We start from the raw sequence: 128,347 nt of genomic DNA on the forward strand, positions 1-128,347 counted from the left end.
CTCCGCTATGCAATCTGGTTTGGGTGCAACTCAGCCACGCTCAAGGTCCTAAACGATATCATAACCGCCATCGATAAGAGACATTACTGTGCCGCCATATTCATCGACCTGGCTAAGGCTTTCGACTCTGTCAATCACATTCAACATTCTTATTAGCAGACTCAACAGCCTTGGTTTCTCAAATGATTGCCTCGCCTGGTTCACCAACTACTCCTCTGATAGAGTTCAGTGTGTCAAATCAGAGGGCCTGTTGTCCGGACCTCTGGCACTCTCTATGTGGATGCCACAGGGTTCAATTCTTGGGCCGAATCTCTTCTCTGTATACATCAATGATGTCGCTCTTTCTGCTGGTGATTCTTTGATCCACCTCTACGCAGACGACACCATTCTGTATATCTCTGGCCCTTCTTTGGACACTGTGTTAACTAACCTCCAGATGAGCTTCAATGCCATACAACACTCCTTCCGTGGCCTCCAACTGCTCTTAAATGCAAGTAAAACTAAATGCATGCTTCAACCGATCGCTGCCCACACCTGCCCGCCAATCCAGCATCACTACTCTGGATGGTACTGACTTACTACAAATACCTAGGTGTCTGGTTAGACTGTAAACTCTCCTTCCAGACTCACATTAAACATCTCCAATCCAAAATTAAATCTAGAATCGGCTTCCTATTTCACAACAAAGCATCCTTCACTCACGCTGCCAAACATGCCCTCGTAAAACTGACCATCCTACCAATCCTCGACTTTGGTAATGTAATTTACAAAATAGCCTCCAACACTCTCCTGAAAATTGGATGCAGTCTGTCACAGTGCCATCTGTTTTGTCACCAAAGCCCCATATACTACCCACCACTGCGACCTGTACGCTCTCGTTGGCTGGCCCTTGTTTCATACTCGTCGCCAAACCCACTGGCTCCAGGTCATCTACAAGTCTCTGCTAGGTAAAGCCCCGCCTTATCTCAGCTCACTGGTCACCATAGCAGCATCTACTCGTAGCACACGTTCCAGCAGTTACATCTCACTGGTCACCCCCAGATCACTGCACCTGTACATTGCCCATCTGTAAATAGCCCATCCAATCTACCTCATCCCCATACTCTATTTATCTTGCTCCTTTGCAACCCAGTATCTCTACTTGCACATTCATCTTCTGCACATTCTACCATTCCAGTGTTTAATTGCTATATAGTAATTACTTCACCACCATGGCCTATTTATTGCTTACCTTCCTTAGCCTGCCTCATTTGCACATGCTGTATATAGACTTTTGTACTGTATTATTGATTGTATGTTTGTTTATTGCATGTGTAACTCTGTGTTGTTGTTTGTGTTGAACTGCTTTACTTTATCGTGGCCAGGTCGCAGTTTTAAATGAGAACTTGTTCTCAACAAGCCTACCTGGTTAAATAAAAGTGAAATAAAAAAAATAAAACACACGTACCCCACCAGACATGCCATCAGTGTTGTTTTCACAGTCCCCAAATCCAGAACAAATTCAAGAAAGTGTACAGTATTACAGTGCCTTGCGAAAGTATTCGGCCCCCTTGAACTTTGCGACCTTTTGCCACATTTCAGGCTTCAAACATAAAGATATAAAACTGTATTTTTTTGTGAAGAATCAACAACAAGTGGGACACAATCATGAAGTGGAACGACAGTTATTGGATATTTCAAACTTTTTTAACAAATCAAAAACTGAAAAATTGGGCGTGCAAAATTATTCAGCCCCCTTAAGTTAATACTTTGTAGCGCCACCTTTTGCTGCGATTACAGCTGTAAGTCGCTTGGGGTATGTCTCTATCAGTTTTGCACATCGAGAGACTGACATTTTTTCCCATTCCTCCTTGCAAAACAGCTCGAGCTCAGTGAGGTTGGATGGAGAGCATTTGTGAACAGCAGTTTTCAGTTCTTTCCACAGATTCTCGATTGGATTCAGGTCTGGACTTTGACTTGGCCATTCTAACACCTGGATATGTTTATTTTTGAACCATTCCATTGTAGATTTTGCTTTATGTTTTGAATCGTTGTCTTGTTGGAAGACAAATCTCCATCCCAGTCTCAGGTCTTTTGCAGACTCCATCAGGTTTTCTTCCAGAATGGTCCTGTATTTGGCTCCATCCATCTTCCCATCAATTTCAACCATCTTCCCTGTCCCTGCTGAAGAAAAGCAGGCCCAAACCATGATGCTGCCACCACCATGTTTGACAGTGGGGATGGTGTGTTCAGTGTGATGAGCTGTGTTGCTTTTACGCCAAACATAACGTTTTGCATTGTTGCCAAAAAGTTCAATTTTGGTTTCATCTGACCAGAGCACCTTCTTCCACATGTTTGGTGTGTCTCCCAGGTGGCTTGTGGCAAACTTTAAACAACACTTTTTATGGATATCTTTAAGAAATGGCTTTCTTCTTGCCACTCTTCCATAAAGGCCAGATTTGTGCAATATACGACTGATTGTTGTCCTATGGACAGAGTCTCCCACCTCAGCTGTAGATCTCTGCAGTTCATCCAGAGTGATCATGGGCCTCTTGGCTGCATCTCTGATCAGTCTTCTCCTTGTATGAGCTGAAAGTTTAGAGGGACGGCAGGTCTTGGTAGATTTGCAGTGGTCTGATACTCCTTCCATTTCAATATTATCGCCTGCACAGTGCTCCTTGGTAGTTTTAAAGCTTGGGAAATCTTTTTGTATCCAAATCCGGCTTTAAACTTATTCACAACAGTATCTCGGACCTGCCTGGTGTGTTCCTTGTTCTTCATGATGCTCTCTGCGCTTTTAACGGACCTCTGAGACTATCACAGTGCAGGTGCATTTATACGGAGACTTGATTACACACAGGTAGATTGTATTTATCATCATTAGTCATTTAGGTCAACATTGGATCATTCAGAGATCCTCACTAAACATCTGGAGAGAGTTTGCTGCACTGAAAGTAAAGGGGCTGAATAATTTTGCACGCCCAATTTTTCAGTTTTTGATTTGTTAAAAAAGTTTGAAATATCCAATAAATGTCGTTCCACTTCATGATTGTGTCCCACTTGTTGTTGATTCTTCACAAAAAAATACAGTTTTATATCTTTATGTTTGAAGCCTGAAATGTGGCAAAAGGTCGCAAAGTTCAAGGGGGCCGAATACTTTCGCAAGGCACTGTATATAGAGCCATTATTGCATGGCACTCTGTTCCATCTCATATTGCTCAAATAAACAGCCAACCTGGTTTCAAAAAACAGAAAGCAATGCCTCATGGCACAACGCCATGACCTAGATAGTTTGTGTTTATGCATTGATATGTAAGGCTACATGTGCCTTTTTTTAATGTATTCTGTCCTTAAGCTGTTCTTGTCTATTAATATTCTGTATTATGTTTCATGTTTTGTGTGGACCCCAGGAAGAGTAGCTGCTGCTTTTGCAACAGCTAATGGGGATACTAAAACACCAAAAAATACCCCCCAAAAATACATACAAGTGTGTTGTTGTTCTTTGCTGACTTGAAACTTGGGCCCCTATCATGAAGAGGTCCGGAAATTACCTAAATCTAATTTGTCACGTGCACAGGATACAGCAGGTGTGAACAATACAGTGAAATTCTACTTGCAAGCTCTTCCTCAACAACACGAGACATACAAATACATAGGAGAATATACACTCTACACAAATAAGCATAGTCCTTCCTACAAGCTCCTCTTACAATTTCCTCTTCTCCAGATAAAGATGACCCTCAAGGTTCTTGAAAAAGCTGAATGACTTGATGATAAATCTAAAAGATAGTTGGCAAGAAAAGCAATAACATTAGGCAAGGATAATGTCTTAATAAGGAGTTTATTGACTAACTGATCAGTAAAAAAGCGAATTGCATGTGTAATAACGCATACACAATATACTGTAAATTCAAGTGCAATGACCACAATGTGACTTTTCTGATACTGATTTTGTTTTATATAATTTGTGCAGCAATTGCATATTGATATTCTGGCATTTACAGTCTCAATAAGCATGGCATAAGATTAGCCACAAAGACAAATTACTGTACTGTACTGTAATAACCCTTGTGGGACACAAGCTAAGTTACCAGTCACAGTCACCAGACATCATCATACTGTTGTCTCACTCTGCACACAGAACTGAATACATGTGCAGATGAATTCAGACATTCTATAGCAGTTTCAGATGGACAAATGCTATCAAAATGCTTGACCATGGTATCAGAATTCTAGATCACATTGTGGAAACACACCATTTCAATGCTTTGTGTACACTTTGTATGGATGGACAAAACTGATTTACTAGTCACTGATTATTCGTGGGGTGTAATTTGTCCCACTTTTGGCAGCAGCGACAAACTTCTGGCTGGACGAATGGGTGGAGTCCATAGGGTCTGGTGTATTACCAGCATGGGCGGCTGTGGCCTTTGGATTGAGCTGAGCCTTGATTCGCTTCAGGCAGAGGCTGAGAGTGCTCCTAACAGCTGAGGAGGAGAAGTAGAAGACGATGGGGTCCAGACAGGCATTTAAGGTGGTGAGCAGAATGGCATTGTTGCGCCAAGTAGGGACTTTATTCTGCATGATCCCCACCATATGGGACACGTTGTAGGGCCCAAAGCAGAGGGCGAAAACCAGCAGAGTCCCCAACGCCAGCCCGATGGCACGCAGGCGCCGGTGCTGGCTGATGTTGGGAAGCCTAGACAGGATACGGATGAAGTTGACATAGCAGAAGGTGCTGATCAGGAAGGGTACACAGAAGAGAACCAGGGACATCTCTAAGCGTACCGGGAGAAGGGTAATAAGCTGGACATCATTGAAATTTCCATAGCAGGTAGTGTTGTCGGCATCTTTGTCTAATTGCATTACGAAGACAACACTGCAGTGGGCAAGGGACAGGATCCAGAAAACTGCACAGGCCAACTGTGTGTGGAAAACCCTGCCTGGTGCTGTAAACCTTACGGGATACGCCACGCTGAGGAAGCGCTCCACACTCACCGCGGTCAGGAGGAGGGTGCTGTTGTAGATGGTGGAGAAGAACAGGTAGCCAGTGACTGGACACAGGAAGTAAGGGAGGGTCCAGTTAAAATCATCAACAGCCTCCTTCATCTTGAAGGGCAGGAAAGCAAGGAAGATGAGGTCGGAGATGGTCAGGTTGAGGAGCAGGATGTCGATGGGGGCAGGTTTGCGACGCACCTTTCGGCAAAAAGTGCAGAATGCCAGGATGTTGGCAGGTACCCCGATCAAGAAGGTGGTGATGTAGACGAACAGCGCAAAGCTGCATGAAATGTCATTTGCTGGCCTCATATTGGCAGATACTGTTGGCGTTGTTGTCACTACAAGAGAGAGAAAAGCATAATGAAACACTGACATTTCAACCCAAAACTATTGGGAGACAGCTATCTGAACGGAATTGCACAACTAACATCTCAGATGACATTGTTGTCTCATTCACTTCCTGTCATTACTTTATTACCATGGAGACACGCCACAAAACAGTTATGATATTTCTATAATGACTGTTCATTATTTCTAGTTACACAAAAAATGAATTTTTAAAATGAACTAAGCTACGAGGTTATTTCCCCATTGTGCACACCCTGTTGTGTACTGTTTTATTAGCAAATCCTCTAGTGTCCATAGTTAAACATATGAATATATATAATGGAATATTCTGAATATAATAACCTTAGTTATCAATTGTTAGAGAGGATACATTTGTCCCTTGCACTTTTACTCTTTTAAAAAAAATGTTATGAACATTTTAAAATGAATAATTTTTCTTAGATTGAGGCCTCAAAATATCAAACCCACTTTATTCTTGTGTATGCTTCCCAGCATAGTTTGTTCTGTAGTAGTAATGCTTGTTTTATGTTGAGAATACTGATCAGCGTACTTTAGGAACCAATGTCTCATACTGGAGTTGCAAGTGTGGTAAACTTCGTCAACATAACACAATACAGCCCCTCAGGGATCCATTTAAAAGTACTACTCTAAATGACACCACACTAGACACAATACAGCCCCTCAGGGATCTATTTAAAAGTACTACTCTAAATGACACCACACTAGACACAATACAGCCCCTCAGGGATCCATTTAAAAGTACTACTCTGACACCACACTAGACACAATACAGCCCCTCAGGGATTTATTTAAAAGTACTACTCTAAATGACACCACACTAGACAATACAGCCCCTCGGGGATTAATTTAAAAGTACTACTCTAAATGACACCAGTCTAGACAATACAGCCCCTCAGGGATCCATTTAAAAGTACTACTCTAAATGACACCACACTAGACACAATACAGCCCCTCAGGGATCCATTTAAAAGTACTACTCTAAATGACACCACACTAGACAATACAGCCCCTCGGGGATTAATTTAAAAGTACTACTCTAAATGACACCAGTCTAGACAATACAGCCCCTCAGGGATCCATTTAAAAGTACTACTCTAAATGACACCACACTAGACACAATACAGCCCCTCAGGGATTTATTTAAAAGTACTACTCTAAATGACACCACACTAGACAATACAGACCCTCAGGGATCCATTTTACAGTACTACTCTAAATGACACCAGACTAGACAATACAGCCCCTCAGGGATACATTTAAAAGTACTACTCTAAATGACACCACACTAGACACAATACAGCCCCTCAGGGATTTATTTAAAAGTACTACTCTAAATGACACCACACTAGACAATACGGCCCCTCAGGGATTAATTTAAAAGTACTACTCTAAATGACACCAGTCTAGACAATACAGCCCCTCAGGGATCCATTTAAAAGTACTACTCTAAATGACACCACACTAGACACAATACAGCCCCTCAGGGATTTATTTAAAAGTACTACTCTAAATGACACCACACTAGACAATACGGCCCCTCAGGGATTAATTTAAAAGTACTACTCTAAATGACACCACACTAGACAATACAGCCACTCAGGGATTAATTTGAAAAGTACTACTCTAAATGACACCACACTAGACAATACAGCCACTCAGGGATTAATTTGAAAAATACTACTCTAAATGACACCAGTCTAGACAATACAGCCCCTCAGGGATCCATTTAAAAGTACTACTCTAAATGATACCACACTAGACAATACAGCCCCTCGGGGATCCATTTAAAAATACTACTCTAAATGATACCACACTAGACAATACAGCCCCTCCAGGGATCCATTTAAAAATACTACTCTAAATGACACCACACTAGACAATACAGCCCCTCAGGGATACATTTAAAAGTACTACTCTAAATGACACCACACTAGACAATACAGCCCCTCCAGGGATCCATTTAAAAGTACTACTCTAAATGACACCACACTAGACAATACAGCCCCTCAGGGATACATTTAAAAATACTACTCTAAATGATACCACACTAGACAATACAGCCCCTCCAGGGATCCATTTAAAAGTACTACTCTAAATGACATCACACTAGACAATACAGCCACTCAGGGATTCATTTGAAAAGTACTACTCTAAATGACACCACACTAGACACAAAAAAGGGGACCCCTTCTTGTTCTCTCTTAACCCAACCTTGCAGATGCCCTGAGAAGTGTCAAAAATCATTTTAGTTCTTTATTTTCATGAATGCAGCATTTGGCTTATTTGCAGCATATTTAGCAAAGGCATGCATAAAAGCCATACACATTATGGTACAGGTAATTTGAATTACACAAACAATGTGACCCCATACTAAGATATTACATGGTAGATTTATAATTGCACAGTTCTGCAAGAGTAACAACGTGTTTGGAGAACACAACGTGTTTTCAGTATCTCTTGTACAAAGGTCATGGATAACGGCTATGGATAAGGACTGTGAACCATGTTGCATTTGCTGATGGTACTCTCAAATAAAATAAATTATTAAAGTGAATTTGCTCACCAAAGAAGGCCTTCTCCTCACTCGTTACCATAAATGCACTTCAACTGACCTCAATTTTTTTTATACACACATTAGGATGTATCTATGATGAGGAAGTGACTAACATGAAAATGATGAAATGATAAACAGTCTGAGGGACTTTCACTGAATGCTTATAATATGATCAACTTTAGGTACTCTCAATTAGGCCGACTAACAGGGTAAATCATTTAACTGTAACACTGAACACTATCACGTTGAATTGATCAAGTTATCCATAGTTCAGAATGTCTCTTAAATGGGATTCAGAAGAAATATACACAACACTTGCTCAGTTTATATTTTATTCAGGCATTTCTCTTGCACAAGGAAGGTAGTGATTTACATGTAAATATTGCAAAGTCAAATCCTCAATTAGAAGCAGGTTCTATAAACAAGTAATGCTCAGTTAATTCACATTTTGAGATTAGAGAAACATTCATTATAGTCAGAACTGTTTCTGGTTGAGATTTCAAATGTATTGATTCTCAGACTGTCAGATATAAAATGAGGACATGTTTCTGATTCACTTCATGTTCAGCAGAGTTTCAGATCAGAAATAATTAGTACATTTTACATTCATCTTCGTAAACTCCTTAAAGCTCCCAGTGTAAGCTGTAAATAACAATCAATAAATGATGGTTCTATTTACATGTGTCTGTTTAATACCACTTGCCTATTGATCAATTATCTACAGAATATTTGGACAGAGAATTGACAGGGCATTTCTATCACCATACCTTTTTAAGATAGAGAAAGACACCCAGTTTCTTACAGTAAACCAACAAAAATATACCAGAATACATTCAAACTATTTTTATGAATCTAACTTTTTAACAATGGCTCCATTGTAATTAGTCACTCAGTTGAAATTGTCCTCCTGCCCCATCTGCCGGTGGCACAATCCAGATCAGACCATCACAGTAGAGGACTCATCACTGGCTCATCTCAGATAACCTTTGGTCAATTTTCCACATCTCACTTGTCTTTCAGCCTCTCAGTTCATAAGCCACAAAGGTTCTTCATATGATCACTGTGGTTTGTTATGTAGAACTTTCTAACGATTTCAGAGCATAGAAAGCTTACAGTATCATGAGAACACAATATATTATTTTGTCATCAATAATTGTGAGATTTCTAGACTGTCACTTGTTCCAACCTCAGCTCTGCCCATTTTGAGCACTACCGAGTCCTATTTCTAAGTGTTTTCCACATCAGCCTGAGTTCTTCACTTCATTTTGTCCTAAACTATTTATTTTTTAAATTCCACTCACAGGTCTTATATGTCTTGTTTGTGCAGATTTTTCCTGACATAACTTGGAAATGTTTGCTCCTGTCTGTCTGTCGGTCAGCGACGCCACTCCCCTCACATTAGCTAGAGGGTCCCGTGTGATGGTTTTGCTACAATGGCGCCCCTCTGTCCGGCTGTATCTGCTGGGCCTTCCACAGAGCCTTCCCATGAGGCCGCGGGGCGTTGCCGGGGAGAGCATCAGCATGACCACAGGCTCCAGGAAGACGTTACATGCACTGGACAGCATGGCCTCAGTCCTCCAGTGGACGTTCTCCTGCAGCACAAAGCCCACGATGTGTGAGGCGTTGTAGGGCACGTAGCAAACCACAAACACAGCCAGTGTGGAAAGGGCCACGGCCAGGACGCGCCTCTTTCCCAGGACGGGCAAGCAGGACCGCCACACCAGGGCTACGCAGCGCAGCGTGCAGAAGGCGGTAATGGCCAGTGGCATTAGGAAGAGGAGGAGCGCCATCTCCAGGCGCAATGGCAGCAGCAGGTCCAGCTGGTCCTGGGTGAAGTTCTCAAAGCAGACTGACACATTATGGCTGGAGGTGGACACGAAACCACCCCCGCCTTCTGCCACCAGGCCCAGACTCAGGTGCAACAGTACCACTGCCCAGAGGGCAGCGCTGATGAAGCAGGAGATGCGGCCCCGCCGGTACAGCTTGTAGCTGATGGGAAAGGCGATGCTGAGGTAGCGGCCCACCGTCACTGCCGTGAGGAAGAGGCAGCTGCCGTACATCGAGGAGAACAAGAAGAAGCTGTAGACGGGACAGAGGGGCGATGGAAGAGCCCAGTCCTGGAGGAAAGTCTCCAAGGCCTTGACAGGCAGCCAGGCCATCAGTGCCAGGTTAGCCAGGCAGAGGTTGAGTGCGTATACCACGTTGGGCGTGGCACCCCGCTTGCGCGCCTTGCGGACGTACACGAAGAGCACCAGCAGATTGGAGGGGAGGCCCAGCAGGAACGTGAAGGAGTAGACCGTCAGGGAGACACAGTCCTTGACGGGCACTTGCATCGCTTCGGCTCACACCTCCTGCTCAGGAGTTCAGGACCATAGGAGGCACTGCATCAGAAGCAACTGAAGTCTCGATACTGCAAGTAAAATCATTTGAGATGGGAAGAAAAAAAGCACACTAGTCCTGTGGCAGATGTAATGGATGTTAAAAGTAAGATCTCTTAAAGCGACTCGGTTGGAAACAAATTCCAAAGCACATACAGTAAATCCTCAATGCCCAATCACAGATGGCTAGCTTCAATTTGTGGACAGCATTCCTCTTGTGAAGTTGCAATGCGCATCAATAGGATAGTTCCCACCATGTGAGCACATCACTCTTTGGCAAACCCCTCTCTCCTCCACACACAGGCTTGGCACTGAGTGAGAGAGCAGGGAGGCAGAGACAACCCTTTGGTGACAATAGTATAGAGAGCGGAAGTGGGGTGATACTGGTGTGTGTATATGTGTGTGGGCATGAAGGGGCAGGGTGCAGCATGACAGGTAGACAGATATGGGGAGGTGCCCATTCAAGCAGAAGTGTATGGCATTTAGGAGGCACCAGCGTGTCTTAATGGCCCCCAGGATCTGAGACGACAGCAAGGCAGCATCTGGACCCTTTAGTGAAATGATTCAGAATAATTGGGCTTGTCAGGAAGCGCATGCCCATCCAGCCACGGCGCGGCCACTCGAAATTAACTTGAGGGTCAGGCAGTAAAGTCATAAAATGCCACGGATGATGGTCATCGCGTGGGAGCAGGGTAGTAGGGCTTTAGGGTTGGGCGCCTACTTTGTGGCACAAGGGAGATTCTCTATGCTTTATAGCAGTAGGAAAACAACCTGGTTTATTTGTATGTGTGCGCTCGGGTGTGTAAGTGACATAAATTACTCTTCACGGAAGAGAGAAGATTAGAGCGAGGTTGGATAGTTGTGTGTGCAAATAAAAATGTCATCAGTATAGAGTTTTATCATAAAGAAAAACAATTCTCCCCCAGCTTTGTTCAAAGCTATCCTTTGTTCAGCTATCCTTATCTACATTTATGTGTAAGAGCACTATGGGCTAGTTTCCTGGACACAGATAAAGCCTAGTTCTGGACTAAAAAGTAGGGTCAATGTAGAATCTCCATTCAAATCCTTTATTTGGTCCAAGCTAAGCTTAAGGGAAACCCGCCCTTTACGTTTTATTTGTCTGAATTGGTTTTTAAATGAGCCTTTTTCCTTTATTGAATGAAACACGTGGTTTGGTAAGAAGAATGTCCCTCTCCCTACCGGTGTGATTTCTACCTCTGAGGGTTTAGAGCTTGAGGTAGTCACCTCATACAAGTACTTGGGAGTATGGCTAGACGGTACACTGTCCTTCTCTCAGCACATATCAAAGCTGCAGGCTAAGGTTAAATCTAGACTTGGTTTCCTCTATCGTAACCGCTCCTCTTTCACCCCAGCTGCCAAACTAACCCTGATTCAGATGACCATCCTACCCATGCTAGATTACAGAGAGTTAATTTTTAGATCAGCAGGTAAGGGTGCACTCCAGCGGCTAGATGTTCTTTACCATTCGGCCATCAGATTTGCCACCAATGCTCCTTATAGGACAAATCACTGTACTCTATACTCCTCTGTAAACTGGTAATCTCTGTATACTCGTCACAAGACCCACTGGTTGGTGTTTATTTATAAAACCCTCTTGGCCTCAATCCCCCCTATCTGAGATATCTACTGCAGGACTCATCTTTCACATACAACACCTGTTCTGCCAGTCACATTCTGTTAAAGGTCCCCAAAGCACACACATCCCTGGGTCGATCCTCAGCTAGCGACTGGAACGAGCTTTTTTAAAAAAAAATAATAATAAAACTGGACAATCTGGACTCAATCATGGACAATTTTACTGACAGTTATGGCTGTTTCATGTGATATATTGTTGCCTCTACCTTCTTGCCCTTTGTGCCCTTTGTCTGGCCCAATAATGTTTGTACCATATTTTGTGCTGCTACCATGTTGTGTTGCTACCATGTTGTGTTGTCGTCTCTCTTTATGTAGTGTTGTCTCGCTTGTTGTGATGTGTGTTTTGTCCCATATTTTTATTTTCAGAATCACAGCCCCTAAGAATCTGTTCTTAACTGACATGCCAAGTTAAATACATGTTAAATCAAATTTTAATTTAAATTTGAAAACACAAAAGGAGAACGATTTGCATCATTGCTGTTGGTTTGGTTTCCACAGCACTGACAAACACACGCACATGGGTATGATCGATAGAGAGCAGAGTAAAGGGAGTGTGATGTGTACAATGCGATCTGTTAATTGTGTTGTGTGTACAATTTGATCACTCTGTTGTCACTGAGAAACTCTAATTAGCTGTGTGATTTACATAAATTCACTGATAGCCTGCAGTTCCCTTTCACTATTGCTCGCTCAAACACTAAAGCACCAGACAGAATAAAAGTTCTACCACTGTAGGACCTGGTACTACATTCAAATGTAAAAAAAGAATCTGAAATTCAGCCACACAAATCAACAAAGAGTTGTTTTACAGTATATAGCTTAATAACACAAGATAGATATTGGTCTCCACTACGACATACAAGTGTATCTGAAATAAAACTGTAGGCTACACCTAAACTATAGTCTAAAGTATGTGGACACCTGCTCGTCGAACATCTTGTTCCAAAATTATGGGCATTAAAATGGAGTTGGTTTCCCCTTGCTGCTATAACAGCCTCCACAATTCTGGGAAGGCTTTCCACTAAAATGTTGGAACATTGCTGCGGGGACTTGCTTCCATTCAGCAACAAGAGCATTAGTGAGGTTGGGCACTGCTGTTGGCCGATTAGGCCTGGCTCGCAGTCATCATTCCAATTCATCCCAAAGGTGTTTGATGGGGTTGAGGTCAGTGCTTTGTGCAGGCCTTTCAAGTTCTTCCACACTAATCTCAACAAACCATTTCTGTATGGACCTTGCTTTGTGCACGGGGGTATTGTCGTGCTGAAACAGGTTTGGGTCTTCCCCAAACTGTTGCCACAAAATTGGAAGCATAGAATCGTCTAGGATGTCATTGTATGTTGTAGCATTATGATTTCCCTGCACTGGAACTAGGGGTTTAGCCCGCACCGTATAAACAGCCCCAGACCATTATTCCCCCTCCACCAAACTTTACAGTTGGCACTATGCATTGGAGCAGGTAGAGTTCTCCTGGCATCCGCCAAACCCAGATTTGTCCGTCGGACTGTCAGATGGGGAAGCGTGATTCATCACTCCAGAGAATGCGTTTCCACTACTCCAGAGTTCAATGGCGGCGAGCTTTACGCCACTTCGGCCTACGCTTGGCATTGCGCATGGCTATCTAGGCTTGTGTGTGGCTGCTCGGCCATGGAAACCCATTTCGTGAAGCTCCTGACGAATAGTTCCTGTGCTGACTTTGTTTCCAGAGTCAGTTTGGAACTCGGTAGTGAGTGTTGCAACCCGAGGACAGACCATTTCCACTCGCTTCAGCACTCGGCGGTCCTGTTCTGTGAGCTTCTGTGGCCTAGACATTTCCACTTCACAATAACAGTTGACCGGGGAAGCTCTAGCAGGGCAGAAATTTGATGAACTGACTTGTTGGAAAGGTGGCATCCTATGACGGTTCCACATTGAAAGTCACTGAGCTCTTCAGTAAAGCCATTCTACTGCTAATGTGTGTCTATGGAGATTGCATGGCTGTGTGCTCGATTTTATACACCCGTCAAGAACGGGTGTAGCTGAAATTTCTGAATCTACTCATTTCCACATACTTTTGTATATATAGTGTATATAGAAAACATGTTCTATGTCCTACGTTCTGCACAGCACTTGTGGCGGCACTATAAATATTGATAAAAATCGGTCTTCTTCCTCCTCTTTAAAATATACTGTCTGACACAAACAAGCACATTTGGAGACATTACCACAAGCTGTTAGGGTGGTTTATTATCAATGATTCTCTTTCCTGTGCGTGTTTACCTTGTTTTTATCTAGCTACCTCCTCGTATGATACAAAGGTCACATAAACCGTATGATACAAAGGCCTAATAAACACTATGCCCAGGACTCTGGATCAAAACAACCTATTTTGGACTGCATGCCAAATGGCACCCTATTCCCTATACTGTATAGTTCACACATTTTGACCACAGGGCTGCGATCAAAAGTAGTGCACCATATAGGATGCCATCTGGGACGTAGTCTTGGCCAAACAATGCGTATTGGATAGACGTAGGATAAACAGGGTCATTAATGTGAATGCTCAATATACATAAATCACCTTAAAACGTGGTTTATGGAATAGGTAGTTTATTTGTGATGAGCACAATTATATGCTACACTACCACTTCTAAACTCCAGGTGGCAGCAGCAACTGGTCAGGTGCTGTGCTCTGACAGAAAGACTTGTCAAGAGTTGATTGTGCAAAGTAGTGAGGATGTAGCAGCTTGCAGAGCTGTGAGGCTGCTGGATTTTGATGGCCATGAGGTTTTGGTTTGAAACATTTGAGCATGTTTTTTTGTATATATACCATATACAGTCGAAGTAAGAAGTTTGCAGACACCTTAGTCAAATACATTTAAACTAACTTTTTTCACAATTCCTAACATTTAGTCCAAGTAAAAATGCCCTGTTTTAGGTCAGTTAGGATCACCACTTTATTTTAAGAATGTGAAATGTCAGAATAATAGTAGAGAATTATTTATTTCAGCTTCAATTTCTTTCATCACATTCCCAGTGGGTCAGAAGTTTACATACACTCAATTAGTATTTGGTAGCATTGCCTTTAAATTGTTTAACTTGGGTCAAACATTTCAGGTAGCCTTCCACATGCTTCCCACAATATTTTGGGTGAATTTTGACCCATTTCTCTTGACAGAGCTGGTGTAACTGAGTCAGGTTGTTGGCCTCCTTGCTCGCGCACGCTTTTTCAGTTCTGCCCACAAATTTTCTATAGGATTGAGGTCAGGGCTTTGTGATGGCCACTCCAATACCTTGACTTTGTTGTCCTTAAGCCATTTTGCCACAACATTGGAAGTATGCTTGGGGTCATGATCCATTTGAAATACCCATTTGCGACCAAGCTTTAACTTCCTGACTGATGTCTTGAGATGTTGCTTCAATATATCCACATGATTTTCCGTCCTCATGATGCCATCTATTTTGTGAAGTGCACCAGTCCCTCCTGCAGCAAAGCACCCCGTGCTTCACGGTTGGGATGTTGTTCTTTGGCTTGGAAGCCTCCCCCTTTTTGCTCCAAACATAACGATGGTCATGATGGCCAAACAGTTCTATTGTTCTTTCATCAGTCCAGAGGACATTTCTCCAAAAAGTACGATCTTTGTCCTCATGTGCAGTTGCAAACCGTAGTCTGGATTTTTTATGGCGGTTTTGGAGCAGTGGCTTCTTCCTTGCTGAGCGGCCTTTCAGGTTATGTCAATATAGGACTCATTTTACTGTGGATATCGATACGTTTGTACCTGTTTCCTCCAGCATCTGGGATTGATTTGCACTTTTCACACCAAAGTACATTCATCTTTAGGAGACAGAACGCGTCTCCTTCCTGAGCGGTATGACGGCTGCTTGGTCCCATGGTGTTTATACTTGCGTACTATTGTTTGTATAGATGAACGTGGTACCTTCAGGTGTTTGGAAATTGCTCCCAAGGATGAACCAGACTTGTGGGGGCCTACAATTTTTTTCTGAGGTCTTGGCTGATTTCTTTTGATTTTCTCATGATGTCAAACAAAGAGGCACTGAGTTTGAAGGTAGGCCTTGAAATACATCCACAGGTACACCTCCAATTGACTCAAATAATGTCAATTAGCCTATTAGAAGCTTCTAAAGCGATGACATCATTTTCTGGAATTTTCCAAGCTGCTTAAAGGCACAGTCAACTTAGTGTATGTAAACTTCTGACCCACTGGAATTGTGATACAATGAATTCTAAGTGAAATAATCTGTCTGTAAACAATTGTTGGAAAAATTACTTGTGTCATGCACAAAGTAGATGTCCTTACCGACTTGCCAAAATGATAGTTTGTTAACAAGAAATGTGTGGAGTGGTTGAAAAACGAGTTTTAATGACTCCAACCTAGGTGTATGTAAACTTCCGACTTCAACTGTATATGTATATATATACCTTAAACTGAACACAGTTTACTTTATCTTGGCCAGGTCGCAGTTGTAAATGAGAACTTGTTCTCAACTGGCCTACCTGGTTAAATAAAGGTGAAATATATATATTTTTTAAATAAGCCGCATGGAGCTGCCCTTGGACCCAGGTAAGGTTGCGGTCTCTTTGAGCACATGCATACAACACGGTCCGCATGCTCTGAATTCTCAAGTAAATGCACACATTAAATCAGGTAACAGAACATTTAGCTAGGCCTAGGACTCCTAGACTTAGCCAGTGAAGCAATGTCAGTAGGCATGCTAGCTGGTTTCTTAACACGTGAGCGAATCATCAGATGTGTTTCTTAAACGTGATCACATTCAGAGATGCAACCCGCCTGCAACATTTAGATTGGCCTTTTATTGTCCCCAACACAAGGTGCACCTGTGTAATTATCATGCTGTTTAATCAGCTTCTTCATTTGCCACACTTGTCACCTAACTCTCAATAGTCTTACTGTACACATACATTTTAGCAATATCTATGAAGCAGAAACAGGCCCTATCAAATACTAAACAACAACAGAGAGCCCTGTGAAAGCAGACAGGGTGTGTCCCCCAAATGGCATCCAATGGGCCCTGGTCAAAAGTAGTGCAGCACTATAAAGGGAATAGGGTGCCTTTTGGGATGCAGTGACAGTGCTGTTTTATAGGGGTCAATACAGAACAGTGCTATTTTTACAGGCCTGGCCATATGGTAACGCTACACTCCTCTCCCCCAGGCTTTATTTTATACCTGTAAACTAGTGACTCATGTCCTCCCTCAGCTGCTGTGACGCCTGCATCGTCTCCTGTGCTTGGGCCATGTTGTACTGGCTGAAATGCTCCCACTGCTGGGAGGTGGTGGAACTGCAGCAGCACATTTTCACATACAGGTATTTTACAGGTCCTTTCAATTGATTTGAAAGGCAAATGGTGGCATTGCAGAAACTATTTTGATGAGTTGAGTGCCTGGTTAATTAATATTGTAGATAGTTACAGGCATGTTTATACAAATCAAAACAAATGTTATTTGTCACATACACATGGTTAGCAGATGTTAATGCGGGTGTAGTGAAATGCTTGTGCTTCTAGTTCCGACAATGCAGTAATAACCAAAGAGTAATCTAACCTAACAATTCCAAGACTACTACCTTGTACACACAAGTGTAACGGGATAAAGAATATGTACATAAAGATATATTAATGAGTGATGGTACAGAACGGCATAGGCAAGATGCAGTAGATGGTATAGAGTACAGTATATATATATATATATATATATGAGATGAGTAATGTAGGGTATATAAACATAAAGTGGCATAGTTTAAAGTGGCTAGTGATACATGTATTACATAAAGATGGCAAGATTAAGTAGATGGTATAGAGTACAGTATATACATATACAGTGCCTTGCGAAAGTATTCGGCCCCTTTGAACTTTGCGACCTTTTGCCACATTTCAGGCTTCAAACATAAAGATATAAAACTGAAGTATCAGACCACTGCAAATCTAACAAGACCTGGCCGTCCCTCTAAACTTTCAGCTCATACAAGGAGAAGACTGATCAGAGATGCAGCCAAGAGGCCCATGATCACTCTGGATGAACTGCAGAGATCTACAGCTGAGGTGGGAGACTCTGTCCATAGGACAACAATCAGTCGTATATTGCACAAATCTGGCCTTTATGGAAGAGTGGCATGAAGAAAGCCATTTCTTAAAGATATCCATAAAAAGTGTTGTTTAATGTTTGCCACAAGCCACCTGGGAGACACACCAAACATGTGGAAGAAGGTGCTCTGGTCAGATGAAACCAAAATTGAACTTTTTGGCAACAATGCAAAACGTTATGTTTGGCGTAAAAGCAACACAGCTCATCACCCTGAACACACCATCCCCACTGTAAAACATGGTGGTGGCAGCATCATGGGCCTGCTTTTCTTCAGCAGGGACATGGAAGATGGTTAAAATTGATGGGAAGATGGATGGAGCCAAATACAGGACCATTCTGGAAGAAAACCTGATGGAGTCTGCAAAAGACCTGAGACTGGGACGGAGATTTGTCTTCCAACAAGACAATGATCCAAAACATAAAGCAAAATCTACAATGGAATGGTTCAAAAATAAACATATCCAGGTGTTAGAATGGCCAAGTCAAAGTCCAGACCTGAATCCAATCGAGAATCTGTGGAAAGAACTGAAAACTGCTGTTCACAAATGCTCTCCATCCAACCTCACTGAGCTCGAGCTGTTTTGCAAGGAGGAATGGGAAAAAATGTCAGTCTCTCGATGTGCAAAACTGATAGAGACATACCCCAAGCGACTTACAGCTGTAATCGCAGCAAAAGGTGGCGCTACAAAGTATTAACTTAAGGGGGCTGAATAATTTTGCACGCCCAATTTTTCAGTTTTTGATTTGTTAAAAAAGTTTGAAATATCCAATAAATGTCGTTCCACTTCATGATTGTGTCCCACTTGTTGTTGATTCTTCACAAAAAAATACAGTTTTATATCTTTATGTTTGAAGCCTGAAATGTGGCAAAAGGTCGCAAAGTTCAAGGGGGCCGAATACTTTCGCAAGGCACTGTACATATGAGATGAGTAATGTAGGGTATGCAAACATTATATGTTTAAGTGGCATTGTTTAAAGTGGCTAGTGAAACATTTTTACATCAATTTCCATTATTAAAAGTGGCTGGAATTGAGTCAGTATGTTGGCAGCAGCCACTCAATGTTAGTGGTGGCTGTTTAACAGTCTGATGGCCTTGAGATAGAAGCTGTTTTTCAGTCTCTCGGTCCCTGCTTTGATGCACCTGTACTGACCTCGCCTTCTGGATGATAGCGGGGTGAACAGGCAGTGGCTCGGGTGGTTGTTGTCCTTGATGATCTTTATGGCCTTCCTGTGACATCGGGTGGTGTAGGTGTCCTGGAGGGCAGGTAGTTTGCCCTCGGTGATGTGTTGTGCAGACCTCACTACCATCTGGAGAGCCTTACGGTTGTGGGCGGAGCACTTGCAGTACCATGCGGTGATACAGCCCGACAGGATGCTCTCGATTGTGCATTTGTAGAGGTTTGTGAGTGCTTTTGGTGACAAGCCACATTTCTTCAGCCTCCTGAGGTTGAAGAGGCACGGCTGCGCCTTCTTCACAACGCTGTCTGTGTGGATGGACCAATTCAGTTTGTTCGTGATGTGTACGCCGAGGAACTTAAAACGTACTACCCTCTCCACTACTGTCCCGTCGATGTGGATAGGGGGGTGCTGCCTCTGCTGTTTCCTGAAGTCCACAATCTATTCCTGTGTTTTGTTGACGTTGAGTGTGAGGTTATTTTCCTGACACCACACTCCGAGGGCCCTCACCTCCTCCCTGTAGGCCGTCTCATCGTTGTTGGTAATCAAGCCTGCCACTGTAGTGTCGTCCGCAAACTTGATGATTGAGTTGGAGGCGTGCATGGCCACGCAGTCGTCGGTGAACAGGGAGTACAGGAGAGGGCTCAGAACGCACCCTTGTGGGTTTCCCAGTGTTGAGGATCAGCGGGGTGGAGATGGTGAGGGTAGGTAACAACACCTGGTGGCGGGCCGTCAGGAAGTCCAGGACCCAGTTGCACAGGGCGGGGTCGAGAGCTGTAGTCGATGAACAGCATTCTCACATAGGTATTCCTCTTGTCCAGATGGGTTAGGGCAGTGTGCAGTGTGGTTGCGATTGCGTTGTCTGTGGACCTATTGGGGCGGTAAGCAAATTGCAGTGGGTCTAGGGTGTCAGGTAGGGTGGAGGTGATATGGTCCTTGACTAGGATATGGTCCTTGACTAGTCTCTCAAAGCACTTCATGATGACGGAAGTGAGTGCTATGGGGCGGTCGTTTCCCTTAGCTTTCTTGGGAACAGGAACAATGGTGGCCCTCTTGAACATGTGGGAACAGCAGAATGGGATAAGGATTGATTGAATATGTCCGTAAACACACCAGCCAGCTGGTCTGCGCATGCTCTGAGGACGCGGCTGGGGATGCCGTCTGGGCCTGCAGCCTTGCGAGGGTTAACACGTTTAAATGTTTTACTCACGTCGGGCCGTGTCAGTGGCACTGTATTGTCCTCAAAGCGAGCAAAAAAGTTATTTTGTCTGTCTGGGAGCAAGACATCCTGTTCCACGACAGGGCTGGTTTTCTTTTTTTTTCTTTTTTCTTTTTGTAATCCGTTTTTTGTAATCCGATTGACTGTAGACCCTGCCACAAACCTCTTGTGTCTGAGCCGTTGAATTGTGACTCTACTTTGTCTCTATACTGACACTTAGCTTGTTTGATTGCCTTGCAGAGGGAATAGCTACACTGTTTGTACTCGGTCATGTTTCCGGTCACCTTGCCCTGGTTAAAAGCAGTGGTTTGCGCTTTCAGTTTCACACGAATGCTGCTATCAATCCACGGTTTCTGGTTTGGGAACGTTTTAATCGTTGCTGTGGGTACAACGTCGCCGATGCACTTTCTAATGAACTCGCTCACCGAATCAGCGTATTCGTCAATGTTGTTGTTGGACGCAATGCGGAACATACTGTACCTCAATCCACGTGATCGAAGCAGTCTTGAAGCGTGGAATCAGATTGGTTGGACCAGTGTTGAACAGACCTGAGCGCGGGAGCTTCTTGTTTTAGTTTCTGTCTGTAGGCTGGAAGCAACAAAATTGAGTCGTGGTCAGCTTTTCCGAAAGGAGGGTGGGGGAGGGCCTTATTATGCGTCGAGGAAGTTAAACATAACAATGATAACAAAGATCCAGGGTTTTACCAGCCCTGGTAGCACAATTGATATGCTGATAGAATTTAGGGAGTCTTGTTTTCAGATTAGCCTTGTTAAAATCCACAGCTACAATGAATGCAGCCTCAGGATATGTGGTTTCAAGTTTACATAGAGTCAAATTAAGTTTGTTCAGGGCCATCGATGTGTCTGCTTGGGGGGGAATATATACGGCTGTGATTATAATCGAAGAGAATCCCCTTGGTAGATAATGCGGTCGACATTTGATTGTGAGGAATTCTAAGTCAGGTGAACAGAAGGACTTGAGTTCCTGTATGTTGTTATGATCACACCACGTCTCGTTAATCATAAGGCATACCCCCCCGCCCCTCTTCTTACCAGAAAGATGCTTGTTTCTGTCGGCGCGATGCGTGAAGAAACCAGCTGGCTGCACCGACTCTGTTAGCGTCTCTCAAGTGAGCCATGTTTCCGTGAAGTAAAGAACGTTACAGTCTCTGATGTCTCTCTGGTACCCTTGCTCGGATTTCATCAACCTTGTTGTCAAGAGACTGGACATTGGCGAGTAGTATGCTAGGGAGTGGTGCGCAATGTGCCCGTCTCCGGAGCCTGACCAGAAGACCGCTTCGTTTGCCCCTTTTACGGAGTCGTTTAGGGTCGCTGGCTGGGGTCCGATCCATTGTCCTGGGTGGAAGGCAAAATCCAGAATCCGCTTCGGGAGAGTCATATTCCTGGTCGTAATGATGGTGAGTTGACATTGCTCTTATATTCAGTAGTTCCTCCCGACTGTATGTAATGAAACGTAAGATTACCTCGGGTACCACTGTAAGAAATAACACAGAAAAAAACAACAAAAATCATAGTTTCCTAGGAACGCGAAGCGAGGCGGCCATCTCTGTCGGCAAGTAAGGATTACAATTGCACGAGGTTCTCATTGACAACACACAAGTAGGTTTGATCTAGATATCCTGCTCCGAATTTCAGAAGGTCTATTATTTCTTTGTATTGTACACCCTCATTCCAGCTCACCTTATGGGTATGCGCAGGGGGTTGGGCTTCAGAGAATCTCAGGTGATGTCACAGTGAGTGACAAGCAGGACAGGTCAATGTCTTGGGCCTTGTCCTGAATTTCATGGACTCCTGTAGAAGACTGGATAGAACAGCCTGAGACAGAAAAAGTACTGAGACAGCAAAGTAGGTGACATCTTTCATCCTCATTTTTTCGCTTCTGTTTCACTCTAACAGTGGAGCCATCCCAAATAGCACCTTATTCCTAGTGTACTACTTTTGACCAGAGCACATGGGACTGTGCAAAAGTAGTACACTATAAAGGGAATAGAGTACCATTTGGGATTCAAACTTGGTCAAATGGTTTCTTACAACAGCTCCTCAAAAGCCTTGTGGATGCGCTGCTGGTGGATCACATCCACCAGATCACTGACTAGCTCGTTTCTGGGGCGACCCTCCCTCAGGGTCAGGCACTCCACCCGACAGAGCACACAGATTCACCTACGCTGTACTAGAAAGTCAATACGTCACCCTAAAACCTGTCTTGTTTTTTTTACCAGGTACATTGAAACAACTGCATTCCAGATTAATACTAATTTGAAATTGAATTGCAAATCTCATCAGGGTTAAGGCATACATCTCTTTGCCCAATTCCTGTGCGCAGGATTCCAAAGTCTCTCTCTAGTGGGAGATATCCCAGATCCTATTACTCAGCCGGTCACTCTCATCCCAGTTAGTCAGAGAGGGATAGGGGGAGAGATATAGCGAGAGAGAGATTAATACGTGTGATGAGAATAAATAATAGTCCATGACAGTTTATGATATGAAAACTAACTTTGTATAGGCCAATGTTACAATTCAGTCACAACGTCAAGCAAGTCCTTACTGAATTGGTTGTTTCATTACATAGTCACAACATCTTACCTTGCTGGTTTTCTCATTGCGTAAGGTCTTCCCTTCCTGGCGTGTCTCATGTGAGATGTGTGGCCTCTGTTCTGCTGTGTCAGACATCAATCAGCTTGTTACTGGGGTCCCAGTCGGACACACTGTACCTGAGCCCAGGCTTGGCACTTAGCGTGGCCATGATACTCGCAGCGTCACGAGACTAAAGGAAACAGGTGACACACACCGATATGACAAGACTGGAAACAAGTTGATGGACCCTGATCAAAAGTAGTGCACTCTAAAAGTAGTGCACTATAGGGAATAGGATGCCGTTTTGGATGCAGACTATGTTTACATGAGGGACAAGTATTGACAAAACTGACATTTGATATAACGTCATGTCCGGGGAGGTTGTGGGAATCAGAGGAGGCTGGTGGGAGGAGCTATAGAAAGACGGGCTCATTGTAATGGCTGGAATGGAATAAATGGAACGCTATCAAACAAATAAGGAAACCATGTTTGACACCGTTCCAATAATTCCATTCCAGCCATTACAATGAGCCCGTCCTCCTATAGCTCCTCCCACCAGCCTCCACTTGTGGGACTACAGTGCTGTCTGTGATGAGTAATGATCTGGTTGAAATCATAATTTACATGGAAGTGAATTTCCACCCTCTCTACCCAATGATAAAACTGACTACTCACTCAAGGAGGAAAGGAATTTCGTATAATATCTGTTTAAAAGCAGCCTTTAGTTGATTAAGACTAGCTTTAAGGCTATATGAAAACTTGGGCTAGTGTGCACTGCAAAGCTCAATATTACTTATTACATTAACTTCAGTATGAAACAGTCATTATGTTGAACAATTCATTCCCTTTCATATAAAATGGCCTAATATGATTGAGCCATGACAGTAGATTCATGCACAATATTGGAGGGCAATAAGACAATGTCTGCAATTCAGCTTTCCTATTACTCAACTTTTTTTCTCAGAAAAGATACTAGGCCTAATCAAATTGAAACTATAGGCAAGCTAGGCTAAGGGGAAAGGTTATGCTTAATTCAGCACACATACTACACTAATTGTTTGTGGTAATACACATGAGGTGTTTGAATAATGGAAAATGCCTGCCATCTTGTATTTATGGTGGTTCTGTTTAATAGTTAGCCTAATTAATTGGTGTTAATTTGATATGGAACCTAAGTAGACAAATGTATTCCATTATTCAAAATAGCTTTGGCATTATCACACAAAAATGTTAGATTTACTTACCCAACGTTCTCGAATATTCTGCAGTGTCTACACCGGTGGTTCTGAACTAGTGTCGAAAGCCGAAGGGCTGCTTACCTCACCAACTCTTGTAGAGAGTCCCCAGGTAACAAACAGACGCGACCAATCAAACACGACTCCTAAATCATTTAAATGCCATGGCAACATTCAACAAATATTAAAAAATAAAAGGTAGCCTGACAGAAGTTGTCGACAGATTTGTCTGGGGGTAAAGAAATGTCTCTACTGTATCCAGTAGCCTAGACTACTTACTACTGCTCCCCTATTCATGCTTTTCTTTTCAGTGAAGCTAGCTGTGGTCTTACTCTAGTTCTACATAATCTACAAGAGTCATTTAAATGAGGAACTCATAATAGAATCATAAGCATTTGTAACTCCAGCCAAGGGCTTAACTCTGTGTTGCATATTGGGGGGGATCCGGGTCAATGGGTTCCAGGGTCACCACCTTTCTAGGGTGGTTACTATGTTGGGTAAACATGAGTGCTTTCCTCCCCATAATTTTGGCCTTCAATTGTGTTTTCCAAACATAAATACAGTGCATTGGAAAGTATTCAGAACCCTTGACTTTTTCCACATTTTGTTACGTTAGAGCTTTATTCTAAAATGGATTAAATAAATACAAATCCTCATCAATTTATACACAATACCCCATAATGACAAAGCGAAAAGAGGTTTTTAGAAATATTTGCACATTTATTAAATGTGACCTGATTCAGGAAACTAGGCGTATGTCGAAAGTCACGACTTCACAGGAGAGCCTTTTGAACATAAAAAAATATTTTTTAACAAAATGTGTTTTTTGGCAGAAATGCCTTCTCGAACATGTGAACGTTCATGTGCCTTAATATTAAATGTGTATGTCATCTGCAAATACGAATACAATTATTAAATTACGAGCCTAGTTGGTTTAGCCACAGAAAAAGGGGGCAACCTTCCCGCAAGCCATGATTGGCTGAGATAATGAGTGGGCTGGACATGCCGAGAGATGAGTTTGGATTGGTCGGTGTTGCATCTTGTGTCTATAAAATGAGCTGCTCGTACTGCAGTTTTTTCCCCCGAAAGATATTATGTTACCCATGGAGAACTACAATTATGTTGCTACTGCTCTCAATAACATTGCTGCCCTGAATCTATTAGGCGACAAAGGTAAGTGGGAAAAAGTAGTTATGGACGACGATCGGGCCATGCTAGGCTGACTCTCATTTCATAACACGTTTTGCAATCAGTGGAACACAACAGGCCAAACAAGCTGTGCAAACTAAACGGAAACAACACAGGATGTCTTATAAAATGGGTTGCAGTCTGCCGTGAAGCTTTCATCCATGTATACAGGTAAGAATCTAGCTACAGATTCAGGTATTATGTTTCTAATTTTGTCCGAAGGTTGTTTTCATTGCAAGCTAAAGCTGTTAGCTAGCCAGCTGGAGTTTAATCTCTGGCTTGCTAACTAACAATGAACCTAACATTATTTGGTTAAGTTTTGCTTGCTATGACAATCGGTTTGTATTGCTAGTAACGTTACTCCATGAATTGGGATTATAGTTCATTGTTTAGCTAACTAACGTTTATGTGGCATGTCTAAACAAAAGACCAGTTAAAGCTTTCTGTTAGCTGGCTAACATTAACATTTTATGTCTAAACAAAAGATCACAAGTTAAAGCTTGCTATTAGCTAGCTAATGTCAGCTGAGGTTAGGTGGCCAGCTTGCTATCTAACATTAACTTGTGTATGTAGTGTGTGTACCGTTAGTGTAGTTTTCTCAGAATGCCATTTCGCATTGCTAGTTATTGCCTAATGTTAGCTAGCTAACTAGCTAACATTGAACCTATTGGTTAACTTTAGCTAGCTATGACAATCAGTTTGTATTGCTAGTTAAAGCTTGCTGTTAGGTAGCCAGCTGACGTTAGATGGCTGGCTAGTTACAATAGCTAACATTCCCTATATGAACTGTGTGTAGTAATGTTCTCATAATGCAATTTCACATCTATTGTATAATAATGCTAAAATATTTGTATCTGGAATTTGTCTTTCAGCATCATTCAGCAGAACACGCCTGACTCTAATGAGAGCTGGCACAAGCAACTACATGCACCATTTCTTCAACTATGGAGTTGGGAAAACAAGTGTGGACCTGAATTGTGATGTGGCCAAAAGAGGAACAAGTTTGTGCTCTGGTATTGTGCCTGGCGGACCATGCACAAGCTCCACCACAATCTGGACCTTCAACTTCCTGATCACAGGCTACACCAAGTTTGCCCGTGACTTGTGCTTCTGTCTTATCAAGCAGCGCTTCAGAAAGATCAGAGTGAAAACTTTGTCTCAGAATGCTGATGTTGTGAAGGACAGCACTGTGATAGGGGTCCACATCCCACAGCTGGCTGGACTGGATGATGGTACGGTGCTGGTGGAAAGCTATGGCTGGCAACAACACCTGACTCCGTGCTTTAGACCGCTGCCACAGATCAAGCAGTACCAGCACTTCAGGTAAAAAATAATTTTCTTTGTATGAGGTTATTCTTATCTAAACTTGGGAGGTGAATTGATGTTGTGCAGGGTTGTAATGTCTTCTGATTTTTTGTTATTCCCTGTTAAACAGTTTCGATGCTCTGGAGTCTGTTGTCTCCAAGGAGCGTTCGGACTCAGTCGCAATGCTGTCATCCTTCCTCCCATAGATGGACTGCCTGTAAAAAGCACTACCTGGACTGGACACAGTTTGTCTAGCTATCTTTTTGACACGATCAGGGAGTTATGCGATGAAGAGGCTATGGACATCACATGCCCTGCACCAAAGTCAAGGGCAGGACTGAAACAGGCTCTCCGAATATAGATTCCCTTGTTAGTAGATCTCTGGGTCTACTAACTGTTAGCATCGGCCTGCTAACTGTCTGAATCGCCGTGTCCCCAGTCATTCCAACCACTCACTGGACCCATATGTTCACTTGGCTACGCATGCCTCTCTCTAATATCAAAATGCCTCGTCCATTTCTGTCCCGGTTAGTGATTATTGTCTTATTTCACTGTAGAGCCTCTAGCCCTGCTCAATATGCCTGAACCAACCATGTTGTCCCACCTCCTACATATGCGATGACATCACCTGGTTTAAACGTTTCTAGAGACTCTATCTCTCTCATAAATACTCACTGCCTAGGGTTACCTCCAATGTACTCACATCCTACCTTACCTTTGTCTGTACACTATGCCTTGAATTTATGCTATCGTGCCCAGAATCCTGCTCTTTTTAATCTGTTCCCGAACGTGCTAGTGTAACAGTATAATTTTAAACCGTCCCCTCGCCCATACCCGGGCGCGAACCAGGGACCTTCTGCACACATCAAACAACTGACACCTACGAAGCGTCGTTACCCATCGCTCCACAAAAGCCGCGGCCCTTGCAGAGCAAGGGGAACTACTACTTCAAGGTCTCAGAGCAAGTGACGTCACTGATTGAAACGCTATTTAGCGCCCACGCTAAGCTAGCCGTTTCACATCCGTTACACTCACCCCCCTTTTGACCTTCCTCCTTTTTCCGCAGCAACCAGTAATCCGGGTCAACAGCATCAATGTAACAGTACAAGTTTTAGACCGTCTCCTCGCCCATACCCGGGCGCGAACTAGGGACCTTCTGCACACATCAACAGTCACCCTCGAAGCATCGTTACCCATCGCTCCACAAAAGCCGCGGCCCTTGCAGAGCAAGGGGAACTACTACTTCAAGGTCTCAGAGCAAGTGACGTCACTGATTGAAACGCTATTTAGCGCCCACGCTAACTAAGCTAGCCGTTTCACATCCGTTACACTAGACGGCCAGTTCATATAGCATTTAGCCGTACCCTTATCCTACTTCTCCTCTGTTCTTCTGGTGATGTAGAGGTTAATCCAGGTCCTGCAGTGCCTAGCTCCCCTCCCACTCCCCAGGTGCTCTCATTTGTTGACTTCTGTAACCGTAAAAGCCGTGGTTTCATGCATGTTAACATTAGAAGCCTCATCCCTAAGTTTGTTTTCCTCACTGCTTTAGCACACTCTGCCATCCCGGATGTTCTAGCCGTGTCTGAATCCTGGCTTAGGAAAACCACCAAAAATCCTGAAATCTTGCAATCTACTGCAAAGATAGCCTGCAGATTTCTGTATTACTATCCAAGTCTGTACCCAAACAATTCGAGCTTCTACTTCAAAAGTCACCTTTCCAGAAACAAGTCTCTCGCTGTTGCAGCTTGCAAAAGACATCCCTCAGCTATGCCCCCGACACCATATGTGAACTGATTGCCCCCATCTATCTTCTGAGCCTGTGCTACTAGGTGACCTAAACTGGGACATGCTTAAAACACCGGCCATCCTACAATCCAAGCTTGATGCCGTCAATCTCACACAAATTATCAATGAACCTACCAGGTACAACTCCAAATCCGTATGGGCACCCTCATAGATGTCATTCTAACTAACTCGCCCTCCAAATACACCTCTGCTGTTTTCAATCAAGATCTCAGCGATCACTGCCTCATTGCCTGCATCCGTAATGGGTCAGCGACCAAACGACCACCCCTCATCGCTGTCAAGCGCTCCCTAAAACATTTCTGCGAGCAGGTCTTTCTAATCTACCTGGCCGGGGTATCCTGGAATGACATTGACCTCATCCCGTCAGTAGATGATGCCTGGCTATTCTTTAAAAGTGCCTTCCTCACCATCTTAAATAAGCATGCCCCATTCAAAGTATTTAGAACCAGGAATAGATATAGTCCTTGGTTCACCCCAGACCTGTCTGCCCTTGACCAGCACAAACACATCCTGTGTCATTCTGCATTAGCATGGAATAGCCCCCGTGATATGCAACTTTTCAGGGAAGTTAGGAAAGAAATATACACAGGCAGATTGAAAAAGCTAGCCTTAGCTTTCCTAACAGAAATTTGCATCCTGTAGTACTAATTCAAAAAAGTTCTGGGACACTGTAAAGTCCATGGAGAATAAGAGCACCTCCTCCCAGCTGGCCACTGCTCTGAGGCTAGGAAACACTGTCACCACCGATAAATCACCACTATAATTGAGAATTTCAATAAGCATTTCTGGCCATGCTTTCCACCTGGCTACCCCGACCCTGGTCAACTGCCCGGCACCCTCCACAGCAACTCGCCAAAGCCCCCACCATTTCTCCTTTACCCAAATCCAGATAGCTGATGTTCTGAAAGAGCTGCAAAATCCAAAATCAGCCGGGCTAGACAATCTGGACCCTCTCTTTCTAAAATGATTTACCCAAATTGTTGCAACCCCTATTACTAGCCTGTTCAACCTTTCTTTCGTCTGAGATTCCCATAGATTGGAAAGCTGCCGCGGTCATCCCCCTCTTCAAAGGGGGTGACACTCTAGATCCAAACTGCTACAGACCTATATCTATCCTACCCTGTCTTTCTAAGGTCTTCGAAAACCAAGTTAACAAACACATTACCGACCATTTCGAATCCTACCGTACCTTCTCTGCTATGCAATCTGGTTTCAGAGCTGGTCATGGGTGCACCTCAGCCACGTTCAAGGTCCAAAACGACATCATAACCGCCATCGATAAGAGAAATGACTGTGCAGCCGTATTCATCGACCTGGCCAAGGCTTTCGACTCTGTCAATCACAACATTCTTATTGGCAGACTCGACAGCCTTGGTTTTTCAAATGATTGCCTCCCTTGGTTCACCAACTACTCTGATAGAGTTCAGTGTGTCAAATCGGAGGGCCTGCTGTCCGGAACTCTGGCAGTCTCTATGGGGGTGCCACAGGGTTCAATCCTCAAAATTCACCCAAAATGTTTGACCCAAGTTAAACAATTTAAAGGCAATGCTACCAAATGCCAATTGAGTGTATTTAAACTTCTGACCCATTGGGAATGTGATAAAATAAATAAGCTGAAATAAATAATTCTCTCTACTATTATTCTGACATTTCACATTCTTAAAATAAAGTAGTGATCCTAACTGACCTAAGACAGGGAATTTTTACCAGGATTAAATGTCAGGAGTTGTGAAAAACTGAGTTTAAATGTAACACTCTACCCACTAGGCTACCTGCCACCCCACATTTTGTGACATACCACAACAATGTCATGTGACCGTATCAAGTGCCCACCACATAAATATATGGCTCATGCATCTGTTTATGTACTGTAAATGTGCACCTCACTCAGGTTTCAACTCAGGTTGTATGGCCTTAACATATGTATGGAATACTATGTGATAAGTGCATGTGTCACTCACTATGTGATAAGTGCATGTGTCACTCCAGGTTGTGAGTCACAAATATACAAAACTGAAATACCTTATTTACATATTCAGACCTTTTGCTATGAGACCTGAAATTGAGCTCAGGTGGATCCTGTTTCCATTGATCATCCTTGAGATGTTTCTACAACTTGAGGTGAGTCCACCTGTAGTAAATTCAATTGATTGGAAATTATTTGGAAAGGCACACCAAGCAATGAGGTCAAAGGAATTGTCCGTAGAGTTCCGAGACAGGATTGTGTAGAGGAACAGATCTGGGGAATGGTAGCAAAAAATGTCTGCAACATTGAAAGGTCCCCAAGAACACAACGGCCTCCATCATTCTTAAATTGAATCATTTTCAAAGCACCAAGACTCTTCCTGGAGCTGACCGCCCGGCCAAACCGAGCAATTGGGAGAGAAGGGCCTTGGTCAAGGAGGTGACCAAGAACCTGATGGTCACTCAGATAGAGCTCCAGAGTTCCTCTGTGGAGATGGGAGAACCTTCCAGAAGGACAACCATCTCTGCAGCACTCCACCAATCAAGCCTTTTATGGTAGAGTGACTCTGACCATGACAAACAAGATTATCTGATCTAATGAAACCAAGATTGAAGTCTTTGGCCTGAATGCCAAGCGTCACGTCTGGAGGAAACCTGCCACTATCCCAACGGTGAAGCATGGTGGTTGCAGCATCATGCTGATGGGATGTTTTTCAGAGGCAGGTACTGGGAAACTAGTCAGGATCGAGGGAATGATGAAAGGAGCAAAGTACAGAGAGTCCTTGATGAAAACCTGCTCCAGAGCGCTCAGGACCTCAGACTAGGGCGAAGGTTCAGGAGTGGCTTCGAGACAAGTCTCAATGTCCTTGAGTGGCCCAGCCAGAGCCCGGACTTGAACCGGATCGAACATCTCTGGAGAGACCCGAAAATAGCTGTGCAGCGATGCTCCCCATCCATCCTGACAGAGCTTGAGAGGGTCTGCAGATACGAGTGGGAGAAACTGCCCAAATACAGGTGTGCCAAGCTTGTAGCGTCATACCCAAGAAGAGACAAGTCTGTAATCGCTGGCAAAGGTGCTTCAACAAAGCACTGAGTAAAGGGTCTGAATACTCATGTGAATGTGATATTTCAGACGTTTATTTGTAATATACATTTGCAAAAAATTCTAAAAACATGTTTCTGCTTTGTCATTGTTGGGTATTGTGTGTAGATCGATGAGGGGGAAAACGATTTAATCCATTTAAATGGCTGTAACTTAACAAAATGTGTAAAAAGTCAAGTGGTCCGAATACTTTCCGAATGCACTGTATGGAAGATTGACCTGCAGCAGCAACCTGTCTGTGAGACAGACATGCAGCCTCTGACTGGGGAGAGAAACAGGCTTGCTTGAGCCTACTGAGTAACAGCCGTTCTCAAATTATATAGCCTACTAGAAACTAGCTGTTTAAATGTTTATAATACTACCAAAGTTGTCTTTGAACTCACAAAATGTAGCCCAATATAAGCGTGACCAATTATCACTCATTTTGAGAAATACCGCTCACACGTGTGAGATACGCGTCTTGTCTCAATAGAAACTTTCTCCAATCGAAATGTATCCTTTTCCATGCAAAATTCATGAGCACAAATAAGAATTGTATGTTAAATGTGACTGTACTTATTTATGTGTTACAAGTTAACTCACATAAGGGTTTGTTAAGAAGAAAGAGGAGCTATTACTCAGTTCACTACAGAAGTTCAGAAATAATTAAATAAATAAAATTCCCTTGTTAAGTCGAGATCCTGACTTATCTCATCATCACTACAACACAAAAGTTTTGTCAAATCAAGATACTTTTCTTGTGATCCCGACATAACAAATGTCAAGATAATCAAAAGTACCATGCTGCCGCTGCATAGATCGCAATGCGCTCGTGGGGCATTGAAGCCCAGAACGATACTGGACAGGCAGCCTGGTCTCCCAGGCTGGGTGGCGCCCCCAAGCCCACAGCCTATCTCATGCAGCCAATCTAATGCAAGAAACAACGCAGCTAAATTGGCTAGTCTTGTGTACTAGCTAGGTAGTCTTGTTAGATTGTTATGTATGCTGGTTGTTAGCTTCCATAACTGATGTGTATGCCCCATGAGGGCATAATAACACATGAGCTCCTAGCTCAAGGTAAAGGACATTTAGGTTGCTAAGGTTCTAACTTGTAAACTGATGAGCTCAAACACAAATGAAAGCACGGTGTCTCAAAACAGCAACGGTGGGTTTGTGCCCAAAGGCAACGTTGTTGCCGGGGATGTCTGGTGAGGACCTGCCTTTACAACAGGCCTACAAGCCGTAAGTCCAACCTCTCTCAGCCTATTGCGGACAGGCAGGTCCTCACCATGCATCACCGGCAACAACGTTGCCTATGGGCACAAACCCAGTGTCGCTGGACCAGACAGGACTGGCAAAAAGTGCTCTTCACTGACGAGTTGCAGTTTTGTCTCACCAGGGGTGATGGTCGGATTCGCGTTTATTGTCGAAGGAACGAGCGTTACACTGAGGCCTATTCTCTGGAGCGGGATCGATTTGGAGGTGGAGGGTCCGTCATGGTCTGGGGCATTGTGTCACAGCATCATCAGACTGAGCTTGTTGTCATTGCAGGCAATCTCAACGCTGTGCGTTACAGGGAAGACATCCTCCTCACTCATGTGGTACCATTCCTGCAGGCTCATCCAGAAATGTCCAGTAACTTGCAGGTGTCTTGGTGGAAGAGTGGGGTAACATCTCACTGCAAGAACTGACAAATCTGGTGCAGTCCATGAGGAGTAGATGCACTGCAGTTTTTAATGCAGCTTCTGACCACATCAGATACTGACTTTTACTTTTGATTTTGACCCCCCCTTTGTTCAGGGACACATTATCCCATTTCTGTTAGTCACATGTATTTGGAAATTGTTCAGTTTGTGTCTCAGTTGTTGGATCTTGTTGTTCATACAAATACAGTGCCTTGCGAAAGTATTCGGCCCCCTTGAACTTTGCGACCTTTTGCCACATTTCAGGCTTCAAACATAAAGATATAAAACTGTATTTTTTTGTGAAGAATCAACAACAAGTGGGACACAATCATGAAGTGGAACGACATTTATTGGATATTTCAAACTTTTTAACAAATCAAAAACTGAAAAATTGGGCGTGCAAAATTATTCAGCCCCCTTAAGTTAATACTTTGTAGCGCCACCTTTTGCTGCGATTACAGCTGTAAGTCGCTTGGGGTATGTCTCTATCAGTTTTGCACATCGAGAGACTGAATTTTTTTTTTCTCCCATTCCTCCTTGCAAAACAGCTCGAGCTCAGTGAGGATGGATGGAGAGCATTTGTGAACAGCAGTTTTCAGTTCTTTCCACAGATTCTCGATTGGATTCAGGTCTGGACTTTGACTTGGCCATTCTAACACCTGGATATGTTTATTTTTGAACCATTCCATTGTAGATTTTGCTTTATGTTTTGGATCATTGTCTTGTTGGAAGACAAATCTCCGTCCCAGTCTCAGGTCTTTTGCAGACTACATCAGGTTTTTTTTTCCAGAATGGTCCTGTATTTGGCTCCATCCATCTTCCCATCAATTTTAACCATCTTCCCTGTCCCTGCTGAAGAAAAGCAGGCCCAAACCATGATGCTGCCACCACCATGTTTGACAGTGGGGATGGTGTGTTCAGGGTGATGAGCTGTGTTGCTTTTACGCCAAACATAACGTTTTGCATTGTTGCCAAAAAGTTCAGTTTTGGTTTCATCTGACCAGAGCACCTTCTTCCACATGTTTGGTGTGTCTCCCAGGTGGCTTGTGGCAAACTTTAAACAACACTTTTTATGGATATCTTTAAGAAATGGCTTTCTTCTTGCCACTCTTCCATAAAGGCCAGATTTGTGCAATATACGACTGATTGTTGTCCTATGGACAGAGTCTCCCACCTCAGCTGTAGATCTCTGCAGTTCATCCAGAGTGATCATGGGCCTCTTGGCTGCATCTCTGATCAGTCTTCTCCTTGTATGAGCTGAAAGTTTAGAGGGACGGCCAGGGCTTGGTAGATTTGCAGTGGTCTGATACTCCTTCCATTTCAATATTATCGCTTGCACAGTGCTCCATGGGATGTTTAAAGCTTGGGAAATCTTTTTGTATCCAAATCCGGCTTTAAACTTCTTCACAACAGTATCTCGGACCTGCCTGATGTGTTCCTTGTTCTTCATGATGCTCTCTGTGCTTTTGACGGACCTCTGAGACTATCACAGTGCAGGTGCATTTATACCGGAGACTTGATTACACACAGATGGATTGTATTTATCATCATTAGTCATTTAGGTCAACATTGGATCATTCAGAGATCCTCACTGAACTTCTGGAGAGAGTTTGCTGCACTGAAAGTAAAGGGGCTGAATAATTTTGCACGCCCAATTTTTCAGTTTTTGATTTGTTAAAAAAGTTTGAAATATCCAATAAATGTCGTTCCACTTCATGATTGTGTCCCACTTGTTGTTGACTTCACAAAAAATAGTTTTATATCTTTATGTTTGAAGCCTGAAATGTGGCAAAAGGTTGCAAAGTTCAAGGGGGCTGAATACTTTCGCAAGGCACTGTATTTACACGTTAAGTTTGCTGAAAATAATTGCAGTTGAGGACGTTTCTTTTTTTGCTGAGTTTAAATGTAACAATTCAAAATGAGTACAATCTGAACAACATAGTAGATTATTAAACCATATCAAAGAAAAATAATGAACAATGTGCAAAACTGTAGTATCCCACTTAAAACATTACACTGGTCCATCTTTTCTTTATTGCCATGTTAAAACCTGCAGCACACAGCAATGCTGACCATATTTAGCTTTTTTGAGAGATTTGCATTCAGAAATGCAAGCTGCCTCACTTTCGAAGACCCTCTCTGAGGGAACAGGTGTGGCCATTATGCAGTCTCCCTGTAATGACTTTAGACCGAGGCCTTGTTCTTCCACCAGCTCAGAGGATCTGCAGAACTTTGGAGGAGGGGCTCCTCCAAATAGGATCGGACCTCCATTATGGCATCTGCTGAGGGATTCCTTCGTGCTGCATCCCCAGTTGCTCTCTCGTCAAACAGCATCCAAACAGCAGACTTTTGTGGCACTACTGCTCGTGCTTCTGCTCCATCTTCTTCCTGTTGCCCTGGTGCCTGAGCCAGCTGACTGCTGGGGCTGTCCCTCCCTGCTGCTGAGGTTATTCTTTCAAGAGCCTCATCAATCACTCTGGCATCACTGAAGGCTAACTTCTTAAACCTGGGGTCAAGTGCAGCGGTCTCTGATTATATTCCATTCTGTGGAACTTTCTGTCCATTGATGAACATAGGGTGTCCATCAACTCTGTCACATGTCCTGTGGTTACCTCCCATTCCTCTTGGGTCAGAGCATCAACAGGTGCATTGACCATGGCCAGGGGAGAGATGATGGCGTTCTTTGACTCAAGAAACCGCTTCAACATATAACATTTTATTCCACCTTGTAGTGCAGTCTTGTTTAGGCCTCAGCTCAGGCATCCCCATCTGGCGTTGTGTAGACTTTAGTTTTTCAGCACCGACTGTGCTCCTGTGGAAGTATTCCACAACTGCTTTCACTTTGTCCACAGTGGGCTTCATCACCTTCAGAGCATCTCTTACAATCAGGTTGATTGTGTGGGCAAGACATGGCTGATGGGTTCATTTAAACATTTTCATGGCTTTGGTTATGTTAGCTGCATTGTCGCTAATACAACAGACCACTTTTCCATCTACTTACCATTCTTTGGCCACTCTCAACAGTTCCTCTGCCAAGTTCTCTGAGGTGTGTCTGTCGCTGAACTCAAAGCAGTACAGAAGACAGCTGAAGACATCGAAAAATCTTCAATGAAGTGACATGTAACCGACATGAAAGAAGTGGTTACCCTTGATGTCCAGCAGTCAGTGGTAAGGCAAACTGCAGTAGCTTTTTGGACTTTCCCTTTTGAAAGGGAATTGTGTACATTGGATTTAGACTATTGCTATAATTTCTAAAACCTCTGTCCTCCACGATCGAAAATGGCTGGAAATCGGTGGCAATCATTTTGGCCAATGCAATATCAATTTGGCCTTGTTTTGCTACAGACATAGACTTTGGCATAAACTGGCCCATAGAAGACTGCATTGCTGCGGGTCGCGGAGTAGTCCTACTTGACTGAGTGGATACATCTCCACGTATGGAGATTATTTACCTTTATTTAACTAGGCAAGTAAGAACAAATTCTTATTTTCAATGATGGCCTAGGAACAGTGGGTTAACTGCCTGTTCAGGGGCAGAACGACAGATTTGTACCTTGTCAGCTCGGGGGTTTGAACTTGCAACCTTTCGGTTACTAGTGCTCTAACCACTAGGCTACCCTGCCGCCCCAGATGCTGGCTCCACCACTATCACTAGCAGGCCCGCTAGTTTCTCGAAACTCCGCTACAGCTAGCTTCACAGTTGGGCGCACAGTTCGTATATCCTGGTGTAGGTTGTGGCTTAATATGGGATTTTGTTTTGGCAAATTCTACACTGTGCTCTAACACTGAACATTATTAAAATGCATCCAAATACTACTGTGCTTCCGACTCATTAGCCAAGTCCAGTGTGCGTCCTTGTTGATATGCAAGTACATATTTCATACCTTTCAGGTGTTTATGTCTGAAGATGCACTCTGCGACGATAATGTCATATTTATGGTTATGCTAATTAGTCGTTTCTACTGAGAGCTAGCTATTGCGAGCGGGCTCTCTCTGTTTTGGCTGTCAGATCATTTCACACATTTAACCCTGTATTTGTAAAGGAAAATGTCCCCCAGTGCATTGTTTATATGCCCTGTAATTGTATAGGTGTATGGCACATCATTATATGGGTATTTCATTGTATTTGACTGTTTAGAGGTATTCAAGTTAATTGTGCAGTTGTAGCCCTGTACTGAAGATGGTGCTATGCTTTGTAGCACGTGTGCAGCACCACCACTTTGATCTTAATTAGTGCAGTCACCGTCATGTTGAATTGCGTTGTGTGGTCCTGTATAGCATTAAGTTATCATAGTCATGTTATAGCCATGCAAATTGTTTATAAGAGATGTGAATTGGAGATTGTATTCTGTGGTATCTTTATTTCTCTCTTTACTTGCAGACACTTTGGTTGACGCAAGTTGCCAGACCACTAAGAGCCTTTGCCCATCCATACTACATACACTGTGCGGTTCCGTGCCAGCCCATCCATACTTCATACACTGCGGTTCCGTGCCTGTGCAGTCAGCGTTATTAAACCACCTCAACTGGAATCCTACCCGTCTGTCATCTGTGCCCTTACCAGCACACGGGAGCGAACACAAAGTAAAACCTAACCTAAAGAATATACAGTTCACCAAATCCTCACTTACACAAATGAAAGCATGATGTTCACATGAAATTGACCATCCCTTAGTGTAGCAATCAATAAAAACATATGTGCTGATCCACCGTGGGCTCACTGCCTCAGCCGTACTGTCACTATCATCAATATGTCCACTTCTATTTCTAGAGTTTATTTCAGGATCTCGACAAAACAACTTATGTCGTGATCATGAGAAATAACTAGCTACGATGGGAAAATCATTTCCAATCCATCATGGTGTATTATTGAGGGGGTCAAATTGGCTCGTCTCAAATATTGGGGGCCTTGATCTCCCCGCAAGTTACACACCTGACTCAGGAACCATCACAGTTGAAAACCATATCTCAGTCTTTCTAGGAATGATGCAGAAAAAGACTGCAAGGATCAACATACATTACTCATCCATTCTCAATGAATACACAAACACAGATTTCATACATACAGTATTTAATTAAAACAATTAAATATGACAACCAAATAAAAAGGCTCAACTTAGGACCAGGATCAGACAAAAAAAAATGTATTTGACATATAATTATACTTCTAAAAGTGTCACAATTTCATAATCAGGCAAAAAATCTAGAGCATACTGTTACCGAAGCAATTTGTCAGTTGTATCTTATTAAGTACGATATGCAGCCAACCACAATAGAGATGTAGGGTTTGGAGATTTACAGAGGATTCCTTTCTTAGGCAAGCGGGCACTCATGTGGCACAACTGGACCACTGCATGTTGTTCTCAGTCTATAAACCTCTAGCTGTAACACGTCAAAGCTCTTCAATAAAGACCTTCAGAAGAAATGCAGAACGCCAGAGCAGTGGTTCTAAACAAATATAAAATGTATTTCTGTCTAGCCTAGAATAATGGTTGGGTTACACCAGGGTTGCTTCCCAAATGGCACCCTATTTCCTATATAGTGCACTACTTTGACCAGAGCCAACATTAGAGAACTATAAAGAGAATAGGGTGGCATTTGGGAAGCAATCCTCGTGTAAGCCAACAGCCAGTTGCTCAGAGCCTAAAGATCACATTGTTTATTGCTATTCACTTTAGAACATACCATCCCTGAACATCTACTAAATGATTAAAGGGAACCAGGGCTGAAAACCCCATGCATTACAGTAAACAGTTTGCCACTAGGGAGGCAGTCTAAAATATCCACTGTAGTGTCTAGTTATTAAAAGCAACATTTTTGGTTGTGCATTGTGAGTGCCTGCCCACCTTATCATCCCCACAAGCTTTTTTGGTCCTGACACCTCAAAACTGATTGGTTCTGCATATTGTTGTGTTCTTGGCATACAGTATGTCAGTGGTACACACAAACAGACACCCAGGCACACACATACATGCACATGTTGGACAGTATTGTCATGTATCAATATATACGTATCAATGTAGAGAGGGGCATATTGCCCTCACTGTTTTGAAAGTAAGATATCTTCTTTGATTTACTTGTTTTCAGCACCATCAGAAAAAGGCACGGGTCTATGGAGTTTTGTCCAAGGATGAACCTTCAACCCTTTCCCACAAAAAAACTTTGAGAGATACACACACACACACAAAATCAGACAAAACGTCTCAGATGAAATCAACACTCAAAAATGAAGGTCACATTCACTACCTGTTCTAGTAGACCAGGCTCTGTGAGACGAATGGAATCTACTGAATGGAAGCTAGGCTACTCTCCAGAGATGATTAGTTCAATGAACAGAGAGGGTGATGGGAAATAGGGGGAGGTTCATCCAATCAGTCACTACAGAACAACACCTGCCCCCCCCCCCCCCCCAAAAAAAAAAGAAATCAGCAATCCCCCTCACAGTAGGTCATTTAAATGCTACAGATGTAGCTTCGGTACGACACGCTTTGCTTTGACATGGGACAAATAAACACCACATCAGTCTATTGCATTTGGATTATTATTAGTGACCATATTACCATCGTCTTCTATATTTTATTATTATTATTGTTCTATTTTTATAGAATTTGTTAGCAAAAATAAGTGTTCATTATAATATACAAATATATCTCAATTTCAGAATTTTTAAATGGTTTAGAACAACACGAAAGAAGGCATCTGATGTCCAGCGTTTAGAGGGGAGGGCATCACATGGAGGAGCCTGGTTGAGTCCCAAACGCATCTGATTACCTACATAGGGCTCTTGACAAAAGTAGTGCGCTATGGGCCACCCCATTCCCTACATAGTGCACTACATTTTCCCAGAGCCATGGTCAAGAGCAGTGCATTACATAGGCAATGGGCTGCCATTATATAGGAAATACAGTACTTTGGAAGGTATTCAGATTTTTTTCCACATTTTGCTACGTTACAGCCTTATTCTAAAATTGATTTTTTTAAAAAAAATCCCCCCCTTAATCTAAACACAATACCCCATAATGACAAAGCAAAAACATTTTTATTAAAAAAATAAAAAAAAGAACTGAAATATCACATTTACATAAGTATTCAGACTCTTTACTCAGTACTTTGTTGAAGCACCTTTGGCAGCAATTACAGCATCAAGTCTTGACGCTACAATCTTGGCACACCTGTATTTGGGGAGTTTCTCCTGTTGTTCTTTGCATATCCTCTCTATCTCTGTCAGGTTGGTTGGGGAGCATTGCTGCACATCTATTTTCAGGTCTATCCAGAGATGTTTAATCTGGTTCAAGTCTGGGCTCTGGCTGGGTCACTCAAGGGCATTCAGAGACTTGTCCTGAAGCCACTCCTGCGTTGTCTTGGCTGTGTGCTTAGGGTCGTTGTCCTGTTGGAAGGTGAACCTTCGCCCCAGTCTGAGGTCCTGAGCGCTCTGGAGCAAGTTTTCATCAAGGATCTCTTTGTACTTTTCTCTGTTAATATTTTCTTCGATCCTGACTAGTCTCCCAGTTCATACCGCTGAAAAACATTGCCACAGCATGATGCTGCCACCAGCATGCTTCACGGTAAAGATGGTGCCAGGTTTCCTCCAGACGTGGCGCTTGGCATTCAGGCCAAGGAGTTCCATCTGGGTCTCATCAGACCTGAGAATCTTGTTTCTCATGGTCTGAGAATCTTCAGTTGCCTTTTGGCAAACTCCAAGCGGGCTGTCATGTGCCTTCAACTGAGGAATACATCCGTCTGTCCACTCTACCATAAAAGGCCTGATTAGTGGAGTGCTGCAGAGATGGGAGAACCTTCCAGAAGGACAACCATCTACACAGAGGAACTCTGTCAGAGTGACCATCGGGTTCTTGGTTACCTCCCTGACCAGGGCCCTTCTCCCCCGATTGCTCAGTTTGGACAGGTGGCCAGATCTAGGAAGAGTCTTGGTGGTTCCAAACTTCTTCTATTTAAGAATGACGGAGGCCACTATGCTCTTGCAGATCTTCAATGCTGCAGACATTTTTTGGTATCTTCCCCCATATCTGTGCATCAACACAATCCTGTCATGGAGCTTAGACATTTCCTTCAACTTTCATCACTCACAGATTTTGCTCTGACATGCACTGTCAACTGTGGGACCTTATATAGACAGGTCTGTGCCTTTCCAAATCATGTCCAATCAATTGAATTTACCACAGCTCAATTTCAAGTCTCATAGCTAAGGGTTTGAATACGTATGTAAATAAAGTATAATGTTTGTGCAAAAACCTGTTTTTGCTTTGTCATTATTGGGTAGTGTTTGTAGATTCATGAGGAGAAAATCTATTTTAGAATAAGGCTGTAACGTAACAACATTTAGAAAAAGAGTCTGAATACTTTCCGAATGCACTGTAGGCTGCCACGCGTCTCCCCTGTATTATCCCCCAGCCTCAGAATAATGCTGCATTCGTAAACCAAGTGGGAATTCACCACATACAACTGGGAAAATCCACTTGAATGGCCCTCCAACTGCCAATTACTAGTGGTAAATTTGTCCATCATCCTGTGCTCCCACATGATGACCTCTGTCACCTACTAAGGAAATGACCTCGATAACAGCATTTTCGGAAGTTAAATGCAACAAAACATTTCTAAATAGCAATCTATTAATATGGTTTTTGAACCCTTTAATTTGTTTGCAAGCATGAGAGCTGTACTTTTAATTTATGGTTTACGCAGCTTGTTAGCCATTAGCCAATCGGCATTTCTCAATGAGTTCAAAGCACGTGAATGCATCCCACTAGTATTTCCGACTTCACAACTGGTAAATTCCCACCTCCCACGAACGGCAGCATAAGTTTACAATGCCCCCCCCCCCCCCCCCCCCCTACACATTAGCACACAGTTACAGTTGATGAGATCATACCGACACTGTTCTTTAGGTAAAATCAGATGCTGGTAATGTCTGACATTTTGCTGGGACTTAATTCACACATACAGTTTGGCCCCCGGGGTACTGATGACTAAAAGACCATACCCTCTGGGAATGAAAGCATGTCCCCTGTATTATAAGTGGAAAGTCCTCTCTACTGTTACACCTGATCCTTTAAAACACAAAGCTCATAATGTCTGAATACAACAGAGGGGGGGGTTCTACTACCCCCCCCCCCCCCCCCATACTGCACCTCTCAGCACCAGGGTATGTGTCTCACCTGAAACACATGCATCTTTAAGTGCAGTAAATTGTCATATATTTTTATAGTCTCTCTTTGTAGGAATATATATGAACAAAATAACATATGGTATAGCAGCTAGTTTGGTTTCTGGTAACTATAGGACAATGAGTGTGGCAGAGTGCTGGCCATGCTACAACACTGCCTCTTCTTTTGCAGTGAGAGCAGGGATCACCTGTGTCCCAGTCGGACAAGGCTCATACCACCCATGCTTCAAGCCCCATGCAGATGACCCCAGTCCTCCCCCTCACAATCCCACGAGGCACATTGAGTTTCGTCTCGTTCCAGCTTGACCAAACCAAAGGCCTCGCCTGGAGGATACTGCACAGCAAGGCAAAGCCCTTCAAAATGTGACAAAACAGCTTGATAAAACTCTGAAATTTGAAGGCTTACTTTGAACAGTGCAAAATGAGTCCTCCACTAGCGGGTTAAAATGAACCATACAGATCTGTTAGCTAACTGTCCCCACCTTCAATTGATCAGTCTACATATAAAAAAAAAAAAATCACATTAAAAATGAAATCATGAAACTGAACCCATGCAGCCATACACGCTGTGCTCTCTAACCCCAGACATTTCTAGACAACATATCATGCTGACAGTAATGCCTGGATGAGATTATTTGACTGTATAACTAAACGAATTGACTGATCTCAGAGGAGCTCCAACTAAAATAGATACATCCTTGGTCTTTCAAATTCTTCTTTCCACCTAAAACGGGCACATAATTCACTCCATTTACTAAAAAACACGTATTGTGTCATGTCACCCCCACATAACCATTTTGTGGCATCAATCCTTGCCCCAGTTTACATTCTTTATCCGTTATCACCTGCCCATATCCGGTCATAATGGCCCAAAAATATACAAATCGGTATGTTAACCATAGAACCCTTTTTATGCATTAACGACTTATTGCACTAAAAGGTGTGACATCAGTTCCTTAGTTCAAATTTGACCAAACGAACAGTGCTCTATTGCTGAAAATGAATGATAAATAAGATGAATCTCAAATCACAGAAGGATAAATAATAATAAAAACAAAGAGAGTGAAATCTGTAGCTACCACAGTGAAATCTGTAGCTACCACAGTGAAATCTGTAGCTACCACAGTGAAATCTGTAGCTACCACAGTGAAATCTGTAGCTACCACAGTGAACCGTAAAGGTTCTGAGTAGGTCCATGGTGTGGCCAGGGTTGATATTCTAAAAGTACAACAAACAATAGCTGTAAAACATTTTGTTTCTGTAAATGCCTTTTGATAGAGATAGAGATTGCCGTGTTAAGTAAATCCCCATTGGCTTAAAGAGAGCAGAGTAACTGGGCGAGCAGCTTGCCCTATGAAAAAGGGCATAGCTGTGATTCACAAGCGTTCTCGACTAACAGGCATCGCCATGGCAATCAGACTTCTACAGAACATACAAAGACGCACATATAACGACAATAAGCTAACGAAGACATTTAAAAGAGGACAATTTATACGATTGAACATAGATAGGCAAGTCATCATATCAGCACTGGGTTGAGGAACAAGAATGATCCTCACTGGACCTGCTATGTCCCCACCCAACCCCTGAAACCATCCTTATCAATTCCCCTGTCTTGTCTTCTACACTCTGGCATTTTGAAAGTAAGACAAAGCAAAAGTTGAGCACAGCTCAAGGAGCAGTATCATTAATTAAAAACACAGCAAAGGAGAACAGGCTGGGAGAGGATTGGCTGGTTTCATATTGCATAACGTTGCTGTACTCCCCCCTGGTTGTTGTTATCCTTCGTGGCTTGGCATCCCCTCATCGGGACCAGAGCTGCGCCAGCCCAAAGTCCGATATGCGATGGCTGACCCCCACTAGGACACAGAGGCTGATAGGGTGGGGTGTTGGGAGGGTTATTCTACCTCTCAGGCGAAATACATAGTCCTCAGTGTGTCGTGATGAATCTGAACAGCCTTGGCGAGGGCCGTGGGGTCTCGGCCGTTACTCTGCCCCGAGACATGGCTGCCCTCCGCACTGCGTGTGTTCAAGAGAAGGAAGTGAGGAAACGAGAAAGGGAAAAGGACAGAAAGAGAAGAGAACATTTATCTTGAATGAACTTGACTATTATTTTATAGTCAATACATGACATCGGCCTCCAGTTTCTTTTTACCTGATAAACAGCATGAGACAGTGATTTTAGCCCTACAGAAAAGTATACTTGTTCACAATTAAATGAATCCCTCCCCACCCCCCACCTGTCATGTTCTTTGTCCACCAGGTGGTAGCGGGCACGGAAGGCCACCAGGTGGGCGTAGTAGGCTGGCGCGGGGATGGAGACCGAGCGGGTGCAGCGGACGTAGGTGTGGCACAGCTGGTAGGTGAGCAGCTGAAACTCATCAGCCGTGAAGCAGTTGTCGTCCCACAGGACGTGGTAATGGGATGGTCGGCTCGTACCCTGTAGGGAGAAGGCAAAGTCTGTAATACCACAGGAACAATGAGGGTTCCATGGAGAGGATACCAGCATTGATTCAACACTGACAACGAAGTGTAGTGGAAAGCAATAGAGGCCGACGAACCTCTGAGAAAGTATCAATGACGGCAAGAGTCGACATTAGGGAGAAATAAGCAGGATATACTACCTGAACTTGTCCAATAAGAATGCTGACTTTAGTATTACAATGTTTTCCCATTGTATGCCTATTGAACATAACCCTGGTGTGAGTCTTGACACACACCTGTATTCCTGCGTGGCTGCAGAGGTAAAAGTCAAACTCATAGGGGTGAGTGATATCTGTGTCCACAGTGGTGCCTGCAGGAATGTTACCACTCCGTCCAACCTGCCAAAGAAACAACACCCCATTTAAAAACAGTTCAACCACCAATCTAAGCCTAGCAGATAAAGTCAATCATTAATGTACAAGGAGAGATCCATAGCACTGCTTACCCGCTCATTGCGGTCTGCACAGAAGAGGCGTGTGTGGTGGCGTTTCTGCACTACGATGTAGGTGATGCCCGGCTGGTACTCCTTCTCCAACATGATACAGGCTTCCCTGATCGCCAGCAGCTCATAGTACAGCACCTGCCACACAGAGAGAAGTCAACTCACCAGCAAAGAGTGGCACGCGGTGAAGAATTCAAGTTTAAGGCTAATAGTCTATGAAGAACATTTTTATAATACATGTATTTCTCAATATAGGGACATCATTTGGCTTGGCTGTCAACTTTAAATGAGAGATTGAAGGGGGACATAAGTATTTTAACTAACCTGTCTGAACTGTCCCTCTGACACGCCATCCCTGTAAAATATGATTCTGGTGGGTTTGTAGCGGGTAGACTTGTAGAACTGGATGAGGAGCTCCCGCACCATGGAGGCCAGGTCCTGGATCACCTCCTGTCTGGGTCTCTGGACCCTCACTGTGGCACAGTACCTGCTGGGGTGGGCGTCCATACTGCCCACCACCTGGGACAGAAACATGACTTCTGACACTATGTTTCAGAACGCTATTGTAGCAAACTAGTAGATTACCAATGTACTAGATCCATCAGACTCCATGACAACTCTGTCTGATAACAGACAAGGCAGTGTTTGTGAGGAAAGTGGAAATGGAAACTAGAGTGACAGGAAGAGACTGACCGCTGCGATGGAAGGCTTCTTTCCGTCTCCGGCTGGAGGGTGAGTGACGTCGGCCCCCAGGAAGATAACAGGCTGCTGGAACACTGAGGGACTGGGTGAAGAGAGAGACAAACATCAGACATATACTACAGTCCAAAACTTTGGGGTCACTTTTGAAAGGAAAGCAATTTGCTTGTCCAATGCCAATTTCTCGAATGGAATAGCCTTCATTTCTCAGAACAAGAATAGACTGACGAGTTTCAGAAGAAAGGTATTTGTTTCTGGCCATTTTGAGCCTGTAATCATACCCACAAATGCTGATGCTCCAGATTCTCAGTCCGAAGAAGGCCAGTTTTAATTCTTATTTAAATCAGGACAACAGTTTTCGGCTGTGCTAACATAATTGCAAAAGGGTTTTCTAATGATCAATTAGCCTTTTAACTTGGATTAGCTAACACAACGTGCCATTGGAACACAGGAGGAGTGATGGTTGCTGATAATGGGCCTCTGTACACCTATGTAGATACGTAGATATATTTTTTAAAATCAGCCGTTTCCAGCTACAATAGTCATTCACAACATTAACAATGTCTACACTGTATTTCTGATCAATTTGATGTTATTCTAATGGACACATTTTTTTTTCCAATAATAAGGACATTTCTAAGTTACCCCAAACTTTTGAACAGTGGTGTATGTCCAAATAGGTTTTTGTCATACACTACATAGGTGTTTTCCATCATAAAGTATATATGCGTTTCTGCTAAATAGGGGTTTTCTGCCTGTGGCCACACCCGCTCTTTCACTTTGCTTTACCGTTGGTGTGGGACCAGGATGTTGTTGATGCCCCCCAGTTTGACGTTGATCTTGAGGCAGAGGTTGGAAAGGGTCTGGGGGGACGTCTTCACCACGTTCTTCACCTGGACACACTGAGTGGCCATGCCGAGAAGGGTGTCTCCAACCCGCTTTACCTCAGCTGTTAGAGAGACAAAGGGAACCATTTTACACCTGGTGCCATATTGTAGGACACAGGTAACCATTTACATCCAATGCCATATTGTAGACACCGGTAAACATCTTACACTTAATGCCATCTTGTACATGGTATACTCTGGCTATGGAAATAACCAAAATAAATACACAGTCGTGGAAAATACACAATTAGTAGAGGTCGACTGATTATGATTTTTCAACTCCGATACTGAATATTGGAGGACCAAAATATATATATTTGTAATAATGACAATTACAACAATACTGAACGAACAATGAACACTTATTTCAACTTAATATAATACATAAATAAAATCTATTTAGTCAAATAAATAATGAAATATGTTCAATTTTGGTTTAAATAATGCAAAAACACAGTGTTGGAGAAGAAAAGTAAAAGTGCCATATGTGCCATGTAAAAAAAGCTAGCATTTAAGTTCCTTGCTCAGAACATGAGAACATATGAAAGCTGGTTGCAGTTATTATAGGAATTTTTGGACTATTTCTCTCTATACCATTTGTATTTCATATGCCTTTGACTATTGGATGTTCTTATAGGTACTATAGTATTGCCAGACAAATCTCGGGAGTTGATAGGCTTGAAGTCAAACAGTACTGTGCTTCAAGCATTGCGAAGAGCTGCTGGCAAATGCAGGAAAGTGCTGTTTGAATGAATGCTTACATGCCTGCTGCTGCCTACCACCGCTCAGTCAGACTGCTCTATCAAATATCAAATCATAGACAATATAATAAAATAATATAATAAATACACAGAAATACGAGCCATAGGTCATTAATATGGTCAAATCTGGAAACGATAATTTCGAAAACAAAACATTCATTCTTTCAGTGAAATACGGAACCGTTCCGTATTTTATCGAACGGGTGGCATCCCTAAGTCGAAATATTGCTGTTACATTGCACAACCTTCAATGTTATGTCAAAATTATGTACAATTCTGGCAAATTAATTACGGTCTTTGTTAGGAAGAAATGGTCTTCACACAGTTCGCAACGAGCCAGTCGGCCCAAACTGCTGCATATACCTCGACTCTGCTTGCACAGAACGCAAGAGTGACACAATTTCCCTAGTTAATATTGCCTGCTAACATGAACTTCTTATATATATATATATATATATATATATATATATATATATATATATATATATATATATATATATATATATATATATATATATGAAAGTTTAAAAATATATACTTGTGTATTGATTTTAAGAAAGGCATTGATATTCATGGTTAGGTACATTGGTGCAACGACAGTGCTTTTTAAAACTCCCGACAACTGTATGTAAACTTACGACTTCAACTGTATATCCACAGTAAAATGAGTCCTATATCGACATAACCTGAAAGGCTGCTCAGCAAGGAAGAAGCCACTGATCCAAAACCGCCATCAAAAAGCAAGACTACGGTTTGCAACTGTACATGGGGACAAAGATAGTACTATTTGGAGAAATCGCCTCTGGTCTAATAAAACAAAAATAGAACTGCTTGGCCATAATGACTATCGTAATGTTTGGAGCAAAAAGGGGGGGGCTTGCAAGCCGAAGAACACCATCCCAACCGTAAAGCACGGGGGTGGCAGCATCATGTTGTGGGAGTACTTTGCTGCAAGAGGGACTAGTGCATTTCACAAAATAGATGGCATCATGCCGGAAGGAAAATTATGTGGATATATTGAAGCAATATCTCAAGACATCAGTCAGGAAATTAAAGCTTGGTTGCAAATGGGTCTTCCAAATGGACAATGACCCCCAAGCATATTTCCAAAGTTGTGGCAAAATGGCAAAAAGGACCACAGTCAAGGTATTGGAGTGGCCATCACAAAGCCCTGACCTCCATACTATAGAAAATTTGTGGGCAGAACTGAAAAAGCATGTGCGAGCAAGGAGGCCTTCAAACCTGACTCAGTTACACCATCTCTGTCAAGAGGAATGGGCCGAAAATTCACCCAACTTATTGTGGGAAGCTTGTGGAAGGCTACCCGAAACGTTTGACCCAAGTCAAACAATTTAAAGGCAATGCTACCAAATACTAATTGAGTGTATGTAAACTTCTGACCCACTGGGAATGTGATGAAAGAAATAAAAGCTAAAATAAATCACTCTACAATTATTCTGACATTTCACATTCTTAAAATAAAGTGGTGATCCTAACTGACCTAAAACAGGGAATTTTTACTAGGATTAAATGTCAAGAATTGTGAAACTGAGTTTAAATGTATTTGGCTAAGGTGTATGTAAACTTCCGACTTCAATTGTAAATACTTTTGTACCCGTTTCCTCCAGCATCTTCACAAGGTCCTTTGCTGTTGTTCCGGGATTGATTTGCACTTTTCACACCAAAGTACGTTCATCTCTAGGAGACAGAACGCGTCTCCTTCCTGAGGGGTATGACGGCTGTGTGGTCCCATGGCGTTTACAATTGCGTACTATTGTTTGTACAGATGAACGTGGTACCTTCAGGCGTTTGGAAATTGCTCCCAAGAATGAACCAGACTTGTGGAGGTCAACAATTTTTTTCTGAGGTTTTGGCTGATTTCTTTTGATTTTCCCATGATGTGAAACAAAGAGGCATTGAGTTTGAAGGTAGGCCTTGAACTACATCCACAGGTACACCTCCAAATGACTAAAATGTTGTCAATTAGCCTGTTGTCAATCAGAAGCTTCTAAAGCCATGACATCATTGTTCTGGAATTTAAAGGCATAGTCAACTTAGTCAACTGGAATTGTAACACAGTGAATTATAAGTGAAATAATCTCTGTAAACAATTTTTTGAAAAATGACTTGTGTTATGCACAAAGCATCTTGCCACCTTGATGTAATTAAATGTATCACTAGCCACTTTAAACAATGCCACTCTATTTAATGTTTTCATACCCTACATTACTCATCTCATATGTATATACTGTACTCTATACCATCTACTGCATCTTGCCTATGCCGTTCGGGCATCACTCATTCATATATTTTTATGTACATATTCGGATCCATTCCTTTGTGTATAAGAGGTAGTTGTTGTGAAAGTGTTAGGTTATATTACTTGTTAGATATTATTGCATGGTCGGAACTAGAAGCACAAGCATTTCGATGCAACTGCAGAACTGTGACAGACATCCCGTGGGTTTACCATCTACAGAAAGTCACATATATGGAAACTTGCAGAAAGGAGTACATAGTGTTTGTTCTTTTGAATGCAGTTAGCACAAGCTTGATAGCCCGAGGGCTCAACCGTCCATCTTAAGTCTGCACGGACAACTAATTACCTTTTACACACGATCTGCTGACTGCCACGTATACAGAAAGGGGTTGTATTTTCTCAATAAAGCAAGGACCCGACTATGTTTGTTAAGCTTTCAACTCTGAGCCATTATTGGTGATGGTTGATGGCTTCGTTTTTGTAAATCTTATAAAATTGTTGTTTGAAAGAGTCAGCAATTCTATAGGAAGAGAGAGACTAACACAATTTGGCGACGAGGAGGGATGGCAACTCCGCTTGCTGATTGCTCCCGAGGAGACCGAGGGATGACGTATGTACGTCGTCCCCACAGTGACTGTACGTACATACCCCAACCAGAAGCCGTGGATAACAGACAACATTCACACTGAGCTAAAAGGGTAGAGCTGCTGCTTTCAAGAGGCGGAACTCTAACCCAGAAGCTTATAAGAAATCCCGCTATTCCCTCCGATGAACCATCAAACAGGCAAAGCGTCAATACAGGACTAAGATCGAATCGTACTACACCGGCTCCGATGCTCAACGGCTGTGGCAGGGCTTGCAAACTATTATAGACTACAAAGTGAAGCACAGCCGAGAGCTGCCCAGTGAGACGAGCCTACCAGACGAGCTAAATAAATTATATTCTTGCTTCGAGGCAAGTAACACTGAAACATGCACGAGAGCATCGTCAGGTGTAAATATATGAGCTATGTGATTCCAGGACAGGATCCTGAAGAAATATGCCATGGGTTACCATCGTCAGGTGTAAATGTATGAGCTATGTGATTCCAGGACAAAGTCCTGAAGAAATATGCCATGGGTTACCATCATCAGGTGTCAATGTATGAGCTATGTGATTCCAGGACAAAGTCCTGAAGAAATATGCCATGGGTTACCATCGTCAGGTGTAAATGTATGGGCTATGTGATTCCAGGACAAAGTCCTGAAGAAATATGCCATGGGTTACCATCATCAGGTGTAAATGTATGAGCTATGTGATTCCAGGACAAAGTCCTGAAGAAATATGCCATGGGTTACCATCGTCAGGTGTAAATGTATGAGCTATGTGATTCCAGGACAAAGTCCTGAAGAAATATGCCATGGGTTACCATCGTCGGGTGTAAATGTATGAGCTATGTGATTCCAGGACAGGTTCAAGTCAAAAATATTCCTGCAGCTTAGACAAACATTATAAAAGAAAATTAATGAATCAGTGTACTGGTGAAAGTTAGTTATGATTGGGAAACCAGCTATAAATTTAAAACATACGGGAGAATTTGCATAGGAGGAACTGCCATTTGGGTATAACATTTAAAATAAAATAATGAAGAAATTATATTAATTATTTTTTATATTATATAAATTATATAAAAATATATTTTAGAATTATAAGAAAGGAAGATGGATGGGTTCGGATTTCTAAACTTTAAATATGATTAATCATTAGTTATAATAGAGACATGAGGGGTGCCATAGTCTAGGGTCTACACCAGAAGTTAATGGTTATCTGTAGGAGGAAGGTATATGGTGGGTGCAATTAAGCTTGGAATGTGCTGAGTGTAGGGAAAACGATCACGTGGCAGGCACTGATAAGGGGAGAGAGCCATGGATTAGTGATGAAGGGGGTCAGGTCACATTAAGGGAGAAGGAACAGTTTATTGCCCGTATCACTTTGTTTCCTGCCTAGCAGCAGCGATGGAGTGTTGCGAGAAGGAAGAGATTCCACCCCAAAGTGGATTCCACCCCACTGCTCAAAAAAATAAAGGGAACACTAAAATAACACATCCTAGATCTGAATGAATGAAATATTATTATTAAATACTTTTTTCTTTACATAGTTGAATGTGCTGACAAAAATCACACAAAAATGATCAATGGAAATCAAATTTATCAACCCATGGAGGTCTGGATTTGGAGTCGCACTCAAAATTAAAGTGGAAAACCACACTACAGGCTGATCCAACTTTGATGTAATGTCCTTAAAACAAGTCAAAATGAGGCTCAGTAGTGTGTGTGGCCTCCACGTGCCTGTATGACCTCCCTACAACGCTTGGGCATGATCCTGATGAGGTGGCGGATGGTCTCCTGAGGGATCTCCTCCCAGACCTGGACTAAAGCATCCGCCAACTCCTGTACAGTCTGTGGTGCAACGTGGCGTTGGTGGATGGAGCGAGACATGATGTCCCAGATGTGCTCAATTGGATTCAGGTCTGGGGAACGGGTGGGCCAGTCCATAGCATCAATGCCTTCCTCTTACAGGAACTGCTGACACACTCCAGCCACATGAGGTCTAGCATTGTCTTGCATTATGAGGAACCCAGGGCCAAACGCACCAGCATATGGTCTCACAAGGGGTCTGAGGATCTCATCTCGGTACCTAATGGCAGTCAGGCTACCTCTGGCGAGCACATGGAGGGCTGTGCGGCCCCCCAATGAAATGCCACTCCACACGCTGACAGACCCAGCAAACCTTCTTGCCACAGCTCACATTGATGTGCCATCCTGGATGAGCTGCACTACCTGAGCCACTTGTGTGGGTTGTAGACCTTGCCTGACCGATCATCTCACGGGACCAGTGAAGGTCATGGCAGACAAATGGGGCAGGGACATTCTGGAACAGGTACCGCTCTGGCACAAAGTAGCAGATTTTCCCTTAAAAAGGTACATTGAGTGAAATCTTATTAGCAGAATGTAGAAATAACTTTTTGAAGTTTGAGGAAACCAAGAAATCCAAGAAATGTGTATGTTTAGAAAGTGGGAGAGGGAAGCCAAAAGACAGACAGGAAAGTTAAAGGAATAATGCTGAAAGAAAGTAACAAGAAACACACGGAGGAAGATAAGAAAAGAAGGAGAAACACGGATGATGACTTTCCACCCCCTATTATAACCCTGTATCCACTTCACCAGCACCAGCCCTGGTTGTCCGACAGCAGCTCTCTCAGCCGTCTCTCCCCCACCGTAGCTCTACCAGCAGACCACTTGCAGGAGCAGAAATCTATTCCGTGCACCGCCCACATTGAGTCCGGTCTCTGGTGTAGATGGACTCTGGGAACTCGATGCCGACCCCTACATGTAAATTCCTTACCCAAAACGGTCACGACCAGAACAGGTAAAAAAAGAAAAAAAAAGAAAAAGGGGGACCCGAACACAACATTTCTCCAGGCACCTCTGGTAACGTTCTCTAATTCACAACTGCGATCTGTGGACGGTGAGGAGGGCCATGTCGAATGGCACCCGCTCGTCGACATCCAAAAGACTTGGATGAAATTAAGAAGGACATTGCTAAAGAACTTACAAATCTTACAAAGGACACTGGTGATTTTACCACACAGCTACTTAAGTTGGCCGTACAAGCCATCTGCAGCTGAGATCACGCACATTTGCTGTGTCAAGATGAGGTTGCAATGGGCAGACGTTGAGGGAGGCTTTGATGAAAACTACCAATGGGAAGATGATGGAGCGTATCATACCCAACTGGTTACACTGTGTGATCAAATAAAATAAACATTACCCACCCATGACTGATTGGGCAGCTATCCATAGTTGCACGCAGAAAGCTAAAGAGTGGTTGGAACACTACAGACATGGGCTGAAAACCTGCTACTGAAAGCATAGCGGGCTCAAACCAATGACTATGACAGCCTCTTTAAATCTGCCCTAATGAATGGAATTTTGCCAGCCCTTAGTAAACAGGTTAAAATGACCTGCATTGGCTGGGAAAGTAACAGTCTACAAGCACTTATTGAACACTGCAAACATGCTGAGAGGCAGCAACTGTCTCAAGAAGACAAGACAAAACAGAGAATAGAAAAAGAAGGAGTGAAGTTACAAGCTGCACAGGCTTTTTAAATCAAGGACAAGGCCAGCAGCGGCAGGCTCAGCGAAGACCTCAAAATGATGGACAGAGGGGAAGAGGAACAGGTAGATGAAGAGGGGGAGTCAGTGCTAACGGGTGGGCCAGACAAGAGCAACAACAGGAAATTAGCTTGTTACAACTGTGGAAAGGAGGGACATTTCGCCAGAACATGTCGAAATGAACCTACCGAACGAACAGGGGGCGTAGGAAAACCGGACCTCCACCGAAAACAACGCTTTACAACCCACATATGGACTGACGCAAGATCGAGCCAGCTGACACCCTTAGACAGCATTTAAAGATTTTTTTCAAACCCCCGTGAGGAGCCAATGGTTTGTCTCTTCGTCAGCGGTGAGCCAATCACATTTCTAGAAGATACTCGCTCTGCAATGTCTGCCATAGATTTGGAATTGATGTCCAAACCTCCCACCACTATAGGAGCCTCGGGAGTGACTCTGAAAGAGTTAATAACACATGCATTTACCATCAATACATTTTTGGGGGAATGTTGTCCTGTAAATTTGGCAGGAAGCGATCTTCTCTGTAAATTGGGAATTCATATTCTTTGTGAAGGAAAAGGCCTCCCTGTTGTACAGCCTCAGGAGACGTCACCTCATGATGTTGTCCGACATGGTCTGAACATGAGTGGTACTATGCATGGGATGTACAGGATATTCATGGGTCACACTATGACCCTACTGATTACATTTTATCAACTGCTCGCAGTTGTTGGAAACAGAAGGTAGTTTTATGTCACAGACTGGCTTACATTGCACCGCACATTTCTCACTATTGACAAGAGATTTAGATTATGAACAAAGTTGGCTGACCGGGACCATATCCAAGAGAGCTTACTTTGCAGTGATATGTATAGTGGGCCCCAATTTTGTGCTTTTCAGTGTTAAATTGAATACAGAACAGGCTTTGTTGTATGTATTTATGTATCGGTAGCTAAAAACAGATGTTGCTGCTTGGGAGGATATTGGTATTTGGTTGAAGTCGGTCTTGCAGGGATGGGTCTAAATTCTCCCCCAGCATTCATACTTTGTGTGTTCCATGGCTGTACATGTTCAATGAGATGTGCATGGCCTTCATAGCACTAAACAGATGATTTCCATGGAGAATGAGTCGCCCTTGTTGATTGGTCTCTCTATGGGCTAAAGAGAAGTATGACATTGGGCGAAAGAGGGGGGGGCGTTGAACCGGCTTACTGTCACACCTAAGGACCCACACAGACCAAGCTGAACTCAGTATCCCCTAAGTGAGGAAGCTATCAAGGGGATTACCCCTGTTCATGCTTCATTGGTAGAAAGAGGAGCTGTTGTGCCTTGTCCAGGCTCTCCCTGTAATACCGCCATTCTTTCTGTATGAAAAGCCTCAGGAGATTGGCGTTTTGTTCAAGATCTCAGACCTGTTAACGATGCAGTTTATGCAATGGCTCCTGCTGTGCCAAACCCCATTACGATTCTATCTTCTGTGCGGCAAAACGGTTTTCAGTTGTTGATTTGGCTAATGCTTTTTTATAGCATTCCCGTCGCACCAGAATCACAGTTCTGGTTCGTGTTTAAGATTTTAAACAAGCATTTGACTCGTCTGCCACCAAGGTTACTCGGAATCTCCGGTGGTATTTTCTGCTGCTTTGGCACAAAATAAATACAGTATGTCGACCTGTTACTGTGTTCTGAAAAAGCATGTGAAGTCGACACCAGAGCTCTGTTAGTGTTTCTTGCTGAAAATTGCAGATGGTCAGGGTGGGGTTGACAGACCTGCTCCACAATGCCAGCACAATCGTGGGGTTTACCATTATCATTAGTTGGCAAATTTTTTATAAACCAAATACTTTCAGACTTTTACTCAAGTAGTATTTTACAGGGTGACTTTCACTTTTACTTGAGTAAAAGTAAAGATACCTTAATAGAAAATGACTCAGTATGACAATGTTGTACTTTTTCCACCACTGCCTACGCAAGTACGACTGCTATAGATACTTAAGAGTGCAAAACTGCCATCACATCTGTCAGCTCAGGCTGCAGAATTATTTTCACTGACTAGGGTGTGCGTTCTAGCTAAGGATAAAACTGTTACCATTTATACTGATAGCAGATACGCGTTCGGGGTGGTGCACGATTGTGCATCATCATCTGGTAAGACTGATTGCGAAACTATATAAAACAACTGTCTCTAAAGGGAATGCTATGGCTGCCATGGCTGCAAAGGCAGCTGCCGTGTTAATTGTTTCCCCCACTCTCCAAATGGTTTCACTTCCTGTTTCTGCAGCAAATATGTTTACATGATGTTTCTGATCTGCAATCAGGTGCAGAGCCTGGGGAGGTGAGACAGTGGAGGAAGAAGTGTTCCTTTGACAGCCTTCCCATTTTACCCAGATCTTGCTTCCCCTATGTGGCTAAGTTGACACATGGCCAAGATCATGTGTCAAAGGGGGAGTAGTAGAAATTGTACATCCTTTTTTGGTTTCCTCCTGGATTTTGTGCTAAGTGTTTGATTTGTATGACTAAAAACGCAGGCAAAGGCTGCCTATGTCAACTCACCCAAGGCCCGAAGACCCTTTTGAGCACATAATGATGGACTTCATTGAGCTTACTCCATGCCAGGGGTATAGGTACTGCCTGGTTGATGCCTTCTCCAAATGGGTAGAAGCATTTCTTTGTAAGCATGCCACAGCAATGGCTGTAGCAAATAACCTACTAAGGGAAATCATCCCTAAGTGAGGTCTGCCGTCCAAATGAACAGCTCTCATTTTGTAAATAGTGTTATTTCGAACATATCTGAAAGTTTGCAGATTGACCTGTAAATACATTGTGGTTATCATCCATCCAGTGGTGATCTCATAGAGAGAGCCAACCAAACACTGAAAATTAAATTGATTAAAACCTGTTAAGTCTACCCTCTCCTTTTTCGAACATTCTGTTAAAAATCGCGCAACATTTCAGCGTCCTGCTACTCATGCCAGGAATATAGTATATGCATATGATATGATTAGTATGTGTGGATAGAAAACACTCTGAAGTTTCTAAAACTGGTTAAATCACGACTGTGACTATAACAGTGTGTGTTTCATCGAAAAGTGCAAGAAAAACTGGTAACTGAAAACTGAAAAATATATCCATGCGCCACTTGCATGTATTGTTTAAGGGGCACCAAAATTAATAGGGCCAAGGATGCAATTCCTACAGCTTCCACACGATGTAGCCAAACACGTCATTTTCATTGACAAAAATCCTTTGTGTCATGACAAATAGATCCTTCATTCCATCCAGCCTACAGCAATCGATTTTGGAAGAGAGAAAAATGGACATTGTTTTCTTGAGTAGCTGCTATTGAATACAGATCGCCCAGTGATCAATTTGATCGCTTATTAACGTTTACAAATACCTAAAGTTGGGTTACAAAAGTAGGTTGAAGTGTTTTGTCAAAGAATATAGGCAACTTATATAATTTTAAAAAATGACGTTGCGTTTTGGAAGAGAGCTTTTTTCCTGAACCAGACAGGCTATACAAATGGATATTTTGGGCATACATGGACGGATTTAATCGGGAAAAATACCCAATTGTGATGTTTATGGAACATATAGGAGTGCCAACAAAGAATATCATCAAAGGTAATGAATGTTTTATATTTTATTTCTGCGTTTTTGTGTAGCGCCAGCTACGCTAATTCTTTTGTTTACGTCCCCTTCAGGTATATTGGGGTGTTGCATGCTATCAGATAATAGCTTCTCATGCTTTCGCCAAAAAGCATTTTAAAAATCTGACTTGTTGGCTAGATTCACAACGAGTGTAGCTTTAATTCAATACCCTGTATGTGTGTTTTAATGAACGTTTGAGTTTTAACGAGTACATTTAGCATTTAGCGTAGCGCATTTGCATTTCCAGGTGCCTACTTGAGACGTCTGCGTCTCAAGTAGGATCAACAGGTTAATGAAGCTTCCAGTTGAGGAATTGTGAGGCGTCGGTTTCTCAAACTAGACACTAATGTCATTGTCCTCTTGGTCAGTTTTGCACCGAGGCCTCCCACTCCTTTTTCTATTCTGGTTCGAGACAGTTCGCGCTGTTCTGTGAAGGGAGTTGTACACAGCGTTTTACGATATCTTCAGTTTCTTGCCAATTTCTCACATGGAATAACCTTCATTTTCTCAGAACAAGAACATAATGATGAGTTTCAGAATAATGTTATTTGTTTCTGGCCATTTTGAGCCAGTAATCAAACCCACAAATGCTGATGCTCCAGATACTCAACTATTCAGACCCATTGTATTGCTTCTTTAAATCAGAACAGCAGTTTTCAGCTGTGCTAACATAATTGCAAAAGGGTTTTTTCTAATGATCAATTAGCCTTTTAAAATGATCAAATTGGATTAGCTAACATGACGTGCCATTGGAACACAGGAGTGATGTTGCTGATAATGGGCCTCCGTATGCCTATGTAGACATTCCATAAAAATCTGCCGTTTCCAGCTACAATAGTCATACAATAGTCATTTATAACATTAATGTTTACACTGATGTTATTTTCAATGGACAAAAAATGTTTTTCTTTAAAACAAGGACATTTCTAAGTGACCCCAAACTTTTGAACAGTAGTGTACATAAGTATTTGAACCCTTTGTTGTGAGACTCAAAATTGAACTCTGGTGCATCCTGTTTCCATTGATCATTGTTGAGATGTTTCTACAACTTGTGGTAAACACCTGTGGTAAATTCAATTGATTGGACATGATTTGAAAAGGCACACACCTGTCTATATAAAAAGGTCCCAAAGTTGATAGTGCATGTCAGAACAAAAACCAAGTCAGGAGGTCAAAGGAATTTTCCGTAGAGCTCCGAGACAGGATTGTTTCTAGGCACAGATCTGGGGAAGGGTACCAAAACATTTCTGCAGCATTGAAGGTCCCCAAGAACACAGTGGCCTCCATCATTCTTAACTGGAAAAGTTTGGAAGCACCAAGACTCTTCCTAGAAATGGTCGCCCGGCAAAACTGAGCAATCGGGGTAGAAGGGCATTGGTCAAGTCTCTGACCTTGAAATAAGATTCTCTGGTCTGATGAAACCAAGATTGAACTCTATGGCCTGAATGCCAAGCTTCAAGTCTGGAGGAAACCTGGCACCATCCCACCAGAGAAGGAGGGTGGTGGCAGCATCCATGTGGCGGGGATGTTTTTCAATAGCAGGGACTGGGAGACTAGTCAGGATCGAAGGTAAGATGAACAGAGCAAAGTACAGAGAGATCCTTGTTGAAAACCTGATCCAGAGTGCTCAGGAACTCAGACTGGGGCAAAGGTTCACCTTCCAACAGGAAAACGACCCTAAGCACACAGCCAAGACAACGCAGGAGTGGCTTCGGGACAAGTCTCTGAATGCCCTTGAATGACCCAGCAAGAGCCCGAACTTGAACCCCATCAAACATCTCTGGAGAGACCTGAAAATAAATGTGCAGCGACGCTCCCCAACCAACCTGACAGAGAGAGAGGATATGCAGAGAACAATGGGAGAAATTCCGTAATACAGGTGTGCCAAGCTTGCAGTCAGTAGAAAGCCCTTTTTAGTGTCCTAAGTTTTCATAACTGACCTTAATTGCCTACCATCTGTAAGCTGTTAGTGTCTTAACAACCGTTCCACAGGTGCATGTTCATTAATTGTTTATGGAACAAGCATGGGAAACAGTGTTTAAACCCTTTACAATGAAGATCTGTGAAGTTATTTAGATTTTTACGAATTATCTTTGAAAGACAGGGTCCTGAAAAGGGGACGTTTCTTTTTTTTCTGAGTTTATATCTCAATTGCAAAAGGTACTGTTCTTGGCTTGATAAAAACAAAATGTTGGGCAGTATTTTGTTGAGAAAACATAAGGAACATTATTTTTTGAATACAGAGGTTCAATCCAGTGTTCCTTATGGCTATTAGCTGGACCAAAATGTTTCCATTTGGGATAGTGATATCCGCACATACTATATGTCCTCTTCAGGTTGGGATGAGGAGCAGAGCAGCACAGATGGTCTCCCTGACTGCCCCTAAGAAGTCAGCAACATACTTCCGTGGACGCTAACACTATCTGCGGGGACGTTTTGTGCCTCTTGCCACGGATAAGAAGTACCAGCTCAACCTACCTCAGTACCACAATACTGACTGTGTGTACCAGCTGCAGTGGTGCCGAGTGATATACAGTAGTGGAAAAAAACACTACTCATCGTGAAATGTGATTAAAGTAACACTCCCATTTACGCTTTTACCCTCCACTAAACCACTGGTGCCAACTGTTTAGAAAGGGCTGGGTAAGTACACTTGGCTTTGAGAGGTTATCAACATCAGTGGATCTATTATGAATTTGGTGAGATGTTTACAATGGCAAGATAAAGTATGTGAACCCATTGCAATTAACAGGATTTCTGTATAAACTGATCATAAAATTGATCTGATCTTCATCTAAGTCACAACAATAGACAAACATAGTCTGCTTAAACTAATAACACACAAATTATTATATGCTTTCATGTCTTCATTGAACACACCGTGGGAGCGTTACTTTACTCACAGTGCAGGGTTGGAAAAGTATGTGAAACCTTGGATTTAATAACTGGTTGACCCTCCTTTGGCAGCAATAACCTCAACCAAACATTTTCTGTAGTGGCGGATCAGATCTGCACAACGGTCAGGAGGAATTTTGGACCATTCCTCTTTACAAAACTGTTTCAATTCAGCAATATTCTTGGGATGTCTGGTGTGAACAGCTCTCTTGAGGTCATGCCCCAGCATCTAATCGGTTTGAGGTCAGGACTCAAAGCTTCAATTGGCGGACAGATAGCCTATCATTCTCCTGCAAAATGTCTTGATAAATTAATTCCCAAGTTTTTCCTGTCGATGACAGCAAGCTGTCCAGCCCTGAGGCAGCAAACCAGCCCAAACCATGATCCTCCCTCCACCATAGTTTACAGTTGGGATGAGGTTTTGACATTGGTGTGCTTTGCTTTTTTTCCCTCAACACAGTGTTGTGTGTTCCTTTCAAACAACTCAACTGTAGTTTCATCTGTACACAGAATATTTTGCCAGTGGCACTGTGGAACATCCAGGTGTACGTTTGCAAACTTCCGATGGAAGAAGCCACTGCTGTCCTCCTGTGAACACTTGAGTGGGTTGAGTCACTGATGTGATCTTCCCGTCTGGTTTGGCGCGCGCGCCCGCCCCCCCCCCCCCCCCCCCCCCCCCCCCCTTGGGTTGTGCCGTGGCGGAGATCTTTGTGGGCTATACTCGGCCTTGTCTCAGGATGGTAAGTTGGTGGTTGAAGATATCCTCTAGTGGTGTAGGGGGCTGTGCTTTGGCAAAGTGGGTGGGGTTATATCCTTCCTGTTTGGCCCTGGGTGTCATCGGATGAGGCCACAGTGTCTCCTGACCCCTCCTGTCTCAGCCTCCAGTATTTATGCTGCAGTAGTTTATGTGTCGGGGGGCTAGGGTCAGTTTGTTATATCTGGAGTACTTCTCCTGTCCTATCCGGTGTCCTGTGTGAATTTAAGTATGCTCCCTCTAATTCTCTCTTTCTTTCTTTCTTTCTTTCTTTCTCTCTGAGGACCTGAGCCCTAGGACCATGCCTCAGGACTACCTGACATGATGACTCCTTGCTGTCCCCAGTCCACCTGGCCGTGCTGCTGCTCCAGTTTCAACTGTTCTGCCTGTGATTATTATTATTTGACCATGCTGGTCATTTATGAACATTTGAACATCTTGGCCATGTTCTGTTATAATCTCCACCCGGCACAGCCAGAAGAGGACTGGCCCCTCCACATAGCTTGGTTCCTCTCTAGGTTTCTTCCTAGGTTTTGGCCTTTCTAGGGAGTTTTTCCTAGCCACTGTGCTTCTACACCGGCATTGCTTGCTGTTTGGGGTTTTAGGCTGGGTTTCTGTACAGCACTTTGAGATATCAGCTGATGTACAAAGGGCTATATAAATTTAATTTGATCAGCATTCTTGTTTAGTGTTTTACGTATCACAGACTTGTCAGAGATGTTAGCGTGTTCCAGAGATTTTGATTTCTTCAGCTGACACTCTAGGATTCTTCTTGACCTCAGTGAGCATTCTGCACTGTGCTCCTGCAGTTATCTTTGCAGGATAGCCACTCCTAGGGAGAGTAGCAACAGTGCTGAACGTTTTCCATTTTATAGACAATTTGTCTTACTGTGCGCTGATGAACATAAAGGCCTTTTCCAACTTTATGTAAGTAATCAATTCTTAATCTTAGGTCTTCTGAGATCTCTTTTGTTCGAGGCATGGATCACATCAGGCAATGCTTCTTGTGAATAGCAAACCCAAATTTTGTGAGTGTTTTTTGTAGGGCAAGGCAGTTCTAACCAACATCTCCAATCTCATCTCATTGATTGGACTCCAGGTTAGCGGACTCCTGATTCCAATTAGCTTTTGGAGAAGTCATTAGCCTAGGGGTTCAATATAGACTAAATAAAATAAAATACAGTAATGTGTGTGTTATTACATTTAAAACACACTGTTTGTCTGTTTGTGTGACTTAGATGAAGATCAGATCAAATTTGATGACCAATGTATACAGAAATCCAGGCAATTCCAAAGGGTTCAAATACTTTCCAGCCCATGTATTTTGGAATCTTCAAAGTAGCCACCCTTTGTCTTGACAGCTTTGCACACTCTTGGCATTCTCTTAACCAGCTTCACCTGGAATGCTTTTCCAACAGTCTTGAATGAGTTGCCACATATGTAGAGCACTTGTTGGCTGCTTTTCCTTCACTCTGCGGTCCAACTCATCCCAAACCATTTCAATTGGGTTGAGGTCGGGTGATTGTGGAGGCCAGGTCATCTGATGCAGCAATCCATCACTATCCTTGGTCAAATAGCCCTTACACAGCCCGGAGGTGTGTTTTGGGTCATTGTCCTGTTGAAAAACAAATGACAGTGGGACTAAGCACAAACAAGATGGATGGTGTATCTTAGCAGAATACTGTGGTAGCCATGCTGGATAAGTGTACCTTGAATTCCAAATAAATCACAGCAAAGCACCCCCACACCATCACACTCCTCCATGCTTAACAGTGGGAACCACACATAAGGAGATCATCTGTTCACCTGCTTTGCGTCAGACATTGACACGGAGGTTAGAACCAAAAATGTCAAATTTTGACTTGACCAAATTACAGATTTCCACCAGTCTAATGCCAAATGTTTGTGTTTCTGGCCCAAATGATTCTCTTCTTCTTATTGGTGTCCTTTGTTTCTTTGCAGAAATTCCACCATGAAGGCCTGATTCACTCAGTCTCCTCTGAACAGTTGATGTTGAGATGCGTATATTACTTGAACTCTGAAGCATTTATTTGGGCTGCAATTTCTGAGGCTGGTAACTCTCTGCAGCAGAGGTAACTCTGGGTCTTCTTTTCCTGTGGCGGTCCTCATGAGAGCCAGTTTCATCATAGCCCTTGATGGTTTTTGTGACTGCACTTGAAGAAACCTTCAAAGTTCTTGAAACTTTCCTGATTGACTGACCTTCATGTCTTAAAGTAATTATGGACTGTCATTTCTGCTTATTTGAGCTGTTCTTGCCATAATATGAACTTGGTCTTTTACCATATAGGGCTATCTTCTGTATACCACCCCTATCTTGTCACAACACAACGGATTGTCTCAAACGCATTAAGAAGGAAAGAAATTTAAACTAACAAGGCACATCTGTTAATTGAAATGCATTCCAGGTGACTACCTCATGAAGCTGCTTGAGAGAATGACAAGAGTGTGTAAAGCTGATATCAAGGCAAAGGATGGCCACTTTGAAGAATCTCAAAATCAACTGTTTGATGACACGTCTCAACATCAACTGTTCAGAGGCGGCTGTGTGAATCAGGCCTTCATGGTTGAATTGCTGCAACGAAACCCCTACTAAAAGACACCAATAAGAAGAATAGACTTGCTTGGGCCAAGAAAGCAATGGACATTAGACCAGTGGAAATTTGTCCAAATATAAGCTTTTTGGTTCTAACCGCCGTGTCTTTGTGAGACGCAGTGCAGGTGAACGGATGATCTCCGCATGTGTGGTTCCCACCGTGAAGCATGGAGGAGTGTGATGGTGTGGGGGTGCTTTGCTGGTGACAGTCTGATTTATTTGGAATTCAAGGTACACTTAACCAGCATGGCTACCAAAGCATTCTGCAGCGATACGCCATCCCATCTTGTTTGCACTTAGTGGGACTATAATTTGTTTTTCAACAGGACAATGACCCAACACACCTCCAGGCTGTGTAAGGGCTATTTGATCAAGGAGAGTGATGGAGTGCTGCATCAGATGACCTGGCCTCCACAATCACCCGACCTCAACCCAATTGAGATAGTTTGGGATGAGTTGGACCACAGTGATGGAAAAGCAGCCAACAAGTGCTCAGCATATGTGGGAACTCCCTCAAGACTGTTGGAAAACCATTTCAGGTGAAGCTTGTTGAGAGAATGCCAAGCTGTCATCAAATCAAAGGGTGGCTACTTGAAACAGTGTCTGGGACCGTACCATAGACAGGGGTCTTCCCAGGTAGGATGACGATGATGAGCTGCAGGCCAGCGTAGGTGTTCTTCAGGTGCCTGAACATGGGCTCCACACTGTCTGATCCCTGGGCGTATTTACAGAAACATGGCTGGCCCTGGATGGGCATCCCAGCATCCTTAGAGATCTTACGCAGCTGGTCTGTGAAACCCCTGGAGAGACAGAGGGAAGAAGAGAGAGGATGAGAAGGAGCGAGAGAGATAGAGAGGACGAGGAGACCCAAAGAGACGATATGGACGGACACACAGACGAAGCGTGGCAGAAACCAACCCAAATAAATCATAATGTAAAAATATATAAAATGCAACATGTAAAGTGTTGGTCCCATGTTTCATGTACATGAAATAGATGATCCCTGACATTTTCCATAAGCACAAAAAAGCTTATTTCTCTTAAATGTTGTGCACAAATGTATTTCTTCCTCGCCAAGATAATCCATTCACTTGACAGGTGTGGCACATCAAGAAGCTGATTAAAACAGGCCACTCTAAAATGTGCAATTTTGTCAAACACAACGTCACAGATGTCTCAAGTCCTGAGGGAGTGTGTAATTGGCATGCTGGACTGCAGGAATGTACACCAAAGTTGTTGCCAGAAAATTGAATGTTCATTTATCTACCATAAGCTGCCTCCAATGATGTTTTAGAGAATTTGGCAGTACGTCTAACCAGCCTCACAACCGCAGACCACCTGTAAACACGCAAGTCCAGGACCTCCACATCCAGCTTCTTCCCCTGCTGGATCGTCTGAGACCAGCCACCCAGACAGCTGATGAAACTGTGGGTTTGCGCAACCAAAATTCTCTGCGAAGCTTATCTGAGTGCTGGTATGGGCAGCCATAGGCTACGGACAACGAACACAATGGCATTCTATTGTTAGCAATTTGAATGCAGAGATACCGTGATGTAATCCTGAGGCCCATTGTCGTGCCATTCATCCGCCACCATCACGTCACCTCAGCATGAGGTGACGTGTACGACAGCGTGTTCCAGTTCCCGCCAATATCCAGCAACTCCTCACAGCCATTGAAGAGTGGGACAACCTTCCACAGGCCACAATCAACAGCCTGATCAACTCTATGCGAAATATGTGTCGCGCAGCATGAGGCAAATGGTGGTCACACCAGATACTGACTGGTATTCTGATCCACACCCCTATCTTTTTACAAGGTATTTGTTACCAACAAATGCATATCTGTGTTCCCAGTCATGTGAAATCCATAGATTAGGGCCCAATTTATTTATTTCAATTGACTGATTTCCTTATATGAACTATATGTAACTCAGTAAAATCGTTACATGTTGCGTATATACACTTTTGTTCAGTATAAATATTTTTATGAATATTATGTTATTGCATTGTGCTGAGTTGAAACTGTTGAAACAGAGACCTCTCTGTCGGTGTGTGTTTATGATGTACAAGTATATGTATGCATGTATGAGACAGACAGCACTCACTTGAGGATCTCCTCGCGACACTGCCTCTGCGTGGCGAAGCAGGCGATTGCCCACATCTTGATCTCCACCCCAGTGTGGAACTGTTTGCCCCTCATGTCCCACACGCCGTGGCTGGGTGTGGCCACCGTGCGGTTCTGCAAAGACACCACAGGGTTCACCTGCTGGGGCTGCCACACACACACAGAAGGGGGAGAGTATCATTTAATCTATCTAAAAAAAAAACTGTCATGCCATTTGTCATAGCCTTCACACAAGAAAAGTATAAATTATTATTTTCACAGAGAAAAACAGAGGTGGGTGAAATGGTGGTAGAGGTTGACAGTTCGTCAAAAGCGACAAAAGTGAAAGAGCCTGGGGCAAGAAAGAGAGATGGTGAAGCTAAATCACAGACATGCACAGAGACATCCAGATGAAGGATGATTTAAAGGGTAGATACCATGAAGTGTTCCGAGCTCGCCCTGCCGCCGTACTGCAGCCCGGGGGCTGGCAGCACACGGCCCGTCACCTGCGCCATCTCGTCACGCACGCGGAACTGGAACTCCTGGACGAACGGGTCCACCTCATAGTTCGCACTCCGCACCTGGACACAGAGAGGGGAATGATAGAGGAGGAGGATATAGGGAGGGGTAGTAGCAAAACAGGAAATCATTAGTTTGGTGGTGGATGAGACAGTACACCATACTCACCAGCCTGCTGATCTCCTCCTGTCTGTCTGGGGCAGAGCGGGCCGTGGCTTTGATCATGGTGGACGTCTGGTTATCAGTGAGTTTTTTAATACAACGCTGGCCAGCTACTATGTTGCACACCTGCAAGGAGACATAGAATGTGAGTTAAAGTAATTTAATACAGTAGAGAGCCGTATTGGTACAGCTTTATGCTTAGGGCCCGGAGTTATCCTGAGCAGATGATCTGACCAGGAAAGACAATCATTCAGGGCTCTACAAAGAGCCAATACTATTATTGGTACTCACCTCCAGGGGCAGATAGGTGTGTTTCTGCTCCTGCCCCACCTGGAGGCAGGGGAGGTGGGTGTACTTCAGCTGCAGGCTGTACTTCTCTCTGAAGTACTGGGCCACCGTGCGCTCCACTGTCTGACCATTCTCCAGCTGCAGGGGGAACCTGGGGGTTCAGAGAGGAGAAACATGGAGTTTTGTCTAGTTTCCATGTTCAACTCTTAGGGGTGGTTTCTCTGGACACAGGTTAAGCGAAGTCCTTGACCAAAAAGCATATTGAATGGAGATTCTCCATTAACCTTGCTTTTTAGACCAGGACTAGACTTAATCCATCACGACTGGTCTGTCGACGTAATCGTCCGATGTGGCTTCAACAGGCTTTTCCGTTGCGATGTCAAGGCAAGACCCATCCACTAGCCCCGGCCCGCTAGCTTTCTGAATGCCGTTGTTTGCCGTTCGCCTAGCGTAATAGCAACTACCGAACGGCTCCCAGACGCACCCATTGCTGCTCATTGGACCCTATGATCACTCGGCGACACAGCTGATGTACTGCGTTAGTGAATAGTCCAGCAGGCCTCTGTTTATCTGTCGGCCCCAGCCTCGAACTCAGGTCCTGTGCGTACCTAACTGACCCTCTCTGCTCATTCATCGCCATTTACCCGTTGTCTTCGCGATCCTGATCAACACCCATGACTGCTTTATGCCTCTCTCTAATGTCAATATGCCTTGTCTACTGCTGTCTCGGTTAGTACTTATTGTTTTATTTAACTGTAGAGCCCAAAGTCCCGCTCAACATGCCTTAGATAGCTCTTTTGTCCCACCCCCCACACATGTTGAGACCTCACCTGGCGCCTCCAGAGATGCAATCTCTCTCATCGTCACTCAATGCCTAGATTTACCTCCACTGTACACACATCCTACCATACCATTGTCTGTACATTATGCCCTGAATCTATTCTACCATGCTCAGAAATCTGATCCAGCGCACTAGACGACCAGTTCTTATAGCCTTTAGCCATACCCATATTTTACTCCTCCTCTGGTGATGTAGAGGTGAATCCAGGCCCTGTAGCCCTCAGTACCACACCTATTTCCCAGGTGCTCTCATTTGTTGACTTCTGAAACCGTAAAAGCCTTGGTTTCATGCATGTTAACATCAGAAGCCTCCTCCCTAAGTTTGTTTTATTCACTGCTTTAGCACACTCCGCCAACCCTGATGTCCTATCCGTGTCTGAATCCTGGCTTAGGAAGACCACCAACAATTCTGAAATTTCCCTCACCAACGACAACATCCGTCAAGATAGAACTGCCAAAGGGGGCGGAGTTGCAATCTACTGCAGAGATAGCCTGCAGAGTTCTGTTGTTCTACCCAGGTCTGTACCCAAACAATTCGAGCTTCTACTTTTAAAAATCCATCTCTCTACAAATAAGTCTCTCACTGTTGCCGCTTGTTAAAGACACCCAGCTGTGGACTGGACACCATATGTGAATTAATTGCCCCCCATTTATCTTCAGAGTTCGTGCTGTTAGGTGACCTAAACTGGGATATGCTTAACACCCCGGCCGTCCTACAATCTAAGCTAGATGCCCTCAATCTCACACAAATTATCAAGGAACCTACCAGGTACAACCCTAAATCCGTAAACACGGGCACCCTCAGAGATATTATCCTGACCAACTTGCCTTCTAAATACATCTCTGCCATCTTCAACCAGGACCTCAGCGATCACTGCCTCATTGCCTGCGTCCGTAATGGGCCCACGGTCAAACGAACACCCCTCATCACTGTCAAACGCCCCCTAAAACACAGGCCTATCTAATCGACCTGGTACAGGTATCCTGGAAGGATACTGACCTCATCCCATCAGTGTTTATTCTTTAAAAGTGCTTTCCTCCCCATCTTAAATAAGCATGCCCCATTCAAAAAATGTAGAACTAAGAACAGATATAGCCCTTGGTTTACTCCACTGTCCTTGACCAGCACAAAAACATCTTGTGGCGTACTGCATTAGCATCGAAAAAGCCCCCGCGATATGCAACTTTTCAGGGAAGTTAGGAACCAATATACACAGTCAGTTTGAAAAAGCTAGCCTTTGCTTTCCTAACAGAAATTTGCATCCTGTAGCACAAATTCCAAAAGGTTTTGGGAAACTAAAGTCCATGGAGAATAAGAACACCTCCTCCCAGCTGCCCACTGCACCGAGGCTAGGAAACACTGTCACCACCGATAAAATCTACGATAATCAAACATTTCAATAAGCATTTTTCTACGGGTGGCATTGCTTTCCACCTGGCTGCCGCTAACCCGGCCAACAGCTTTGCAACACCCGCGGCAACTTGCCCAAGCCCCCCCGCTTCTCCTTCACCTAAATCCAGATAGCTGATGTTCTGAAAGAGCTGCAAAATCTGGACCCCTACAAATCAGCTGGGCTCTCTTTTTTTTTTTTTATTATCCGCCATAATTGTTGCAACCCCTATTACTAGCCTGTTCAACCCCTCTTTCATATCATCTGAGATCCCTAAAGATTGGAAAGCTGCCTCGGTCATCCCCCTCTTCAAAGGGGGAGACACTAGACCCAAACTGTTATTGACCTATATCGATCCTGCCCTGCCTTTCTAAAATCTTCGAAATCCAAGTTAAACAGATCACCGACCATTTCGAATCCCATCGTACCTTCTCCACTATGTAATCTGGTTTCTGAGCTGGTCATGGGTGCACCTCAGCCACGCTCAAGGTCCTAAACGATATCATAAACGCCATCAATAAAAGAGTACTGTGCAGCCGTCTTCATCGACCTGGCCAAGGCATTCGACTCTGTCAGTCACCACATTCTTATCGGCAGACTCAATAGCCTTGGTTTCTCAAATGACTTCCTCGCCTGGTTCACCAACTACTTCTCAGATAGAGTTCAGTGTGCCAAATCGGAGGGCCTGTTTCCGGACCTCTGGCAGTATCTATTGGGGTGCCACAGGGTTCAAATCTCAGGCAGACTTTCTTCTCTGTATATATATCAATGATGTCGCTCTTGCTGCTGGTGATTCTCTGATCCACTTCTATGCAGACAACACCATTCTGTATACATCTGGCCCTTCTTTGGACATTGTGTTAACTAACCTCCGAGCAAGCTTCAATGCTATACAACACTCCTTCTGTGGCCTCCGCCAATGACTGGAACGAATTGCAAAAGTCACTGAAGCTGTAGACTTATCTCCCTCACTAACTTTAAGCTTCAGCTGTCAGAGCAGCTGACTGATCACTGCAGCTGTACACAGTCAATCTAACTACCTCATCCCCATATCGTTATTTATTTTTGCTCTTTTGCACCCCAGTATTTCTACTTGCACATCATCATCATCATCATCATAATCATCATCTGCACATCTATCACTCCAGTGTTTAATTGCTAAATTGTAATTACTACGCTACTATGGCCTATTTATTGCCTTACCTCCCTAATCTTACTACATTTGCACACACTGCACATTGATTTTTATATTGTGTTATTGACTGTACGTTTGTTTATCCCACATGTAACTCTGTGTTGTTGTTTTTGTCACACTGCTTTGCTTTATCTTGGCCAGGTCACAGTTGTAAATGAGAACTTGTTCTCAACTGGCCTACCTGGTTAAATAAATAAAGGTGAAACAAACAAATAAACAGAAACATTCTGTATCCAGGAAGCTGCCCATTAGTCAAATTTAGAGGCAATTCAAGGCTTCGGTTCAGGCTGTGTCAGAGTTAACCTACATTGTAATATTTGAAATGTTATCCAGAGCAACTTACAGGAGCAATCAGGGTTAAGTGCCTTGCTTAAGAGCATATTGACAGATTTTTCACCTAGTCAGCTTGGGGATTTGGTTACTGGGCCAACGTTCTTAACTTCTGGTCTGCCTGCCGCCAAACTACACATATCCCTGTCTCTCTGTGTATAGGTACTCACGTCTGGTGGCTGGCAGGGCGGCGGGTCACGTTACACACTCTGTACTTCCTCCGCATCGTCCCGCAGTGGGTCACTTCCACCTTCAGACCTGGACACAGCAAAGGAAGGAGGAGGTGCATATGTTTGAGAAGAACTATTAATTGAAAATTAATTATGGCCCTAATCTATGTATTTTACATAACTGGGCAGGGGTGCAGTCCCGCTCCCAAGTGGGTGTGCCTATGCCCTCCCAAGCCCACCCATGGCTGCGCCCCTGCCCGGTTATGTGAAATCCATAGATCAGGGTCTAATGAATTTATTTCAATTGTTGAGCTTATATTTTTGTTCAGTATAAAACGATTCAACAACACAGAAAGGAGTGAATGAACTATCACAATACCAATATCCCTACAACCAAAACAAATGACAAAAACATTAGTCCTGGAATTCAATAGTGATGCAAGGAGTCTAGCAGTGTGTTCCATTAAAGTGTTAGTTAGCATTCTTGTTCCTGGCGTGGTGGTGGTGACGTCACTCTGCATACCTTTGATCTCTTTGGTGAACTTGACCCTGTGGGAGTCGGTGAGGGGCCGGGGCTGCTCGTCTATGTTGTGGATGTCCAGGACCTCGCACATGAACTGGATCACCGGCTGGGCCTTGTAGAAAGCCGTGGCCGATACTACAGAGGAGAAGTGGTCAAATTAAAATAAGGTACTTGAATGCGGCTTAGGATCCATGTTATGATAGTCAACAACCAAATTCAAAGAGCAAGAGTTGGAATATGTAAATTAAAAATTTAAAAAAATCAGGAACTTCGAATGTAGCTAAGGATCAAATTCTGAGTATAAGTGTGAGGGATAGGCTGTATTCTATATAATTTGGACCAATCAAAGACATGACTGACTAAACAAAATGCAACTAAACACAGACATCAGAGACTGACTGAGATGCTACAACATTGTCATCCAGACAACGTGGAAAGAAACAAGTCCCTGCCACCAGTGAAGAATACGTTATTATTGTCGATGTTCCTGACAGTCAAGGGAAAAGGCCCTCACCGTCAATGTTGAGCATCATCTTCCACATGGCGGGCCGCACCGACTGGTGGAAGCCGAACCACACCTCCCTACCCCCGCCCAGGGGATGATCGTAACCCTCTGGTGCGGAGAAGAAGGAGCGCCCCACTGGGGTGTACCTGGGGAGAAGAGGGGGTCACCTTTCACAGCCAGAAAATGTATTGAATTACTCAACTCATGTTTTATTCAAGACATAGCTTCATTAGGTTGTATATCTTTTCTAAAAGAATCAATACTATAAACTACTACTATTCTGAACTATGAGTGTTGATAAATACACACAACCAACAGAACATCTGGAAAAACACAGCAAAGAGCTTCTGACAGCAGTTCTATAGTACATGAACACTCCTAGGCCCATACAGACGGAACCCCACTAATCTACCGACGGAAACGCACAGGGTGGCTAAAAACCGACCTCCATCTTCTGTTAGCTTGCTACCCATGGCTCGGCTAGCTGTCTGAATCGCCGTGACCCCAACCAACCTCACTACTCACTGGACCCTTATGATAACTCGGTTAAGCATGCCTCTCCTTAATGTCAATATGCCTTGTCCATTGCTGTTCTGGTTAGTGTTTATTGGCTTATTTCCCTGTAGAGCCTCTAGCCCTGCTCATTATACCTTATCCAACCATTCAGTTCCAGCACCCACACATGCGATGACATCACCTGGTTTTAATGATGTTTCTAGAGACAATATCTCTCTCATCATCACTCAATGCCTAGGTTTACCTCCACTGTGTTCACATCCTACCATACCTTTGTCTGTACATTATACCTTGAAGCTATTTTATCGCCCCCAGAAACCTCCTTTTACTCTCTGTTCCGGACAATCTAGACGACCAATTCTCATAGCTTTTAGCCGTACACTTTTCCTACTCTGTTCCTCTGGTGATGTAGAGGTTAATCCAGGCCCTACAGTGCCTAGCACCACTCCTATTCCCCAGGTGCTCTCATTTGTTGACTTCTGTAACCGTAAAAGCCTTGGCTTCATGCATGTTAACATTAGAAGCCTCCTCCCCAAGTTTGTTTTATTCACAGCTTTAGCACCCTCCGCCAACCCTGATGTCTTAGCCATGTCTGAATCCTGGCTTAGGAAGACCACCAATAACTCTGAAATTTCCATCCCGAACTATAACATTTGCCGACAAGATAGAACTGCCAAAGGGGACGGTGTTGCAATCTACTGCAGAGATAGCCTGCAGAGTTCTGTCCTACTATCCAGGTCTGTACCCAAACAATTTGAACTTCTAATTTTAAAAATCCACCTCTCTAAAAACAAGCCTCTCACCATTGCCGCTTGCTATAGACCACCCTTAGCCCCCAGCTGTGCTCTGGATACCATATGTGAAAAGATGGCCCCCCATCTATCTTCAGAGCTCGTGCTGCTAGGCGACCTAAACTGTGACATGCTTAACACCCCGGCCGTCCTACAATCTCAGCTTGATGCCCTCAATCTCACACAAATTATCAATGAACCTACCAGGTACAACCCCAAAGCCGTAAACACGGGCACCCTCATATATATCATCCTAACCAACTTGCCCTCTAAATACACCTCTGCTGTTTTCAACCAAGATCTCAGCAATCACTGCCTCATTGCCTGCATCCGTAATGGGTCAGCGGTCAAACGACCTCCACTCATCACTGTCAAGCGCTCCCTGAAACACTGTGAAATGCAACTTTTCAGGGAAGTTAGAAACCAACATACACAGGCAGTTAGAAAAGCCAAGGCTAGCTTTTTCAAGCAGAAATTTGCTTCCTGCAACACAAACTCAAAAAAGTCCTGGGACATTGTGAAGTCCATGGAAAATAAGAACACCTCCTCCCAGCTGCCTACTGCACTGAGGATAGGAAACTTTGTCACCACCGATAAATCCACTATAATTGAGAATTTCAATAAGCAACTCACCCAAGCCTTCCCCATTTCTCCTTCTCCCAAATCCAGTCAGCTGATGTTCTGAAAGAGCTGCAAAATCTGGACCCTCACAAATCAGCCGTGCTAGACAATCGGGACCCCTTCTTTCTAAAATTATCTGCCGAAATTGTTGCAACCCCTATTACTAGCCTGTTCAACCTCTCTTTCGTGTCGCCTTAGATTCCCAAAGATTGGAAAGCAGCTGTGGTCATCCCCCTCTTCACAGGGGGAGACACTCTAGACCCAAACTGCTACAGACCTATATCAATCCTACCCTGCCTTTCTAAGGTCTTCGAAAGCCAAGGTCCTAAACGATATCTTAACCATCAATAAGAAACAATACTGTGCAGCCGTATTCATTGACCTGGCCAAGGCTTTAGACTCTGTGAATCACCACATCGGCAGACTCGATAGCCTTGGTTTCTCAAATGATTGCCTCGCCTGGTTCACCAACTACTTCTCTGATAGAGTTCAGTGGGTCAAATCGGAGGGCCTGTTGTCCAGGCCTCTGGCAGTCTCTATGGGGGTGCCACAGGGTTCAATTATTGGGCCGACTCTCTTCTCTGTATACATCAATGATGTCTTTCTTGCTGCTGGTGAGTCTCTGGTCCACCGCTATGCAGAAAACACTATTCTGTATACCTCTGGCCCTTCGTTGAACACTGTTAACAACCCTCCAGATGAGCTTCAATGCCATACAACTCTCCTTCCGTGGCCTTCAACTGCTCTTAAATGCAAGTAAAACTAAATGCATGCTCTTCAACCGATCGCTGCCTGCGCCTGCCCGCTCGTCCAGCATCACTACTCTGGACGGTTCTGACTTAGAATATGTGGACAACTACAAATACCTAGGTTTCTGGTTAGACTGTAAACTCTCCTTCCAGAATCCAAAGTTAAATCTAGAATTGGCTTCCTATTTCACAAAAAAGCATCCTTCACTCATGCTGCCAAACATGCCCTCGTAAAACTGACCATCTTACCGATCCTCGACTTCGGTGATGTCATTTACAAAATAGCCTCCAACAGCCTACTCAACAAATTGGATGCAGTCAATCACAGTGCCATCCGTTTTGTAACCAAAGCCCCATATACAGTGCCTTGCGAAAGTATTCGGCCCCCTTGAACTTTGTGACCTTTTGCCACATTTCAGGCTTCAAACATAAAGATATAAAACTGTATTTTTTTGTGAAGAATCAACAATAAGTGGGACACAATCATGAAGTGGAACGACATTTATTGGATATTTCAAACTTTTCTAACAAATAAAAAACTGAAAAATTGGGCGTGCAAAATTATTCAGCCCCCTTAAGTTAATACTTTGTAGCGCCACCTTTTGCTGCGATTACAGCTGTAAGTCGCTTGGGGTATGTCTCTATCAGTTTTGCACATCGAGAGACTGAATTTTTTTCCCATTCCGCCTTGCAAAACAGCTCGAGCTCAGTGAGGTTGGATGGAGAGCATTTGTGAACAGCAGTTTTCAGTTCTTTCCACAGATTCTCGATTGGATTCAGGTCTGGACTTTGACTTGGCCATTCTAACACCTGGATATGTTTATTTTTGAACCATTCCATTGTGGATTTTGCTTTATGTTTTGGATCATTGTCTTGTTGGAAGACAAATCTCCGTCCCAGTCTCAGGTCTTTTGCAGACTCCATCAGGTTTTCTTCCAGAATGGTCCTGTATTTGGCTCCATCCATCTTCCCATCAATTTTAACCATCTTCCCTGTCCCTGCTGAAGAAAAGCAGGCCCAAACCATGATGCTGCCACCACCATGTTTGACAGTGGGGATGGTGTGTTCAGCTGTGTTGCTTTTACGCCAAACATAACGTTTTGCATTGTTGCCAAAAAGTTCAATTTTGGTTTCATCTGACCAGAGCACCTTCTTCCACATGTTTGGTGTGTCTCCCAGGTGGCTTGTGGCAAACTTTAAACGACACTTTTTATGGATATCTTTAAGAAATGGCTTTCTTCTTGCCACTCTTCCATAAAGGCCAGATTTGTGCAATATACGACTGATTGTTGTCCTATGGACAGAGTCTCCCACCTCAGCTGTAGATCTCTGCAGTTCATCCAGAGTGATCATGGGCCTCTTGGCTGCATCTCTGATCAGTCTTCTCCTTGTATGAGCTGAAAGTTTAGAGGGACGGCCAGGTCTTGGTAGATTTGCAGTGGTCTGATACTCCTTCCATTTCAATATTATCGCTTGCTCAGTGCTCCTTGGGATGTTTAAAGCTTGGGAAATATTTTTGTATCCAAATCCGGCTTTAAACTTCTTCACAACAGTATCTCGGACCTGCCTGGTGTGTTCCTTGTTCTTCATGATGCTCTCTGCGCTTTTAACGGACCTCTGAGACGATCACAGTGCAGGTGCATTTATACGGAGACTTGATTACACACAGGTGGATTGTATTTATCATCATTAGTCATTTAGGTCAACATTGGATCATTCAGAGATCCTCACTGAACTTCTGGAGAGAGTTTGCTGCACTGAAAGTAAAGGGGCTGAATAATTTTGCACGCCCAATTTTTCAGTTTTTGATTTGTTAAAAAAGTTTGAAATATCCAATAAATGTCGTTCCACTTCATGATTGTGTCCCACTTGTTGTTTATTCTTCACAAAAAAATACAGTTTTATATCTTTATGTTTGAAGCCTGAAATGTGGCAAAAGGTCGCAAAGTTCAAGGGGGCCGAATACTTTCGCAAGGCACTGTACTACCCACCACTGCGACCTGTACGTTCTCGTTGGCTGGCCCTCGCTTCATACTCATCGCCAAACCCACTGGCTCCAGGTCATCTGCAAGACCCTGCTAGGTAAAGTCCCACCTTATCTCTGCTCGCTGGTCACCATAGCTGCACCCATAGCACGCGTTCCAGCAGGTATATCTCACTGGTCACCCCCAAAGCCAATTCCTCCTTTGGCCGCCTCTCCTTCCAGTTCTCTGCTGCCAATGACTGGAACGAACTACAAAAATCTCTGAAACTGGAAACACATCTCCCTCACTAGCTTTAAGCACCAGCTGTCAGAGCAGCTCACAGATCACTGCATCTAGCCCATCTATAAATAGCCCAAACAACTACCTTTTCCCCTACTGTATTTATTTATTTTGCTCCTTTGCACGTCAGTATTTCTACTTTGCACACTCATCTACTGTCAAATCTACCATTCCAGTGTTTCAATTGCTATATTGTATTTACTTCGCCACCATGGCCTTTTTTTGCCTCATTTGCTCACATTGTATATAGACTGTATTATTGACTATATGTTTGTTTATTCCATGTGTAACTCTGTGTTGTTGTTTGTGTCAAACTGCTTTGCTTTATCTTCGCTAGGTCTTCGCAGTTATAAATGAGAACTTGTTCTCAACTTGCCTACCTAAAATAAATAAAGTGAAAACTGTAATGACTCACTTCATGGAGGGCAGGTGTCGCAGCACCACGTCCACAGCGTGTACAGGGTTGGTGCTGATGGGCTTGTCCAGCTCCAAGGGCTCAGGCATGGTGCGCCCTGTCAGGACCTCATGCAGCATGTGCCAGCTGACTAGCGACACAAACCTGATGGACACTTTGAAGGGGCGATCCTTACCCCCCTCCCCTGGCAGGGTGACGTCCAGATCCACCTGAGAAGAATATAGATAGCTTGAACTTCTATGGCAACTCAATGAATCACCAGAACACCCATCTGACATTCAATATGGTAAATGACACTACAAATGTTATTGTGTGTGTATGTGTGCGCGCGCATCTCACCCCTGCTGTGGCGACTGGTAGGGGGTTGGCTGTGTAGAGACTCCTCTTCCCATCGTAGACTGGCCTTCGGTCCCCAAAGATGGTCACCTTGAAGTGCTTCACCATGGAGTCCACCACCTCCCTATAGGGGCACCAGAGAGACAAATATATCGACACTCCAGCACTGATCCATAATGTAAAGTGATGCCGAGTACAGTTTATGTGATCAAATGAAAGCTCTGCAGCCAGTTTGTGTTGTTTTGAGAATGTTCATGCAGACACATACGAGTTTGTGTGTCTGATCCAGCGCAGCTTGCTTACCTGTTGACGCGACGCGGGCACTTCTCGGGATTGATGTCTACTTCATAGAGGTAGACGTCCATCTTGGGGATATCCACCTGGAAGCAGTTGGCCAGCAGCTTGATGGGCTTCCCCATGGTGCCAAAGCCAGGCCGCCGTGGCACTGAGAACAGGGCCTGGGCCCCAACATCTCCTAGAGAGAGGAGGGTGAACGTAAGAGCGAGTGAGAATTCTCCTGACTAACACAAACTTTGTTGGAGAGATTAGTATGGGTGTGCCAGCCACACTACACCCATACTCTACCACAGCCTCGTCGAAAACTACTCCGGTAATCATGACGTCACAAAACCACACACACTACCCACACTTACAACTCAGATGAGCCGCACACTAACTACTCTGACACACACACACAAAAAACATGACACTAGCGCAGTTGGCGAATGATTCGTTCTTTTTGAACTACTCTTTCTACTGACTCGAGAGAGTCATGGTTTGTATTTCTGAGTAACTTGTTAATTGTAGTCATTCGTTTGACCTGCTGGCCACAATGAATTCTACAACAGGATTAGCACGCGCTCCTCCGGTGACTCAGGAGAGGTGATCCGACCAAGAAATGCTTGTCATATGTGCACAGGCAAAATATACTGAACAAAAATATAAAAACGCAACATGCAAGGTTATCTTCTTTACAGAAATGTTTGGCAATCTACTAGGATCGGTGGAATACATGTTGGCTTATAGAGCAAAACCTATTCTGACTTATAGAGCAAAACCTATTCTGGGTGCCAGAGTAAAAGTATTGTAGGGAATACTCAGTAGGGTCTGTAGAATGTACACAAAACAAAAATATAAACGCAACATGTAAAGTGTTGGTCCCATGTTTCATAAGCTGAAATAATAAGACCCCAGAAATGTTCCATATGCACAAAAAGCTTATTTCTCTCATTTGTTTACATCCCCAGCCTCTCAACTGCAGACCACATGTAACCACACCAGCCTAAGACCTCCACATCTGGCTTCTTCACCTGCGGGCTCGTCTGAGACCAACCAATATCCAGCAACCTGACAGCTGATTAAACTGTGGGTTTTCCCAACTGAAGAATTTCTACACAAACTGTCCTAAACTCAGGGAAGCTCATCTAAATGCTCGTCGTTCGCACCAGGGTCTTGACCAGACTGCAATTTGGCAGCATACCCGACTTTAGTGGGCAAATGCTCACCTTCGATGGCCACTGGCAGGCTGAAGAAGTGTGCTCTTCACAGATCAATCCCGGTTTCAACTGTACCGGGCAGATGGCAGACAGCGTGTGTGGCGTCGTGTGAGAGTGCAGTTTGCCGATGTCAACATTGTGAACAGAGAGCCCCACGGTGGCGGTGGGGTTATGGTATGGGCAGGCATAAGCTACGGACAACGAATACAATTGCATTTTATCAATGGCAATTTGAATGTACAGAGATACCATGACGAGATCCTGAGGCCCATTGGCGTGCCATTCATCCGCCGCCATCACCTCATGTTTCAGCATAATAATGCACGGCCCCATGTCACAAGGATCTGTACACAATCCCTGGAAGCTGAAAATATCCTAGTTCTTCCATGGCCTGCATACTCACCAGACGTCACCCATTGAGCATGTTTGGGATGCTCTGGATCGACATGGACGACAGCGTGTTACAGTTCCCGCCAATATCCAGCAACTTCGCACGCTGCATGAGGCAAATGGTGGTCACACCAGATATTAACTTGTTTTCTGATCCACGCCCCTACCTTTTTATTTTAAGGTATCTCTGACCAACAGATGCATATCCGTATTCCAAGTCATGTGAAATCCATAGACGAGGGCCTAATGAATTTTTTTCAGTAGACTGATTTATTTATATGAACTGTAACTCAGTGAAATTGTTGCATGTTGCATGATAATTGATCGCATTGTGCAATATTTAATTATGGAATTTTATGATGGACACAGCTTTGTAGAACCAAAACATACATAGTTTCTGCTCAACTAACTAGACAACAAATTGTTTGGGGTTCGGCTATTCAATTTATATTGTGCTCATCACCCTCATGGCAGTCAAGCAATGCATTCTGCCAACAGTCGTTCACAATCTAGTCCGGTTGTGGCCACAACTAGACCTAGCTTCAAATGTAACAATAAATCATCGTATTTGTATGTCTAGCAATCAACAAATGTACACTGTAACGTGGTTTTGTAGAGTCAGATTGTACTATCTGTGATGCCGTGTCCCCAGTGTCTATCACTCGCTCCCATGTGTGTCATTGCCATGCCAACAGCACCCATGTGGCTGCCACTTCTCCATGGCAACACAGACCATCCTGACAAGAGGAAAAACAGACACACATACCGACCTAATCAAGGGTCCAGCTCAAAAGAAGATGGTGTAATCATGAGTTGGACAATGCATGGTTTTGCCAGCCAGGAACACAATTAGCCTACCCACTCAAACATCAACTCATACACTGACTGCACTACTAAACAACTAGCTAGATACTGAACCTAAACCTAACAAGAAACAACTGAGTGTACAAGAGTGGGTGGCAATGGTGGTGTGGATGGCTAACTAACTGCCTCTTCTTCTTTCTCATCCTCTTCCATTTACAGTTAGGCTGCAAGTCTACCCACACAGAGCTCTGGATCATGGGCTTTCTTGGCTTACACACACAGAACCTATACGATAAACACCATGTGAAAGCTCTAGGCCTATACAACATGGATCATCAAAGTGAGTCTGCCAGTGTTCAGCCAGGTACAGGCACTCAGCAGCTGTACATCTATGGCTCCTCTCTCGAGGCACGTTAACACACATGGGTCATTTGGTGGGTGCAAAATGTATCCAAATATTGTAATTCCCCTAAAATACAGTACAAAAAAAAAAAAGTGGATGTAGGGAACTTTACTTGGCATTTATCTCCCAGGCCTCATTTAAGACACCAAATACAGATTAAGATTTGATATCAAATCAAACTGGCATGAAATCAGAAAACATGACAATCCAACAGACTGTGTCGAATGAGTGCTAAGAAAGCAGACATCACAAATCATATCATCCATCTCCAATCATGGTTTCAATGTTTTGACAGCTCAAAACTATGCCAACAAATATTTGTCTCACAAAGCAGCTGCCCCTAGCTGATAGTTAATTGACTTTGTGGCTTTCATGCAGAATTGATTGATAATTAAGCGAGCCCACAGTGAGTTGGATCCCGAATGGCGCAGCGGTCTAAGGCACTGCATTTCAGTGCTAGAGATGTTACTACAGACCCTGGTTCGATCCTGGGCTGTATCACAACCGGCCATGATCGGGAGTCCCATGCTGGGAATACAGAGTTCCATGCAACAACATCCGGGTTAGGGGAGGGTTGTAAAACAAATAACATTTGTTCTTAACTGACTTGCCTAGTTAAATAAAGGTAAGAAAAAAGCACTATTCAATAACTTTGACACCAGCTGGTGTGGAAGGCAGGCAGGCAACTCCCAAACAGCCAGCCAGCCTCTCATGGGCTTGAGATAATTAGACACACCTGACGGGCTTGCCACCTGCTTATGACAGCCGGCGGCAAACCTAATTTAGGCGTAAAAGAAAAGCTTGAAACTAGATACTGTCGGGGGGAGATTCTCTTCTGTTCAACCAATCCAGTACATGTGGAGGAGTTACGATGGAGTGTCGCCTTGTTAACGTCCTAAAGCGGAAGTCACGTCACAGACTCTCTTTCCATTTCCCCTGAAAACCACAACATCCGGTTGTTGGGGACTCGGCAGAGGCAACCAACCAGCAAACAACTCCGTTCCACCAGCATGCAGTATGGGGGGAAAAAATAATCAAATGGTCGTAACATTTTACGAGGAAATGCTAGCAGGCAGAATTTTAAGAATATGAAAAATGAGAAAATATTTTATAGCACAAATAATATTGACATTGTTAACAGCATGAAAAAATATGATTACTATCAATCAAATGTATTTATAAAGCCCTTCGTACATCAGCTGATGTCACAAAGTGCTGTACAGAAACCCAGCCTAAAACCCCAAACAGCAAGCAATGCAGATGTAGAAGCACGGTGGCTAGGAAAAACTACCTAGAAAGGCCGGAACCTAGGAAGAAACCTAGAGAGGAACCAGGCTATGAGGGGTGGCCAGTCCTCTTCTGGCTGTGAAGTGTGCATATTGATAGATAGTTATCATGTAACAACAGTAATACAAATCACAAAACATTATTTATAATGCTATTAATAATAACAATAATACAATTATTTGTATTACATTAAATCAACCTTAGAAAATCCCACTGTTAATTAGCCCATTTGTATTGCCCTACGTTCAGAATGTTTTTCATATTGGACATCCATATCGCACCGTACATAATTCCCTGTACGTTGTGTTGCAGTAAAAGCAGGGTCCATTTTACGCATGAACACATCTATTGTTGAAGTTTACACCCAGAGGAGTGTCACTTCTGCAGCCCTTAAGAGCGGCCAATCAGCCTAAATCCATTTTTCATATTGGACTACATATTGCACCGTACATAATTCTCTGTACAAAAAGGATGAGTTTGAACAAAAAGCTAGGTCATAGGAAGTGTTACTAGACTTTCACGGTGGTCAAATTGGTTTGGGTGGGGCCCCTGGACACTATATGGTACAAATATATCACTGTACAGGAAAAATATGAATTGTTTGTGTCCATAAAACCAGGGTCCAGTCTGCCCTTTGGTAATGTCGCTTTAACTCTTTGCTGACTGACTAAGTCAGGACAATATCTTAATTACAAAACAATAAATGAGAAATGTTTGCTTCCAGTGTGAAATAAAATGCCATTCTGTACCAGACTTGCACTCTTGGCTTGCCCTATAATGGAGGTGACAAATTCTGACCAGATGGTATTTTATTAGGATCCCCATTAGCTGTTGCGAAAGCAGCAGCTTCTCTTCCTGGGTTCCACACACAACATGAAACATGACATAATACAGAACATTAATAGACAAGAACAGCTTAAGGACAGAACTACATCATTTTGAATAAGGCACACTGGATGCAGTTTATCACAGTGCCATCCGTTTTGTTACTAAAGCACCTTATACCACCAACCACTGTGACCTGTATGCTCTAGTCGGCTGGCCCTCGCTACATGTTCCCCGCCAGACCCACTGGCTCCAGGTCATCTACAAGTCTATGCTAGGTAAAGCTCTGCCTTATCTCAGTTCACTGGTCACGGTGGCAACACCCACCCGTAGCACACGCTCCAGCAGGTGTATCTCACTGATCATCCCTAAAGCCAAAATCTAATTTGTCCACCTTTCCTTCCAGTTCTCTGCTGCCTGCGACTGGAACGAATTGCAAAAATCTCTGAAGTTGGAGACTTATCTCCCTCACCAACTTTAAACATCTGCTATCTGAGCAGCTAAACGATCGCTGCAGCTGTACATAGTCCATCGGTATATAGCCCACCCAATTTACCTACCTCATCCCCATACTGTTTTTATTTTATTTACTTTTCTGCTCTTTTGCATACCAGTATCTCTATCTGCACATGTTCATCTGATCATTTATCACTCCAGTGTTAATCTGCTAAATTGTAATTATTCACTCCTATGGCCTATTTATTGCCTATCCTCATGCATTTTGCACACAATGTATATAGATTCTTTTTTTTTCTACTGTTATTGACTTGTTTATTGTTTACTCCATGTGTAACTCTGTGTTGTTGTCTGTTCACACTGCTATGCTTTATCTTGGCCAGGTCGCAGTTGCAAATGAGAACTTGTTCTCAACTAGCCTACCTGGTTAACTAGAGGTGAAATAAAAAATGACTTGTGACCACCGGTATGGCGGTAATACAGTCACCGCAACAGGCTTAGGCAACAGGTTTTTCCTATGAACATTGAATAGTTTTTCCAATATGTAAATGTATAGGCCTACAGTGTATTGCATTGGGACCATTTGAGTGGGTGGAGTAGAAAGAGTTGCTGGGCATATAGACCTCAGTCCCCCATGAAACAACACCACATATACATTCTACAGATCCTTCTAAGTATGTATTACCCTATGTTTCCTGTACAGTGCTATATTTGTACCGTAAGGTGTCCAGGCAGCCCATTTTTAAGCAATTTGACCACAGTAAAAGGCCAGCAACACTCAGAGCCCGATGAAATGACACCAACATATACAATTCTACTAAGTATTCCCTACAATACTTTTACGGCGGCACCCTGAATATTTTTTGCTCTATATAGTGATTTGCATTGTGTCCGCCAATATAACGGGTCGAGGAAAGGGCCAGCAACACTCCGTATTATTCAGATCCCTTGAAATGACACCGTTTACACAATCTACAGACCCTACTGAGTATTGCCTATAACACTTTTACTACCACACCCAAAATAGGTTTTGCTCTATTAAGCCAGTATGTATTCCATATACAGTGATTCGCATTGAGGGGGATTTGTTTGACCTTCAAACTTGTTTTTTTTTAAACCCAAATTGAATGCAAATGATTTCTTAAACATATGAATCATTGTTAATGTTTAGAGAATTATATGTCATCTCATAAATAAATACAGGTTATTTACACTTTTCCCCGCTATTACGTGGGGGACTTTTATTTAGAAATGTTCCCAAATTCTGTGACCCGGAAGTACTTTTTTGTTGCTGCCGACGAGACGCTGAACCGGCAAACCATCTTACCAATGGTATGTCTGGTCACCCAAATTCGTTTTCTAACCCAGACAGTAGAGTGAAAGGCCTGAATGTGTTTATTTTCATGCATTATCTGATTGGTAGGCTTACTAGGCTTTTGGTTTGACTGTATGCTATCCTTTAAGGATAGCAACTGATAGTCAGCCTACAAAACTTCCAACACCAAACTTCAACAATTTAATAAGAATAAGGGGTTTGACAGACAGGTGTATGAATATACCTGAAGTTCCGATTTCCATTCATGAGGTCTCTGTCCCCGGCTCCCAATGGCCAAATCTCAACGCAGCTCCTGTTCGTCTGACGCTATTACCTCAGCGTTGGAGACGTTCCACCCGACCACTCTCTCAAGCCGACACCCCGGCTTCTGTTTCTGATTTGGACACGGGCCGCTGGGGTGTCCGCTTAACCCGAGATCCTCCCAAATTGCCCCCGTTGTCAACCGGCACAAGTTAAACGACGTGTCTCCTTCCTTTCGTTAAAGCACTAATTGTTCTCAGGTGATAATATATATATTTGTTTTTCAAAGACTTAAGTCCCAGAAAATATTTCAGAGCCTCGGATACTCCACTGCTCCTATTCCTGAACGGTTTTAAGGCTATATCTCAATCGTTTAGGGTTTCACCTTGTCATTAGTTGCCAGGATAATATCAACATCATGTTTGTTTTTTCCGACCATAAAAGTGACCCTTTTGGTGTTCTTCTGCCGGCAAATTGGTGTTTCACTCCCCGGTGCGTTCTCTGTACTACCGCTGTGAAGCGGGCAAGATTAACTAAGTACATTCCGGGTCACGGATATCGTCTTCTTCTATGGTATATTGGCGATTGCACAATTTAATGTACATCCCGCCACCTACTGTGAGGGATGGAAACAGGATTCCCCCTAAACGGCCAAACTACCAACAACAAAAAAATGACCAAACTACAAAAAATAAACTAAATCAAACAACTTTGCTGTTTAAAAAAAAACGGATATTTGGCTTGTCATGTTTCGGAGTAAAAAAGCACACCTGCTCTTTCCATGACATAGATTGACCAGGTGGATCCAGGTGAAAGCTATACTCCCTTATTGATGTCACTTGTTAAATCCACTTCAATCAGTGAGGATGAATGGGAGGACACTGGTAAAGAAGGATTTTTAAGCCTTGAGACATGGATTGTGTATGTATGCCATTCAGAGGGTGAATGGGCAAGACAAAATATTTTGAACGGGGTATGGTAGTAGGTGCCAGGCGCACTGGTTTGTGTCAAGACCTGCAACACTGCTGGGTTTTCACGCTCAGCAATTTCCCGTGTGTATCAAGAATGGTCCAGCACCCAAAGGACATCCAGCCAACTTGACACAACTGTGGGAAGCATTGGAGTCTACATGGGCCAGCATCCCAGTCCTGACAAATTGAGGCTGTTCTGAGGGCCAAGGGGGGTGCAACTCAACATTAGGAAGGTGTTCCTAATGTTTGGTATGCTTAGTGTATATTGTATCAAACTATAATATATTACATTGTGGGCCGATAGAAACAATATATGGCTTGCTTCATATACAGTATGCTGAGGAATAAAAGATACCGAAAAGTCAAACAATATCAAAATACAATGTTAAATGTTATGTGAGGTTGAAATGTATTTTGCAGCTGTTACATTTTGAACGAGGTTACATTGTAGGCTATCATTAAACAACCTAGTATGACACTAGTCTCAAAAGCCAGACCCAAGTGTTGCATAGGGTCTGGATGTCAAGACTAGTATGACACTTACATTCTACAAAGTTAAGGCACGCCCTACTAGGTTCGATTTGCTCCTAGCAGAACTCCCTTAAAGACCTTTGCTTGAAAAATGAGAAAAAAAAGCGGAAATATTGCTGTTTGTCCCTCTTGAGATGCCATAGCAACAACATAGCCGGTATACACTTCCTCAAAATAGTCTGAATTAATCCAAGATAAATCAAGAAATCTATAATTAATTTCGATGTTTTTGCCAAGGAGATCTTAGCCACACAATTTTACATCTAAGATGTTTGATGCAGTATTTCTCAAGTGAAAAAATGTGCATGAAAACTAGTCGTCTCTCGTTGAATGACAACAAACACTTAATTGAAGAATCCCGTCCATAGTTCCCACTCACACTAGGAGTTATACTGTTGACCAATCACCAACCAAATGGCATAGACTTCAATGACTAAACTTTGACTTGGCTCAAGGAAAAATGTTGTGTGTGTAGGCCTATTTATCATTGCCAGGTCGCAGGTGTAAATGAGAACTTGTTCTCAACTAGCCTACCTGGTTAAATAAAGTTGAGAAAAAAATGGTAAATAAAAAATACATGCTCCAAATGCATTTGTAGATGACAGTGATGGAAGAGGGTGAAAGGATGTGCTGCTCCAGCTGTCAGGAAAGGGAGTAGGTGTATTAGTTAGATAGGTCAGGGCTGTCTAATTGTAATAGAATGAAGCCTGTTTCTTTGTCATGTTGTCTGTCCTCAGATATGGTCTGCAGATGAAGAGGTCCCAGTGAATGTCCCAAGAGACTGCTGGCACATGCTTACGTGTCATGGGTTGTAACAACCTCTCCCTCAACTTGATCAAGACAAAAGAGATGATTGTGGACTACAGAAAAAGTAGGAACCAGCACACCCCCATTCTCATCGATGGGTCTGTAATGGAGCAGGTTGAGAGCTTCAAGTTCCTTGGTGTCCACATCACCAACAAACTATCATGATCCAAACACACCAAGACAGTCGTGAAGAGGGCATGATAACGCATATTCCCCTCAGGAGACTGAAAAGATATGGCATGGGTCTTCAGATCCTCAAAAAGTTCTACAGCTGCACCATCAAGAGCATCACCGCCTAGTATGGCAACTGCTCGGCCTCCGACTACAAAGGGTAGTGCGTGAGGTCCAGTATATCACTGGGGCCAAGCTTCCTGCCATCCACGACGTCTAGACCAGGCGGTGTCAGAGGAAGGCCCAAAAAATTGCCAAGGACTCCAGCCACCCTAGTCATAGACTTTTCTCTCTGCTACCGCACGGCAAGCGGTACCAGAGCGCCAAGTCTAGATAAAAAAAGGCTTCTTAACAGCTTCCAACCCCAAGCCATAAGACTCTTGAACTGTTAATGAAATGGCTACCTGGACTATTTGCATTGTCCCCACCCCACCCCCCATTTTTATGCTGCTGCTACTCTCTGTTTATAATCCATGCATAGTCACTTTACCTCTACCTACATGTACATATTACCTCAATTACCTCGACTAACCGGCGCCCCTGCACATTGGTTCTGAACCGGAACCCCCTGTATAAAAGCCTTGCTATTTTATGGTTGCTCCTTAAATATTTATTATACTTCTATTATAATTTTAATATATTCATTTTAAACTGCATGTGACAAAATAAGGACAACCATCTATGCAGCACTCCAGCACGCCAGATGGAAGCCACTCCTCAGTAAAAGGCACATGACAGCCCGCTTGGAGTTTGCCAAAAGGCGCCTAAAGGCACCTAAAGGACACAAGGTAATAACATTTTTGCATCTGAGCTCCTAGAGTGTGCAGCTCTCTTTTATTTTGAAGTTTTCTACTCCGCTAGCCAGCACCTCGCCTAAATAGGTGTGCATTTCTTGTTCTTTTTCACCCAAAGGACACGGATCATGAGAAACAAGATTCTCTGGTCTAATGAAACCAACATTGAATTCTTTAGCCTGAATGCCAAGCATCATGTCTGGAGCAAATAAACGGAGCAAAGTACAGAGAGATCCTTGATGAAAACCTGCTCCAGAGCGCTCAGAACTTCAGACTGGGGAAAAGGTTCACCTTCCAACAGGACAACGACCCTAAGCACACAGCCAAGACAATGCAGGAGTGGCTTCGGGACAAGTGTCAATGTCCTTGAGTGGTCCAGCCAGAGCCCGGACTTGAACCCGATCTTTTAGGGTTTTTTTTCAATATAAATTTGCATAAAAATCGAAAAACCTGTTTTTGCTTTGTCATTATGGGGTATTGTGTGTAGATTGAGGGGAAAAAACAGTTTAATCAATTTTAGAAAAAGGCTGTAACGTAACAAAATGTGGGAAAAAATCAAGGGGTCTGAATACTTTCCGAAGGCACTGTATAGTCATGTATTTAACGTATCTTACCTGGAAAAGAGTCCACTGCCCCCCAAAAATGACTATAATCACGTGCACGCATTTTACAGAATAATGTTAGGGTTGGAATAAATTAAGGTGCAGGTAATTGTCAGTGTTCTATTGCAAAATCAGATGTTCTGGGTAAGGCTTTCTCTGGTCTGCTAACGCAATCAGGTCCTCAAACTCAGGGAAGCGCCAAGGTTTGGAGGTTATTAAAAATGTATCTGGGTCCTCTAGGTATGTCTCCACATCAGACATCATGTCTTCAGTTGCACCCACAAATCGCTGCTTCTCTTCAGCAGAGTGTTATTTTGACCGATTTGCCAGAGTCTGTCAAATTACAGATTACCCCTTGGTCTGTCCCTTGCCCCACAGATATTCAAGAAGTGTGCTGAAGTCGCCCTAGCCGCCATGTGGGAGAGAGGCTTAAGAATATTGACGTACATCGACGACTGGTGGATCTGAGCTGACACTCAAGCTCAGGCAGAGGAGAGCACAGCCCAGCTGTTATCGCACCTGCTCGCTTAAGGCTTCAGGATAAATCTGGCCAAAAACACCCTCTTACCAACCCAGCAGAAAGTATTTTTGGGATTATCTCTGGACTCTGTAGTCTGTAAAGTAGCCCTGATCGTGGATATAGTGACAATTTTTCGCCACTGGCTTTCGTTGTTTTGCCCGGCAACATCAGTCACGTACTGGATACGTCCGAGGCTTCTTGGTTTCATGGCCGCCATGATTGTGATTGTTCCGCTTTGTCTCCTCCTCATGAGAGACTTCCAATGTTGTGTAACCTCACTCTGCTTGGACCCGTCTCTCCACCGACACAGGCGTTTGCTTCTCTCAGAAAGTCTCCATCGGCACTTCAATGCTGGAGAGACCCATCCCTCTTGGGTCTCAACAGGGCTGCTGTTACGGCAGGGCATCGCAGTACAACTCACACTGTCGCTTGTTCTTTTCGCGATGAGAGATCACAACTCTCCTCTAGGCATGGACGCTCTGGACGGATTTACTTCTGTACACCTTCCCTCCAGTGGGCCTGACCCCCCTCCCCCCTACACTGGACAGAGTGAGAGAAAACGGTATATCCCTCATCCTGATAGCCCTGCATTGGCCCGGGAAGCCATGGGCAGCGAAGACTGTACCTCTCTTGTATGCGCAACCTGTTCTCAAATAGTGCAGGGATCTGCTATCCCAAGCGCAGGGTGAAATATTCCACCCTTATTCTGAGCTGATGGATCTCTGGGCCTGGCCCGTGAGAGGTCCAACTTAGACTCGGTGGGCTTGCCTCCGTGTTTGCCTCAATTCAGAGCTTCAGCCCCTTCTACAAGAGGTATTTATGACCTGAAGTGGAGAGTATTCGAGAAGTGGTGTGAGAGACGCAAGTTGGTCTCATTTCAGTGTTCCATCCCTGCCATTCTCTTCTTCCTACAGGAATTGCTCAACAAGGGCAAGGCCTTTTCCACTGTTAAGGTCTACTTGGCTACGATCGGGGCTCACCCCCTGGTTCCTCATTTTTTGAAGGGAGTGTACCGTCTCAGTCCGGTCTCCAAGCCACTTGCCCCATAATGGAACTTGGTACTGGTTCAGGATGCGCTTACAGATGATCACTTTGAGCCCATGGAGACAGTGGATCTTAAGAATCTATCTTATAAGACGGCCCTGTTGCTTGCCTTGGCCACACCCAAGTGCATTACCAATCATCATGCGCTCTCGGTTCATCCTTCATGCACTCAGTTTTCCCCCGACTACTCCAAGGTTATGTTATGTCCTAACACTGCATTCATTCCTAAGGTCATTCCCATGACTTATAGTAGTCAAACTACTGACCTCTTTCCCTTCCACCCTTCAATGTTCTCTTCTCCAAAGCAGCGGCGCCATAACATGTTGTGTTCAAGTTTGTGTACTGCACATCTACATGGACAGGACTAGGCCATTCCATAATTGTGCTCGGAGTAGGGCTTTGTCCTAACAACACCTCTCCCATTGGGTAGTGGAGGCTATCACCAAGGCGTACTGTTGTCAGGGATTACAGTCTCCGCTGGGTGTCCTGGCATATTCCACTAGAGGAATTGCCATGCCATGGGCACTGTTCAGAGGCATCTCTGTCTTGGAGATTTATGCGGTGGCTAGTTGGGCTTCTCCTCACACCTTTGTGAGGTTCTATCGCCTGGACGTTACTGCGCCCTCCCTGGTCCACACAGTCCTTGGCGTTGGAGCTGAGTAGGATGGATCAGGTACATTATCATGTACCACAACAGGCTTCTCAGGAAACTGGCTATTGGCAATCGGGGCATTTGCAAGTGTCCCATAGTGAGATGTCAAACCGAGTCTGAAAGATAACTTTTGGTTACCGTATGTAACTGCAGTTTTCTGAGGGAGATGAGGGAGAAATCTCCCCACATTGCTCTCTTGCACAACTCGTTTAAGAGGTAGTTCTTAGAATGAGAAAACTAAAGCAGTGCAGGGTGTTATATAGACAAGCGGGGTGTACACCCACAAAGCTCTGATTGGCCAATTAGGTGTGATTGATTAAGGCTTCAACAAATGATCTGCAAAACACGACGTGTCTCATAGTGAGATGTCTCCTTCAGAGAACCCGGTGTTACATACGGTAACCCAAAGTTATTGACTAAGGTTATATTGGCTGTAGTAATTTAACCTCGCTAACTAGCTACTTCTGCTAATGTTACAGCTGCTACAGTGCTAGCTAGCAGAGATGCTAGGTAGCTAGATTGCTTTGTTGACAAATAATCAAATCGAATTTCAAATACATTTTTATTTGTCACTTGCGCCGAAAATAATAGGTGTTACAGTGAAATACTTACTTACAAGCCCATAACCAACAATGCAGTTTTAAGAAAAATATGTGTTAAGAAAATATTTACTGAAATAAACTGAAGTAAAAAAATAAAAATTAAATTAAAAAAAATTAAAGAGCAACAATAAAATAACAGTAGCAAGGCTATATACTGTACAGGGGGTACCGGTACAGAGTCAATGTGCGGGGGCACAGGTAATATGTACATGTAGGTAGAGGTAAAGTGACTATGCATAGATAATAAACAGCGAGTAGCAGCAGCGTAAAGAAAATGGCGGGTCAATGCAAATAGTCTAGGTATCCATTTGATTAGCTGTTCAGCAGTCTTACGGCTTGGGGGTAAGAAGCTGTTAAGAAGCCTTTTGGACCTAGACTTGGCGCTCCGGTACTGCTTAAAGAGAGAACAGTTTATGACTAGTGTGGCTGGAGTCTTGGGCCTTCCTCTGACATTGCCTGGTATAGAGGTCCTGGATGGCAGGAAGCTTGGCCCCAGTGATGTACTGGGCCATACATACTACCCTCTGTAGTGCCTTGTGGTCGGAGACAGAGCAGTTGCCATACCAGGCGATGATGCAACCTATACCATTCTCGATGGTGCAGCTGTAGAACTTTGAGGAGCTGAGGACCCATGCAAACTCAGTCTCCTGAGGGGGTATAGGCATAGTCATGCCCTCTTCATGACTGTCTTGGTGTGTTTGGACCATGATAGTTTGTTGGTGATGCAGACACCAAGGACTTTGAAGCTCTCAACCTGCTCCACTACAGCCCCGTCGATGAGAATGGGGGCGTGCTTGGCCCTCCTTTTCCTGTAGTCCACAATCAGCTCCTTTGTCTTGATCATGTTGAGGAATAGGTTGTTGTCCTGGCACCAGATGGCTAGGTCTCTGACCTCCTCCCTATAGGCTGTCTCATCGTTGTGTGTGATCAGGCCCACCACTGTTGTGTAATCGGAAAACGTCCCCCATGAAATGGACAAAAATTAATGCCAACTTATTGGAAATGGACGGCAGTTCATCCAAACCATATGGCAAGTGGAGCATGGCAAATGCCAAGCGTCATACCCCCAAAATCTCAAAGTGCCACGTTCTGACCTTTATTTCTCTCAAACAAAACTGTGAAGGACCTCGGCGTTACTCTGGACCCTGATCTCTCTTTTGAAGAACATATCAAGACCATTTCAAGGACAGCTTTTTTCCATCTACGTAACATTGCAAAAATCAGAAACTTTCTGTCCAAAAATGATGCAGAAAAATTAATCCATGCTTTTGTCACTTCTAGGTTAGACTACTGCAATGCTCTACTTTCCGGCTACCCGGATAAAGCACTAAATAAACTTCAGTTAGTGCTAAATACGGCTGCTAGAATCTTGACTAGAACCAAAAAAATTGATCATATTACTCCAGTGCTAGCCTCTCTACACTGGCTTCCTGTCAAAGCAAGGGCTGATTTCAAGGTTTTACTGCTAACCTACAAAGCATTACATGGGCTTGCTCCTACCTATCTCTCTGATTTGGTCCTGCCGTACATACCTACACGTACGCTACGGTCACAAGACGCAGGCCTCCTAATTGTCCCTAGAATTTCTAAGCAAACAGCTGGAGGCAGGGCTTTCTCCTATAGAGCTCCATTTTTATGGAACGGTCTGCCTACCCATGTCAGAGACGCAAACTCGGTCTCAACCTTTAAGTCTTTACTGAAGACTCATCTCTTCAGTGGGTCATATGATTGAGTGTAGTCTGGCCCAGGAGTGGGAAGGTGAACGGAAAGGCTCTGGAGCAACGAACTGCCCTTGCTGTCTCTGCCTGGCCGGTTCCCCTCTTTCCAATGGGAATCTCTGCCTCTAACCCTATTACAGGGGCTGAGTCACTGGCTTACTGGGGCTCTCTCATGCCGTCCCTGGAGGGGGTGCGTCACCTGAGTGGGTTGATTCACTGATGTGGTCATCCTGTCTGGGTTGGCGCCCCCCCGCTTGGGTTGTGCCGTGGCGGAGGTCTTTGTGGGCTATACTCAGCCTTGTCTCAGGATGGTAAGTTGGTGGTTGAAGATATCCCTCTAGTGGTGTGGGGGCTGTGCTTTGGCAAAGTGGGTGGGGTTATATCCTTCCTGTTTGGCCCTGTCCGGGGGTGTCCTCGGATGGGGCCACAGTGTCACACCCCTCCTGTCTCAGCCCCCAGTATTTATGCTGCAGTAGTTTATGTGTCGGGGGGCTAGGGTCAGTTTGTTATATCTGGAGTACTTCTCCTGTCCTATTCGGTGTCCTGTGTGAATCTAAGTGTGCATTCTCTAATTCTCTCCTTCTCTCTTTCTTTCTCTCTCTCAGAGGACCATGCCCCAGGACTACCTGACATGATGACTCCTTGCTGTCCCCAGTCCACCTGGCTGTGCTGCTGCTCCAGTTTCAACTGACCTGAGCCCTAGGACCATGCCCCAGGACTACCTGACATGATGACTCCTTGCTGTCACCAGTCCACCTGACCGTGCTGCTGCTCCAGTTTCAACTGTTCTGCCTTATTATTATTGGACCATGCTGGTCATTTATGAACATTTGAACATCTTGGTCATGTTCTGTTATAATCTCCACCCGGCACAGCCAGAAGAGGACTGGCCACCCCACATAGCCTGGTTCCTCTCTAGGTTTCTTCCTAGGTTTTGGTCTTTCTAGGGAGTTTTTCCTAGCCACCGTGCTTCTACACCTGCATTGCTTGCTGTTTGGGCTTTTAGGCTGGGTTTCTGTACAGCACTTTGAGATATCAGCTGATGTACGAAGGGCTATATAAATAAATGTGATTTGATTTGATTTGATTTCCTTTGTTTTGTCATTATTTAGTATGGTCAGGGCGTGAGTTGGGGTGGGCAGTCTATGTTTGTTTCTCTATGATTTGGGGATTTCTATGTTTCGGCCTAGTATGGTTCTCAATCAGAGGCAGGTGTCGTTAGTTGTCTCTGATTGAGAATCATACTTAGGTAGCCTGGGTTTCACTGTGTGTTTGTGGGTGTTTGTTTCCGTGTCTGTGTTTTTCACCACACGGTACTGTTTTGGTTTTCGTTCATTCCACGTTTATTGTTTTTGTATTCAGTTGTTCATGTGTACTATTTCTTATTAAAAGAACCATGGACACTTACCACGCCGCATATTGGTCCTCCGATCCTTTTCGCCTCTCCTCTTCGGAAGAAGAGGAGAAAATCCCTTACACAAAGATTGAGAACGCGCTCCACCGTAGATTTTCATATGGGAAATGGTCACAAAGTCAAGACCCAAGGGTGAAATTTTGAAAACCTCTAAAAAAGGGCTTTTTGGACCTTCTTTTAAAAAAAAATGTTTGGTCAATTATACATATGTAATAACCGTATGAACATACATTTGTCTTATTTTATTGAGTTTGTTGATAAGGCCTATGTTTTGTCCATTTGCAATTATGATCATAGGAAGTCGGCTTCCGAACCCAAAAGTCAGGGAACCATGTCCAAATGGCATAAGAAATGTCCAAATGGCATTTATACTGACCAAATTATGTATATCACTATGTTAAGCCCTGAGTCAACCTAGAAGGTCTATTTGTCATGTTTGATCATAGGAAGTAATTATTTGGTGCAATGAGAATTGGGACTCATTTACCATCACGAATTTGGACATGCTCTAATACACTGCAGAAATGCCCAATTGACTGTCCCGTTGAACTCTGGATGGTCAAGCAGTTTAGTTGTTCCTCTCCATTGCTCATTGGTGCAATGAGAGAGAAGTGGGACTGTCGCTTTTCAAAAACCCGAAATGACCCTACCCCTATTGGATGGGCGTGGGTGTGCTCTCTACCCGGCCATGGACCCTTTGCTCCCCCTTAAAGGCATTAAAAATCATTAAAAAAATGTGCTCCTGGTAACCCGTTCAGATAATCAGGCTGTCCACTTGCAATGTCTTACAATGGGCATTTACCATCACGAATTTGACATGCCCTAATATACTGCAGAAATGCCCAATTGACTGGCCCGTTGAACTCAGGATAGCCATGCATTGATAGTGGTTCCTCTCCATCGCTTGTTGGTGTTGATTTAAGCCTGTCCATTTGGTGATGGTTCATCACTGTTTAAACTTATTGCAAACGGACAAAAGTCAGCCATCAAGTCAGCGTCCATCAGTCAATAAGATATCATTCTGACAGCAAACTGATACATACTGACACCAAACCCACTTGGTCCAACACGTTTAGAAGGCAACTATCACATATTTCAGAGCAGGCCTTCTGTTTAAAACATAATAAAAACATAAAACACGTAGTTACATTCTAGTTGCGGGTCCAGTTCTGACATTATGTGTAGGCCTAGCTGAGGCGACCCCAAGTCCCAAGTTTCGGTTCGATATGTCATTCGGAGCCCGAACAGCGACCTTAATTAGTGCTGAAAATTCACTTTTTCCGGGCGTTGCTTCGGGTTCCTGAATTAGCTATCAGACAGAAACTTTAGGGTCGATGTTCAAAATGAATTGAAGTCATTGCAAATGGACAAGGCTGTTTCTCGGCCTGAGAACCTTCTAGGGCCACGTAACTCACCATGCACTATTGACTTAAGCTCTAGAACATGTATATAACGTTTCAGAGCTCTAGGTCTGACGGTTCTTTGATGGTGCGAACACCGGTATCTATTGCAGGCTCTGTGTGTCTGGGATAATGGTGTTGTGAGCCATGACCAGCCTTTCAAAGCACTTCATGGCTATAGACATGAGTGCTACAGATAGGTCAAATCAAATCAAATTTTATTGTTCACATACACATGGTTAGCAGATGTTATTGCGAGTGTAGCTTGCTTGTGCTTCTAGTTCCGACAGTGCAGTAATATGTAACAAGTAATCTATAACAATTTCACAACAACTACCTAATACACACAAATCTAAGTAAAGGGATGGAATAAGAATATATACATATAAATATATGGATTAAAGTGGCATTATTAAAGTGACTAGTGATCTATTTATTAAACTGGCCAGTGATTTTTGTCTGTATGTAGGCAGCAGCCTCTCTGTGTTAGTGATGGCGGATTAACATTCTGATGGCCTTGAGATAGAAGCTATTTTTCAGTCTCTTGGTTCCAGCTTTGATGCACCTGTACTGACCTCACCTTCTGGATGGTAGCGGGGTGAACAGGCAGTGGCTCAGGTGGTTGTTGTCCTTTATGATCTTTTTGGCCTTCCTGTGACAATGGGTGCTGTAGGTGTCCTGGAGAGCAGATAGTTTGTGCAGCGCACCCCCCCTTAGGAGAGCCCTGCGGTTGTGGGCAGTGCAGTTGCCGTACCAGGCAGTGATACAGCCCGAGGTAGTCATTTAGGCGGGTTACCTTGGTGTTCTTGGTCACAAGGACTATGGTGTTCTACTCGAAACATGTAAATTATACAGACTCGGTCAATCCGGTAATCTCGGTAATCCGTCTGGCCCTACAGCCCTGTGAATGTTGACCTCGGCTACTGAGTGATCACTCAGTCGTCCAGAACAGCTGGTGCTCTCATGCATGCTTCAGTGTTGCTTGCTTCAAAGCACAAATGGAAGTCATTTAGCTCATCTGGTAGGCTCGTATCACTGGACAGCTCGTGGCTGGGCTTCTCTTAGTAGTCCGTAATAGTTTGCAATCCCTGCCACGTCAGACGAGCATTGGAGTAGGATTCAATCTTAGTCCTGTATTGACGCTTTGCCTGTTTGATTGTTCATCAGAAGGCATAGTGGGATTTCTTATTAGCATCCGCATTAGAGTCCCGCTCCTTGAAAGTGGCAGCTCTATCATTTAGCTCATTGTGAATGTTTCCTGTAATCCATCACTTCTGGTTGGGGTATGTACGTACTGTGATAACCCGGGGGCCAGCAAGGAGCTACAAAGGAAGGACCAGGACCTTGGTCAGCTCCAGAGTGCTAAAGAGGCCAAGGTGAGTCAGCACCAATACTACTCAGTCCAGGTGCTGCAACCAATTGTCACCTGGAATTGATTTTACCTGTTCCTCGTTACCACAAATGGGTATAAGTTGAGGTGCAGTCACTCAGGCGTTGGGGCAGACAGGCTGAATAATCCTAAATGCCATCGGAAGAATCCCGGAACATATTCCAGTTTGTGCTAGCACAACAGTCCTGTAGCTTAGCATCTGCGTCATCTGATCACTTCCGTATTGAGCGAGTCACTGGTACTTACTGTTTTCATTTTTCCTCGTATGTAGGAATCAGGAGGATAGACTTATGGTCAGATTTGCCAAATGGAGGGTGGCTGTTCTGTCTTGCTGATGCATGCAAAACCCAGCCAACTCAGTATATTATCCATGTCGTCGTTCAGCCAATGACTCTGTGAAAATAAGATATTTTAGATTTTAATGTCCTGTTGGTAGGATATTCTCAAACGGAGCTCATCGTTTTTTCTCCAATAATTGCACATTGGCCAATAGGACAGATGGTAGAGGCGAGTTACCCACTCGCCAACACAAAATAGCTAAATTGGTTAGGAGCCCATAAAATGGCAGCCATCTCCTCAGGCGCCATTCTCCTCCTTCCATGACTTGGTGCGACATTGTTAGCTACAGGAATTGCTTTATATTTTAAAATGACCACCATTTTTTTCTGGTTCATATACAAGTAGACCAGAGACAGCTGCTATTACATTGGTGTCTATGGTAGAGCCACCCCTTAAGTCAGGGGATCCCAAACTTTTTGGGTCCCCGACCCCATTATGATATCTGAAAATATTATCTTTTAGATTTCAATCATTTTCATTTAGATTTTTAGGTTAACCACATTACAATGATTTTGAGATACAAACACGATATAATAGTTTTTTTGTGTATGTATATTTTTTTCTCAAGGATTTTGGAAATTCTCCCATGACACCGTTTCCCGCGACCTCTAATTTGGGAACTACTGCCTTAAGCATCTCCAATCCAAAATGTTATCTAGAATCGGCTTCCTATTTTGCAACAAAGCCTCCTTCACTCATGCTGCCAAACATACCCTCGTAAAACTGACTATCCTACCGATCCTTGACTTCGGCGATTTCATTTACAAAATAGCCTCCAATACTCTACTCAGCAAATTGGATGTAGTATATCACAGTGCCATCTGTTTTGTCACCAAAGCCCCATATACTACCCACCACTGTGACCTGTATGCTTTCGTTGGCTGGCCCTCCCTACATATTCATTGCCAAACCCACTGGATCCAGGTAATCTATAAGTCTTTGCTAGGTAAACCCCACCTTATCTCAGCTTACTGGTCACCATAGCAACACCCACCCATAGCACGTGCTCCAGCAGGTATATTTAACTGGTCATCCCCAAAGTCAACACCTGCTTTGACCACCTTTCCTTTCACTTCTCTGCTGCCAATGACTGAAACGAATTGCAAAAATCACTGACGCTGGAGACTTATATCTCCCTGTCTAACTTTAAGCATCAGCTGTCAGAGCAGCTTACCGATCACTGTACCTGTACACAGCCCATCTTTAAATAGCACACCCAACTACCTCATCTCCATATTGTTATTACATTTTTTTTGCTCTTTTGCACCCCAGTATCTCCACTTACACATCATCATCTGCACATCTATCACTCCAGTGTTAATACTAAATTGTAATTATTTCTCCCCTATGGCCTACTTATTGCCTTGCCTCCCTTATCTTACTACAATTGCACACACTGTACCAATTTTTTCTATTGTGTTATTGACTGTACGTTTGTTTATCCCATGTGTAACTCTGTATTGTTGTTTTTGTCGCACTGCTTTGCTTTATCTTGGCCAGGTCGCAGTTGTAAATAAGAACTTGTTCTCAACTTGCCTACTTGGTTAAATAAAGGTGAAATAAATAAAAAAAATTAAAAAAATATTTTTTAAAAACTTGCTAGGCTGCCAGCCCAGACGACATCCCTAATCGCGTCCTCAGAGCATTTGCAGACCAGGTGGCTGGAGTGTTCACAGACATATTTATCATACATACATATCCTCCACTTCACTGATCCTCAACACAGGGGCCCAACAAGGGTGCGTGCTCAGCCCCCCCTGAACTCCCTGTTCACCCATGACTGCGAGACCACGCACACATCCAACTCAATCATCAAAATTGCAGACGACACAACAGTAGTAGGCCTAATTACCAATAATGACGAGACAGCCTACAAGGAGGAGGTAAGTGTCCTGGCGGAGTGGTACCAGGAAAATAACCTCTCACTCAACGTCAACAAAACAAAGGAGCTGATTGTGGACTTCAAGAAACAGCAAAGGGAGCACTGACGATCTTTAATGATCCACCCACACAGACAGTGCAGTGAAGAAGGCGCAACAGCGCCTCTTCAACCTCAGGAGGCTGAAGAAATTGAATTTGGCACCTAAAACCCTCACAAACTTTTACAAAAGGAAAATTGAGAGCATTCTGTGAGGCTGTATCACCGCCTGGTACAGCATCTGCACAACCCGCAACTGCAGGGCTCTCCAGAGGGTGATGAGGTCTGCCCAACTCATCACCGGGGGCAAACTACCTTCCCTCCAGGATACCTACACCACCCGATGTCACAGGAAGACCAAAAAGATGATCAAGGACATCAACCACCTGAGCCACTGCCTGTTCACCCTGCTATCATCCAGGAGGCGAGGTCAGTACAGGTGTATCAAAGCTGGGACTGAGAGTCTAAAAAACTGCTTCTATTTCAAAACTGTTAAATAGCCATCACTAGGCTGGCTTCCACCTGGTTATTGAACCCTGCACTTTAGATGCTTCTGCCCTATACACATAGACTTTGAATCACTAGCCTCTTTAATAATGGAACACTAGTCACTTTAATAATATTTTTTACTGTGTGTGGTGTAAAGGTGATTTTGAGTTTTGTCGACATTTGGTTGTGCAGGTGACATGCTGGTAAAAATGAAGTAAAATGGATTTAATTTTCCCTGCATTAAAATCACCAGCCACAATAAATGCCACCAGTGAATCTGCACTTTCTTGTTTGCTTATGACCCTTTACAGCTCATTGAGTGCAGTCTTAGTGACAGCTTAGGTTTGTGGTGGTAAATAGACAGCTATGAAAAATATGCAGTGTTTTCAGGAAGTATTCACACCCCTTGACCTTTTCCACATTTTCTTGTGTTACAGCTGTAATTTAAAATTGATTGAATTGGGAGTTTGTGTCACTGGCCTGCACACAATATCCCATAATGTCAAAGTGGAATTATGTTTTTAGAAAGTTTACAAACTTATTCAAATGAAAAGCTGAAATGTCTTGAGTCAATACGGTTTCAACCCAGTGCCGATTTTAGCATGTAAATCTTGGTGGGGCAAACAACAAACATGTACTCAATTATATATATATATTTTTTACATTGTTTGCAAATTGACAAGTGACACATATTACTGCCAAATAAAATGCAAAATAGGCAAATCCCCCAAAAATATAGACATTTCTTTGTTGCTAAAAATGTGGGGCTCAAAACAGCTCTGCCCCACCTGCCCTGAATGACGGGTCGCCACTGATTCAATCCCTTTTGTGATGGCAGGCCTAAATAAGTTCAGGAGTAAAACATTTGCTTAAAACGTCTTAGGGATAGGGTGAAACATCCAAGATGGCGTAGCAGTCAGACGTCTTTGTCCTGTCGTGTCCCTTGTATATATCGTTTTACATCTTTTTCTTCGCATATCTTTTAAAATATTTTGCTAAATCCCAACATCTAAATACTCTCCTGCAACCCGCCTCACCCAATGTGGCATAGATCTGCCTTTTCTTTCTAAAGTATTTATATTTACTTCCGATCTGGACTCTCTCAACTGAAGCTAGCCAGCTAACTACCAGCTATCAGTCAGCAAACAATTGCCAGCTAACCTTCAGCTCGGAAAGCTCTCACCAGTTCGAACAACGTGACTCTAACCAGAGCATAATGGACCTATTATTTTTATCACCGGATTCCTACCGCAAACTGAATTTTCATCTGGATTTTCACAACTAGCTAACCGCAATCCCGGATGACTACTCCTAGCATTTCCATCCCAGAGCAAGCACCAATTAGCTTGAAGCTAGCCCGGCCAGGGCTCCTGTGCTACCACCGAAGCATACTCCTGGGCTACAATATCCGGACCCCTTCTACAGCCGGTACGGGGCATGGAACACCACAGACCCCCTACGACTGGAATACCGACATAATCTGCCCGAGGACTCCAACAGGCCCCTCAGGCACGACGCCCGTTGAAGGTCCATTATGCTAACCAGCAAGGCCTGCTAGCTACCTAGACCTACTTGGAACCCTACTAATTCCACGACTGGTCTATTGACGTCATTGCACGAAGAGGCAAAAACAGACTTACCCCCGTCGAAGACTTTCCCCAAAGGCTAACTTTCTAGCCCCTGCTATCTGCTTGCTTGCTAACCCGGTCTGCTAACTGCTAGCTCTCTGGGCCAGGTCTGCTAACTGCTAGCTTGCCTGCCCGGTCTGCTAACTGCTAGCCCCTGCAAACTGCTTCCTCGCTAACCCGTCCTGCTAACTGCTAGTTTGCCCCCGGTCTACTAGCTGCTAGCTTGTTTAGCCCCGGCCTACTAACTGTTAGCTCGTTAGCATCGGCCTGCTAACTGTCTGAATCGCCGTGTCCCCAGCCAGCCCAACCACTCACTGGACCCATATGTTCACTTGGCTACGCATGCCTCTCTCTAATATCAATGTGCCTCGTCCATTACTGTCCTGGTTAGTGATTACTGTCTTATTTCACTGTAGAGCCTCTAGCCCCGCTCAATATGCCTTAACCAACCATGTTGTTCCACCTCCTACATGTGCGATGACATCACCTGGTTTGAACATCTCTAGAGACTATATCTCTCTCATCATTACTCAATGCCTAGGTTTACCTCCAATGTACTCACATCCTACCTTACCTTTGTCTGTACACTATGCCTTGACTCTATGCTATCGTGCCCAGAAACCTGCTCCTTTTACTCTCTGTTCCGAACGTGCTAGACGGCCAGTTCGTATAGCCTTTAGCCGTACCCTTATCCTACTTATCCTCTGTTCCTCTGGTGATGTGGAGGTTAATCCAGGTCCTGCAGTGCCTAGCTCCACTCACACCCCCCAGGTGCTCTCATTTGTTGACTTCTGTAAACGTAAAAGCCTTGGTTTCATGCATGTTAACATTAGAAGCCTACTCCCTAAGTTTGTTTTACTCACTGCTTTAGCACACTCTGCCAACACAGATGTCTTAGCCGTGTCTGAATCCTGGCTTAGGAAATCCACCAAAAATCCTGAAATCTCCATCGCTACCTATAACGTTTTCTGCCAAGATAGAACTGCCAAAGGGGGCGGTGTTGCAATATACTGCAAAGATAGTAATACAGAACTCTGCAGGCTATCTAAGTCTGTACCCAAACAATTTGAGCTTCTACTTCTAAAAATCCGCCTTTCCAGAAACAAGTCTCTCACTGTTGCCGCTTGCTATAGACCTCCCTCTGCCCCTATCCTCTATAATTGAGAATTTCAATAAGCATTTCTCTACGGCTGGCCATGCTTTCCACTTGGCTACCCCTACTCCGGTCAACTGCCCGGCATCCTCCACAGCACCCCGCCAAAGCCCCTACCATTTCTCCTTTACCCAAATCCAGATAGCTGATGTTCTGAAAGAGCTATTACTAGCCTGTTCAGCCTTTCTTTCGTATCGTCTGAGATTCCCAAAGATTGGAAAGCTGCCGCGGTCATCCCCCTCTTCAAAGGGGGTGACACTCTAGACCCAAACTGCTACAGACCTATATTTATCTAAACGGCATCATAACCGCCATCGATAAGAGACATTACTGTTCAGCCATATTCATCGACTTGGCCAAGGCTTTCGACTCTGTCAATCACAACATTCTTTTTGGCAGACTCGACAGCCTTGGTTTCTCAAATGATTGCCTCGACTGGTTTACCAACTACTTCTCTGATAGAGTTCAGTGTGTCAAATCAGAGGGCCTGTTGTCCGGACCTCTGACAGTCTCTATGGGTGTGCCACAGAGTTCAATTCTCGGGCCGACTCTCTTTTCTGTATACATCAATATGTTGCTCTTGCCACTGGTGATTCTCTGATCCACCTCTACGCAGACGACACCATTCTGTATACTTCTGGCCCCTCGGACACTGTGTTAACTAACCTTCAGACGAGCTTCAATGCCATACAACTCTCCTTCCGTGGCCTCCAACTGCTCTTAAACGCAAGTAAAACTAAATGCATGCTATTCAATCGATCACTGCCCGCACCTGCTCGCCCGTCCAGCATCACTTCTCTGGGCGGCTCTGACTTAGAATACGTGGACAACTACAAATACCTGGGTGTACTCACATTAACCTCTAGCGACGAGCAATCCCGTATCCGGGAGCGTAATCATAGCCTCAAGCACATTACCATAACGCAACGTTTCCTATTCATGAAAATCGCAAATGAAATGAAATAAATATATTCAAACACAAGCTTAGCCTTTTGTTAACAACACTGTCATCTCAGATTTTCAAAATATGCGTTACAGCCAACACTAGACAAGCATTTGTGTAAGTTTAGCATGGCATAATGCTATGCTAGGCTGTGCTGGCAGCAGGCAACATTTTCACAAAAATAAGAAAAGCAACCAAATTAAATCATTTACCTTTGAAGAACTTCAGATGCTTTCACTCAGGAGACTCCCAGTTAGATAGCAAATGTTCCTTTTTTCCAAAAATCATATTTTTGTAGGCGAAAAACGTCACGTTTGTTCATCCTGCTTGGCTGAGAAATCGACAGAGAAATACTTCAACTATAATGCATTAGCATAACGCAACTTTTTATATTCATGAAAATCGCAAATTAAACGAAATAAATATATTGAAAAACAAGCTTAGCCTTTTGTTAAACTGTCATCTCAGATTTTCAAAATATGCTTTTCAACCAAAGCTACACAAGCATTTGTGTAAGAGTATTGATAGCCTAGCATAGCATTAAGCCTAGCATTCAGCAGGCAACATTTTCACAAAAACAAGAAAAGCATTCAAATAAAATAATTGACCTTTGAAGAACTTCGGATGTTTTCAATGAGGAGACTCTCAGTTAGATAGCAAATGTTCAGTTTTTCCCAAAATATTATTTGTGTAGGAGAAATCGCTCCGTTTTGTTCATCACTTTTGGCTAAGAAAAAAAAACGAAAATTCATTCACTACAACGCCGAAGTTTTTTCCAAATTAATGTCAAACGTTGTTTAGAATCATCCTCAAGGTGTTTTTCACATATCTATTCGATGATAAATCCTCCGTGGCAGTTGGGTTTCTCCTCAGTAGCAAACGGAAAGTACTGCAGCTGGAGATTACGCAATAATTGCAACGGAGGACACCAAGCGACCACCTGGTAAATGTAGTCTCTTAGGGTCAATCTTCCAATGATATGCCTACAAATACGTCACAATGCTGCAGCCACCTTGGGGAAAACGTGGAAAAGGTAAGCTGACTCCTAGCTCCTCCACAGCCATATAAGGAGTCATTGCCATGAGGCGGTTTCAAAAAATGCGGTACTTCCTGATTGTATTTTTATCTGGGTTTTTTCTGTAACATCAGTTCTGTGGCACTCACAGACAATATCTTTGCAGTTTTGGAAACGTCAGAGTGTTTTCTTTCCAAAGCTGTCAACTATATGCATAGTCGAGCATCTTTTCGTGACAAAATATCTTGTTTAAAACGGGAACGTTTTTCATCCAAAAATTAAAAGAGCGCCCCCTATATAGACTTTTTGTTTTCTTTTGTTCTACTGTATTATTGACTGTATGTTTTGTTTATTCCATGTGTAACTCAGCTTTTGTATGTGTCGAATTGCTACGCTTTATCTTGGCCAGGTCGCAGTTCCAAATGAGAACTTGTTCTCAACTAGCCTACCTGGTTAAATAAAGGTGAGAAAGAAAAAAAAATAGGGGGCACTATTTTCACGTCTGAATGAAAAGCGTGCCCAAAGTAAACTACATGCTACTCAGGCCCAGAAGCTAGCTTATGCATATATGCATATTGGTAATATTGGATAGAAAACACTCTGAAGTTTCTAAAACTGTTTGAATAATGTCTGTGTGTATAGCAGAACTGATTTGGCATGTTGGGCGAGTTAAACCGGTGTATTTCTGAAATCAAACGCACCAAATAAAAAAGGACATTATCAAACAAAAGGACCATTTGTGATGTTTCTGGGACATTTTGGAATGCCAACAGAAGAAGATCTTCAAAGGTAAGGCATATATTATATCGCTATTTCTGACTTTTGTCGCATACCTGCCTGGTTGAAATCTGTCCTCAGATAATCGCATGGTTTGCTTTCGATGTAAAGCCTTTTTGAAATCTCACACAGCGGCTGGATTAACAAGAAGTTAAGCTTTATTTTGATGTATTACCCTTGTGATTTCATGAAAGTTTAATATTTATAGTAATTGAATTTGAATTTGGCGCTCTGCAATTTCACCGGATGTTGTCAAATCGATCCCGCTAAAGGGATTTGATCTCTAAGAAATGTTTAACAAGGCACATAATGTTGCATGGACTCACTCTGTGTGCAATAACAGTGTTTAACATGATTTTTGAATGACTGCCTCATCTCTACCCCACGCATACAATTATCTGTAAGGTGCCTCAGTTGCGAATTTCAATCACAGATTCAACCACAAAGACCAGAGATGTTTTCCAATGCCTCGCAAAGGAGCAGTGGTGTGTATTCATGGATGCCAAGGGGAGCCAGGCTTCCCCCAAAAAATTACCAATATTTTTTTTTTAAATCAAATAAAATGTATTTTGTCTCTCCGTTTCATAATTTCCCTTCAATTTGCAAGAGGCTGAATGTACCTCCCAGGAGAAAGCATCTGAGCGAGCGAAACAGTGCCCCTCTGTCTCTACGTGTAGGCCATCTATCTGATGCTTTCTGGTCCAAATGAGTATGACATTGTTGCTGCCCTTAGCATTGAAGGCAAGGGAAGCCAGCAAGCATCTGGCCTCCCTTGACAAAAAATGTATAAGAAATTATCCAATCAACGTTGAACTGAGAGAGCTCAACTGTGGATGGTCCTAGTGCACCAAAAAAAAGTGTCAAGGGATGCAGCTTAGATTTTGGCGTCACTCCTATCAAATCCCATTGAGAGCATGCGTCATTGACATAAAAACTTGAATTGTTGCATCTCGTTGTGTTGTTGTCCTCCAGTGATTAGCTAGCCAGCTAGCTAAAACTGTCCCTTTCCTAAATTGGCCATGGATGGAGATAGTGATGGACTTGTGGTTTTACTTAATTCTCCGTACTGGCCAATGATTGTAACAGCGATTATGATCCAACCATTAATTAATAGATTGTTGTGTCCCTGGCCTGAGAGGATATAAGTTCAATATGTAGCTAGATGTAGAAGGCTAATGTTAACTAGCTAATGTTGCCCATGAATGGAAATTAGGCTAGCGAGCAAGCATTTTAACCAGGTAGCCTAGGACAACAAAAAATAAAAGGTGTACAGTATGACAGAATCATAGACCGTTTCGTCAACATGAAATAGAGGAGGATGGCATTGGTGGTTCTCTACAAGTAGTGTGAGTCAACATGTTTTGCTACTTGCACGGACACGCATGCACACACACACGCACACAGAAATCAGAACCATGGACAGCCACATCATATTTAGCTGACATTGATTGGACTAAATTCGTTTTTGGTATCTTTTAGTTGTCTAACTGTATTAGACTAAGCGGAGGTGATTTGATGATGTGGAAGTTTAAATAAATGGTGCTGGAATAGTGTAAGCAACTCCTGTTTTCTTTGCGACTTTTTAATGCACACAAGGGTGGACTTAAACCAACCCCACGAAAACACAGGGCGCACAACAAAACAAATGCCCCAAACATGGGGACTTAAACTGTCCAGCAAAACCCCACGAAAATGGGAAACACGTAACCCACAGACGTGCACACAAGTTACAACAAAAACAATCCCGCACAAAGAGCAGGCGGGCCTACCGGTAAATAAAGCCCAACTAACCAGCCTATAACAGGTGAAACCAATAAACAGAAAGGGGAGAAAAGATCAGTGGCAGCTAGTAGGCCTGTGATGACGACCTCAGCGTGCCACCCGAACAGGAAGGGGAGCCACCTTCGGTAGGAGTCGTGACACCATGCTGTAGGTCATGTAATTGTCTGTAACTGTGCATGCAACATGCTTTGTGGACTTTACTGGACAGAGGTTGCTATCTGGTTTTGTAATAAAACAAAGGTGTGGTTGAATCTATTCTGCCACTGTGTCTTATTATTGTCTCTGCCTTTAGGCCTATCACGGTCGCAAGGCATATGAATTAACAGGTTACAGAACAAACAACGAAAGTATCACAACACAGGTTGTAATATGGCACTTATTGGTAGATGGGTAAAAATGCTAAAAGCAAACATTGAATATCCCTTTGAGCATGGTGAAGTTATTAATTACACTTTGGATGGTGTATCAATACACCCAGTCACTACAAAGATACCGGCGTCCTTGCCGGAGAGGAAGGAAACCCCTCGGGAATTTCACCATGAGGCCAATGGTGACTTTAAAACAGTTACAGAGTGTAATGGTTGTGACATGATAAAATTGAGCATGGATCATCAACATTGTAGTTACTCCACAATACTAACCTAAATGACAGAGTGAAAAGAAGGAAGCTTGTACAGACTAAAAATATTCCAAAACATGCATCCTGTTCGCAATAAGGAACTAAAGTAAAACTACAAAAAAGGTGGCAAGAATTACATTTATGTACTGAATACAAGGCATTATGTTTGTGGCAAATCCAACAAAACCCATCCCTCTTCATATTTTCAAGCATGGTGGTGGCTGCTTGATGTTATGGCTATGCTTGTCATCGGCAAGGACTAGTGACTTTTTTAGGATACAAATAAACAGAATAGAGATAAGCACAGGCAAAATCCAAGAGGAAAACCTGATTCAGTCTTCTTTCCAACAGATACTGGGAGACAAATTCAACTTTCAGCAGGACAAAAAACAAAAACACAAGGCCAAATCTACACTGGAATTGCTTACCAAGATGACATTGAATGTTCCTGAGTGGCCTAATTACAGTTTTGGCTTAAATCGGCTTGAAAATCTATGGCAAGACTTGAACATTGCTGTGTAGCAATGACAGAGCTTGAAGAATTTTTAAAAGAATAATGTGCAAATGCTGTACAATCCAGGTGTGCAAAGCTCTTAGAGACTTACCCAGAACGTCTCACATTTGTAATCACTGTCAAAGGTGAATCTAACATGTATTGCCTCAGGGGTGGGAATACTTATTTAAATGAGATATTTCTGTATTTCATTTTCAATAAATGTGCAAAAACATGTTATCACGTCGTCACTATGGGGTATTGTGTGTGGGTGAGAATCATTATAGATTTTTTTATCCATTTTGAATTCAGGCTGGAACACAACACAATGTGGAATAAGTCAAAGGCTATGAATACTTTCTGAAGGCACTGGGTAAATAGTATGGTCTGCAGCTTATCATGAGGTATTCTAACTCAAGCGACCAAAAACTTGAGGCTTCCTTAACATTAGAGATCACGCAGCAGCTGTTAAAAAAGAGACCCTGCTGTTCAGTCTTGACAATGCATAGAAAAACCAGCGAGATGTTTATTCATGTTCTTATTCAGCCACGACTATGAAACATAGGATATAACAGTTTTTCCGGTCCTATTGATAGGATAGTCTTGAATGGAGCTCATCCAGTTTGTTCTCTAGTGGCTACACATTCACCAACAGAACATTGGGCAATGGTGGTCTCTCTTTCCCCACCATTTCCAGGGATTAGGGCCTGGTCCGGAGTAAGCAGAATGTCCAGAGCTGCTGACTCATTGGAGTAGAAATGTTCATCCAAATTGAGGTCAGTGATCACTGTTCTGATGTCCAGAAGCTGTTTTCGGTCATAGGAAATGATGGCAGAGACATAAAAAAAGAATAATAATATTCTGTAGGTATAGCCAAGGTTGCAAGCCTTGCGTCACCACTCAGAATACTATAAGATGCATGTGTCTAGGTTTACCATTAAGCAATTATTAAGAGGCTGTTAGGTTCTAATTCTCAGAGTAAAAAACTCAACGGACATTATAAAAGCTTAACCAAGTTTAATTATTCCCAGAGGATCAATACAGCTGCATTAGACAATGACATTTCACACAAGCCCTGATATTTAACCCTTCCTCCTGAGTCTCCTCCTGCACATCTGAACAGCCAATGCATCTCTGTTGTTAGACAGAACCTTAGTGATATCTGTTCTTCCTCACTTTATCTGACCTGACCTCTACCCCACAGTGCTCACTCCTCCCCAACTCACGGCTGTCATGGTGCCTGGGACCAGACTGTGTCTCTTCTCCTCCCAGAGTATCCCTGTGAAAGGGACAATGAACTTGCCAGGCCTGGTGGCTGGACAAGGTAGCCCTTGAGAGGTTGATTGTTTTGAATGGGAACATTCTGAACCATCACCCTCAGCCCAAGGGCCTGAATGTGATGGGACTGTTTATTCGAGGCCTGAACTGGGGGAACAGTGGTGTTTACCCGTCCCAATGGGGACTTATGAGTCTTGAGGCGGGGGGCTCTTGTGTGACCTGACACAGGACTCCTGAGGAGACTGGTCATCAAGGTCAGAGGAGCTCAGCTGGCTCCCAAAGTCCCTGCCTTGGGTCGAGATGGGTCGAGATGTTTAGCCAGGGAAGACTCTACGGGAGGAGGAATACACTATTCAAGTGTGGGTAGCCAGTCACCAGAGAAAGTGACTTAAATGGCTCTGCCCAGGAAAACTCATCCAACGACAAACAGTCTGATACACATTGTTGGACGGATGTGGAATTACACTGAGAGGTGATTGCACCCATCCTAGTCTTGTAGGCGTATGATACCTGACTTCGGCAGTGCCTCGAAGAAGGAGAGATTAATTATTGACTCAACTCAACTCTTCAGTTTGCTTGGGCAGCACAAGCTTAGCAGACATTATTTTTCAGGGGCGTAATTAGGGTTGTAAATAAATTCCCTGTTTTTCCCAAAATCCCGGTTGGAGGTTTACCGAAATGTATTGAAAGTTCACAGAATTTTGCAACCCTAGGCGTTATTCCCTTCCCGGTCAAAAGGGGCACTGCCTGATGCTGCAAGAGAAATGCCATCGTCCTCACTTCTGGATTCTTCAGAAAGGTTTGCCCCCTGGGAAAGATGGATGACCTCTGAATTTGTCAAGAGCTCAAACTGAGGGGAAGACTGTATAGCCTCTCCCTCATCTGGGATCTTGTTCTCAACGGAATCATCCTCGATCAAGAGCTAGGCCTGAGCAGTGCTTTCCAAGTAATGTTTAATGACACCAAGGCCCAGCTTAGCGCTATGCGCACAGCTAGCGGGGTCAAAGAGAGCCTCCAAAGCGTGGTCTACGCCGAGACAAGTAGCACAGAGCCGCACAATTACCAGACTGGGACATGTAATGCCCGCAATTGCCAGGGCAAGCTTTGCTGGCCTGTTTTGACAGTGATGAGTGGAGGTCGTTTGACCGCTGACCCAGTTCACATATGGTGTCCAGAGCACAGCTGGGGGCAGAGGGTGGTCTATAGCAGGTGGCAACGGTGAGAGACTTGTTTTTAGAGAGGTGGATTTTTAAAAGTAGAAGTTCAAATTGATTGGGTACAGACCTGGATAGTAGGACAGAACTCTGCAGGCTATCTTTGCAGTATATTGCAACACCGCCCCCTTTGGCAGTTCAATCTTGTCTGAAAATGTTGTAGTTTGGGATGAAAATTTCAGAATTTTTGGTGGTCTTCCTAAGCCAGGATTCAGACACAGCTAGAACATCCGGGTTGGCAGAGTGTGCTAAAGCAGTGAATAAAACAAACTTAGGGAGGAGGCTTCTAATGTTAACATGCATGAAACCAAGGCTATTTCGGTTACAGAAGTCATCAAAAGAGAGCGCCTGGGGAATAGGAGTGGAGCTTGGCACTGCAGGGCCTGGATTGACCTCCACATCACCAGAGGAACAGAAGAGGAGTAGGATAACGATACGGCTAAAAGCAATAAGAATTGGTCGTCTAGAATGTCTGGAACAGAGAGTAAAAGGAGGTTTCTGGGGGCGATAAAATATCTTCAAGGTATAATGTACAGACAAAGGTATGGTAGGATGTGAATACAGTGGAGGTAAACCTAGGTATTGAGTGATGAAGAGAGAGATATTGCAGGGCGAAGGGGAGAGTGGGGTAGGTTGAGCCAAAGGGATAAGTTGAGCCACCCTTGTTTCTAAGAAACCATACACAAAATGAATAATTTTACCAAATATTTAGGAAGAGGTCATCATTTAATGGAGTCTGTGAAGGAAGAAACCACATGGAAAAAGTAGTAAGCAAGGTGAGTCCAAAAAAACCGATTTTTACCAAGTCAAATTAATTTATTGTGTTAGAGGTTTCATGAGGTTTGTATCTAAGCAAAATTAGATAATTTTAAGTATTGTTCTATAAATCAGTTAGGGTCTATAAGCTTCAATATGAGGTCCCAAACCTAGCATGAAAGGGCATCCTTGTAGCTGTGTGGGCTAATATAGTCAAAATGTTTGCCTTGGGGTGAGTTGAGCAAATTGTTGAGCCAATGGTAAGTTGAGCAAAAGTGTTTTCTTCCCAGGCGTAATGCAGGGCATTATCGCTGGGATATGAGGTAACAGGGCCTATGTTATAAAAAAAATGTACAAAGTGTTTGTTAGGTGTTAAGCCTGAGTTAAAAGATGCTTAATATTACTAAAAGACAAAAAGTGATTGTAATTGTGTTGATTGTGCTTGGGGAAAAAAGATAGACAAGGTTTTAAAACGGTAGGGGTAATATTTAATTCAGCAGAGAAATGTGTCTGAGGCTTAACTAACTCTGTCCTGCGGCTCAATTTACCCCATAAGTTGTGCCAAGAGACCACCTTTTTTTGAGGAAAAGCCCTGTTTTCAAAACTGTAATGTTTACATGAATTCTAATCATCTCCAGGGATGCACAACATCCTGAAATATTAAAGCAATAAGGCCTGCCGTGCCTGGATATTAGAGTAAAAATAAATGTATATTCGTGGTACATGGTCTGTTCCCAAGAAAGCTAAGTTAACTGAGCTAAACGACTATTGCCCCGTGGCACTCACTTCCGTCATCATGAAGTGCTTTGAGAGACTAGTCAAGGATCATATCACTCCCACTCTACCTGACACCCTAGACCCACTTCAATTTGCTTACCGCCCCAATATGTCCACAGACGATGCAATCACAATCACTCTGCACACTGCCCTAACCCATCTGGCCAAGAGGAATACCTATGTAATAATGCTGTTCATCGACTACAGCTCAGCATTTAACACCATAGTACCCTCCAAACTCGTCATTAAGCTCAAGACCCTGGGTCTCGACCCCGCCCTGTGCAACTGGGTCCTGGCCTTCCTGACGGGCCACCCCTAGGTGGTGAAAGTAGGAAACCCGTTGATCCTCAACACTGGGGCCCCACAAGGGTGCTTTCTCAGCCCTCTCCTGTACTCCCTGTTCACCCACGGCTGCGTGGCCACGCACGCCTCCAACTCAATCATCAAGTTTGCAGACGACTCTACAGTGGTAGGCTTGATTACCAACAACGACGAGACAGCCTACAGGGAGGAGATAAGGGCCCATGGAGAGTGGTGTCAGGAAAATAACCTCACACTCAATGTCAACAAAACAAAGGAGCTGATTGTGGACTTCAGGAAACAGCAGAGGGAGCAGCCCCCTATCCACATCGACGGGACAGTAGTGAAGAAGGTGGAAAGTTCTAAGTTTCTCAGCGTACACATCACGGACAAACTGAAATGGTCCACCCACACAGACAGCGTGGTGAAGAAGGCGCAGCAGCGCCTAAAGTTACATCACAACACTCCCTCACCACACTCCCTATCTTGCTCTTGGTCCTCATCATTGTAAGTCACCTTGATTTTGCACCTGAGTGTTTTATCAGTTTCTTTATGAAAATATTTAGCGAACTCCATGACAGTACCTAAAGCAAGGTGCTATAGCAGCACACAAGTAGCCTACAAATGCATGCTGGGCCGGGCATGCCCAGAGCTAATTAAGTGAAATTGGAGCGGGCTAGAAGGCCGATGCTTCAGCCTTTGCGAAACTCTCTCCAGACTCCAGTCAAATTGGGCATGCTCCACTCCTCGCTCCATTCCAGCTCCGCTCACATACTCTGGTAGCTGTAGCTAGTTGGCTAGCTAGCTGCAAGCAAGGGATAAGAACTTTGCCACTGAGCATGGCAACGGAACATAAAGAACTAACGACTGGGTCATGTTTGTAAATATCAAACTAATCTAATGAACGACTGGGTCGCGTCTCTAGCAATCAATAGATGAGTAAGTATTAATTTGCTTATAAAAAGTATGAAAATATCAACAAAAAATAAGATTTGATCTTGTCTCATCGCTGCAACTCCCCAACGGGCTTGGGAGAGGTGAAGGTGGATTCATGTGTCCTCCGAAACATGACCCGCTTAAACGCACTCCTTAACACCCGCCAGCTTAACAGGAAGCCAGCCGCACCAATGTTTTGGAGGAATCGTTCAGAAAGTGCAATGGGACAATGAAACCCGGGTCTGTACTGACCGCTACGCCACTAAGGAGGCCCAAAAAATAAGTTTTAATACCGGTAAATGTGTGCTTTAATATTTTTTTGGGGCAACTGTGGTATAAGCGGGATAAACGCTTCCGTTCTGTACATTAATGTATATCAGAACGTCTAATGTACAGAACGTCTAATGTACAGAACGTTGGCATTTATCCCTTACATATCTTTGTTAGAAAGAATAGTATATTTCCCTTGATGGAGTGATGCTGATTGTAAAAATGGGATAAACATACCCGTTCTCTCCTACACCCACAAAGCGCTGATTGGCCTGTTAGGCATGATTGAATAAGGCCTCAACCAATGACCCGCAAAAGAGGTGAGATGTCGAACCGAATGGCCTGAAAGAGAATTACACTTCGTGAAAGAAAAAAGTTGTCAGTGATCCTTTATTTATAAGGGATTTGACAATGCAGTGAGTGCATAGGGACAGGGTACAGTACATAGCAAAAGTGGTAAAGACCCTATTGGGGTAACATACACTTCCAAATCTTTGGTCCAAAATGTTTCACTGGCCTCAGTACTATACATCCAGAATAACATTATTGATATATTTAATATGATATATAGTACTGTACATCCATAGTTAAGTTATTTATATATTTAATATAATATATATAAATGCATTATTTACCATGTAATTCCACACTCCAGACTTCAGATGAAACTTTTGATCTATTTCAGCATCCGTTTACTAACCAAACCTGAAGAAGAGAAGAACCAGGACTGTGGTAGCAGAGGCAGAGAAATACTTGGGATTGTAAGGATTTGCTGCAGAACAGCTGCAGGGGGTGTTGAGTGGTAGTGTTCTGACACAGGAGGTTGTTGCCACCTTAATTGGGGAAGACAGGCTTGTGTTAATGACTGGAGTGCAATAGGTGGAATGGTATCAAATACATAAAACACATAGTTTCCATGTGATTGATGCCATTACATTTGCACCGTTCCAGCCATTATTATGAGTTGCCCTCCCTTCAGCAGCCTCCATTGGTTCTGGAATAGGACTAGATAGGGTTAAATAGTGGAATGGGTTGGTGTTTTTTTATAGAGAGATAGGGCTAATAGTTGGCAGGGCAATTTTCATTTTTCCAATTTTGTATTACCTTATTAAGAATTTAATGTCGGTAGGCCGTGAATGGCCTCACACACCAGCACAGTAGGTGGCAGTGTATGCATCTAAAAGTTGGATGCGATCTGCCAGCCAATTCGCTAAGAAGAAGAAGAAGAAGAAAAAGAAGGAAAGGAGGAGAAGAACCAGGAAGCTTTGAAAAAAATGTGAGGTGCCACGACTATTTAACAGGTATTTACAGTATGACATACTAGTTAACGCTTAGAAATTCTTCAGTGACGTGAGATTTAGTAAGCTACATTAAGTATAAGAACTGGCAGTAATGTGACCAAAATCCAAACAAACATGGTTCGTTTGCGGTAGCTTATAAACCTATACATTGCACCTGGTATAAAAAAAGTTAGCTTTTTGGTAGTCGTCAGTTTGTTCCATTATGATACACAGGAAAGTAAGAGTGCTTTCGCACCAAATTGGTTTCGAGCGTCTTTTACGATCTCTGGCACATATTCGCCCTTATTTCGGTTCGTTTGAACGGGTGTGAACACTATCAGCACACGGGAGCGCACTAACAACGCACCGTGGTTCGCTCAAAAAAGGGTGCTCGGTCCGATTCCATTCGTGACGTGGTGCCAGTCTGGACCAAAAACAGGAAAATAACCCAATATTAACGCAACCCAATAACGCAATATTATTGGTTGTTTGACTGCGAACAGTCGATGATACTCACTCAGTAGTTTACCATAACTTGATATGTCTGAAACATTATGTGAGTAGTTAGCGCATTTATGAGAGCATGCTGATTACCCTATTCACGGCGCGGTTAGAGCGAGAGGCTATTGCGTTGTTTTCTCCTGCATGTTGTTGGAAGACGAAAGTGATATGAAGTTTGAGAGAAGTTATGCTTCTTGATAATCAATAATGGATTAAATATGAGCATTTTTCTCCAATAAACAAATTACTTGCATGAACACATGGTTTTGTTTAGGCGTTTTAGTTTGTTTGACATTGGGCAATCAGAAACCAACCAGACGCCTCACAAGTCCTCAACTGGCAGTTTTTTTTATTTATTTCACCTTTATTTAACCAGGTAGACTAGTTGAGAACAAGTTCTCATTTATAACTGCGACCTGGCCAAGATAAAGCATAGCAGTGTGAACAGACAACAACACAGAGTTACACATGGAGTAAACAATAAACAAGTCAATAACACAGTAGAAAAAATAGTCTATATACATTGTGTGCAAAAGGCATGAGGAGGTAGGTGAATAATTACAATTCAGCAGATTAACACTGGAGTGATAAATTATCAGATGGTCATGTGCAGTTAGAGATACTGGTGTACAAAAGAGCAGAAAAGTAAATAAATAAGAACAGTATGGGGATGAGGTAGGTAAATTGGGTGGGCTATTTACTGATGGACTATGTACAGCTTCAGCGATCGGTTAGCTGCTCAGATAGCAGATGTTTAAAGTTGGTGAGGAAGATAAGTCTCCAACTTCAGCGATTTTTGCAATTCGTTCCAGTCACAGGCAGCAGAGAACTGGAAGGAAAGGCGGCCAAATTAGGTTTTGGCTTTAGGGATGATCAGGGAGATACACCTGCTGGAGCGCGTGCTACGGGTGGGTGTTGCCATCGTGACCAGTGAAGTGAGATAAGGCGGAGCTTTACCTAGCATGGACTTGTAGATGACCTGGAGCCAGTGGGTCTGGCGACTAATATGTAGAGAGGGCCAGCCGACTAGAGCATACAGGTCGCAGTGGTGGGTGGTATAAGGTGCTTTAGTAACAAAACGGATGGCACTGTGATAAATTGCATCCAGTTTGCTGAGTAGAGTATTGGAAGCTATTTTGTAGATGACATCGCCGAAGTCGAGGATCGGTAGGATAGTCAGTTTTACTAGGGTAAGTTTGGCGGCGTAAGTGAAGGAGGCTTTGTTGTGGAATATAAAGCCGAATAGATTTGATTTTAGATTGGAGATGTTTGATTTGAGTCTGGAAGGAGAGTTTACAGTCTAGCCAGACACCTAGGTACTTATAGATGTCCACATATTCTAGGTCGGAACCATCCAGGGTGGTGATGCTAGTGGGGCGTGCGGGTGCAGGCAGTTGAAAAGCATGCATTTGGTTTTACTAGCGTTTAAGAGCAGTTGGAGGCCACGGAAGGAGTGTTGTATGGCGTTGAAGCTCGTTTGGAGGTTAGATAGCACAGTTTCCAAGGAAGGGCCAGAAGTATATAGAATGGTGTCGTCTGCGTAGAGGTGGATCAGGGAATCGCCCGCAGCAAGAGCAACATCATTGATTTATACAGAGAAAAAAGTCGGCCTGAGAATTTAACCCTGTGGTACCCCCATAGAGACTGCCAGAGGACCGGACAACATGCCCTCCGATTTGACACGCTGAACTCTGTCTGCAAAGTAGTTGGTGAACCAGGCAAGGCAGTCATTAGAAAAACCGAGGCTACTGAGTCTCCCGATAAGAATATGGTGATTGACAGAGTCGAAAGCCTTGGCCAGGTCGATGAAGACGACTGCACAATACTGTCTTTTATCGATGGCGGTTATGAAATCGTTCAGTACCTTGAGCGTGGCTGAGGTGCACCCGTGACATTAAATAGTACCAGCAAAACACCAGTCTCAAGGTCAACAGTGAGGAGGTGACTCCAGGATGCTGGCCTTAGCAAATATCATCAATTTTACCGCATTATACATAGGCCTAATCCTTATTTTAATTTCTATTGTCAAGTACAGTAGAATGGACAAGGTGATCAACTGCTTCAGTAAGAGACCTGATGCCGTGGCCAGGCTGATATGCTTCCCATGGGCAGGTGGAGGCTCCATACACTATGCACGCTGGGGGAAAATCCTCACCTCCATTGAAGGTAATGATGATGATAATAATACATTGGATTTACATAGCCATTTTCAAAGACCCAAAGGCGCTTTACATAAGGTACTATTATTTTTAGAGCCCGACCGATAAATCGGTTGACCAATATTATCGGCCAATTATCTTATCTTTCTTCTCTTTCATCTTTCACAGAAATATGTGTCAGTCTTTATTCCGCATATAAACCTGCAATATTATATACATAGAATTAACAAATACAGTATGTCTTATTTGCTGTCATTTTTAGAATTTTTCAATGGTTGCCTAAAGATGGCATTCTACGAGATGCTCATTGAACAACATTCACCCCTAAGTCAAGAGAGCGTAGGCATGGTGGTTTGACGGTGAGTAGCTTGCCACATCTAGTGATGGCATATTTGAATAAGTAAATAATCAAAGTACACTTCACCAAGCAAACAGCCCTGTCCTCATCCCATTCTCACTTAGTTAACGTTAGCTGGCTAGCTAGACAGCTATGTAGTTAGGCTCTATCTAGCCGGCAAGATACTTTTGGGCATGTAGTCTGTGTGGACACCTGCTTGTCGAACATCTCATTCCAAAATCATGGGCATTAATATGGAGTTGGGCCCACCTTTGCTGTATAACAGACTCCACTCTTCTGGGAAGGCTTTAGACTAGATGTTGGAACATTGCTGCTTATAACAGCCTCCACTCTTCTGGGAAGACTTTAGACTAGATGTTGGAACATTGCTGCGGAGACTTGCTTCCATTCAGCCACAAGAATTAGTGAGGTCAAGGACTGATGTTGGGCAATTAGGCCTGGCTCGCAGTCGGCGGTCCAATTAATTCCAAAGGTGTTCGATTGGGTTCAGGTCAGTGCTCTGTGCAAGTCAGTCAAGTTCTTCCACACTGATCTTGGCAAACCATTTCTGTATGGACTTGCTTTGTGCACAGGGGCATTGTCATGCTGAAAAAGGAAAGGGCCTTCCCTAAACTGTTGCCACAAAGTTGGAAGCACAGAATCGTCTAGAATGTCATTGTATGCTGTAGTGTTAAGATTTTAGTTCACTGGAACTAAGGGCCCAAGCCTGAACCATAAAAACACATCCCATGACCATTATTCCTCCTCCACCAAACTTTACAATTGGCACTATGCATTGGGGCAGATGGCGTCCTCCTGGCATCTGCCAAACCCAGATTTGTCCGTCGGACTGCCAGATGGTGAAGTGTGATTTATCACTCCAGAGAATGCGTTTCCACTGCTCCAGAGTCCAATGGCAGCGAACTTTAAACTACCCCAGCCAACGCTTGGCATTGCGCATGGTGATCTTAGGCTTGTGTGGCTGCTCGGCTGTGGAAACCCATTTAATGAAGCTGCCGACAAACAGTTATTGTGCTGGCGTTGCTTCCAGAAGGAGTTTGGAACTCGGTAGTGAGTGTTGTACCTGAGGACAGACTATTTTTACGCGCTTCAGCACTTGGCGTCCCGTTCTGTGAGATTGGGTGGCCTACCACTTTGCGGCTGAGCCGTTGTTGCTCCTAGACGTTTCCACTTCACAACAGCACAGTTGATCGGGGCAACTCTAGCAGGGCAGAAATGTGACGAATGACTTGTGTTGGAAAGGTTGCATCCTATGATGGTGCCACGTTGAATGTCACTGTGCTCATTCTACTGCCAATGTTTGTTTATGGAGATGGCTGTGTTAGCATGGCATGTGTGTGTGTGTGTATATGTGTGTGTATGTATGTGTGTTAACCTAGCTAGCAATCTCTGTGCTACTTATGTGCGGACACCGGACTGACGCCAAAGTGAACACTCCTTGATACAAAAATAGCACTTACTGTGTGTGCTTATTTAGTTAGTTTTCCACAAACTGCAAAAAGCAAGATAGTTGGCGCCAATCTATCATTTGGGTCATGTGCTTGCATTCATGATGAGATAGCTGAATTAGGTGTATGACTAAAACCATTGCGGCAAGGATTTTCTTGCATTAACGTTTTCAGTCATCAGCGTATGCCATTTGCAGTTGAAATATACACTGAGTGTACAAAACATTGACACCTGCTCTTTCCATGACATGGGCTGAACAGGTGAAAGCTATGATCCTTTATTGATGTCACTTGTTGAATCCTCTTCAATCAGTGTAGATAAAGGGGGAGAGACCGTTTTTAAAGATGGATTTTTAAACCTTGAGACAATAGCGACATGGGTTGTGTGTGTGCCATTCAAACATACCAAAACAACAAAACCTTTCCCCCCTCAGGAGATTGAAAATATTTGGCATGGGTCACCAGATCCTCAAAAGGTTCTACAGCTGCACCACCAAGAGCATCTTGACCGGTTGCATCACCGTCTGGTATGGCAACTGCTCAGCAGCTTACCGTAAGGCACTACAGAGGGTAGTGCGAACGGCCCAGTACATCACTGGGGCCAAGCTTCCTGCCATCCAGGACCTATACAATAGGCTGTGTCAGAGGAAAGCCCATAAAATTGTCAGACTCCAGTCACCCCAAGTCATAGACTGTTTTCTCTGCTACCACACGGCAAGCGGTACTGGAGCACCAAGTCTAGGACCAAAAGTTCTCCTCAACAGCTTCTACCCCCAAGCCATAAGACTGCTGAACAATTTATAAGATCGCCACCGGACAATTTACATTGACCCCCCCCCTCCCTTTTGTACACTGCTGCTACTCGCTGTTTATGGAGACAGTGTGAATCATTCATCCCTTGTTTAATAGTTTGCTTGTGGTGCTTCAGCAACAAAACAATTCTGCATTTTTATCCCCTGCTATAGATGGACAAATCTTTTTAAGTTCAACCTAAGAAGGTAAACGGAACAAGTGTTTTGTATTTATAGAGGATTTAGTAGCTTTTTGATGTAAACCACATAATTTTAATATTTAGTTAAGAAATGATCCTTTAGAGTATCTGTTAATCCTTTGGAGCACAGTTTGTAGTTAATTTTATTTTATTTTATTTATTATTTTACCACCTATAAAAAAAAAACAATATCGATAATCAGTGACTTTTTCCTCCCTAAAATCAGTATCGGACCCAAGAAACCCATATCGGTCAGGCTCTAATTTATATTATAAAAATAGGATTGGTCAATTGAAATTGCATCATGATTCATGAGCTGTAGGTTTAGTGAAGGGAAAGGAGACCCAATGTTTCTATCTCCCACTTTGTTCTTTGCTAGTGTATGCTGTTAAACTTCCTGGCCGGGAGGCTCGAGCCAAAGAGCCCTTCTTTCAAAGCATGGAGCAGATTGTAGATGAGGTCATCAATGTGCTACTGCCGGTGCTCAAGGAGAAACCGTTTGCCCTCTTTGGCCACAGGTACAAGTAGAAAAATATCATCAGTGCCACTTAGGTATGAATCTCGTCACCCAGAACCAAATCGGGTTGTCACGAGTACAGTTTGATGGCACACTTAATTACTGAGGGAACTGTTTGATCTATAGTCATCATGGTCCTTATCTGAAGCTAAATTTTATTGATCCAAAGTTGTCAGAATTGTGATGATCTTTTATCGCTATTCTGCACTGTCACAGCTTTGGCGCCATGACCAGCTTTGCTATAGCAGATACTTTGAAAAGAGTCCACAAGCTGGAACCAATTCACATCTTCCTGTCTGGTGCCTCTGCACCCTACGTGAGTACTATAATAGCAATCATGAAACAACGGAACAGCATTTATACAATATAACTTTACTACAACATTTGTATGACATGTAACCATATGGGCATTTCTCATACCTTTTGAAATGCTATCAGTTAATTTACTGACCTAAAGCAGACATCCTTTAGTTTTTCCTTGCTTTCTAGTCTGAGATGCGTATCCAAGCCCCAAAGAGAAGTGATTTATCAGACGAGGAGTTCCTCCAGTGGATGACCAGGATTGGTGGGACTCCCCCCGAGTTACTGGCCAATCCTGAGGTTGTAAAGCTCTTCCTACCTGCGCTGAAAGCCGACCTCCACGTGGTGGAGAACTACAGGTGGGCGTCTCTAGCTTTGTCACAATTCTCTCTTTCCTCCCAAAGTGTGCACTTTCACTAATTTGAAAGGAAATTGCTGGTATAAGAAATATGGTGGATATTATTGGGACGCACATTCTATTAGCACCTCAGGCCTGTAAATGTTAATTAGCAACACATTTATTACCCCTTATACCATGGCATTGTTGAATACTCAATTCTGATTGTCTAGAAGGGCATTCTAGAGCGTGCATTATTTCCCTATAATGCCCTGTATAATGCAATGGCTATGGAGTTAAAGACTATCTGAACACGCCGATTGGCAGGTGTTTTTCTGTTTCTCATTAGAAAAAGAAGATTTCAGTCTGAGGTGTGTTTCCTGACCGGTTCCGCGGTTGATTCATGTTTTTCCCCCAATTTACTCATTGTGGCACACGGATGTTCCAAACTCCATTTTAGATGAGACTGACTTTATAACAAAAATAACTGTTTTTGACTTTAATCGATGCTACACAGCCCGTTTTCAAAGGGATTCGTTGCTCTTTAAAGGCAGTCGCTCTTTAATTCTGACATGGTCTATGTTTGAGCTGCTTTTGTATAAATATGTAATCAAGATTGTTCTCGTGTTCCAGGTGTGACAGGCCAGAGAGTCCTCTCCTCTCATGCCCAGTCACATGCTTCGATGGAAAGCAGGACATGCCTCATGACTTACAAGGTCAGCGCTCTGATGTCTCGTGCATGTCTGCTTTCCATGTGATGTCTAGCGATTCTCTCCATAAGTTACACTGCTGTAACACCCTGTGATTAACACACAAAAAATGGCCATTAATAGTCCTAAGTGATGAGCACAGTTCAGCTGTAGGTTCCTGGCTGTTTGTGTAAGGTCTTCAGAGAACTCTGAAGTTGCTTTAGAACTTTAGTTGCTGAAACCGAATTGTGATCTGTTTCCATCACAACTGTAAATGTGGTATGTGCCTTTCCCTTTTCTCATTTAACAGCATGGAAAGACATATCATCTGGAGATTTTACAGTGCAAATGCTACCTGGAGCTCACTTTTATTTAAAAGATGCAGCCAATGAGAAGATCATATTGGACTACATCACAAAGTATCTGGAGATGGCGGAAATGGACTACTTGTAGCTATGACGGGCACAGTGGCAGTAAAGGAAATGTATCATGTTATGTTTTCATTGTAGTAACACAACCAGTTTTACTTAGTCCAATAAGCATTTCAACAGTAGTATCTATGCCTTGGAGCAATAATGCAAATGAAGTAGGGAAGTAGGGTTTGTTGACCATGTGAATCTAGCCAATGCGTCTAAGATTTTACGAGTGATGTAAGATGTATTACAGCCTAAAATGGAATCCAGAGAGATTGCCTGACTAGTCCTCAAATCAAATAAATCAAATTGTATTGGTCACATGCACATGATTAGCAGATGTTATTGCGAGTGTAGCAAAATGCTTGTGCTTCTAGTTCCGACAATGCAGCAATATCTAACAATTCCACAACAAATACCTAAAACACACAAATTCAAGGAATGGAATAACAATATATAAATATATGGATGAGCAATGATAGTGGCATAGCCTAAGATGCAATAGATAGTATAAAATACAGTGTATGAGATGAGTAATGCAAGATATGTAAACATTATTAAAGTGACTAGTGTTCCATTATTAAAGTGGCCAATGATTTCAAGTCTATGTAGGCAGCAGCCTCTAATGTACTAGTGATGGCTGTTTTAAGTCTGATGGCCTTGAGCTAGAAGTTGTTTATCAGTCTCTTGGTCCCAGCTTTAATGCACCTGTACTGACCTTGCCTTCTGGATGGTAGCAAGGTGAACAGGCAGTGGCTCAGGTGGTTGTTGTCCTTGATGATATTTTTGGCCTTCCTGTGACAACGGGTGTTGTAGGTGTCCTGGAGGGCAGGTAGTTTGCCCCCGGACGCGTTTTGCAGACCACACCACCCTCTGGAGAGTCCTGCGGTTATGAGAAGTGCAGGCGGTGATTAAAATTTGTGAGGGTTTTGGGTGACAAGCCAAATTTCTTCAGCCTCCTGAGATTGAAGAAGCGCTGTTGCGCCGCCTTCACCACACTGTCTGTGTGAGTTTGTCAGTGATTTTTACGCCGAGGAACATAACTTTCCACCTTCTCCACTGCTGTTCCTTGATGTGGCTGGGGGGTGCTCCATCTGCTGTTTCCTGAAGTCCACAATCATCTCCTTTGTTTTGTTGATGTTGAGTGAGAGGTTATTTTCCTGACAGCACGCACCCGTGTGGACCCCCAGTGTTGAGGATCAGTGAGGTGGAGATATTGTTTCCTACTGTCACCACCTGGGGGCAGCCCGTCATGAAGTCCTGGACCCAATTGCACAGGGTGGGGTTGAGACCCAGGGCCTCAAGCTTAATGATAAGTGATAAGCTTGGAGGGTACTATGGTGTTGAATGCTGAGCTATAGTCAATATAGTCCTCTGTATACCAATGTTTGCCTCCCAAATTGTACCTTATTCCCTATTATAGTGTACTGCTTTTGACCAGCGCTATGTAGAGAACAGGGTGCCATTTGGGACATAGTCTGTTACCTTTACTGTACCAATGACATTCTACTGAGCCTGATGTCCATGAGGATGGAGAATATCTGTGCATCTGTCACTTTGTGTTCTGATCAAGTGTTAGCATGCTAACTGTTCCTGTAGACTTCTAGTCTTTGTGCTAAGCTAGTTAGCATTTTCACACACAACGTCCCCTAACTTCCATCATACTGGATGCAGATACATAAAAATGGCATTCATGAATTCATCAGACTGTGGGAGGCACACAGTACTAGGCGCACAGTAGAGCCATGACTACATGGAACTCTAGTCCACATCAAGTAACTGATGCAAGCAGTAAAATGTGATTTCAAAAACAGACAACAAAAAAAACGCCTTATGGAACGGCAACACAAACATAGGCACAGACACATGCATACACACACGATACATACACATGGATTTAGTACTGTAGATATGTGGTATGGGCCTGCGGGCACACTGTGTATTGTGTATGTATTGTTTTAAACTGTAAAAACTGCCTTAATCTAAGTCTTTGCCAGACCTTAGGAAGGCAGCAGCTAATGGGGATCCATAATAAATACAAACCAACTATGGAAGTGTATTGTAGCTCATTCGGAGGTAGCCTCGACTGGGATTCTAACCTCGACCGGGGGTCAAACATCATGACGAACTTGCAAAAAACGGATGGTTAGGGTAGTGAATGGGAATCTCAACACAATAAATGATGCAGTGGTGAACTTACCATTAGACAGAAGAGGCATCCCATCTCCTCATTGGTTTATATAAGCAGATACCCACGTGGGTGATTGAAAGATAAACTGAACTGATGTCGGTCAACTGTTTTGTGTGTGGATTAATGTACATGCACTAAGTTGACTGTGCCTTTAAACAGCTTGGAAAATTCCAGGAAATTATGTCATGGCTTTAGAAGCTTCTGCTATTTTAAGTCAATTGGAGGTGTACCTGTGGATGTATTTCAAGGCCTCCCTTCAAACTCAGTGCCTCTTTGCTTGACATCATGAGTAAATCAAAAAAAATCATCCCAGACCTCAGGAAAGAAAATTGTAGACCTCCACAAGTCTGGTTCATCCTTGGGAAGGAGGCCTACAAACCTGACTCAGTTACACAAGCTCTGTCAGGAGGAATGGGCCAAAATTCACCCAACTTATTGTGGGAAGCTTGAAACGTTTGACCCATGTTAATTTAAAGGCAATGCTACCAAATACTAATTGAGTGTATGTAAACTTCTGACCCACTGGGAATGTGATGAAAGAAATAAAAGCTGAAATAAATAATTCTCAACTATTATTCTGATGTTTCACATTCTTAAAATAAAGTGGTGATCCTAACTGACCTAAGACGGAATTTTTACTAGGAATAAATGTCAGGAATTGTGAAAAAATGTGAGTTTAAATGTATTTGGCTAAGGTGTATGTAAACTTCTGACTTCAACTGCATATACTGTATGTAAAGAGTTTACAATGTTTAGTGAATATTGAGACCTAATAACAGTTGAGTTTACATGTTTTTCAGATGTTATAATACAAATATACTGAACAAAAATATAAATGCAGCAATTTCAAACATTTTACTGAGTTACATATAAGGAATCAGTCAATTGAAGTAAATTCATTAGGTCCTAATCTGGATTTCACATGACTGGGCAGGGGCACAGCCATAGGTGGGCCAGGGAGGGCGTAGTCCCACCCACTGGGGAGCCAAGCCCAGCCAATCAGAATAAGTTTTTCCTGACGAAAGGGCTTTATTACAGACAGAAATACTCCACAGTTTCATCAGCTATCCGGGTGGCTAGTCTTAGACGATCCCGCAGATGAAGAAGCCAGATGTGGAGGTCCTGGGCTGGTGTAGTTACACGTGGTCTGCGGTTGCGAGGCTGGTTGGACGTACTGCCAAATTCTTTAAAACATTGTTGAAGGCAGCTTATGGTAAAGAAATTAACATTTAAATTCTCTGGCAACAGATCTGGTGGACATTCCTGCTGTCGTCATGCCAATTGCACACTCCTTAAAATCTTGAGACTGGAATTGTGTGACAAAAATGCACATTTTAGAGTGGCCTTTCATTGTCCCTGGCACAAGGTGCACCTGTGTAATGATCATGCTGTTTAACCAGATTCTTGATATGCCACACCTGCCAGGTGGATTAAAAAAAATGTATTTTACCTTTATTTAACTAGGCAAGTCAGTTAACAAATTCTGATTTTCAATGACAGCTTAGGAACAGTGAGTTAAATGCCTTGTTCAGGGGCAGAACAATGGATTTTTACCTTGTCAGCTCGGGATTCGATTTTGCAACCTTTCGGCTCCTTGTCCAACGATCTAACCACTAGGCTACCTGCCGCCCCAGGTGAATTATCTTGGCAAAGGAGAAATGCTTATTAACAAGGGTGTAAACATATTTTTGCACCAAATATGAGAGAAATAAGCTTTTTATGCATATGGAACATTTCTGGGATATTTTATTTCAGCTCATGAAACATGGGACCGACACTTTACATGTTTATATTTTGTTTCACTGTACATAAGTTCATATTTTTATTATCAAATTAATAAACACATATAAACCTTTTAAATAACTATCCTCTAGGTTCTAAAGTTTAATTTGTGTTATGATAATGATTTACAACCGGGATCCACTTGCTTTTGGGTTGATAGGTATGCTCAGTTCTAAATACAGACAACATCCAGCCACGTGATTGTAAAACTCTGTGCTGTAAAGGAAATAATGTTTGTGTTCCTGGCGATATGAGCTTTCAGGGATGGGGTCACAATAGATGTACCAGCCGCTAATTGTGGATATCAACGGTTACTCATCTTATCAAGGTTCTATGAGCTAAAACTCATTCTGCTGACTGAGATTGAAAACAATCGCACTACACATACATTTAGATTATTGTCGTGATTAGAGTAGCAATCTACCGGTGTTTTAAAAGTTTCTGTAATTTTATTTAACAGTTCGTCTATAGAAAATAAGGTAATTTTATAATTGAATAACTTTAAAAATGTATGTTAAAGATATAAAATAAGATAAATTGAATGTTAAAATAGAATGACAACTCAATGAAACATTATCCTAAATAATACCAACATCAACTAACCGAATACCTTTTGTTTAATATGAATGTTTCAGCATGAAAGTTCCTGTATATTTTTTTCACGCTTTTATTTTAAAGGTGCTACACAGGATTGAAAAAACAAACATTTTGCAGTGATAGTGGAATGATAGTGTTTCACAGTATTACCCACTGTTAGGATCTAATTTTGGGAGTAAATAACTCACGGACACTAGAGAAGCTTAACCAAGTTTAATTCTTCCCAAATGGTCGATACAGCTGTAATTCAGACAAATGACATTTCACACAAGCACTGATATTTAACCCTTTCTCCTAGGTTGAGTCTCCACCTCCACAAATGAACAGCCAATGCATCCCTGTTGCTAGACAGATCCTTAGTGATATCTGTTCTTCCTCACTTCATCTGACCTGACCTCTACCCCATAGTGCTTACTCCTTGTAACGTTTTTCTGTAGGTGAAGGAGAGTTGGAC

General features: G+C 43.3%; 5 protein-coding genes across 5 annotated transcripts; 2 read left to right on the forward strand and 3 right to left on the reverse strand.

The window, feature by feature from the left end:
• Positions 1-3,801: 3,801 nt before the first annotated feature.
• Positions 3,802-7,982, reverse strand: LOC110496079 (free fatty acid receptor 3-like). The gene is made up of 2 exons (XM_021571760.3): positions 7,910-7,982; positions 3,802-5,315 (listed from the first exon to the last, which is right to left on the reverse strand). Exons 1-2 carry the CDS (start codon positions 7,938-7,940, stop codon positions 4,285-4,287), a joined length of 1,062 nt encoding a protein of 353 aa, XP_021427435.3. The 5' UTR covers positions 7,941-7,982; the 3' UTR covers positions 3,802-4,284.
• Positions 7,983-9,186: 1,204 nt separating this feature from the next.
• Positions 9,187-10,588, reverse strand: LOC110496800 (free fatty acid receptor 2). The gene has a single exon (XM_036951038.2). The coding sequence runs from the start codon at positions 10,231-10,233 to the stop codon at positions 9,187-9,189; it is 1,047 nt and encodes a 348-aa protein (XP_036806933.2). The 5' UTR covers positions 10,234-10,588.
• Positions 10,589-25,336: 14,748 nt separating this feature from the next.
• On the forward strand, positions 25,337-30,191 carry LOC149975514 (uncharacterized). Its single transcript, XM_090208470.1, has 3 exons — positions 25,337-25,617; positions 26,319-26,769; positions 26,882-30,191. The coding sequence occupies exons 1-3, from the start codon at positions 25,608-25,610 to the stop codon at positions 26,955-26,957; spliced, it is 537 nt and encodes a 178-aa protein (XP_090064596.1). The 5' UTR covers positions 25,337-25,607; the 3' UTR covers positions 26,958-30,191.
• An 8,151-nt stretch (positions 30,192-38,342) lies between these two features.
• On the reverse strand, positions 38,343-85,599 carry ago3b (argonaute RISC catalytic component 3b). The gene is made up of 19 exons (XM_021571761.3): positions 85,011-85,599; positions 78,094-78,265; positions 77,794-77,914; positions 77,455-77,663; positions 72,108-72,244; positions 71,594-71,728; positions 71,071-71,158; positions 67,148-67,295; positions 66,863-66,982; positions 66,613-66,756; positions 66,177-66,343; positions 64,687-64,871; positions 46,887-47,046; positions 46,092-46,182; positions 45,723-45,917; positions 45,402-45,536; positions 45,193-45,294; positions 44,713-44,912; positions 38,343-44,491 (listed from the first exon to the last, which is right to left on the reverse strand). The coding sequence occupies exons 1-19, from the start codon at positions 85,027-85,029 to the stop codon at positions 44,383-44,385; spliced, it is 2,637 nt and encodes an 878-aa protein (XP_021427436.2). The 5' UTR covers positions 85,030-85,599; the 3' UTR covers positions 38,343-44,382.
• Positions 85,600-115,560: 29,961 nt separating this feature from the next.
• olah (oleoyl-ACP hydrolase) lies at positions 115,561-123,645 on the forward strand (the record flags this gene model as incomplete). Its single annotated transcript, NM_001160595.1, is given in 7 exon segments — positions 115,561-115,631; positions 118,147-118,277; positions 121,447-121,585; positions 121,801-121,900; positions 122,074-122,243; positions 122,855-122,937; positions 123,221-123,645. Coding segments are annotated over 6 exon segments (762 nt in total). The 3' UTR covers positions 123,364-123,645.
• Positions 123,646-128,347: the final 4,702 nt, after the last annotated feature.

Source organism: Oncorhynchus mykiss, chromosome 18 (assembly GCF_057628025.1).
Source record: "Oncorhynchus mykiss isolate SJ-2025 chromosome 18, ASM5762802v1, whole genome shotgun sequence".
NCBI lineage: Eukaryota > Metazoa > Chordata > Actinopteri > Salmoniformes > Salmonidae > Oncorhynchus > Oncorhynchus mykiss.

Coding starts and splice junctions, on each gene's coding strand:
- LOC110496079 (XM_021571760.3), bottom strand. CDS start 7,940: ATGGTAACGAGTGAGGAGAAGGCCTTCTTTG. Junction 5,316..7,909: donor TGAGGAGAAGGCCTTCTTTG/GTGAGCAAATTC, acceptor TCTCTCTTGTAG/TGACAACAACGCCAACAGTA.
- LOC110496800 (XM_036951038.2), bottom strand. CDS start 10,233: ATGCAAGTGCCCGTCAAGGACTGTGTCTCCCTGACGGTCTACTCCTTC.
- LOC149975514 (XM_090208470.1), top strand. Junction 26,770..26,881: donor AAGCAGTACCAGCACTTCAG/GTAAAAAATAAT, acceptor CCTGTTAAACAG/TTTCGATGCTCTGGAGTCTG.
- ago3b (XM_021571761.3), bottom strand. Junction 67,296..71,070: donor CGCCCTGCCAGCCACCAGAC/GTGAGTACCTAT, acceptor CTGAACCCCCAG/GTTCCCCCTGCAGCTGGAGA. Junction 45,295..45,401: donor GTGCAGACCGCAATGAGCGG/GTAAGCAGTGCT, acceptor TTTCTTTGGCAG/GTTGGACGGAGTGGTAACAT.